Source organism: Miniopterus schreibersii (assembly GCF_964146895.1).
Source record: "Miniopterus schreibersii genome assembly, chromosome: 13".
NCBI lineage: Eukaryota > Metazoa > Chordata > Mammalia > Chiroptera > Miniopteridae > Miniopterus > Miniopterus schreibersii.
The window spans coordinates 48,645,643-48,767,332 of NC_138113.1; the positions used below are offsets into that span (position 1 = coordinate 48,645,643).

Consider the following 121,690-nt stretch of genomic DNA (forward strand, 5'->3'; position numbering starts at 1 on the left):
GAAGACCCAGAAGTTAAAAGTGGGTACCTCTGATAGGAAGATAGGATTATGGGTGCCTTTTATTTTATGTTTGTACCTTTCTATTTATCTCAAATGTTTACGGAAGTAAATAGAATACCCACTAGGGTGGCTCTAATAAAACAGACAGATAATAACAAGTGTTGGCAAGGGTGTGGACAAAGTAAAACCCCCATACACTGCTAATGAGAATGTAAAATGGTGCACCTACTTTGGAAAACAGTCTAGCAGTTTCTCAAATGGTTAAACAGCATTAGCATGTGCCCCACAATTCCACTCTTAGGTACATCCCTAAGAGAAATAAAAACATATGTCCACATAAAAACTCATACATAATGAGTGGATAAACAAAATGTAGCACATACATACAAAAAAATATTATTCAGCCTTTAAAAAGAATGAAACTCTGACACATGCTACGACATGAATGAACCTTGAAGACATTAAGCTAAGTGAAATACGCCTGTCACAAAACATAAATATTGTACGATTTTACTTATATGAGGTACTTAGAATAGGCAAATTCATAGAGACAGAAAGTAGAATGGTGGTTGCCAGGGATTGGGAAGAGGGAGAAATGGGGAGTTACTAATTATTTGATGGGTAGGTTTTCAGTTAGGCAAGATTAAAAAAAAGTTCTGGAGATGGGTAGTGGAGATAGTTGCACAACAATGTGAATGTACTTAATGCCACTGAGTTGTACATATAATTGTAAAATTACTAAAATGGTAAAGTTTACGTTGTGTATATCTTACCACAATTTAAAAAATAATTACCAAATAATTTAAAAAGAAATGGAACAAAAACAAATACAGTCCTATAAATTCAAATTACTTTATACATTTAATAAAATATTCTACGGTAACAAAAATCCTTAAAATAGCAAATTTTATATGTATATTTCACAATAAAAATAAAATTTTGTACGTGAATTTCACAATAGTACTATTCACAACAGGCAAAAAGTAGAAACAACCCAAATGTCGGGCAGCTGATGAATACACAAGATGTAGTATATCCACACAAAATATGTTATTCAGCAATAAAAAAGTACTGATACACGCTACAATGCAGATGAACCTTAAAAACTTTATGCTAAGTGAAAGAACAGACGCAAAGGCCTTAGAGTGCATCATGTCATTTATATGAATTGACCAGAATAGGCAAATCCATAGAAACTGAAAGTAGATTAGAGAGGTTGCCTGGGGCCGGGGCACATTTCTCTTGGGGAGTGAATGTGCAGTGACTGGTAGCTGGGTTTCTTTTCAGGCTGATGAAAATGTTCTAAACTTGATGGTGGTGGTGGTTGCTCAACTCCATGAATATACTAAAAGCCATGAACTGTACACTCTCAATGGGCGAGTCATAGGGTGTGTGACTTCTGTTTCAATACGGCAGTTACCAAAACCAGTAAATGGGGGGGGGGAGAATTCTCTAATCTATAAAGACATGAGCGATATTAAATGATTTTGAAAGGTTTGACGGTAGAGATACAGATTAAATGGTAAAAACAACAGAAACAAATACTAAAACCGTTCAAATCCATGGCTGATCTGTCCTTGGAAGGTCATGTTCCAAGAGCCTTTGGTTCCACAGGGCTTTTGGTTCCATAGGAGACTTTTCTGGACAAGGTTGCTATGGTCTGAATGTTTGTGTCCCCCCAAATCACATGTTGAAATACTAACCCCCAAGATGATGGTATTAGACAGTGGGGACTTTGGGAGGTGATTAGGTCATGAGGGTGGAGCCCTGGAGAATGGGATTAGTGCTTTAAAAGAGAGCCCACGGAGCTCCCTAGCACCTCCCATCGTGTGGATGCAGCCAAAAGACAGCCGTCTGGGAACCGGGGAGCAGGCCTTCTATAGACACTGCATCTGCCAGCTCCAGGAACTTGGACTTCCCAGCCTCCAGAAAGGTGGGAGGTAAATTTCACTGTTTATAAGCTACCCAGTCTATGGTATTCTGTTAGATCAGCGTGAAAGGACTAATACAAAGTTCAGATATGAAACCACCCTGACGTCATCCCAACGGACTGTAGGCCCACTGAGGGGAAGCTGGGAAAACTAGCAGAAGTGCAGCCTTTTTTCTAGGCAAGGGTGTGTGCACTGGGGGCCTACCCTGGATTGCGATACTCACAATGTTTTAAAGATGCATGGATTTCACATCAAAATCTCAGTTCCTCCCCTGCTCAAAAAAAAAAAAAAATCCTATATACCAATATGGGCAGAGTAGCAGCTGCTTCCTGTACAAGGGAATGGACTGTGCAACTCTAACACCATCCTCACCACCCCTATTACCTTACTCATGGGTGGCTACCCTCATTTGCGTTATCTGCCTGGCCCCTAAGGCACACCCCAACCCTTCCCCCCGCTTATGGTTTCTAAGAAAAATGGGAAAGCCAGTTTCTAAACCCTCCTCTTTGGTTTGATAGAGAAAGGGAGGCAATCACCCTGTCTGTGGCTTCTTTTTACCTTTAAAAAAATGTCCGCAACCCTTGGACTAAATTTAAAATGGGAATCGTAAAACAAAAGACACGGTCAGGGGACAAAAAATCCCTCCGGGGAGGGAAAACCAATCCTGATTTAGAAAGTACCAGAAGATGGGTCCCTCCAGCCACCTTGGCCTTGAACTGCCTAAGAAGGACAGCAGGGAGGATTTAGAAGGTACTCGAGACCCGCCTCTGCGGTGGCCAGGGCCCTTACGCTTTGGTTTCAGTTTTAAGCACTGGCTTTAAAGGGGACTTTCCCCACCAAAGCAGGAAGAGCCCACAACTGGAGCAGTCGCAGGGCAAGGCGCAAACAGTGAGTGCAACTCAGGCGTCAGGCAACAAAGAGGAGATGCTGGGGTGTCCACCCAGCCGCCAGCAGCGGAACCAGCCAGGTGACCCTCAGGGTGGAGACTTAGGGCCTTACACAGACCAAACCCTAAAGTCTGTGAAAGCACAAATCCTGTTCGTTGTAGGGGGTGGAAAAGGGAAATGAAAGCTAATGCAGAGTTATTGGGAACACTTAAAATCTGTGCCAAGGCAGTGTGAAGCCAGAAGGGGCCCAAAGTGGACTTTCCCATGGTGGGTAAAGGGATCATTGAGACAAAATCAGCCAGGCACCCTGCCCCCCCAGACATGAAAGTTATGTCCCCCTCCCAGCCCCCAGCTAAGGAGAGTGGGGAGAGGGATGCTTTTTAAAAAATAGATAATACATTAAAAAATTAAATGGTGAAAAGCACACAGTGAAGTTTTCCTCTCATCACCCCTCAAACACCCAGTTCCTCTCTCTAAAGGAACTATCCTTTTCTTTTTCACCTTCCAAAGCTAGTTTACGCTAGTTTATGTATACGTATAGTTTATATATACAAGCAAGACTTTTTCTCCTATTTTTTTTAAAAAGGGCAGAATATTATAACACAGGTCAGGCACTTGCTTTTTTACTTCTCAGTGTGTCTTGGAGAATGTTCCAGGACAACACACAGTTTCCCCTTTGATTTTATGGAGTGAATCCTCAATTAATGTCGTGGCTAAATTTTGTGCCTTTAAGTGAAATGACGTAGAATGAAACCAATTTTACCGTAGTCTAATGACATAAACAGCCACCTATACACAAGAGATAAGTTCCTAATGACGCCCAGGCACCGGTTATTAGAAAATGACGTTGTCTATTTGAGGACCTGCTGTAGGTCTGCATCTTTGTGTGGCTGCATCAATCATCTTTTTCATTAACGTTGAGCAATACGTTTATCTCCAGTCTTCGTTATTACCGATAGCCCTGCTCCTATGTGATTTCTTACACGTGCAAATAAAGGTGCATTCCTGGAAGAGAAAACACTGGAAAACTTAGCTGGTTATTATTTCCTCCATAAAAGTCATGCCAACTTTACTCTCCCATTTGCAATATAGGGCAGTGCTCCGGGCGTGAATTTAGATTATTTCAACCCCGCTGTGCTGAGAAACTGCCCACAGACAGCACAGGTGAAACAGCCCCAGGGGAAAGGGCTGCTCCTTCATTCCAAAGCTCTTCCATTATACTTTATTCAGTTATTAAATTCAGGATGGTCATTTATTTATTCAGTCTCCTCAACCCTCAAGAGCTAAGACTGGGCCTTACTCACCTTTGTACCTGCAGGATCTAGCCCAGAGTAGGTGATCAATAAATTCTTATTAGATAAGTGAACAAATCAATCCATTGGGCTGCTAGGTTCCATCTAGGAAAAAGAACTGGCAACTGTAGAATAAAGACTAAGGCTATAAAATCCTTAAAAGATTGCTTGACTCTGCAACTTTCCCATGTTTGGGGGTTTTGTCTCCTTGCCTGTATTTCCCTAGAGAGACTAGCAATTAAATATAAAAAATAAAAAGGGCCTGTGCCTTGCAGGCTTCTAGAGGCTTCTTGACTCAGCCAGCAGTCATCCTCACCCTTTGTGCCCACACCGACCATAAAGCCAGGACGCAGCTCTGTCCCAGAGCCCCAGGTCACGGCTCACTGGTGCATGTTTTCATGCAACATGGAAGTATTTCCTGAGAGCTGCAAAGCATCAGGCACTGGGCCAATACTCTCTGAGCTCCACCTTGGCAGGATTTCAGAGCATTGCTCCCCACCCACCCTCATAGTGAACATTCGTTACTTCCCCCACCTGCCAAGGACCCATCCCTCCTTATCTGCCACAAGACCCTGCTGCTGGCCCCTGACCTCAGATGGGTTCAGGGGCCAGCAAACAGTCATACGGGCCTCATCAGAGTGACTCTCAGGGCTGTTGCAGGTTCTTCTAGGTCTAAAGAAGCATTCCTTTCCTGGCTGGAACCTAGCTGGAAAGGAATGGGCTGGAGCTATTGTAGCCATTTTTTGCCACCGCCCAGGGTAAACTTGCTGAGAATGGAGCTTAGAGATCAGAATGACACTAAATCATCAGGGAGTAAAATCAACATCCTGACATTTGTATCCAGTCATGGCTAAAGTTAGATCTACCCCCTGGAATTTTTAGTTATGTGAGCTAATAAATTCCCTTTTTGCTTAACCTGTGCATGCCAGGGTTTTGGTTATATGTAATGGGATTCAAAGAGCTTCTGGGTCGGCAAACACACTGAGGTGCTAGGTGCTAGGAGGATGGCACACCAGAAAGGTCATGAAACTCCACCTCCAGTACTTGCCCCATGCATCTCTTCCATCTGGCTGTTCCTGAGTTGTATCCTTTATAATAAAGTGGTAAATGTAAGTAAAGTGTTTCCTTATTTCTGTGAGCTGTTCTAACAAATAACTAAACCTGAAGAGGGGTTGTGGAAACCTGCAATTTATAGCCAGTTGGTCAGAAGAACCAGTGGGAACCTGGGACTTGTGATTGGCATCTGATGTGGAGGCAGTCTTGTGGAGCTGAGCTCTGAACCTGTGGAATCTGACACTACCTCCAGGTAGATAGTGTGAGAACTGAATTGAATTGTTGGATACTCAGTTGGTGCCCAGAGAGCTGGAGAATTGGTTAGTGTGAGGAAACACACACACACACGCACACACACACACACACACACACACACACACACACTGGTTTTCAGAAATATTGTAAGTAAAAACAGTTCAGACCTTCCCTACTCCCCAAACCAGATACATGGAGTTGGCTTAGATGTCACCCTCCCACTGTCCACGCTTCCCACCAGCCCTGCCCAAGCATTTGACAAGTTACCCTGATTTAATCTCCCCAATATCTCTCATCTTCCCTCTACTTTTTATTCATCTCTTTACTCATTCAGTCACAGATATTTATTAATTACCTTCTAGGGTCAGGTTTTGTGCTAGGCATTGGAGATCCAAAGGCTAATGAGACCTTTCCCCTGCCCTAGGAAAATCACGGTCTAATTCAGAAACCAAAATACAATGATAAAGCAATAGGACTCACGCAGAGACTGAGACATACAGAGCCTCATAGATCCCAGATCAGGGTCCCTGTGTTACCAGAGAGGCACCAGGCCTGGAGCATGTCTGTCTAGAGCCGACCTATAGTGTATGGGTTCTTGACTTCATGCGGGAAGGATTTCACAGTGTGAGTCCAGGTGATTTGAGAGTACATTTATTAAAGCTGGAGACAGTGAAACAAGGAAGGGCTTAGGATGGAAAAAGCGACAGGAGAGAAACAAGGCAGGGCTGCGTTGGCTCTCTAGAAATGTTATAGGAAGGAAGTGAGCCAAGGCAGGGCTGCTGTCAGCTCGCTTGGAGGGTCAGAGAAAAGCGGGCCTTAGGGACAGGTTCGACGGGTTAGCCCGGGACAGGCTGCCCCTGACCATTTCTCCCCTGGACTCTTAGAGTTTAGGAGATGAACACCTGTGGGGGAAGAAGAAGGGAAAGAGAAAGGCCCTGGAGCCTGTTCCCGGGAGGGAAAGCACAACCTGAGTCCTGATGTTGCAGGCAGTTAGACAGACATGAGCTGAGAAAGGCCAGGTACGGAAGGTCTCCAGGGTGCAAAGTCCTGGGTGCCTAGCAAAGGACATTTGTAGGGTGGGACCTCACCCTCAGAGTGACCTTGGTCATGCAGTTTTGTTCTCCTGACCTTTCCTCTCTAGAGAGAACATTTAGACCTCGGTTGTATCTCAGCTCCAGGCCCAGGAAAGGAGCAAAACCAAACAAGGGACACCAAGGCTGACCTCAGGACCAGCTGCATTGCATAATGACGCCCTGCCCTGTCGCCAACCAATCGATCAGTGGAGATCTAGACCCTGAAAAGACACACCTGGAACACTGCTGAATATTATAATGAGATCTTCCCTTGGGACCTCCCCTAAAATTTCCACCCTTAAAACCCTTAGGACAGAGGACCTGGTGCTCTCCTTCCTGGGAGCAGGTCCACTCCTTCTCCTTCCCTTTTCCCTTCCCCTCCCCCCTCCAGGCCTGGCAGAGCATTACCTTCCTCACTACCAAGTTCCTAGGGCCCTTCCTTTGCCTCTATAACTTGTTCCTAAGCCCGTTTCTTCTATAAAATGCTTCTTCTACCAAATGTTCTCTCTCTCTCTTTTTTAATACAGGTGGTTTTTTTTTTAATATATGTTCTTAATGATTTTGGAGAGAGATGAAGGGAGAGGGATAGAGAGACAGGTAACATCGGTGAGAGAGAGACATTGATCGGCTGCCTCCTGCACGCCCCCCCCCCCCCCCAGGGATCGAGCTAGAAACCCAGCTGGGAATCGAACCAGGGACTTCTTGGTGCATGGGTTAATGTTGGCTCAACCATTGAGCCACGCCGGCCGGGCCCCAGTGTTCTCTTATAGTTTTGAATCTTGGCTCTGAATTTCTTTCCTAACCAGAACTCAAGTACCAAGGTTGCTGAACCCAGGTGCTATCTGACCCCCCGGACTAACATCCGGTGCCATTCCAGCTGCCTACAACACTTTGTCTTGAGGGTTTTAAAGGCTGGGGTTTAGGGGAGGTCTTAGGGGAGGCTCTCAGCAGAATATTCATCAGCTTTATGCTGATGTGCCAAAATGAGATTTATTCCCTTAACTGCATCTGTCCTTGGGTGTAGTTGGCAATGGAACTAATTGGATTTCTGTTCTTAGCCTCACCGAGTAGGGTGATTTAGGCTATTTACGCTCTGGTTGGGGAGGAGAAATGCAAACCATTTACTCTAGAGTGTCCCTGGTTAGGGAAGATAGGATTTTGCCATTTAGTAGATGGCGGTAAATTGCTTGGCCCTTTAAACCCTGTCTCAGTTTCCCTATTCCACTTGTCCTGGCTTACTAGCCTGTCTCACCTGACCCAGCCGGGGGTGGCGGGGATGGCGTGAGGATGTCAGCGAACTTTTCTTCATGGAGGCGATACCTAAGTTTTAAAAGTGTAAAGACAGGCGCTGGCTGGGTGGCTCAATTGCTTGGAGCACCATCCCGATACACCAAAGTTGCGGGTTCGATCCCCAGTCAGGGCACATACAAGAAGCAACCAATGAATCCATAAATAAGAGGAAAAACAAATTGATCTCCCCCCTCAAATCAATAATTTTTTTAAAAAATTAAATAAAGGGTCCCAGATTTGATTCCAGCCAAAGGCACATACCTCAGTTCCAGGCTCGATCCCCGGCCCCAGTCTGGGCACATGCAGGAGGCAACTGGTGGAGGTGTCTCTCTCGTATTGATGTTTCTCTCTCTCTCTCTGAAAAGCAATGGAGAAAAATATCCTTGGATAAAGGTTAAAAACAGAAAGAGAACTGGCCATGCCAAGAGGAGAGGAAAGGACACAGCAAGCACAGTGGGCAGCTTCAAGAATGACCCAGAAGTGAGGGCAGATTGGTCTGAATCCACTGACCGGCTGAATGCAGGCTGCTCTCGCCACCCATTCCCCTCCACTACCACCAGAAAAATCTTAAAGCTCAAATTTGACTTCCTGTCCCTCCCGCTTGCAACCTGCTGCTAGTTTCCCTTCCTGATCTGCGGCTTCTCAGCCTCGCCTCTGTGGATCAACTTCTTAAGGTGCCTTTGACAGCATTTCCCGTCTCTGGACCTTCTGCTTTTCTGCCTGCCTGCCAGGAACTTCCTGCCCTGACTATGTTGATGTGACAAACTCCTATTCATACCTCAGAGTGACTCAGATGTGACTCAGCGGTGACTTATTGCACAAAGATCCCTCCCACTTGCACTCACGTCTGTGGTGCACGTACAGGGCGGTGAACTTCACCTGTTTACCAGTCTCCCTCCAGCCTCCGAGTGAGGGTACAGACCTCCCCCTTCACCCACCAGCACCGGGACCAGCCCCACAGCGGAGCTTCAGCAGATGAGGACACGAGGGCTCCGGGCTAGGTGAAAATGCAGCTAATGACCCAGAAAGCAGAAGCTGCTGTAACATTCCTGAGACCCTTTAGACCTAGAAGGAGCTGGACGTGCGGGGGTTGCCGGCCAGAAGGCTGATGCCCCTGTCCCCAGCTCTGCCTCACACCCTGGCTCCAGCACAGCCTCCGGGCTTCCAAACCAAGGCCCTGACCTGGCTTCTCAAGCCAACCTGCTTCCCCTTTGTCCATGGATCCAGCTAGACTCCCATTTACAAGCCTAGATGGATGCTTAGGGGCACTGTGTAATGGTAATTGGGTGGTTATTATCATTGTGAAGTTGTTATTCATGTCAAATAAGGCTTATGTACATTATGATTAAGACTAGTGAACTCTTGCCCTTGCCGGTGTGGCTCAGTGGTTAGAGTGTCGGCCCATGTACCAAAGGGTCACGGGTTCAATTCCTGGTCAAGGGCACATACCTGGGTTGCAGGTTCAATCCCCAGCCCCTGGTTGTGGCTCTTGCAGGAGGCAACTCTCACTCTCTCTCCCTGCCCCCTGCCTTCCCCCTCTCTAAAAACAATGAAAAAAATATCCTCAGGTAAGGATTAAGAAAAGATTAGTAAACTCTTTTGAATTAAAAAAAAAGTCCCAATTGAATTTTTAATTTTTTATTTATTAATTTTAGAGAGAGGAAGGGAAGAGAGAGAGAAAAATATCAATTTGTTGTTCCACTTATTTATGCATTTATTGGTTGATTCTTGCATGTACTCGGACAGGGGACTGAACCTGCAAACTTGGCATATTGGGATGATGCTATAACAAACCAAGCTACCCGGCCAAGGCTAGTTGAATTTTATTTAATTACAAAGCAAAGCTCTCTCGGTGCACAACATTTAAACAATAAGTTAAGGAAAAGTACTCATCTGCTCCTACCTCCCACTTCCCCAATTCTAATCACTTGGTGTGAGTTAGGTGTGTGTCTTTTTCATGCCTATACAAATGTGTGTGACTCTTTTTCATGCTTATACAAATGTGTGTAATTCTGACCCCTTCTTCAAAAATATTAACAGCTTAATGGACATCTTTGTCAGTACACACAATTTTATTTGATTCTTTTTAAAAATATATATGTTTTTATTGATTATTTAGAGAGAACAGAAGGGAGAGGGAGAGAGAGATAGAAACGTCGATGAGAGAGAAACATCGATCGGCTGCCTCCTGCACACCACCCGTCGGGGATCAAGCCCGCAGCCCGGGCCTGGGTCCTGACTGGGAAATCAATCGGCGACCTCTTGGTGCATGGCTCAATCCACTGAGCCAGGCTTATCTGATTCTTTTTAATAGCAAAATGGTAAGAGTTCATTATATCAGAGCTCGGCAAACTATGGTCTGCAGGTTGAAGATGACCTAGCAACTAAATAAATGTTCCTGGAACACACACCAGCCCATTCAGGTATATGTTGTCTATGTCAGCATGCGCATCTCAACAGCCGAGTTGAATGGTTATATCAGACTCTGTGGCCCACAAAGCCTAAAATGTTACTCTCTGGCCCTTTCCAGAAAAAGTGTGGCAACCCTTTCAGCACATGGCTGTGCCATGCTTTTTTAACCCTGTTAATAGCATTTAAATTGTTTCCATTTGTTCAGCAGTACAAACAATCCCACAATTAACATTTTTTTTCCACTTAACACCAGTCGATGGTCACAGCGGGGGTCACTGAGTGAGAACAAGATTGAATGTGAACCCAGTGTGTCCACACAGAAAGATTTCCTTTAAAAAATTTCTTCAAATCAACAGATCAAGGGACTCTGCGATTATGAGCAATTGCCAAGGTCATTGGGGCAAAGGGTTGTATCGAAAGATCTTGTTTTCATGATAGAGAACCAGAACACCCACCAAAGAGCACACTCCAGGGTCCAGCTGAGGTGAAAATTCAGGGATGTAAAAGAATAAAAAATAGATACTAGCAATTAATGGCCTACTCTGGAGGATGGCAAGATATAAAAGAGCCCCAAAGAGAAGGAAAGGAAAGAAAATTAACAATTCCCAACCGTATGCCAGGTAAGTGAGCCAGAAAACCTATATACTACAGGAATGTCAAATAGCCACTGCAGGGGAACTCACTGCGATGTCATATGGCTCTAGTACCAAAGGCGGCTGGGAAATGTTGGACTCCTAACTCTCTGTAGCTTCGGGCTTGGCTGACTACCCAGAAAACTGAAATGTTGCCTGAAGATAAACGTCATGCCCCCAGGAAGGAGGTTACTGAGTGTATACAGTGTGATAACTGTCCGATGTTATCTGTTAATTTAGGAATGCCCTGTTCTTTCTGATGGTCTACATGAGTACACACCATATGGTCTTATTATTTACCCCCTATTTAAAGGGATCCTGTCCTGGGAGGGGTGTGGATTCTTGCCAGCTGGCCACCACTGGGTTAGCTGCTTTGCCCGTGTAGGTAAGTTTCTCTTATTAAAGCTTTTATGAATTTGAATAAGGCTACGTGTCATTTCTTCAAAACTGATCCTGAATTTAGACTTTTGGGTCTTTCCTTCAACAGCCATTATGTTACAGGCATCAGCCAATCAGAAAGGATGCAGACCTTAAATAACAGGTATCACTGAACCCATATGAGCCACTGAATATCACCCTGCCCATATTTAAATATTAAACTTAATCAGCTCAGCGGTTGAGCATCAGCCTAGGATCCAGGAGATCGAGGTTCAATTCCCGGTCAGGGCACATGCTCGGGTTTCGGGCTCCATCCCCAGTAGGGGGTGTGCAGGAGGCAGCCGATCAATGACTCTCACATCATTGATGTTTCTCTCTCTCTCTCCCTCTTCCTTCCTCTCTCTAAAATTAATAAAGATATATATTTTTTTAAAATTAAACTTAATCCCCAGAGTAATATGCCACCTGACAGCCAAGAAAAGCAACATTGAGGGGAAATATCAACCTACAGCATTCCCCTTTCTTCAAGGAAACCTCAGGAAATTGCCTCTCCACTCTAATCACTGATGGTAGCTGAAGGAGCACTTAACAGGATTCGGGTCCAGTCTTGGGCTGTACTGGGGAATATGAATATATGTGTAAAGAGTTAAAGTTATGCATATTTCTCCAAAGAAGACATACAAATGGCCAATCCGTGTATGAAAAGATGCTTGACATCATTATTGGAGAAGTATAATTTAAAGCCACTGTGAGGTACAACTTCACACCCACTAGCATGACTATAAAAAGACCAACCCTAATAAGTGCTGGGTAAGATGTGTAGACATTGGAACCCTTATACATTGATGGTAGGAATGTAAAGTAGTGCGGCCACTGTGAAAAACAGTTTGGTAGTTCCCCCCCAAAATAAACATAGAGTTACCTACCGCATGACCCAGCAGCTCTACCCCTAGGTATCCAGGTTTCTCCCGCAATCCGAAAGTAGAGCATTCCCATGAAACCTTTGGTAAGCAGAAAAGGCGTAAATGGAAGAGGCAGTTACCATTTACTTACATGAAAAAAACCCAAAACTCGAGCATTCTCAGACCCAGAAAATAACCTGCTAAATCACAGTAAATAACACATAAAACCTAAAATAACACTAACATTTATTGAAGGCAGTGCCCCTCTCACTGCTGGGGGTGCACGCTGCCCCTATGAAGGCTCGCTGCAAAATAAGTGCTGAATGATATCTTTGCTTTTTACCTTTTTCATAAAAGAAAAACGCTCTTCAGAGGGTTTTATTACCGTTAGCAATAAAACTTTCAAAAAGTGGTGAATACCTGATACTCATGAAAAAACGAAAACAAGCTCACACAAAAACGTGGGCACAAATCCTCATAGCAGCATTATTCACAGTAGCCAAAAAGTAGAAACCACACAAATAGTCACCAACTGGTGAGTGGACAGACAAGATATGAGCGTCCACCCATGAACCAGGAGGTCACGGTTCGATTCTGGGTCAGGGCGCACGCCAGGGTTGTGGGCTCCATCCCCAGTAGGGGGCCTGCAGGAGGCAGCTGATCGATGACTCTCATCATTGATGTTTCTCTCTCCTCGCTCTTCCTCTCCCTTCCTCTCTCTGAAATCAATAAAAACATATTTTTTAAAAGTTAAAAAAAAAAGAATGAAGTACTGATATATGCTACAACATGGGTAAGCATTGAAAGCATTATGCTAAGTGAAAGAGCAGCCACAAGCATATTGTACGATTCCATTCACACGAAATGTTCAGAACAGGCAAGTATATAGAGACTGAAAGTAGATTAGTGGCAGCCAGACACTAGGACGGGGGATGGGGAGGGACTCAGTGGATACAGGGTAATGAAACGTTCTAGGATTAGACAGTGGGTATGGTTGCACCGCTCTGTGAATACACAAAAATCCTCCGTATTCCCTTTTCAGAAGGGTGAATTCCATGGCATGCGAGTAAAATTCTTTTAACAGTTATACGTTGTTATACCAGTGAGCCATAGTTTAAAGTTTCATCCCGAAGATCTCCCTTTATAAGAGAGAACATTTATAAGCCCAGTTCCAGCTAATTCTGCTAGTTCCCTTTTGAAACCAAGTCCTCTGCTGAGCCCTGCTACTAATGGGCCTGCTTCAGACAGCGGTTCTTCCCTATGCCCTGCGGGCCCCGCGTCACACCTCACAGCCAGACCCTGGCTCTCTTCCTGCGCACAGTGCCCTCCCTGCTCAGCCAGGCTGCCACCCCGGTGGGGACAGGAGTCAGCACCTCTTCCAGGATGGGGCAGAGCCCCATTAGGAGAAGAGATAGAGATGAGAGAGACACACAGAGAGACAGAGACAGAGGGGAGGAAGGAAAAGAGGTTCCTAATATTCTGCTTTGCCCCCCCCTTTCTCTTCCCTTCACTCCTCCAATGAGCTTATCCATTCATTCTTTCACTCACACATTGTTCTTATGTATCAGGCATAGGACCAGGCCCTGAGGAAGTCACATGTTTTCTGCTTCAGTTTTGCTCTTCCCTTCGGTAAAGCTCCTCCTGCTTCTTCTTCTTTTTTTTTTTTTAATGTATCTTTATTGATTTCAGAGAGAGGAAAGGAGAGGGAGAGACAGAAACATCAATGATGAGTCACTGATCAAGCCCGCAACCTGGGCATGTGCCCTGACCGGGAATCGAACCCCGATCACCTGGATCCTAGGTCAACGCTCAACCGCTGAGCCACGCCCGGCCGGGCTCCTCCCGCTTCTTGATGACTGCCAGCTGACATCCTGGCTAACTTTCCTCAGCGGCCATGTGGCCTTGATGGCAGATGTCCTCTGTTCCTGGAGCCTGTCAGCAGCACCTCAGCAGCTTCTGACGAGCTTGCATCTTCCTATTTCAAAGCCCACGTCCACTGGAGTCCAATTCCTTGACTAAGAGACGCCTCTTGCCCACAGTCTATTTATAATGAAAGGACAGTAGGTCCTGGACACTCTCCAAGCAGCCAGCTCCCCACGCTTCCATGGGTATTTAGGGGAAGGACAATTAACAACCCTCAGCCTTCATGCAGGTGGAGGGTCATCTGCAGCGAGGAGTAGGTGAAATTACTCCACAGGGGCACAGGACTGGCTGAAAGGGACCCCTGGTCACAAACTGAAAGTGATGCCGCAGGAATAGACCAAGAGGGAGTCTTAGCTTGTGAAAGGTCAAGGCGAGTCGTACGTACCAGGTACATGGAGCACAGTTTGAGGCAATGTGGCAGGGGTGAGGGGATGTGCAACATTTAAAATATGGCTTTTTCTTTTTTTTTCTTTTTTAAATATATCTTTATTGATTTCAGTGAGAGGAAAGGAGAGGGAGAGAGAGAGATAGAAACATCAATGATGAGAAAGCCATTGATTGAGCCCAAAACCTGGGCATGTGCCCTGACCGGGAATCGAACCCCGATCGCCTAGATCCTAGGTCGACGCTCAACCGCTGAGCCACGCCTGGCCGGGCCGGCTTTTCCTTTTTAACTGCTATGTGTGCCTTCCTCTTTTGGGACCACACCTTGCCTACTTTAATTATAAGGTGATAGTAACAACAGTAACAATAAGTAACGCTTACCTAGGCTGACTCTCGGCCAGACACTGCACTAAGTGCTTTACAGGAGTGAGTAAGCTTTATTGGGTGGGAGGAGCCACTGTTTATACCACTGGAGCAGTGGTCCCTGAGGTCTCCCCATTAGAGTTCTGAAGAGGCGGCCTCCACATTGGGATGGTGGGCAGCAGTGGTGCAGAGAGAGCACAGGGCACTGTGTCCAAAAGAATCAAAAGGAAACTCAGAACCCTGGCGGAGGATAGCCTGGGACAGTGCCCAACAACAGGGAACAAGGCGAAGCTCAAAATCGGGAACCAGGTTGCAGACTGGGATTGGAAAAGAAATCAGAGTGGGAGGTGGGTTCCCAAGGGGACAACCCTCAGCACCCCATGGAGGGGCTGGTGCTACAACATACACTCTCAACAAACATGGTCAGTGTAATCTAGGTCTCCGTGAAGAGCCCTCGTGGCTGCTCAAGAAGTAAGACTGGGGCACAGAACTGGACGTGAAGTGCAGGGGTGATGCCACTATGGATTTCCAAGCCTGCTTTCCCCGTGGGTCCGGAGAGGGTGGTGCCTGGGAGAACAGGGCAGATTCCAGTGATCTGGAAGTGTTCAAAGATTTAATCCATAAGGAGGGAAAGAAAGAGAGTAAGCCTGGCCGGTGTGGCTCAGTGGTTGAGTGTCAACCCATGAACCAAGAGGTTACTGGTTTGATTCCCGATCAGGGCACATGCCTGGGTTGCGGGCTTGATCTCCAGTAGGGGGCGTGCAGGAGGAGGAGGCAGCTGACGGATAATGTTTCTCTTTCATCGATGTTTCTATCTATCCCTCTCCCTTCCTCGCTCTCTAAAAAATCAATAAAAACATATTTTTTAAGAAAAGAAAAAAAGAAAGAGAGCAAGACAGAATAGCAGGACCCTAAACAAAAGGCCAAGCCCAGGAATGGGGATCATGGGCAGAGTAAGCAATGATTTCAGAAACAAAATGTAGGCTCAGTGGGTGTCCCTGGGCTGTAGGCTCCAGGGGCCAGCACATAACGCAAAGGTGTGGGAAGCAGACACACAGCTCAGGGATCAGCACAGTGCTAACAGCTGAGTCTGTTCCCAGCGTGCCCCCTGGAATAAAGGTGGGCTGACGGGCTGCATAACAGGACGCAAGGGAGACCACGGGACAGGATTGTCAACCCAAATTAATTCTAGACTATAACAAAGAATAAAAAGCATTATTTAAGCAAAAGGAAGTGCAGCCCAGGAGACACAGATTCAGGCAGCAACCTAAATTGTGTTCTGCCCCGACAAAGGGCAAACCGCCTTTTATAGTGAAAGTTCCCACCCAATTAGGCCCCATTTATGTACATGAAAAATCCAAATTGTGTAGTTCTGATTGGTTAGTATAGATGCACACAAGGATATAATTTGTGCAGTTGTGATTGGCTGGGGCAGGCCTCAGTCAGTTGTAGCAGGATGAAACCAGGGCTCCCTTGCAGTTGTTGACTCAGGCAGTGTAGACCAGCCGGGTACAGTAAGTTCAGTCTGAGGTTCTTCCCAGCATACAGAGCACCTGAGGAGCCTCTGTCAGCAAAAGGCCACCAGACTCTTACTATTTATAAAATGTGGGCCCTCGGTTGACCATAGGGAATCCATCGCAGCAGATAATTTCCTTCTCCGGGGTTCATGTTAAATGAATCTTCTCGGGGTCCACAGAGTCCAGGGAAAAGCTAAGAGCAAGCCTAGCACTCTTTCCAAAATGTCAGTCTTCAGGGGCTGGGCAGAAACTAAATATCAGGAGGCAACACAAGGGCTAGACATCTCTAGGATGAGATGCATAAGACAGAGCAAGTGTGTTCAGAATGGGGACAGGAGACAGTCCTGGGACAGCTCCCCTGAGCCCCCCTGAGCATGGTCAAACGTGGCTGTATGCCCCCCGGGCGGATGGGGTACTGATGAACGCACCAGGCTGGTTCAGACAGGAGCTGGGCCCTCTTCGCTCAACAGCACCCCCGGGGCCAAGGCTGCGCCCACACTCCCCGCCCAGGAAGGACAGGCTCTGGAACTAGTTAGAGAAGGTACAGTGGGCCCAGCTGTGAGCCAGTGTTTCTTGAGCGCTGACTGTGGCCAAAAGCAGTGCTAACCATGACTCTGAGGGGGACCAAAGTTTTGCTGCTTCAAAATATGTCTTTTGGAATATTGATTTTAAGCTAATTATTAAGAAACAAAAGACTCAGGAAGAACCTTTGACCCTCTCCTCCCCCCTTACCTGTCTAAAGGAATTCAGACAAAAAAGCCTGCTTAGAAGGAGAGAGCATCACCTTAACATCATAATATAAACTAACTACGGCAGGCAGGGGGAAATCTAGCAGAGCCTATGTGTCAGGCTTCCCCCTGCGCCCCATTGTTTCTAGGTGGCCCAACAGGAGTTTATTTACCATGCGCTTCTCATTCTCACCCACCTGTGAACTGCCCGCTTTCCCTTTGAAATCCCAGATCCCTGCTCCCCTTGTTCTTGGTTTAAAGCGGCATATAAACCTCAGCTACCCAATGTGCTCCTGGCCTCACATTCTTAAGGCACCTCTGCATGGACACCCATAATAAATTTTGGACATTTTCTCCTCTTAATCTGTCTCATGTTAATTTATTAGCCCAGCCAGAAGGACTTAGAAAGACAGGAGAGAAAAATTCTTTTTTGCTCCCCCAGTTCTTTGTTTATAGTTCATCTACCCAAACTTTCCATTCTTTCTTCCTTAAATGAAATTCTCTTTTCTTAATTATTTATTAACCACAACTTCTGCAAGAACATTTGTTTTAGGAAAAATGACAAGTTATCTGTTCACTGTGAACATGTTACAAAGAAAAGGCTGGGATGTCATTGTTTTCTGTTCTCCTATTCCTGGGGGAAAGGAAAACATCATAGATGCCTGATGAGCACTCCAGGAGTAGGACGCTTGTACATACGTTATTCTTTGTTCAGTTTATTTGTAGTTGTCAGTCACTGAGATTTTGAGGTTCTTTGTTACTGCAGCATAACTTCTCTTATCCTGATTTATATAAGGTTATAGATGAAGAAGATCAGGGCAGGCTTCACAGAGATGCTTTGGAGGGTAAAGATGTTTAGGGCAGCAGAGAACAGAGCAAAGGGTGTTCTAGAGAGGGGATGAGGTGCAGATCGAGCTGCACAAGCCACTGACCTGGTCCGATGCGGCCCGAGTGCAGGACACAGAGGAGAGGGTGTGGGAGGAAACGGGCCTGTGGAAGAAGATTGGGGCCAGGAGGTAAGGAAAGCTTGAAAATATACCTAGAGTTGCAAAAAATGAGGAGCCAACAAAGGTTTTTTTTGAGTAAAACCCTACTGGGTTATATATTCTAGAAAAACAATGAGCTGCGGGGTAGAGAGAGAACAGAATGGGAGGAAGACTAGTTAGGAGGCAACTATAAGCTGGGAGTAAAGTGACGAAGGCTTAAATCAGAGGTTGATAAAATTTTTTCTATAAAGGGGCAGATGGTAAATATCTTAGGCTTTGTTTATACGCGGTCTCTGTCATAAATACTCAGCCATGCCATTGTATCACAAAAGCAGCCATACGTAACACGTACTCATGGCTATGTCCCGATAAAAGCGATAAGACTTTATTTACAAAAAAGGCAGTGGGGGCCAGACATGACCCATGGGCTGCAGTTTGCCCAGCCCTGAACTAAAGTAATAAGAGGATTGATACCATTTATTGAGACCTACTACATGCCAGGCACTTTGCCGGCAGTGTTGCTGATTCTTGCAAGCTTGCAGGGAAGATATTATGGGCTCCGTTTCACGAATAAGAAGATTGAGGCTGAGATACTGAGTGACTTGCTCAGGGTCACACTGATGGTGTGTGGCAAAGTGGGGATTTAGACCCTGGCCTGATTCTAGAGCTCGGGTTCCTTTGTTATTCTAAGGCCACCTCCTGAAGGCAGTCAAGAAGGAAGTGAGAGGGGCTGTCAGTCTCCGTGCCTGAGACCATTCACTCAAGCATCCGTCCATTCAATGAATATTCTGCTTATACTGTGTGTGAAGTGCAGGAGGCTTGAAGATGAATGAGAAAAGATTTCTGTCTCTGAGTAGCTCAGAGTCCAGCATTTAAACTTGTTATTGGGTGTGGGGGAAGAAGAATATGACTTATTAAGATCAAGGAAGACTGAAGTTGCTCTCATCACTACCTTCTTTCCTCTCAGCACCCAGAGTTCCCTGGTCCCTTTGGATCACAGACATCCGATATTTTTACCCCCCAGCATTGAACACATTGGTGGATTTACTGTGCAACTACTGAAGCCTAAGCTTCAGGGTCCCTGGTTTCATGAAACAAAGCCTTCTGAGGTCCCTGTGATTTCCGCTGCCTCAAGCTCTTTGGAATTCAAGATACCAGGGGATTCAAAGCTCCAAGAATCCTCTTGACAACCTCTCAGTGGGCCATTAGGGCAGGAAAGCCATCCTGATGGGGCTAGGAGGAAGACTGAGGCAGTGTGGTCGCTGAGCAGTGAAGGCTGGCCGTGCGTGGTTAGCAGGACTTCCCAACGTGGGGAGGTCTGTCAAGCTCATCGGCAGGCCCAGCTTTATATCCATTTGTCCAGAGCAAATCATACCCTGCAGAATTGACTGCGTTAAAAACAAGACAACAGGCCCAAAATGGAGTCGATTATGCTAAACCCTACATCACCAAATTGAAACTTAATTAGTTTGGGCTCTCCCAGAAATGGAATCTTAAGCCAGTCAATCAAGAATCAACCTAATCAGCTCTAGGTAGGTAATCTGCCTGATAGACCCCTGCCATCCTCTAAAGGAAGATGACTTTTCACTAACCAATCACTTTTTTGTCTAGTATAACTCCTTTGTTCCCTCTCCTTTCTGCTTATAAAAGTATTTCCTTTTTTTACAGTTCCTCAGAGCTCCTTTCTATATGCTAGATTGGATACTGCCTGATTCATGAATTGTGAAGTAAGGCCAGCAAGATCTTTAAAATGTACTCAGTTGAATTTTGTTTAACAACTGTTTTACACTCACCCAAGTCACAAGTGACTCAAGACTAGAGAGTTATTAGTGTGAGAACAGGCGGCCTAACTGGCAAAATAATTGGCTCTGGTCTCTTGCTCAGAGTCCTATGCCCTGCCAGGCAAATCCGCAAAGAATACCAAATTACAGGCTGGGAATTGGGTGAGAATAATACTGACTCCTTAGGGCAGGAACTGTGCCTGTTGTGCCTACTTTCACATCTCTAGCAGCTAGTACAGCCCTTGACCCATGAGAGATGCTCAATAGAGACCTTTATTAAAAGATTAGCTGTTCTTAGAAGACATACCCATTTCTCCCAAGATGAACTGGCAGTCTTTTAGACTAGTTCTCTCTAAATTACCAGCACTGGCCAATAGTCTCAGAGCATCTTTATCCTTGGATAGTGTGGGAGATACACTATAATTTCTCCATGCAAGCCACACACACGCCTTCTATTATATGACTCATTACCTGGGAGCACCCACCTTATTGTATCATCCCAGGGCTCTTTCCCAGAGTGTGTTTTAACTCCTTGCTGGGTTTGGGGGAGACTTGGGTGACCCTTAGAATCAAAGCAGGCTGCAGGGGCTTGCTTGCTCCCCCCTTTGTGGTAGTTCTACTCACTTCAGTATCATAGGGCCTTGTTTTCTGACTTTCCTTAGGGCAACCAATCCTCCATAGATTCCATTTCCCCCCAAATCTTTTCTATGTGGATTTGTGAGGGTTTTTGTTTTGTTTTTTTTCTGGCAGAATTTTAAGGTTTTATTAACACAATGTGTACACAATCTGTCTATTCATTTCCTTTGCTGTGCAGCCTGGCATTGGGTTGGTGACTCTGTTGGCCAGCTGGGCTGCCCTTCCCACAATGGCCTTGCAGCTCTTTGAGGAGACATTGTGAGCAATCTCAGCACAGTAACATTTGTTGCACATCAGCAGCACTTCAAGTTCCCTGACGCTGTGGACCAGGAAAGCCGCTGGGCAGCACGTGCTTTGTTTTCTTGTTGCTCCAGTAACCAAAATTGGGCATCAAGATCTGGCCTTGAATCTCCTGTGCACCCTATTGTCAATGCCTCTGGGTTTCCGCCAGTTCCACTTAATGTTGACGTATCGGTTTGGCTGGTGTTGGATGAACTTCTTGGTCCACTTTTTGACAATCTTGGGTTTCACGAGGGGTCTGAGGGCAGTGGTGGTGCCGAGTTGGAGGTGGCTGCCACTTCCGTAGACAACGCCAAGGAAGAAAGCAATTTGTGAGGTTTTTAAAAACATGTGACTGCAAAAACAGCAGATCTAGGGATCAGGACACCTGAGCTCCAGTTTGGGGCACATCACTCATGTCACAAATAAGCACCCAGAGCCCACTGTGATAGCCAAATGCAGGGCTGAGCTAGAAGTATGTAAACAAAGAGACACTCCCTCCCAAGGACAGATCGGAGGGCAACGAAAAGAATTTTAATGCAATAACGGAGAATTGTAAAATGAATTGGGAGCACTTAGTGGGGTGGTTTTCCAACTTTATTGCACTATCAGGATCCCCATGGGTGTTCTTTCAAACACAGATCCCTGGGCCCCACCCCTCAGAAACTCTGATCAAGTATTAAAGGGTTCAAGGACTCCAAAGCCTTAACAAATGCCTCCCTCCCCAGCCCCCCACCAAGATGATTCTACTGGAAGTGGCCCCAGGACACTAGAAGCTAGTGGTCAGGAAATGGTTCCCAAAGGCAGGGGTCTACAGCTGATTTTTAAAGGGGGAAGTAATAGAAACTTATCAGACACAGAGACACAAAATGGCATGACCTTACCCTCCCCTTTGAGAAAACGAAGGCCACGAGGCGTGACTGCCACAGCTTCCTGCTCTACCCAACTGACTCCGTCCCTATTGAAGACTGTCAGCAGAGAATGAGCTGTCTTGCCCCCTCCTGGTGAAAGCTAATCACACCTGGGCTCCTCCTGGCTCTGCCATCCTGCCCCCTGCCCCACCAGTACACACACGCACACACGCACACGCACAATCACACTGGGATGTCCCATTCCAAAAACAATCGGAAACGTTCCCTTTGCTCTGGGCCCCCTCCACTCACCACCTTTTACTTCCCATTCATCTCAATGCCAAGCTTCTTTAAACATAAAAGAAACAAAATGGCTATGAAACCAGTACATGGTCATTAAAGAAAATTTCAGAATTAAGGGGGAAATGGCCTTTCACATCCACATCATAAGCTCTCAAGACACCCTTACCACTTTATCAGAATGGCACAATTAATTTAATTTTACCACTAGAATGCAAATGTCTCAAGGACATGGACACGGTCTTTTCATCCTGTGTCCTCCGTAGACACAGAAAACTCTCAATAAATATGTATAAATTGAACCAATAATACAAATTGTCCATATTGAACCCTAAGGAGTCTGACATCCATCCAGTCTTTATGTATTTGCTTTATTAAAAAACAAACCTGTCATCATGCTATATATACATCACTTAGAAAAGGATCAGTGTATGTTTGAAACCTGCTTTTTTTTTTTTTTTAACTGCAAATATATTTCAAATATACCACAAATATATTTCTAGCTCCTTTGGGTTTGCATAAACCATAATTTATTTAGGTTGTCTTCAATTTTAAATATTAAAAAGAACATTGTGGCCCACCCAGCGTGACTGAGTAGTTGAGCATCAACCTAGGATCCAGGAGCTCGTGGTTCAGTCGTGTGAGGGCTCAGTCCCCAGCAGGGGGCGTGCAGGAGGCAGCTGATCAATGACTCATCATTGATGTTCTTCTCTCTCTCTCCCTCTCCCTTCCTCTCTGAAATCAATAAAAATATAATTTAAAAAAATAATAAAAATAAAAAGAACGTTGCGGTAAGCATTCTTGTATCTAAAATCTTTGCATACATCAATAGTGATATAAATAGACTAAATGAGTTGAAGCTGGATTGCTGTATCAAAGAATGGGCAAGTCTGCGGCTCTTGAAATCCCATTTTGGAATGGTTGTAATAATTCATGTGAATATTAAGAAAATAAAAATAAGATTAAAAACAACAGTAGGGAGAGGGCTGTGGTATTAGCTAGTGTTCAGGAAAGGCTTCTCCGAGATGATTTTAAATTAAGTTACCATAAGACAAATCAGGTACGAACATTCCAGAGGCCCTGAGACAGGAAAGAAAGGAGACCACCCTGCAGCCACGGCAACCCATCAAAGACCGACTACCCAGAGGCCGGCAGGAGACAAGCTGGAGAAGTAGAGGCAGACCCTGCAGGGACTTCAGACCCTGGCAGGAATTTGAGGTAGTCTGTGAGATGGGGAAGCACTGAAAGTGAGCCACTGAAGGACTGTAAGCAGAGAAATAACATGATCTAATTTGTGATGCTGAACAATAACTCTAGCAAGAAAACACATCAAAATGCAACACAGTTTATTATCTCCAAGTGGTAAGGTTATGAGTGATTTCTAATTTCTTTACCCTTTTCTGTGTTTTCCAGATTTTCTCTGACCATGTATTGTATTTGTGGTTTTCAAAATTTAATCAAAAAGGAAAAAAAGCTAGCTGGAAAGTGGTAGGGAGGGAGTATGATTAGTGGTGAGGGACCAGGATCATTCTGAGTCTCGAGGAGACTAAAATGGTTTGGCGGCCACAGAAACGGAAAGGGTGAACCTGACCAGTGTTTACCAGGTGAAATCCACTGGGACTGACTGGCCATGGGAGGAAAGTCTAGGATGAGAGTCGGGTTCCATCCTGGGTGACTGACTAGGTTGACGGTGACCCCTCTCAACCCAACAGGGGATACAGGAAGAGCACGCGCACGGGAGGGCAGATAAATGTGGTATCACAGAAAACGAGTGGCCCACAGCATCACAAGCCAAGCAATTAGATGATGCAGGTTATAAGGCTGAGGAAGACAATTCTTTCAAAAAGTTTGACTCTAAAAAGAAAGAAACAATAGGGCAGTAACGAGACAGAGTGTAGGATTGAAGGGGTGTTTGTTTTTTATAAATGTTTTTATTGATTTCAGAGAGTGGGAAAGGAGAAACATCACTGATCAGCTGCCTCCTGCACGCCCCCTACTGGGGATCAAGCCCATAACCGGGGCATGTGCCCTGACCAGGAATTGAACCATGATCCCCTGGATCATGGGTCAACACTCAACCACTGAGCCACACCAGCCGGGCTGAAGGAGTGTTTTTTCAGCCACAAGGAATGAACTGGTAGAGGCTGAGTGGTTGAAAGTACAGATGTTAAGGGAGTGGCTGAAGGAGCATGGTCATGAAGTGGGATCATAAGCAGAGGTGGGATTTAACTAGAAAAAAGACATCTCAGTTCTTTTGGGAGAGGCAGCAAGATACACATGTACAGGTTCTTTTGGAGGCTCGTAGTGGGGAGGGGGAGTTCTTGCTTTTGGAACTTTACCCCCTCTGTGTATCAGAAGGTGGTCATCTACTGGGAATGTGGGTGAGTAAGCAGTTGAAGCTAAGTGGTAAAGGGTTATAATAATCTGAGAAGAATGGTAGTGGGTGCTGATCAAAGATAAGGGCTGAAGTTGACCTACTAGATTTTGTAACTGCCCTCTCCCCATGATCTGTATTCTTTTTTTGTTTTTTACACTGTGTTCTACAACCCAAGAAGATATAGGTGGGGAGAAATTAAATCATGCAATTGATTCCGGATTGGGAGTTTGCAGAGCTGGTTAACCTTGAGAATAAGGGCTCCTACGAATGGAGAGTTGTGAGAATAATTTGAAGTACCACGCACTACAGTAGCACAAGCGACTCTTCGCCTCTGCTTTGGCCCTCCTGCCTCACCTCTGCTGGAAATGGACTCCCGCTGCTCCTGTAACACTGCTGGTTCCTGGACCTGTACCAGCTCCTACAAATGCAAAGGCTGCAAAGGCACCTCCTGCAAGAAGAGCTGCTGCTCCTGCTCCCCCATGGGCTGCACCCATTGCTGTGTCTGCAAAGGAGCATGGACAAGTGCAGTGCTGTGCATGTCAGGAAGAGCCTGCTCCCAGCTGTATAGAGCATGTTCAAATCTACATTTACTCATTGCACCCTGAACTGTTTGCCATATTCCCTTTTCTATGAAATATGTGAGGGATAATCAAAGTTGTTGACTTAGACACTAGCAGATTTGGCTAAGTGGTTGGAGCACTGCCCAGCGGACTGAAGGGTCCCAGGTTCGATTTCAGTGAAGGGCACGTACCTAGGTTGCAGGCTCAACCCCCAGCCCCGGTTGGGCCACATGTACGAGGCACCCAATTGGTTTCTCTCTCCCTTCCACTCTCTCTGAAAAGCAATGGAAAAAATGTCCTCGGGTGAGAATTACAAAAAAATAAAAGTTCACTTAGAATGGGTTTAAAAGGAAATTTAAAAAAAAAGGCCGAATGAAAAGATAAAGAAATTGGGGTCCTAAAGTAGTAAAAGAATAGACTTATTGGCAAAGAAAACTGAAAAAATAAACACTTACCAATAAGACAGGTCATATATTAGAGCCCAGATCTGGTCAGGACAGGGGAGTGGGTGGTTTAAGTGCAGGGGCACATGGTTAGATTTGAAATCAAGGCACTGCAAGTCCAGGCTTGAAAATACTCAGGGTTGCAGAATTTAAAATGAAAACTGTAAAGCAAGTTCAAGGCAAGTTGGGGATGTGATTCTTGCAGTGTCTGTGAGGTTGATGGAGTATAGAGGCAACCAGGTATGTCTTTTTGACCCTTTCCAGGCCTCCAGGGAGGTGGCAGAAAACTAGTTAGCAGCTGGGCATCTGGAATACATAGTGACTCAACTAGTGACTAGGCTCTAAGAGTGACTAGGTACGTGGCCAAGTCAATTAACTTCTCTGTATCTCACTTGCCTTATGAGTAAAATGAAGATATAATACCAGACACTAAATGGGCCTGAGGCCACCTGTCACTACTTGAGCCAAATTAAGTAGAGACAGGGTTGAATCATATTATGAACATTTATTCCAATAATGCCGGCAGCATGGGGAGAGCAGTCGATCACCCTGGAAGTTCTGCTGATTCCTCTTGACAGTTGGCTGATTATATACAAGCGAGGGAGATAACTGCGTGCAGCTGTGAGCTACAAGTGTTAACAGGGAAACGGAGGGGGCGTGGGGGTGGGGGTTGAGGGTCTGCAGTCCAGCCTTCAGCTCAGTCAGATAACAGGGCAGCTAATCCTCTATGACAGGGGTCAGATGAGAATATCTGGCCCGCTGGCTGTATATGGCCAGCAAAATCATTTGGTCTGACTCTACCAAGGCAACCACAGGAGGGACTCAAAATTCAATAAATCTAGGAGCTTTTTTCATAGATTTTTTTTTTTTAACCTTCACCTGAGGATATTTTTTCCTTTTCAGAAAAAGTGGAAGGGGTGGAGGGAGGAAGAGAGACATTGATGTGAGAGAGACACATTGATTGATTGCCTCCTACTTGCGCTCAGACCAGGGCCGGGGATTAAGCCTGTAACAGAGGTACATACCCTTGGTTGGAATTGAACCCAGGACCCTTCAGTGCGAGGGCCGATGCTCTAACCACTGAGCAAAACTGGCCAGGGCACTCATAGCTAAATTTTAAGTTGATAATTTTGTATGGCCTGTGAATGATGTTATAAATATCCAAATGGGCCCTTGACAGAAAAAAGTTTCCCTACCCCTGCTCTATGTTACAAACAGCTCAGCCCGTTCCTGGAACAGGAGAATGGTCAGCGTTCCTGAGGCAAACTCCCGGAGGGGGTGAGGGTCCAGGCACAGCAACCAAATAAAAATGTGTCCTGTCCTTGGTTTGTTCTCAAAACCTCTTTCTTTTCTGAGTAATGGACCCATAGAGGCAACTTCTCTTTCTACAGCCTTGTTTCATCTTCCAGTTTCCCAGGGTCTGTAAGAAAACCTCATATCTATAGTTAATAAGGTGAATAATTATTAAACAACTGTGGCTCTATTCTTTTTTAATATTTTAAAAAATATGTCTTTATTGATTTCAGAGAGAGAACCATCAATGAGAGTCATTGACTGGCTGCCTCCTGCACGCCCCCTGCTGGGGATCAAGCCCAAAACCCGGGCATGTGCCCTGACCAGGAATTGAACGGGTATCTCCTGGATCCTAGGTCAATGCTCAACTGCTGAGCCATGACAGCTGGTCAGCTCTATTCTTATTATGTGCCCTTCTCCCTGGTCAGCTCTATTCTTATTACATGCCCTTCTCCCTATCAGATACAACAGCACCTGCACATAAAGTGCTTGTAACAAGGCCTGCCACATGGACCATGGCACTACTTTAAATGTCAGCATCATTATCAGTTCTCATTTGAACAATGAGGGGCCTGTAACAGTCTCTAAGGCAGAGATTCTCAAACTTTTTGGTCTCAGAACACCTTTACACTCTTAAAAATTATCGGAGATACCAAAGAACTTTAAAAAAATGTGAATTATATCTATTTTTTTTAATTTCTTAAAATAAAGCTATTTCCTAGTAACATAAGTATTTTTAAGAAAAGTAACTTTTTCAAAAGAAAAATTTGGAAGTGTGACACACTGTGCAAATAACTTGAATGTTTGGCTTATCTGAAGACAGCTGGACTCTCTTTTCTGCTTCTACACCCAATCCACTGAGGTGTGCTAGTTGAATACAAGAAAACCCAAGTACCTCACTGACCCTCTAAAAAGGGTCTTAGGACCCTGCCCACACTTTGACAATGGTTTTTTAAAGCTTTCTTCCAGCTTTAAATCATCCGTTCATTCACCCATTCAACACCACTGCATCCCAGAAATAGAAACAAATCATGTGGTTGCCTGTCCTGAAAGAGTTTAGCTGACAGAACAGATGAAAACTAAAGAAAAATTACAGCCCGGCTTAAGTGAACACAGAGGAGGAAGCCACTGGTACGCTTGAGAGGCAAGGGAGGTTTAACAGAGTACAGGGAATTTGAATTTGGGCTTTATTTCCTGTGCGGCCTCTAAGCAGAGGGAAGAGCATATGCAAATGCCCAGAGGCAGGAATCACTATAGTACAAGAAAGCACAGGGTATTTGGCAGACGAAGGAAAAGTCATTAGGCTGGAAAAGATCGTTGGGCATTCATTACACGTTTCACCCTCTAGACTACAGGAGGCTGGGGTAACAAGAGCTCGCTTTTCCTTTTTAAATCAGGTTCATTGAGGTATAACTTACATAGAAGTAAAATTTACCTTTCTAGGTGTATAGTTCTGTAAGTCAGGACAAAGGTGTACAGTAAACACTGACGCAATCAAGACCTAATACATTCTCGTCACCTCAAAAAGTTCTCTCTGTAGTTAATCCCCAGCCTCCACTCTCTCAGCTGCAGGCACCTATTGACCCGATTTCTGTCCCAAAAGTTTAATTTTACTTTGAAATAAATACACACATGCACAGCAAGTTGCAGAGAGGGCCCACATACACTAGCCCCAACTCCTTCCAATGCTAATACCTTATACAAAACTGTAGAAAAATATCAAAGCCGATATCGTTGTAAGCGACGATATGATTAATTAGACTAAAGACCTTATTCAGATCCCACCAGTGTAAACATGCATTAGCTCGTTTTAGGGAACAAAAGTGGGCCACAGCATGCAAGACGGGTTGGAAGGAATTCAAGGAGGTGCAGGGACAGGAGAGGACTGAAGGAAACACTTCTGGAGAACAGACATCATTTGATGAACGATTTGGTATGAGTATTTAAATTAATCCTTTCTTCGGAAATGCAGTCTCCCACGTGGCAGGACAGCAAGCAGGCTGAAGGGCCTGACCTTTGACTGAATTGAGGAAACGTGTCTTCCAGGCATGAAATCCCCAAATAACCGTAACATTCCTGCTAACTCTTACTCAAACGGGGGAAAAACAAACAAACATTTTTAGTCATTTTCTTCCTTCTGCATGGTTGGAAACAACGAAATAACTGTTAAATACCTGATATTCCCTTCAGATTTGGACAGCTACCTGCTGGTTCTCATGAACAGAATTAGTTAAGTCCCCAAACCAAAACATACTAAAACCTCTATACTTTTATTCCTTCCTGGAGCTCCATATTTTGGGGGCTCTCCTACCTGCTCCAGCCCAGCATCTGACCGCAGTATTAATAATGCCTACAACTTAACATATTTACAAACATCATCTACTCATCACAAGACTGTGGGGTGTTGTCATCACTTTTACAGCCCAAGAAATCGAGGCTTGTGCTTGGTACCCAGGACATACCAACACGGTCAAGCGCTTAGAAAGGTGTGGGCACAGGGTACCCATGCAGTAAATGTGGGCCAGGCTCCTTGAAGCTGGTTTCTCTCTCCCCCCCCCCCAATGGCCGCATGGACCTCCACAGCCCCGGTGTACTCAATTCAAACAAAAGCTCCACACATGCAATGCGAGTACTTCTGGTGATGAAAATCCTCATTTACATCTCAGTTTGTTTAAACCTTCCTCCGGCTGCTGTCTAGTTTACCACTAGTTACTACCAAATACCAAGTATCTTAAAACCAGATTTAATGAAATATGGTAGCAAACCCCTTTTACTGTATCCTGGGCTAGATATTTTACATACATTTTAGTCCTTAATCCTCCAAATAGCTACCTATGAATATTACCATCATGAATCACGTTATTATCTGCAATCATGCTCATTTTAAAGAGGGCACAGAGAGGCTAAGCGATTTGCCCCAGGCCACACAGCTAGTCATGGCGGACATGAAGGCTACCCTAAGGCAAACACTACCTTCACTGAACTTCAAGTCTCAGTAGACTTCGCTTAGGGTCACAGTTCTCTTTCGCGCGAACAAACAAACCAAAAAGCAATGTCAGATATAAGAGGGTAAATTAAAATAACAACCCGACCCAACCCAGCCCGGACACAGCGGCTCGGCGAGGTTCAAGAGCCCGTCCGAGTCGCGCGGAGGGTGAGCCAAACCCAAAGCGCGACCCACTTCCAGCGCCGCGCGTTACCCACGGGCCCGGGGCAGGGGCCGTGCAGATGCTGCATTTGTTCAACTCACGTCTGGAAGCCAAGCTGACAAGGAAGAGGGTAAGGACGGAGAGCTAGTGCACGGGCAGGGGAAGAGAGGAAAACACACGCACACGCACACGCGCGCGCGCCCCCAACAGTTTTCAAAGCGGAGCACTCAAGACGCGCCGAGGCGCCGGAGCAAACTTGGCGCGATCCCGCCGGACACCCCGGCAGGCGGGCGCCGAGTCTTCAAAGATGGTTCCCGGGCAGGCGACCTTGGAGCCCGGCCGCCGACCCCGCCGCTCCGGCTCCCTCCCGCGATCGCCCGTCAGCCGGCCGCGCGGTACCGGACGACCGCCGGGCGCCGGCTCGGAAAGGAACGAGCACGTGTCCCCAGGCGGCCCGGCGCCGCGCCCCGCGCCCCAGGGCGGGGGCCCCTCGCGGCGGCCGCTCGCGGCCCGGAAGCACCGGCGGCCCCGCCCAGCAGCGGGGGCGCCCTCAGCCCCGAGCGCGCGGCCCCCGGAGGGCCCGAGGGCGGCCGGACGGGCGGGCGGGCCGGCGTCCCCGAGCCGCGCGCGCCGGCGGCCCCGCACTTCCTCTTCCTCCCCACGCGCTGCGCGGCGCGGCGCGGCGGCCAGACCGAGGCCGGGCTCGAGCCCCGACCGCGACCTGCTGGGGAGCGCGGGCCAGCGCCGCGCCCCGAGCCGCCGCCGCCGCCGCCGCCCCGTCCCCGCCGCGCCCTCGGGCCGCGGGGCCTCCGGCTGGCTGGGCCCCGCGCGGGCAGCGAGAGGCGGGGCCGCCGTGCGGGCGGCGGAAGGAGGCGGAGGAGGAGGAAGAGGAGGAGGAGGCGGCGGCCGGGAGCCGGGGGAGAGGGGCGGGGGGTGGGCCGGGGAAGGGGAGGAGCGGGATTTCAGGAGCGCGGCGCCGCAGCCGGGAGCCGGCGGGCCCGAGAGTGACCGAGTCACGGCGGGCGCCGGAGGAGCCGTGGCGTCGGACCCGCCTCCTGGAGGAGCTCAGCCCCGGCCAGGCCCGGCCCCATTCCCGCCCCGCGCCGCCTCCCCGCCGCCGCCGCCGCCGCCGCCGCCGGAGCGCTCCCCTGCCCACCCCGCCCCCGCGGCCGAGCCCGGGAGTCGAGTGGGAGTCGGCCGGCCTGCGCGGGCAGCGCCGGGACCCCGCGGGGGACACTGCAGCCGGAGCCCGGGAGGGGCCGCGCCGCCACCGTCTGAACTAGGATGTCCCGACATGAAGGTGAGCGCAGCCCCCACCCCCACCGCCTGGGCCTCGGCCTACCCCTCCCGGCCCGGGCGCCGCGGCGGGCGGCCGGGAGGCGGCGGAGACTTGGGCCGGGCCGAGCGGGCCCCGAAACGCCGGGCCCGGGAGCGAGCGAGAGGCGGCGGGGAGCCGCGGCGCCGCCGCTGGAGCCGCCACGGCCGCGGCCCTGAGCTGGGCCTGGTGCCGGAGGCGGGGCGGCCGGGCCGGCCGGAGGGTTTGCACTGTCATGGGGAGGGGGAGGGGAGGCGGCGGGGCCCGTTACCGGCGGGAGCCGGGCCCCGGGGACTGATACCGGCCGCCACGGCCCGCCCGGGCGATCCCGGAGCCGCGGGCCCCGGCGAGGCCTAGCGCGCCCGCCACCCCGGAAGGGCCCGGTGCGGCCGCCGAGCGGGGCCACAGGCGGAGGCGGGAGACCGAGGAGCCGGCTCGGGATCGGCGGGCGCGTCCAGTCGCCGGGAGACGGCGGCGAGTGGCCCTGCCTGCGGAGGACCGCAGGGCAGGCGGGAAGGCTGGGCGGCCGGGGGACGGGAAGCCCCCGCCGCCCGGCCTCGCGGCTAGGCCTCGGCGCGTCCCTGGGCTCGGGTAACCAAGTTCCCGGGGCGGATCCGGCGGGGCCGCGGCGGGCACACTCCCCGCGCCGTCACCTGGTCGGGGCGGACTCGTCCCCGGCCGGCCGCGGCCCCTCTCGCGGCGTGCACCACCTACCGGGACCGGGTCTTGGGAAGTGCCCGCGGGGAGGTCTAGGAATGGTCGGGGGGAGTTTGGGGCTTGGTTTTGAGCTATAAAAACAGGATGGGGCACAGTTGCAAATAAGTAGACAGCTCTAGCCCAGTCCCAGGGTACAAAGAGAAAAATGTTCAGGGCCCATATATAGACGTTGCGCTGGTAAAAAATAAATAAATAAATAAAATAAGTTAACTTCAGTTTACTGCCATATGGTTTAGAAAAAGAGGAGGGAGGTGTGTTTTTCTTTGTTTCGCTGCCACAGGTCTTTAAGTAAAAAGTATTAAGAGACTTGGGGAAAACTTTATCCTAATAAGGTTAATGCAACATTGTAGAAGTGGCTGGAAAGTATTGTGTACTCTTGATTTTAAAGTCCTATGTAGGTACAGGTGATGTAGGTAGGAGTGGAGAACGTTTAGTGAGTCAGATTAGTGTGTGTGCTTCACACCCGTTGGAAGGATATTCTTAGGGAAATACGGGCCTTGGAATTTTGAGGTTTAAAAACTCAGGTTGGTTAAAATGATACTGAGAGCAAATTTGCATTACTAGTTGCAATGTTGAGATTGACTCAAAGAATATTTTGTGTTCAAGGATTCTGTATTTTGATCTTCACAAACTGAATAGGAAATATAATGCACTTTTTTTACTCACTGTGTACAGCTGTGGACATTTTGAAATAATGTACTTAGGCTCATAGGAATATTTTGAAACAGTACTTAACTTTCTACATTTTTCTACTTAATGGAAATATATTCCCTATATGTAATTTAAAAGACATTGTAATTCTAATCAAATTTTAATTTGGAATATCAAAGTTTATATTAGACTCTAGTTGTGTGTACATTGACCACCTTCAAGACAAAATTAACAGCAATGGCTTCAGGCCCTCTTGCTCATAAGAACTGGAAGAGTTAAAGTTACAGTATCATAGCAATAGGACCCATTCTCCTTGCTTCAGGAAAGCATGCAGGTAGTTCCAGACTGAGTATTCAAATTGAGTAGTATCCTAGGTAGATTCCTTTATCCTCAGTAATCTTTTAGAACAGCAATTTTCAACCAGTGTGCTTGCAAGAATTTTTAAAATATGCAATACCTGATCAGAGTCAGGGGCCTTGATCTCTTTTTCCTTAGATTGTCAAATAAAAAAATGACAACAGCCAACACAATAACCATCCAGTGTGAATGAATCAAAATTATACTTTTTTTTTTAATCAGCGTGGCAAAAAATGTGTTTTTTTGTGTTCTGCAGAACTTTAGTAATTAGTTTGTGTGTGCCGTGAGTTGAAAAAGGTTGAAAATCGGTGTTTTAGAATAATTAAAATCCCACAGTGCTAGTAGTCTTAAATGTAACAAATTCTGTAATCTAAGCCCACTCTCCCTTACTTGGCCCTGTGGAAAAGCATGTGGCGTTCAAACTTATATTACTTTTTAGTTGCTTGAATATTACTGAACCTTAGGACATTAATAGCACACCTTTTCTGGTAACTTATATAACACCAGATGTTTCTGAAAAAGGAACATTCCTATAATACATCAGTTGAAGATTTGTAGTACAGTATTTGACAAGTAATTATCTTTTAAAGGTCTAGTTTATGGCCTAAGGCAGTTGCATTGAGAATCACATTTAATTCATTAGATGTTCAGGCTGCCGTTACTTTCATCAGTGGGAATTTAACCTATCAACAAATACAGAGTTTGACACCCTCACTATTCTAGTTCTTTATTCACCTTTCTCTTCTTTGGACCTACTAATTCCATTTCTGTTAGCATTTCTTTAGAGGTATCCTTCTATCCACCTTCAAATTCTCTGTAGTTCTTGTTTCCTTTCAGTAGTGTGACCCAGAACTGGATGTAGTAGCCTGGTGAAAAATCTGAACTGTGTTGCCTGTAATGTACTTGCAATGTGTTTCCTTTTCAGTGCCTTCCGTGTGCATGTAATTTGTTACTTTGTCTTTGTATCCACCCTAATGTGTTGCACTATATTATGTATATGTAAGCTGTAACTTTGGACAACACAGCTCCAGGATGGACATCTATCAAGCTTAGACTCTGCCTTGTGAAGCAGTGGACTACCTCTGAGAAAGGAGATGCAGCCAGGAGCATAGAGAATGCTTTAGCTCAGCGGTCAGCATTCTGTACCAAGGGGCAGGTAGTAAATATTGTGGCTTGGTGAGCTATGAAGTCAGCTCTGCCATTGTAGTTTAAAAGCAGCTATAGACAACATGTAAATGAATGAGCACAACCATGTTCCAATTAAAACTTTTATTTACAAATACATTTGAATTTCATACAATTCTCGTGTCATGAAACATGACTCTTAGGTTTGCCATTTGAAAATGTAAAAACCATTCTTAGCTTGCAGACTGTACAAACACAGAAGGTGGCTGAATTTGGCCCAGGGCTATAATTTGCCTTCTTTTGCTCTAGACTAGAGCTTTGGAGAGTAAATGGAAATGGAATTTTGTATTCCATCATTTCCTTTGGGGTAATAGGGAATGAGTCTGTGGACTAAACCAGTTCTGTACCTCAGTTTCCAGCATTACCCTGTAGATTGGGATAGAAGTAATTGTTCCCAGGTGTGGGAAAGAGGTTCCCCACCTTTCCGGAACTTGTCTTAGCAGGGGTGGCAGTACTCTACATTGTTTCCTGTTTGCCCGTTATGACTTTCCCAACCAGAATTTCAGGGTCTGCTTTAATTCACTTTGTAATGTTGTTATATTAGTAAATATTTTACAACATTAGTGCCCAATTGCTTAATGTTCACTATACTAATGCCCTGTTACACCTAGTGAAACCAATTATTTTCTATTTTATTTGTAAGTATTTTTTAATTTTCACTACATACTTTCTTTTAAATACTTTTAAAATATGTTATTCAGAGCTTAAGACCATTTAATAGCTTTAGATTTTAATAAAACACATCTAATTACTCAGTGCTTATTAGCTGAAATGAAGTTATGAATGTTCTTGCATGAGTTGGAACCTAATTGACTATCCAGAGCTAGGAATACATTTATTGCCTTAAGTCAATCCAGCATTTTTTCAGCGGCTACTGTGTATTAGGCATTTTGCTAGATACCAAGGAGTGTGAAGATAAGTAAATGAGACACGGTGCCTTAACTACAGCACAACGTGAGACGTACCAGGAGAAGGGGATAATTAATTACCAGCGTTTTTCTTCGTAATTTTGCCCAATTTCAGAGGGAATCTATTGTAATTTCTAATGCTTTTTTCTTTGATTTTAGAGAGAGAGGAAGGGGGAGAGAGAGAGAAACATCCATGTGAGAGAGAAACATTGATTGGCTGCCTCCCTTATGTGCCCCAACAGGAAATTGAACCTACAACCTTTTGGTGCACAGGAGGATGCTAAACCAACTGAGCCACACCGGCCAAGGCTGACACTGTTTTTTTCTTGAGTGCCTTAACTTTTTGTGGGCTACTCTTGATTTTGGATAGCATTAAGATCTCAAATACACTCCTATCTTCCACCTGATTTATGCTTTCCCTAGCTGTTTGAAGATTTTCATATGTAAAAATGATACTAAATAAGTGGACAGGCGATCATATTGCTTTGTTATTCTCAGAAGCATCTGATACTGTTTATTTGTAAAACCTAAAGTACAAGAGTAGGCAGGCCATTAATCTAGTTTCCGAAAGTTGTACCATTTTTTGAAATTGTACCACTCTTCAGTTGGTAGGTTCAGATTTTCTCTTTTCTAAAAATTGGTGCTAAGCCCTGCCGGGCGTGGCTCAGCGGTTGAGCGTCAACCTAGGATCCAGGCGATCAGGGTTCAATTCCCGATCAGGGCACATGCCCAGGTTGCGGGCTAGTCGATCAGTGACTCTCATCATTGATGTTTCTATCTCTGTCTCTCCCTCTCCTTTCCTCTCTCTGAAATCAATAAAGATATTTAAAAAATAAAAATAAAAAAAAATAAAAATTGACGCTAAAACCACATACAAATAATCCCAGAGTGAATTGCAATAATTTTGTTTTCAGAATTTGGGGATCGCAAAGACAAGATTGGTAATTAGTATGTGGTTTTAATGTAGTGACTTTTGCCTTCATGTAGCAAAGTAAGTTAACTGCCACTGAAAAGATCTTTACCATGTCATACAGTTTACTTTACTTTAACTCTGATCTAGTAAAAGATTATGACATTCTTACACCTTTTCAATTTCAATAAATCATGAATTACATTTACCTTAACTTTCAATAAAAGAAAGATAAGAATGTAAATATTTTAATTTCTGGGGCCCTTGATTTCATGATTTCTTATAAAGTTGATTTTGAAGCCCATTTTTCCCATATTGACATTTGTGTTTAACTTAATGTAATAAAATATAACTTTACTCTCTTTTAAATTGGAGATTTAATTTGGAAGAAATTCCTTTTAGTTTTAGAATCTTAAGTTGTATTAGCAGCAAACTTATTTAAAGATTGAAATTTTTTTTCACAGTAGAACTTAGGAAACTTTGGATGTGAAATGACCAAACAAATCCCTTCATATTAGGCTTGCGATGTTTTAAAAAAGAAATCCATGCACTTATGTCTGAGCCATCAGCTCCCTAACGTCTATATACATTTGCTGAGGTTTGGTGGTTTATTTGTTTTGTTTTGTTTTTTTAATCCTCACCCAAGGATATGTTTTTATTGATTTTAGGGAGAGGGTAAGGGGGAGAGAGGGAAACATTGGTCTGTTGTCTCCTGTACGTGCCCTGACCAGGGACCAACCTTCTTGGTGTACCAACGTTGGAGCCACCCTGCCAGGGCTGTTTTTGTTTTTTTAGCGGGAGGTTCCAAAAGTTGTTTTCAGTGAAGGTTAAGGCATATTGGATTATCCTAGAAATAGTGTTGTTTTTTTAATTACATTATAAATATTGCTTTTGGGCTACTGGCATAAATACGGACTCAAACATTTCCTACATTTCATAGTCATAAAAGTAAAAACTAGAATGTTGTTCATAATTAAAATCTTTATAAAAGATTAGTTTCAGTGTTGTGCTAGGAGCCATGTTTTTCATTTCCTTAAAATAAAAAGTACAGTTTTTTTACTCACTGAAGTTATTAAAATTGAGTCAAGAGCCCCTTAGAAGTATGCATATCAGAGCATTTTTATAAATATTTTAATTTTTAAAATATTAGCCATGTCCTTGTTTATGTGAAAGATAAAGGGATCATATTACCTATTACCTAGATTCTGTGCTAAGGAAGTGGTGAAGAAAAGAGGGGGTTGTTGAGATGGTAAATGACAAGGCCTGGAGGGTGATGGCAGAGGACAGCTAGGCAAGGTGGACATGAAGCTTGGAAATGATCTGTAGCCACAGAGAGTCAGAAACAAGCCAACCTTCATGCCTCGAGAACCGTCTTAAGAGCTGGGTACCAGGAGGTGGTAAATTGCCTTGTGAGGCAACTTCCATGGCGCCGTCCCTACTACTGCTCTCCCGCTCTTTTGCGTGTTTTTAGTTGTCTTTTTGAATAGTAGTGAAGCAGGATGTGGGTCCATCTAGTACGTGTACATGGCCCATTTATCTCTTCCATGGCCACAGTCCCAAGCAGTCCAGCAGACTTGGCCAGTGGCCGCAAGGGGTGTCATGGAGAAAGTATGGATGGATCTTGCACTGCTGCTAGAAAAACCAACTGAACTCATAAGAGTGGGTCAGTCTAGTCACCTTCAGCCAGGAGGGGCAGGCAATGAGTGGGTAAGGCCTCTTGACATCATGACTAACTCGGTTTGTGTTATCTTCTGCTAAATTGTGTGGGGGTTTTCCTCTCTTGATAATACTCAGTGCCAGTGTCAATAACTTCAGTTTTTTCCAGAGTAAGAGGATTTTCATTGGAAGAGTCACTTTAGAGTGCTAACTTGATGTGTTGACTATTACAACAGTCACAGGCATATTCTACTATAATTTATTTTTTAGTTTTGACTCTTGTTTTTTTGTTGTTCTCCTAAGACTGCCACCCTCCCCTCTCAGCTAGCAAAGTTACGGGTCCATGCAGTGGCACCTCCGCCTTATTCTCCAGGCATTTTTTTTACCCTGTAATTGTTTACTTGCCTGTCCGCCTCCCCCACAAGCTACCTGAGGGGTAGGTGTAGTGTTACACTTAACTTTGTACCTTACCACTTAGGATTTGTGGGTGATTGTTAGAGATGGTAATACTTGTCTAAAAAATGATGGGACTGGAAAATGCTTTCCTTCGTTTTCATCTGGGGAAGCTGGTTAAGAGGGAGGAAGATTGTGGGAAAGAAGGCTTGCAAATTTCAAAAATGTGAGAGGAGATGAACTACATAGAGCGAAAATAACTAAGGGAGCTGGCTCATGGGGAATGGCCTGGACTATGCTTGGAGTGTGTTTTGTTCATCTCTTCCTGGCTCTGGTTGCAGATTAACTGACTGTGGGTTCTGCATATTAATTGTACTATGTGCATGAGTTTTCTGCTTCATTCAGTCATTCATTCAGTTAATATTTATGGACTACCTACTTGAGTACCACTCAAAGTCATCTCCAGAACTTGCTGCAAGTTGTTGACCTTGCTGCAGGATGGTGACATTCAGTGGTTTGAAACACGTGTTTGGGAATTACATGCTTTCCTGTTGAATGGGCTGTGGCTCCTTTCCAGTGTGCTGGGCTTAGTTCTTAAAGTTTATATTTTATGACAGGGTGATTAAATCATATAAGTATTTTAATCTTTTGGCAATTACTTCTACATGCCCAGCAGTACATTTTTTTCTGTAACAGTATTGTCCTTAGACGATGGAAGTCTCAACATACATCTATCTGCATATGTTAAAATATGTTGAAATAGGTTATTCCTCATATGTTTGTATCTTTTTGATGCTTGGCAAGAACTACAGGGATTAAATGTTTAATTTTTCTATTCAGTATAGTGTTTTGCAAAGTCCTAATAGTTATATAGCAACTGTTGGGGTAACTAGACCCTGCTTCTGTTCTTTTTTTTTTTTTTTAATCTATCTATATTGATTTCAGAGAGAGGAAAGGAGGGGGAGAGAGATAGAAACATCAGTGATGAGAGAGTCATTGATCGGCTGCCTATCCCGCAACCCGGGCATGTGCCCTGACCGGGAATCAAACCCCAATCTCCTGGATCCTAGGTCGATGCTCAACTGCTGAACCACACCTGGCCGGGCTGCTTCTGTTCTTTTTCACCCAGTATCAGTATCCCCTTTGGTGTCCTCTGGTTATAGAGATTGGGCAGGGCAAGCCGGTGCGAAGCTTTCTAAATTCGGAGATAAAGTAAAGGACATTAAGGTAAAATGGCAGTGATTACAGGAATTGTTACAGATGTGTCCCTTTTCTGTAAGAATGAAATAACATGCTAGGACCTGGGAGTGGTTGGGTGCTGGGAGCCAGGTAGTTTTTATAATCAGAATTATGAACACTTCTAGGGATTGTGATACATTTAATTGCAATTTGAAATGAATGTAAACTGTGCAGTGTGTTTGTATAGTTATAGTTATGGATATACAGAGTGGTCGCAGTGGTGGAACTAATCTTCCCTTGCCTAGGAGTATGGGGATTAAAACATCAAGCAGCAGCGGGTGGGCACTTGATCTGTGGTGTTCCTACATTAGGCCAAGATCAAGGATCTTCACGTCAGACATACTACATATCTTCATGTTCATTCATTGCTCCATAACATTTTCTACAAGCAGCTTAGAAGTCACCCAAAGGAGGAGGAGCTAGCAAATCTATTTGCAGAATCAGGGTAGACTTTACCTTTCCAATAGAAATCTAGTGCAAGGCATTTGTAATTTTAATTCCCTGGTAGCCACAGTAACAACTAAGAAGGTACAAATAATTTTAATAATTTAATACTTTAGCCCAGTATATCCAAAATAACATTTCCACGTGTAATCAACATAAGATTTGTTAATGAAATGTTTGCTGTAAAAATTTGATATATGTTTTACATTTAGCACATTTTAATTCAGGTGCTAAATTTTCACCAAAAATTTTTCACTTTTTTTCTTCTTCAATTACAGTGGACATTCAATATTTTGTCAGTTTCATGTGTACAGCATTGCAGTTAGACATATATGTAACTTATGAAGTGATCCCAGGGATAAATCTATTATCTACCTGGCACCATATATAGTTACTACAATATTATTTACTATATTCCCTATGCTGTACTTTACATCCCAATAACTATTTTGTAACCGTCAATTTGTATTTCTTAATCCCTTCACCATTTTCACCTGGCCCCCCAACAACCTCCCTCCCATCTGGCAACCATCAGTTCTCTGTATCTGAGTCTGTTTCTGTTTTGCTTATTACATTTCACATATAAGTGAAATCTTAACGGTGTTTGTCTTTCTCTGCCTGCCTTACTTAGCATAACACCTTCTAGGTCCATCCATGTTGTCACAGATGGTAAGATACCATTTTTTATGGCCGAGTCATAGTCTATTGTATCTTTGTACCACATCTTTATTTAATTATCTCACCAAAAATATTTGATCTTAGCTGAAAATCATCTTTATGCAATGGCGATCTGCTAATTCATTGTTGATTATATGCTGCCTCTTCTGTGGGTACATTTTGATGCAGTAATGCCATCTACTTAATGGTCTACTCATGAACATTCTGGATTTCTGCTTCTTGAATTTCTCTTCTAAGAACTTAGATTTTACCTTTTTCACCTCAAAATTATTTTTTAACTTACTTTCGTTACCATCACAATAGAAACCTGCTTTACATTTGTAGAAACAGCTACAAATGTATATAAATTCTAATCACTTTGTAGGCTGTTCAGATTGGAGTAAATAATGGCTTCAAGGTGGTTTTAATGTCATTTTGGGGGTTTATTTTAAAGTCCCCTGCATTTACAAATATAGAGCTTGTAAAAATTGTTATAAGTTTTAATATATGGTGAAATTAGAGGATAGTTGTGAGTTCCTCCTGGTGGTAATAGACTTTTCATCACTTTTGTAATTTATTGTAGACATGTTTTTTTCTTCTTCTTCAGCTAAGATAGCATAAGAAATGACTTACTGTACACGTGTCACATTCAGCCACAACTGAGGACAGCTGATCCAGAATGTCAGGTCCAGGGCAAAGGACCAAAAGGGACTGTTTTTATACAAGCAAGGTAGATAGATGGTCATGGCAGTCAGATGATGATGGATGCTCTAGGTCCATTGCCAAGTTCTAGACAATAGGCATGTATGTAGTCCAGCCGTTGGTACCAGTGTCCTTGGCCTCTGGCTTTCCTTACTTGCACTCCTGTGGGCGCATAAGCTAGCGATTCAGTTGGACCTCTGCCTCACCTTTCTTTGGCTTGTGCATTCATTTCTTCCTCTACTGGGAGCTCAAGGCGTGGCAAAGACCAAGAAAGTTGTAGGTGTGTTTCATTGTAATGAGATTGGATCTCTAGTATAGTATCCAGTCTGTACTCTCTAACAATAGGAAACCCAGTGGCTGTGATTCTTCCTAAAAGTAATTTTAAGGAAACTGATTATGGAGCTAATTAATACTTAGCCCACTATCAAGGCTAGCCACCCACTGGCGATTTCTGTCTTTGGCATATGTGGTTTATTGTTTTAGCCAGTTAAAACTACATTTGCAAATGGAAGTAGACTGTTTGGAAGATCAGCTGTTAGAAATTAAAAACCTAGTGTTTTTCTGCTTTCACTTTACTGAAGCAGCGGTTGCACTGCAGTCAGTTTTATGGCTCCGTTCTTTTTCAGGCCCCCCGCAGCCTGGTCACTGAAACTCAGGAATTTGTGCCTCTCTCTTTTTTTAATAGTATAAAAATGTGGGGGCTGAGAAGTAACTGTAGCGGCTGCCAGAATACGTTACCTGCCGTTCGTTAGGGCCAAGGGAACCCTCGGGAGGCGGCTCCTCGCCGGGTGGTCGCGGTGCGCCCCTGGGCCCTGCCGTCTCCTGCCCACAGGCGCGTGGTGACCTCCATGGAAGCGCGTCCGGTCGCCGCCGGGGTACCGGGGTCTCCGGGCGCTCCTGGGAGGGATGGGGGTCGGGGCCCCCCGCCGCACACGCCTCTCCCCGCGCACATTCGCCCAGGGCGGGAAGAAGGGTTGGCGGGGTTGGCCCGCCTGCTGCGGGGCCGCCCCGCACCGCCGCCTGCGGACGCCTGCCTCTCGTGCCGCCGCCCGCCGCTGTGAGCCGGCCGCCCCGCCCCGCCCCGAGATGTGGCACAGCGTCGGCCTGATCCTGCTGGTGTTCGTGGCCGCACTGCTGATCGTTCTGCTGCTGATAGTGTGCGGTTGGTATTTTGTATGGCTTTTTTTTTTATCGAAATTCAAGTTTCTACGGGAACTAGTGGGAGACCCAGGATCCCAGGAGGGAGATCGTGCGCCTCCAGGGCCTGAAATAGAAGAGGACCTCGCATCGGTGCCGCACAGGATCGGATCTGCGCGCCAGAGGAGGGCCCCCGCCGATGAAGGCCGCCCACCCCAACCGTCGTCCTCTGTTAGTGAATGATGAAGGGCAGTGGGAGCCTGTTTCTTACAGACTTGGCTTTGCAATTGCTAAAATATCGAAGAACATTCGTACTTGGATTTCAAGTTCCATTTTAAAAAATTTACATGTAAAACATATGAAAATAAAGGGCTTTTACCCCCCCCCCAAAAAAAAAAAGGTATTAAAACGCTAGTGCTCTAGTGTTTGGATACGCTCATCCAGTGGTTCTCAGAGTGTGAGTCAGGGCCAGCGGTGTCAGCATCACCTGGGAACTTGCTGGAAAGACGGATTCTTGGGCTCTGCCCTCGACCTACTGGATCAGCACTTCTGGGAGTGAAGCCCAGCAGGCTGTGTTTTAAGGAGCTCCTACCAGGTCCCAGTTGTGACCGAAGGCTATGTGTGATGTGGTCACTGCTGTTGACAGACGCGCACTAGGATTGCACGACCACCCTTCATGGCGTGATGCTGACTAAGTGGAAGGGAGCCGCTGCCCTGGCCTCGTTCTTTAACGCTGTGGTGTTTGGAGGTGGAAGACAAGCGTGCCTCATTTCCTCAGCACACACTGATCACAAGGGTCCTTGGGCCAGAGAGGAGTCCGGTTCCTGTGACACTCCCATTTTATTAGAAGGAACTTCGGTAGCAGGAGTATATGGCGTGTGGGCCAAACCGAGCCAGCTGCCTGTTTGTTATGTGTTAGTGAGTTTTAATCCTCACCTGAGGATGTGTTTTTTATTGATTTTAGAGGGGGGGGCAGAGAGAAGCATCGATTGGTTGTCTCCCTTATGGGCCCGGACTGGGAGTCGAACCCCACTACCCTTTGGTGTACAGGATGTTGCTTCAGCCTACTGAGCCACCCGCTCAGCGCTACCTGTTTTTGTAAATAAAGTTTTATTACAGCACAGCCACATCTGCTCATTTACATATTGTCTAAGCTGCTTTTGTGCTACAGTGGCAGAGTTGAGCAGTTGTGACAGAGAAAGCTGAAAATATTTATTGTTTGGCTCTTTATAGGAAAAGTTTGTGAACCCTGGGGATAGACCATAGAGGAATAAATATGCAGTAGAGTGTTAGGTGACAGTGTTACGAAAAACTGTACAGCAAATGAAGGGACTAGAGGGGGGGGGGCCTACTTCAGATACAGTGGTCAGGGAGGGCCTTTCTGAAGATGGGACATTAAAAGAGAAGGATATTTAAAGGAGGAAGGAAGGATACATCTGAATGTACAGCAGGTGCAGGGGCCCTGAAGCTTGGAATGTCTGGAAATAGCAGCAAAGCCAGGAGGAAAGTGACTGAGGGGGTAGGAACTGAGGCTGGCATAGCGGGGGCCAGATCCTGCATCCCCTTGTATTGTAGGCGCAGTGAGCGCTGGGTTTAGGTGTGAGTGCTCTGAGATAATTTTGGAAACCATTCTTCTATAGAGCGATCTTTTTGGCTAAACAAATACCTTGTAGCATATTTCAGCATTTCTTCACCAACTTTCCTGTACATTCACCACTCTTTTAAGCTTTGTCCCCCTCAGCCCCCGTGTACTGTGTATTCTATTTAGCTGAATTTTCTCAGAGGGCGTGCAGTTTGGTGGAGAGCAGATATCTCCCTGGTTTGAATGTAAAACCTTGCAGCCTAGAAATTTGGATCTTCTACATTAGCAGCTTTCACACTTTAAAAAAGTATATCCTAACACATGATAAAAAAATGTATTTGATATTATGAGTCAATAGTTACATACATATGTAATAAAATAGTTTTACAAAACAAGACTCATCTTTACTGTGAGAGATGTATTCCATTTTCTGTTCTGTTTCATGAAAAGCAATAATACCAGTGACCTTCTGAATTCACCTCTCATTCTCCTCAGGGGTCATGCCTGGCTGTTGGAAAGACACTGGCCTAAGCTGTCTAACCCAAAGCTTTGTGTCCAAGGTATTGTCATAGAGACTGCGAGGAAAGTAGAAAACTCAAATACTCTTTCCTCCTGGAGGAGAAACGGGAAGGTCTAAGCATGTAAAATAAACTAGCCGTAGTACAACTGGAGCAGTGAGTGTCCAACTGCTACAAGCGCCATAGTGTTGGCAAGTGTAATAGAATGTGTTTGGGGTGTCAGAGAAGGCATTCCCAGAGAGGTAACATTTAAACTCAAGACTTGAAGAACTTCTGTATTTTTATAACGAGTTGGGGACAGGTGTCTACCAAGTGGGAGAAGAGTAGGAGGTAAGGTGCAAAGCTAAGGAAACATGAGGTGTGTTGGAGAGAGGCAGATGAGATGACACCGAGGACCAGAGTTTCTGGAACAGAAGACTCCTGTATATGAGTGGTGTGAGTGAGGTATTAGAAACATTGATTTACCTAAGATTCTGAGGGGAAAGTGGAACAGGGGCCCTTTTTTCTGACTCCTAGTTTAGGGCTAGAAGACTGTTTTTTCTCCTGTAAAAGAAGGATACTAAGCCTGCTTTGCTTTTGTGTGCAGTGAGGTGCCAGCACTTGTAAAAATGTTTTCTAAGTTAAGGAAAGCGCTGCATAAATGTTAGGTGCTGGTATTATTTATTTATTTATTTAAATATATCTTTATTGATTTCAGAGAGAGGAAGAGAGAGTGAGAGAGAGAAAGATAGAAACATCAATGATGAGAGATGCATTGATTGGCTGCCTCCTGCACGTTCTGACTGGGAATCGAGTCCACAACCCAGGCTTGTGCCCTGACCAGGAATCGAACCTCTATCTCCTGGATCCTAGGTCAGTGCTCAACCGCTGAGCCACACCCGGCCGGACAGGTGATGGTATTTTATAAAATACATTTTGAGAGGGAGAGAAAGGGAGACAGGGAGAGAGAGAAATATCAATGTGAGAGAGATTGATAGTCTTCCGTACTCACTCCTACTGGGGACTGAACCTGCAATCCCGGGCATGTGCCCTGACTGGGAATCAAACCAGCAACCTTTTGGTTCACGGGGTGACGTTCAGTCAACTGAGCCACACCAGCCAGGGCAAGGTGATGGTATTTTTAACATGGGAGATAAGATTAGAAAGGAGGATTGGCGCAAGTTAGACAGTGAAGGATTTTGATTGCCGCACTACAGTCAATCAGTCGTTTCCTTTTTCCATGCCAATTATGGGATAGAAAAGAGGGTAGTGCACCTCAAATTTTAAGCACAGAAAGGTCATGATGAAAAATGGTATGTTTTAGGAAGATTAGTGCTGTAGTGGTAGTGCGTGCAGGAGAGTTTGCTGCCTGTGGCAGGGAGACCAGTTAGGGGCTTTTTGGTGAAGTACACTTGAAGTTAAAAGGACCTGAATTAGTCCATGGCAGTAGGAACAAATAAAAAGATGACTTGAAATAAGGTCTCAATCCAAGAGAGCAGGGACTAAAGTATAATTTCAGGACAAACTAGCCAGAGAAGAAATGGGAAAACGCAATTTTCAGCTTTTACCATTTTGAATTTAAGGTGATGATAGGCCATTAGGTAGAAATCAGGAGTTGCATGATGCTCTACTGGGGCTCAGGGGAGAGATCTTGGCTAGAGATAGGAATTTTATAGCTCCCTACATTGAAGCCTGGGATTGGGTAGATTTCTAAGGAAGGATACATCCAGAGGAGGGAAGATCATCAGATTGCTAAGAGAAGAACCGTGATTGTGATGTGACACCGAAGCCACAAAGGCCCTAACAGCACTTGTCATGCAGGTATTGACTGACTCCTTTAGATGCGGGCTGCTTTGAGTAGGGATGGAAGGTAGGGTAGATGAAGAGGTGGGAAGGGGAGAAACCAGTATTAACCAGGTGTCTGCTATATTAATAGTACTGTTTATTGAGTGCTCACTATCTGACAGGCATGGTGTTCAGCATTTCACATGTGCCAACTCATTTAATTCTTTCAGCAGTCCTTTGAGATACATACTAGTATCCCAGTTTTATAGGTGAGGAAGTTGATGCACTGAGAAGTTAAGTACCTTGTCCAAGGTCACACAGTCTGTGATACAGCTGGGATTCAGACCCAGGCCATACTCGGTACCAGGCCCTTTATAAACTAGTTTCTACGGCAGGGACCTCAATTAAAAGGCTTAGTAAAATTTCAAAACAACCCACCAAGGTAACATGGGATAACCCATTTTACAAATTAAGGAGTTGAGTCTCAGAGATTAGGTTCTTTATCCTAGGTCTCAGAGATACTAAGTGGTAAAACCAGGATTTGAATCAGTCTGTCAGCCCATATTCATTTATATTTCATGCAGAGGTCAACAAACTTTTGTGCAGAGCTAGATAGCAGCTATGGCTTTGTGGGCCATATGGTCTCTGTTGCAACTCCTCCATTCTGCTGTTGTGGCGTGAAAACTGCTATAAGACTAAACATACATAGGTGAGCATGGATGGCTATGATCCAATAAATCTTTGTTTATGGACACTGAAATTTGAATTACATGTAATGTTCAGACCTCACCAAATATTACTCTTTAAAATTTCCTTTTCTAAACATTTAAAAATGAAAACAGTATTCTTAGCTAGCAGGCAGTATAAAAACAGGCGGTGGGCTATGGTTTGCTGACCCCTGCTTTAATCTGTTCACTTAGTAAGTATATTTATATTGAATACTTTCTCTATGTAGAGACATTGTGTTGGAGACTGGAGACAGAAAAACAAAGGGGGTTCCAACCCTCTAAGATGAGACAGGTGATTCTAATACAATAAAGTAAGAACTATATTAATACTTAAAAGGTATAGTGAAAGAATAGATATGGCAAGCTTCTCAGTTTCATGGGTGAATTCATGAAGACATCCCAAAAGAAGTCATGCATTTGAGCTGGGAGTTAATAGGTTGCCAGGTAGGTAGTGTGGGGCAGAGTATCCCATGGAGAGACATGAACAGAAAGAGTGTCCTTTGAAGGGAGGTCGTGGGAAATTCGGCATTACCGGAGCAGAAAGGGGCTAATGCCAGGAGAAAAACCTTGTCAAGATGGTACAGTAATGGGGAGTGAGTTTTTAGGAAATTTTAAGGAATCTGATTTTATGTTCTAGAAAGAGATGCTCTGGAGAATGGGTTTACAGGGAGGAGGGGGACAGGTAAGTGACCACAAAAGATAATTGCTGTAGTGGGTATAAGATCAGGCATAGGGATTGAGGAAGAATGAAAGGTCTAGGAAAACTTGGCATTTGGGCTTGATTGGCTGGTCAGTGCCATTCATCAAGATGTTTATCTAGGGAGCAGAGAAAAGAGAAGTGACTTCCCATTTTTAGCATTTGGGTTTGAGGTACCTGTGGACCATCCAGGTAGAGATGTGCAGTGGCAGTTGAATATGCGGATCTGGAATTCAGGAGGAAGAGGTTCTGGGCTAAGATGAATCTATGGTAGTAGAGTTGATTGCTCAGTGATGGTGAGAACATATGGGTTATGAAGAGGAGACTGATCTTTAAGCCCTTAAGATTAGAAGATCAGCAGACTGACTGCATGAGGATAGTCTGGAGAGTAGGAGAGAACCAGGAGAGAGTATGGGCGTTGAAACTGAGGAAGGTGATTTGCTAGAAGGAGGATATGGTCAGTTTTGCTGCAGAAATGTCAAGAAGGTGTGGAATGGAGTGTTCATGGGCTGGGGCTGTTGGAGTCAGGAAGGTGGAACTTAATGAGCACTTTCAAAGGAGTGGGCTAGACCCCAGATTGCAGTTTGTTAAATCCAGTAAGAACATGAGAGGTTGGAAACACTACTTAAAGATTTAGCTGGGAAGGGAAGGAGATATCCACAGCTAAGGTATCTCAGCCAGTTAGTTTGTGTAGGGTTTGGCAGATACTTGAGGCTGGGAAAATTGATTCATTCAACAAACACTGTGCTGGACACTGTTGTTAAAACTGGGGATAGAGTAATGAAAAAGAGTAAGAGGAAGTTCTTATTGGAGAGCTCACATTTTAATGGGAGGGGGCACAGAAAAGAAGCATAACATGATGTTGGCCAGTGATAAAATTCTGAAGGAAATAAAGCAGGGCATAAGGATTGAATATGATAGAAGGTGAATGAGTGGCCTATTTTTAAGGGGATGGTCAGGAAGACCTTGCAGAGAAGGTGACTCCTCTCAGGCCAAGACTTCATCAAGTATAAAAGGCCTGAGGTGAGAATAAAGTAGGTTGTTTGAGGAATGGAGTGGTTGGAGCAAAGAGAAGTAGAGAAGATGAGGTAGGGAAAGACTGGGTCCAGATTAAATGAGTCATTTTAATTTAATTCTTTGAATGTAGAGCTAACAGAACTTGATGGTATAGTGTAGGTGAAAGCAAATAGGTGAGGAGAGGACCACTTACTGAAATGGGGAAGGCAGGAGGATGGGCGGGGCATTTTTGGGGATGGAGGTCAAGAGTCCTGTTTCAGACGTAAGAGGTTAGGGATGTCTGTTAGATGTTCAAGTGGAGAGGTACAAGCCATTTGGATGAATAAACTTGATTGGGTATTATTAAGGATCTAGACTTGATGTGATTATGGTGATTGTGCTTGAGTTCCTCAAACATTTTAGTAGGTAAATGTCTGTTTGGGGGGTATATGAACCTTGTCTTTATAATCAAAATAGCAGAAAAGAGAAGCGTGTAGAGGTAGAAAGCCCAGCGTGTCTCCTGTGCCAGTGCTGCAGGGATGCAGGTACAGGCCAGGGGAGCTCACTGTGGGAATTAGGCTGTTTTGGGAGCTGGATAATGAATCATTTCACTTTAGTTCTTTTCTCTCCAATAAAGCTCAAGAAGACAGAATAATAGACCTTTTAGTCTAAAAAGAAATCAGCTTTCTTCCTTTTTTCCCAAATAAAATTGTGGTCTAGAAGGGCTGCTAAGTCATACTACGTGAGGTCAGTGTCAGGACTAGAATTCAGATCCCATGACTTTTACTCCTGCCTATTTTCTACTGTGTTTGTCACTGGGATAAAGTGAACCAAAACTGCAGGCTCAGAAAGCTTATTAGTTTATAAGATACTTCAAGGCCAGACTTCTGCAGCTGATAAGATTTTTCTGTTTACTCATGTTTTTTTCTGAGATTCTGAGTAGTAAATTTGGGAATGGGACTTTGGAGCCAGACTCTCTGGGTTCAAACCCCAGCTTGGTCACTTACTAACTGTAACCTCTGGTAAATTGTTTCTCTCTGTGTGTATCATTTCATGAAATAGGCATAATGCTTAGTAACCTCAGGGTGGTTGTATTTGATGGTTATTATATATAAAATGTTTAGAATAGCGCCTGGCATATAGTTTGGGCGATTTTTATTATTCTCATCTTGGATATAGAAAACAGCTGTTTACCATACTTCTAAAATCTTTGCATGTAATTTGTGTGCTAACAGTTACAAGGTATATTTCCTTATATAAGATATGGTCCTTGCCCTTAAGGAATTTGCATTCTGTCAAGGAAGGAAATATAAAAATATAGGAGAACTAAAGGGATCAATCCAACAGGAGGAAATAACCCTTATAAACATTTATGCACCCAATACAGGAGCACCTAAATATATAAAAAATTTCTTGGGGGACTTTAAAGGGGAGATTGACAGGAACACAATCATAGTGGGGGACTTTAACACCCCACTGTCAGCATTGGACAGATCATCAAGACAAAAAATCAACAGGGAAACTCAGACCTTAAATGAATCACTAGACCTAATGGATTTTAATTGACATTTACAGAACATTTCACCCCAAAGCAGCAGAATACACATTCTTCTCAAGTGCACATGGAACATTCTCAAAAATAGACCACATGTTAGGGCATAAGGCAAGTCCTACAAATATAAGAAGACTGAAATCATATCAAGCACGTTCTCGGATCACAATGCCATGAAACTAGAAATCAACCACTATAAAAAACCTCAAAAGTATTCAAACACATGGAGGCTAAATAGCATGTTATTAAACAATGAGTGGGTTACCAAGGAGATCAAGGAAAAAATCAAACACATCATGGAAAGTAACGAAAATGAACAGACAACAACCCAAAACCTATGGGACATGGCAAAAGCAGTCCTGAGAGGAAAATTCATAGCATTACAGGCCTATCTCAAGAAACAAGAAAAAGATCTAATGAACCATCTAACACAACAACTAAAAGAACTAGAATGAGAACAGCAAGAAAAGCCCTGATGAAGTAGAAGGAAGGAAATAATAAAAATCAGAGCAGAGACTAAAAAAACAATACAAAAAATCAATGAAACCAAGAGCTGGTTCTTTGAAAAGGTTAATAAGATTGGTGCACCTTTAGCCAGACTCCGTAAGAAACAGAGAGAGGACGCAGATAAATACAATCTGAAACGAAAGAGGCAATATAACAAATGACCCAACAGAAATACAAAGGATTGTAAGAAAATGTTATGAGCAACTATTTGCCAACAAATTGGGCAACATGAGGGAAATGGACAAATTCCTAGAAGCATACAACCTTCCAAAGCTGAATCAAGAAGAGGCAGAAAACCTGAATAGGCCGATAAAAACCAGTAAAATTGAAGCAGTAATCAAAAAACTCCCAGCAAACAAAAGTCCTGTACCAGATGGATTTACAGGTGAGTTTTACCAAACATTCAAAGAAGAATTAACACCTATTCAAACTATTCCAGAAAACTCAAAGGAGGGAAAACTCCCAAACTTTTTATGAGGCCAGCATCATCCTAATCTCAAAACCAGATAAAGATACTACAAAGAAAGAAAATTACAGGCCAATATCCCTGATGAACATAGATGCTAAAATCCTCACTAAAATATTAGCTAACCAGATCTAGCAATACATTAAAAAGATCATACATCATGACCAAGTGGATTTATTCTGGGGATGCAAGGCTGGTACAATATCCGCAAATCAATAAATGTGATACATCACATAAGCAAAATGAAGGACAAAAATCATATGATCGTATCAATAGACGCAGAAAAAGCATTCGACAAAATCCAGCACCCATTTCTGATAAAAACTCTCAGCAAAGTGGGAATAGAGGGATCATACCTCAACATAATAAAGGCCATATATGACAGACCTACAGCCACCATCATACTCAGTGGGCAAAAACTAAAACCATTTCCATTAAAAACCGGAACAAGACAGGAATGTCCACTTTCACCTCTCTTATTCAACATAGTACTGGAAGTCCTCGCCATAGCCATCAGACCGGAAGAAAACATAAAAGGTATCCAAATTGGAAAGGAGGAAGTAAAACTGTCATTATTTGCAGATGACATGATATTGTACATAGAAAACCCTAAAGACTCCACCAAAGTACTACTAGATTTGATAAACGAATTTGGCAGGGTAGCTGGATACAAAATCAGCATCCGGAAATCAATGGCATTCTTATACACCAACAATGAACTTTCAGAGAGAGAAACTAAAAAAGCAGTACCATTTACCATTGCAACTAAAAAAATAAGATACCTAGAAATAAACTTAACCAAGGATGTAAAAGACCTATACTCGGAAAACTATGTGACACTGAAAAAAGAAGTAGAGGAAGATTTAAACAAGTGGAAGAATATACCGTGCTCATGGATTGGAAGAATTAATATTAAAATGTTCATACTACCCAAAGCAATTTATAAATTTAATGCAATTCCTATTAAAATGCCAACAGCATATTTCAGAGACCTAGAACAAACATTTCGAAAATTTATATGGAACCAAAAAAGACTCCAAATAGCTGCAGCCATCTTGAGAAAAAAGAACAGAGTGTGAGGGATCACATTACTGGACTTCAAACTGTATTACAAAGCGACTGTAATCAAAACGGCCTGGTATTGGTACAACACCAGGCTTATAGATCAATGGAACAGAACAGAGACCCCAGAAATACACCCCCATCATTATGGTCAGTTAATATTTGACAAAGGAGGCAAGAGTATCCAGTGGAGTAAAGACAGTCTCTTCAACAAGTGGTGCTGGGAAAACTGGACAGATACATGCAAAAGAATGAAACTAGACCACCAACTTTCACTATACACAAAAATAAACTCAAAATGGATAAAAGACTTAAATGTAAGTCATGAAACCATAAAAATCCTGGAAGAAAACATAGGCAGTAAAGTCACAGACATCCCACGTAGTGGACTTTTCACTGATACATCTCCTAGGGCAAGAGAAACAAAAGAAAAAATAAACATATGAGACTATATCAAACTAAAAATCTTTTGCACAGCAAAAGAAAACAGCCTCAAAATACAAAGGAACCCGACGGTCTGGGAAAACGTATTTGCCAAGGATGTATCTGATAAGGGGCTAATTTCCAAAGTGTACAAAGAACTCATATTACTCAGCAAGAGGAAGACAAACAACCCAATTAAGAAATGGGCAAAGGACTTGAATAGACACTTCTCCAAAGAGGACATACGGATGGCCAAGAGACAAATGAGAAAATGCTCAATGTCGCTGACCATCAGAGAGATGCAAAATAAAACCACAATGAGGTATCACTTCACACCTGTCAGAATGGCTGCCATCAACAAAAGATGTGCTGGCGAGGGTGTGGAGAAAGGGGAACCCTAGTACACTGCTGGTGGGAATGCAGACTGGTGCAGCCACTGTGGAAAACAGTATGGAGGTTCCTCAAAAAATTAGAAATGGAGCTGCCGTTTCACCCAGTGATTCCACTCCTAGGAATGTATCCTAAGAATCCTGAAACATTCATCAGAAAGATATATGTACCCTGATGTTCATAGCAGCCCAGTTTACAATAGCTAAGATCTGGAAACAGCCCAAGTTCCCATCAGTAGACGAGTGGATAAAAAAGCTGTGGGACATTTACACCATGGAATACTACGCAGCTGTAAAGAAGAAGAATCTCGTACCCTTTGGGACAGCATGGAGGGAATTGGAGAATATTATGCTAAGTGAAATAAGCCAGGCAGCGAAAGACAAATATCACATGATCTCGCTTATACATGGAATCTAAAGAACTTAATAAACTGATGAACAGAATAGATTCAGTGACACAGAAGCATAGACGAGACTCACGAATGTCATTGGGATGGAGGAGGGCGGGTGGGTGGAGGGGGGAGAGAGTAACCAAAGAATTTATATGCATATATGTACAACCCAAGGACACGGACAATGGTGGGGAGAGGGACTGGGGAGGGGGAAGGGACAGGGTGGAACGGGTCATTGGGGAGAAAAAGGGACATTTGTAATATTTTAAACAAAAATAAAATTAAAAAAAGAAAAACAGGAGATACCAAAACCAAGCATACCAAACTTAACTTTTTTGATTGGGCTCCTAAATTGGTATATCAAAGTGTATCTTTCCTTCATTAAGGTATATCAGACAAAGAGTATTAATGTCCTTTGGACAGGATAAATGTATAGGTTGATGATGTAAGAGAAACTCATCATTGATGGAGTAGCTCAGAGAGTGTTGATACACAGGTTAGTGGTAACCTAGAGTAAAGACAGGCCTAAGGAGAGATTCTGTATCTCTTTATTTCTGATCTAAGATTTTCTTTTAAAAATCAACTGAGATTAACACAGTTATTAATATTTTCCCAGCTCTATTACCCATTTGGGATTTACTATATTACATTGAGAGGCCCATGTCTGGTTGTCTCAGTGGGTTCAAATGTCAGCCTGTTCCTCCATTGGCGGTCACTGATATAAGCTGCCTAGATCTGTTGTTTCATAGTGGTTGCAAGATGTTGATTTTCCAACTGTTATAATTTTTCCTATGTTTATTCATTGGAATTTTTTTGTAAAGAACTTATTCACATATTTTAAAGAAATCACTAAATACTCTTTTTAAAAATATATACATCTTTATTGATTTCACAGAGAGGAACGGGGAGGGGGGGAGAGAGAAACATCAATGATGAGAGAGTCATCCTACACACCCCCAACTGGGGATCAAGCCTGCAACCCGGGCACGTGCCCCAACCAGGAATCGAACCTCGATCTCCTGGATCCTGGGTCAATGCTCAGCTGCTGAGCCATGCCCAGCCGGGCTATAATACTCTTAACATAAAGGAAAAGGAAACATAAAAATGAAATAATGTACAATAAAATAATGTCTTTAGATGTAAATGTTCAGGCATAATTACATTGGAAGAAATAATGAAGAAGATATTTGTACCTTTATACAGAATCACTGTGCATGTGGCAGCTTCAAATGCAAATCCGTAACAGACATGATGTGTTGGCAGTTCAGATACCTGGCAGTTCAGATACCTTAAACATTGTTGCCATCGGTGCTGTTTCCTTTTGAACAACTCATGGTGTCAGGTTCTAAACAGTTTTCCCAGACAGTTGTATTACTGGTGATTTCAGTGTGTGTTAAAATCATGCAAAAGTACTTAGTACCTCTATGTAAAATTGAGTTACCGTCTATGTTCAAATAATTACAAACAGGTTTTTCTGTTGGGACACTTGGAAGTCATGGAAAAGGTGGGACAGTTCTTCATTGTGTGATATTGTCAATCACACTGCAGATTTCTAGAATCCCTGGCATTGACCTTCCAAAGGCCAAGGTGACAACCATTGTGACAACTAAATTTTCAAAATGCCCTCTCAGAAGTAATGTCACCTTTTTTAGGAACTACGAGTCAAGTTCATATATAAAGACAGGAAATCAAATGGTCACTCTAAGTAAACATTTGAAAATAATTAAGAACATTTCTCTTTTTGCTAATATTACTTTATATACCTAGAAAACCTAAGAGACTCTAAAAATTATTTAAATTCATGAGATAATTTAGTAAATGTCTAGATACATAACCTAGAGTTGAGATTTACTGGGTCGTAAGTGTGTGGCTTCATTTTTCTGTAGAATTTTTTGTTGCGCTCACTTTCTCCCCTCATAGAATTGCATGTGTGTTGACTGTCCCTGGTCTTAACCTTCTTTTATATTGTAGGACTTTACTTCCCAATCACATTTGCTTTGTATATGGTGTCTTGGCTTCTCCAAAAGATTTTTGTTTTATTATAGACATATCTCTGCCTTTCCTTTATGCCTTCTGGATTTCATCATGCCTTAAAAGGCCACTTTTTGGCCTTAAGTGCCATGCTCATAGCTTCTGGTTTGTTTGCTTTTAATAAGGACAGAAAAGATAAAAAAGAAATGGAGGGAATGACTTGAAGGCAGCATACATGTGGGAAGTGGGGAGGATGAAAGCATCTGCTTTAGAGAGAAGAGGAGAGCACGGGTGTGGGGAATAGATCACAGAGTAAGACTGAGAGCCCAGGAGAGGAGGCACCTTTGTGAAGTAAAAAGGGACTGTGAGGGACCTTGTAGGAGAGTTGTTGGCCACTGGTATATTCAGTTCTTGGGGGAGCACTTTAACAGTGGCTTACAAACTTTTTTGACCTTGACTTAAAGCAAGAAATACATTTTATAGCACCCAGAAACACGCACATAATGGAAACAGAAGTTTCATGAAGCAATATCCTAACTATTTGCAGTCTACTCTGATCAAATTTTCAATTCCGTTCAGTTCTCAAGAAATGCTGATTAAGACTCACTAAATTATGGATTCTCAACCCTGTCAGATCCAGTGCCTCATTTATCTTTGTAACAAATATTTTACCACTTTGTTGGTTATCCTGAAGTAAAGTTAGTGCATAAGTCATCAACTACCTTTGATATTACAGTGAAGTAACTGAGCCCCTACCTACTTACAGTAAGTACTCTAGGAAAATGGCCCCTTCTCTTTCCATTCACTTTGTTCATTCAACAGATATTCCTTGAATTCTTACTTTGTCCCAGGCACTCCTTACACCCCCCCTCTGCCTTCATTTTATGTGTTAGTCAGAAATCAGCTCTAATCATGGCTGACTATAACAGTAGATTGAGTAATATAGAAGCTTTTCTATTTCCAGATAAGAGGTTCTGAAAGGCTGTTCCTAAGCTCGCTTATAAGCAAGTCCATTGTTACTAAGACAGGTTTCTGTTTCCAGGTCAGAGATGCATTTCTACAAAATAAGAGTGTAGTCCAGTTTCTTACAACCAGGCAAACCAATCATTGTTCTAAAATGCACCAACTTCCTTTACACTGAAAACTTTTAGAGATTAAACTTCCCTCTTTGACAAAATGTATAAGGAACTCCTTAAATGTAATGTCCAACCCTGCCTTTTTATCTACTTTGTTGGTCAGGTTTAAATTGGTTTTGAATCATCCATAGCCAGGGAAAAAGTTCTGTCATGCTTTTCAACTACCTCATGACTTTGTTGCAAAGATTAATAAAGTAATATATGTAAATTGTCTGGCACACAATGAATAATGATGAAAGTTGCTACTAATACAGCTAAAGTATTAGCTCTATGTAGCAAAGATTTTCATTGATTGCTGTATCCCCAGAAAACAGTTTTGTTCACTGCTGTATCCTGGCACATAGAAGGTACAGATATAGTAAGTAGTGAAAGGATAGATGGATGCTCCTTGTTGTTACATATCACAGAACCACCTGAAAACAATACCGTAAAAGTGAAAAAGCTGAGTCTCCGTACAGAAAAAGTTGTTTTAAATTGCCAGGTAGATGTATAAGAGTTTCAAGCAAGCCTATCTATTAAGTGTAAAGAGCGCCCACATCCACAAAACTTGCTTACCAAGTGTCTCCATGCTTTACCCTCTCTGATGTTCCTCTCAGCCACCAGTTCTCTTTCTTCTGGATCTTGTCCTCCCCCAACTATTGTATACCCTTTCTCTTTTTTTTTGCTTTTTAATTCTCACCCGAGGATATTTTTTCCATTGCTTTTCAGAGAGAGAGAGAAACGTCAATGTGTGAGAGACACATCGATTGGTTGCCCTCCGTATGTGCCCCAACTGGGGCGCAGGCTTAGGCCTGCAACTGAGGTATATGGTCTTGATCAGAATCGAACCCGAGACCCTTCAGTACACGGGCCAACACTCTAACCAGTGAGCCAAACCAGGTAGGCCTGTATACCCTTTTTCTCATTTCTCTTTCTCTGCCCCTGAATTTCTTTGACTATAGGTCTTTTCTTGAATAGTATGTTTGTATGAGTCTCTCTACCCAATTTGATTTTCTCTCATCTTGAGTCTCTCCCTTAACCACATGGCATAGATTTTTAAAAATAAACATGTATAGTTACATGTATATTTAATACGTGTGTGTATTCCTAATTCTAAAAATAATTAAGCCCTGGCTGGTGTTGCTCAGTGATTAGAGCATTGGCCTGTGCACCAGAGGGTCACGGGTGTGATTCCCAGTCAAGGGCATGTACCTGGGCTTCGGATCCTATCCCTGCCCCCTGTCAAGGCACATTCTGGAGGCAGCCAGTCGACATCAATGTCTCTCTCTCTCCCCCCTTTCTCCCTCTCCCCCTTCCTTTCCCCTCTCTCTAAAATCAATAGAAAAAATATCCTCACTCCTTGGGTGAGGATAAAAAAAAGAAACAAAAATAATAATAATTAAGTAGGATCTTAAAAGAAAAAGCTCCTTGAGTTACTTTACCTTTGCAAGGCATGATTGCGTTCCTGTGATTCTTTCACAGACTTGGGGCAGCGGGGCAGGGGGAGTGGAGCTTCCTACTGCTGTTGATCTAGGCTCCTGTCTTGTGAAACATCATAACATTTGCCTTAGATTTCTCTCTCCAGCAGTTTTGCTTCCAGAAATATCCTCTGACCACCCTTTACAGTGGAACCTCGGTTCTTGAACTTAATTTGTTCTGGAAGGCTGTTCAAGAAGGGATTTGTTCAAAAACTGAATCAATTTTCCTATTAGAAATAATGTAAATTGAATCAATCTGTTTCAGACCCCTAAATGCTTCCGTTTTAACCTTTCTTATATGCAGTACATGTCTAATGTAGTGTTTAATCTGTAAACAAACACTTATTAAATTTATCGAACCACCCCCTACTAGCCTTAAATCACTTTCAGCACTCGTTCCAGAGGTCTAGCATCTTCACTTTTTCACATATCACTGCCTCCAAAATGCTGTCGACTAGCTGCTTTTCATTTACCCAGATCAACAACAGTTTTCCCAAATCTTCAGTTGCCTGAGATCCTTGTTCTGTGAGCACTTCCACACCCCCAGCAGCATCAGCACTCTTATGGCCTCTTTATATTTTAAAATTGTGCCAATCACCCATTTTACCAGCAACAAAAAGCAAAAAAAACACAAAAATATTCATAGCACAGTATCTTGAGATGTTAACAACTCGAGGTTTAGGGGTAAACTGACTTATATTCTTTCCTTTGTTTGTGGCCTGAAAGGCTTTTTGTCATGATGTTGTATCAGTGTGAAAAGGTTGTCAGGTTGAGAAGAACTGAGGTTCTGTTAAAAAACAGATAGTTTTTCCCTGAACTTGGTCAAGAACCGAATTGTTCAAGATGGGAGACATTCGAGAACCGAACTTTGACTGTATTTCTGGTTACTTGTGCTTTTCACTGAGTTGTAATATACAATAGTTCCTTTTTTAAATTGCTTCTCTGTTCATCTAAGTTCCTTTTCAAAGGCTGCATGATTTTTCAACCACTAAATGCAAAGAGCCTCTTTTTGGGAGTTGTCCTTTATCATTGTAGTGTTATTTTAGTGGCATAATTCTCTGTGCAGCTCTCGATATTAAAATTATTGTATAGCATGTGGTATAATATACACACACACTCTTAAAATATATATATTTTTATTGAAATTCGGAGAGAGAGGAAGGGAGTGTGGAGGAGAGAGGGGCATCAATTGGCTGTCTGCTGCACACTACCTGTGGAAGATCAAGCCTGCAACTTTGGGCTTGTGCCCTGACCGGGAATCGAACCAGCAACCTTTTGGTGCATGGGAAGATGTCCAACCAACTGAGCCACACCTGCCAGGGCAACACACACACACTTTTTTTAAATCACAGAAATTAGAGATGCATAGACCCTGAAGAGATGATACTTAAATATTTCACAAAACAGGGCCTTCTCCCCAAATTACATGGCATCTAGAAGTCAAAATAAGTTTCGAATACCGTATAATCCCAGGCCATCAAATTCCAGGTGGGGTTGACTTCCTGTTGTGTTCTTTTTTACTGTTTCTTGACAGCTTGCTTTTTATTGGCCTTCCCTTCCCACCACTCTATTCTGTACCTAAAAATTCATTCAAATCAGAAGAAAACGCTACCGTAACCTTTGGGGTTTTCCTCTTTTAAAAACTATAAGTAAGTAAACTTTTGTTTCATTTTTAAAAAGAAAGAAAAATCACTTTACATATTATTTCAGTGACTTTTTAAACACCTGTTCCCACTAGGAGGCATTCTTTTATTTATTTTAGTTCATAGCATTTATGTATTTATTTTTCAGAACTGTTAAATACAAAGGTAAATGTTGAGAATATGAATGTGTTCAGATACACCTTTTACAGGTAGGAGTTGTCAGATATACATCATTCTTTTCACTTAAGTTTCACTTGGGCCATTGTGAAAATTGAGGTTAAACTATATTTCCTCGCATTTTGTTTATACTGTTAGGCGAACTTGACCAGATGGGGAATTACAAATATCCCATCATACCTTAATTTTTTAATTTTTTAATAATGTTTTTATTGATTTCAGAGAGAGGAAGGGAGAGGGAGAGAGAGATAGAAACATTAATAAGAGTCATCGATCGGCTGCCTCTTGCATGGCCCCAACTGGGGACCAAGCCCCAAACCTGGGCATGTGCCCTGACGGGAAGTCAGACAGTGACCTCCTGGTTCATGGGTCAGCACTCAACCACTGAGCCACGCTGGCTGGGCCCCACCGTAACTTTATGATGCAGCTTGTGCTAGTTACCATTTTACAAACCAGTGACTGAATTTATGGCACAAGATGGTTAAAGCTGGATTATTCAAAGACGAGTTGCATGTTTTATTATTTATTTAATTCAGCTTTTGCAGTTGTCAGTATCTTAATGATATCTCATCAGAAACACTCCATTCTTTCTATCAAGGAACTGATCATTTTTCGTATGCCACATACATGTCCTGTTTAAGATTTTCCTGAGCCTCCTGGTACCAGATAGAACCACTGTTGTTAACCAAGGGACTGTGCAGCAAAAAGATAATTTATTTTTTCTAATAGGAACTGTAGATTACTTAGGGAGGAATTTTTGTTAGCCTATCTTCTAAAATGAATTCTGAATGATATACTTAGAATGGACCCTGTTTTGAGTGGGAAATCTGGTCCTTTTCAAAGCTAAATGAGATTTAGCAATTTTAAGTGGGGATGAGGGAAATGGGTTCCTGTTGAGAAACTGGCAAAGCCTATGCATGCTTCTGTGCTTTTTTTAAAAAAAAAAAAGACTGGAGCTTTTATTTAGACAGATTATAGGTATGAAAGGGCAGAGCTATTAACAATAGAAAACTATGTTACAAAACATTATTACTTCCCTGATTTCTTATTTATAATAGACAAATCACACAAATCACCTATAGCATACTTGCTACCATAGATTATTATGAGGTGACCCTTACATTGTAAGAAACCCTGCTGAGAACTTACTAATCTAACGTGTAATGGTATGACTGAAATACATATTTGTGTTTGGAATAATGACCTTGGATCATAAAAATTGTTAAATGTCTTTCGGTGTTTAAGAAGTTAGAAAATATACATTTTAGAAACAATTCCATCAAAAATCGTTAATTAAAAAAACAACACGATTTTTAGTTGGGTTGTAGGTGAAGTCTGATACCACCCCCACCCTCACCCCGTTGGAGAGCAAGGGATAAACACCATCAGCATCTTCCTGCTGAAAGGATGCAGAGTTTGGCAGCATCCCCACCCACAGTCTCCTGAAGCATCGTTCATTTATACTTGGTAGGTGTTCCCACCACAAAAAGAAAAGTCAGGCCTACAGAGTATATCAGATGGGACACACCAAAGAGTTCGTGTTCAAAGCTGAATTTACCTTTCTGGCACCTTTTTAGCACAGTTCATACTATATTTGCTTGGTAAACTTATTGTACCCAGTTACTTACATTAAATTTTTATTTGTGAGTCTAAGTAGATATCTCTTTTTAATATTTTCAGTGCTGTGCTTAAAGTGTCTTGCTTGGAAGCTATTTTGAGTAAGCAGATTTTGAAGCATCCCATCTTTTTGCTGGAATACCTTTTCAGCGAAGCTTTCTTTGCCCAGAGTATATCCTTCTCTGCTTTATTTTTCCTCCATAGCACTTTTCTTCTAAGTTGCTTTATAACTTAATTTTTGTGCCAGTTTTGTGCTCATTAAAATATTAGCTTCATGGGGGCATAACTGTTTTGTTCATTGCTGTATCCCCACCCCCTAGAACACAGTAGGTACTCAATTATATATTTTTTTAATTTGCTGAAAAACAGGCTTGATGCCATCGTTTGGCTCTCAATGTGACTTGATAGGCTCCCAGTACCACTTTGGAAGTCTCAACAATCTTGAAGGTTATTTTGAGGACTGATTTAAGAAGTTATGTAATCTGTTATTGACATCAAATTGTATATGATCTTACTACATCTGAATGAAGTAATGTTAGCACCTTAAAATTTAGACTTTCATCTTTTTTTCTTTAATTTGATTCTCAAAGCAAGCTTGATAGATGAAGAAATTGAATAGAGGACAGTAAGTGATTTGCTAGTGATACGTAATAATAGGAGTGTGTGTGTGTGTGTGTGTGTGTTTTAAATAAAAATGTATTCATTCAATAAGCATTGATAATCTGCAACCTGCCAATGCTATGCTAACTTGAACTGACAGCCCAAGCGTTGTTATAAACAATCCAGCTTTGGATTTGTTTTGTTTTGTTTTGTTTTTGATTAGAGGGGGAAGAGTTTTTAAAGCTGAGTGGATATATGAGAACATTTAACAAATGAATGCACAGGAAAAGGAGAATGTTTCTACAGATCCCCCCTCCCTTATCTGTAAAAGCACTTCCCTGTCAGGGTCCTGAGGCTTCCATGCCCTCCCCCACTGACCAAAATGTTATCCTTGTCTTCCTCCTCTACTTTTATTTCATGTCCATTTCTAAACTAGATGATTTTGAACTTCCTACTTTATGTATTCTTTGAGACTCACTCACCTGAGATTGTCTGGCATCCTCGCCTATGGCCATGGTTCTTTTTTTATTTTTTTCATTCTATAACGTACTAGAACAACCCAAAGGCCTGTTAAACACCTTTTTATTTTCCGTTGCAAAGATTGCCGTGAAAGCTCTTCTGCATTCTTCTGATGCACATGGACAAAATATCCCCCAGGGAATATATTTAAGAGTGAAATTGCAAGGTCAGAGAGATTGCACATGTTCAACTTCACTAGCATTTGAACAGAGTTTTCAAAGTGGTTATACTGATACATGCTCCCCTCCAGCAGGATAGAAGTGTTTTTGTTGCTCCTATCTCCATTAGCAATTGGTAAAGTGATAGCTCAGATAGTTTTATTAGCATTTCTTTGATGACTTATGAGATTGAGCATCTTTTCATATATTTATTGATTGTGTTTGTTTTTTGTATTCCCCATTGAACTCTTTGCCCATTTTTCTCTTGGATGTTGGTCGTTTTCTTATTGCTATTTAAGAGTTCTTCATGCATTCAGAATACCAAACCTTTGTCACATATGTGCACATATCACCAGTTTCTGGGCTGTGTCTTTTCCATCACTCTAGGGTATTAGAAGGTGAAGAAAAATCTTAATACTAATGTGGTTTCGCTGTGCATGTGTGTGATTTAAGAGACTATTTCCTACACTGAGCTCATAAAAATATTTCTTTATATTGTCTTCCAGATAATTTTTTGTTTTCCTTCGCATTTGTCTTTAAACCATCTGGAATTGATTTTTGTGTGGGATGCTATAGAAGAGATCCAATTTTACTATCCCCACATAGGAATAATCACCTGTCCTAGCACCATTTATTGTCTGTTCCCTCTTTTCTCCACTGGTCTCTAGTGACCTTGCTGTCATATAACAGATTTCAGCATGTGTGCTTCTGTTTCTGAGCTTTCTATTCTGTTCCATAGGTCAGTTTGTCTCCATGCTGGTACCATTCTATCTTAATTACAGTAGATTTGTAATAGCTCTTGATACATTAAGCAGATCCCTCCATCTTGTTTTTCCAAAGGAGTATCTTGGTTATTCTTCGGCCTTTGCAACTTACACAAAAATTTAAATCAGCTTACCATGTGCCACAAAAATTTATTTTGTGATTTTGATTAGAATTCCCTTGAATCCTCAGATCAGTTTGAGGAGAATTGACATTTTATTAGTTGAAGTTTCTAGTTTGTGAACCTGGTAGCTTTATTTTAAAGTCCTCTCATGTCTTTGAATATATTTTTTTTACTAATCTGCTTTCATAAAGTTTTTAACTCCTCCCCATCCAGTAAAAAATTTTGTTAGATTTATTCATAGGTACTTATTTAAAATACTGTTACAGGTGGCATAATATTTATTGTGATAAAATATGTACATAACAGAATCTATGATTTTAACCCTTTTTGCATGTACAATTTAGTGGCATTAAGTACATTCACATTGTTATGCAATCTTTACCACTATCCATCTGTAGAATTTTTCCATCATCCCAAACTGAAACTGTACCGATTAAACAATACTCCCTTCCAACCAGCCCCTGGTAATCACTATTCTACTTTTTAAATTTGAATTTGACTAATATAACTGCCTCATGTAAGTGGAATCATAAATGGTGTGTTTTTAACAATACTTTTTATTTTTATTTTTAGTGAAGAACTACAATCAGTGTTTTATTAAATTGGTTTTTATATTTAACAACCTTGCTTAAAATACTTATTCTAATAATTTAGCTATATTTGGGTTTTCTATATAAATAAGTATATATGAATAAAAAAGGCTATTCCTATAATAAATCTGCTCATTGACTTTTAAATTTTAATGTTATTTTTGAATATATGTTGTTTGACTCATTTTCCAGTCTGTTGGTTACCTCTTCTTATCAGGCTTCTTCTATTTCTTTTAACCTATTCAGTATCTTTGATATCCAGTTCTGATATAAACTCTTTGGCAGTCTGATTCTGCTACTTATTTTTAGTAGTGCTTTGTATTTTGTTGTATAAACTAAATTCTTGACCCAAGAACCATTTGTGAATCATTTGGCAGTTTGAATTTGAGCTCTCCACTTATAAGATGGCTGGGCTGGTTTATGGTCATGACTTTTCAGGATTTGTTGTTGTTTTGTGCTGAGGGGAAGGGGGGATTTCACTAGGGCAAGTTTTATAATCCTCTGGGGAGAATTTCTAGCTCACTCATACACTGAGGGTGTACGTTAAGTTTTCACTTAATGTCATTGATAGATTCTTGGAAGCTGTGGCAAACAAGTTTTATCATAGGCTAAGTGATAAAAACAACAGTTAAGCTCCTAAGATACAAATAAGTGGAAACATACACCATGTTCACAGGTAGGAAGAATTAACATCGTTAAAATGTCCATACTACCCAAAGCAATCTATAGATTCAATACAATTCTTATTAAGATACCAATGACATATTTCACAGAACTAGAGCAAATATTCCAAAAATTTATATGGAACCACGAAAGACCCCAAATAGCCACAGCAATCTTGAGAAAGAAGAACAAAGTTGGAGGAATCATGCTACCTGATATCAAACTATACTACAGGCTATAGTAATCAAAGCAGCATGGTACTGGTAGCTCAAAGAACTTAGTGAGAATTATAAGAAACTTTGTGGGAACGACAACCGCATGTAAAAGGACATAGAAAGAATGAATAAAAACCAGTTGGATATGAAGAAAACCATATATGACATCAAGAATACACTGGAAGGAATTAAAAGGTTGGATGAAGCAGAGGATTGAATCAGTGATTTGTAAGACAATGTAGAAAGACACCCTATCAGAGCAGCAAAAAGAAAAAAAGAGTTTAAAAGAATGAAGGTAGTTTAAGGGAACTTTGGGACACATGAAACAACATATGCATCTTAGGGGTGCCAGAAGAAGAAAGTGAGCAAGGTATAAAGAACCTGTTTGATAACTATGAGGAATCTGATGAACAAAATAAACTGACGAACAAAATAGAATCACAGTCATGGATACATGGAACAGACTCTCAGAGGTCGGAGGGGTGGGTATGAGCTGGATAAAAGGAAGGTGAAGAGAGTAGCCAAAGAACATATATACAGAGCCCATGGACACAGGCAACAGAGTGTGAAGGGCAGGGAGACGGGGAGGGGGCTAGGTGGAGGTGGGCAATGGGGAGGGGTATGGGGGGCATCTGTAATGGTGTCAACAATAAAAAACAACAGACATACAGATCAATGGAACAGAATAGAGTCCAGAAATAAACCCGTACCTCTATAGGCAATTAATATTTGACAAAGGATGCAAAAACATACAATGGGGTAAAGGTAGTTTATTCAATAAATGGTGTTGGAAAATGGTGTTTGAAGATAGATACCTTCAAAAGAATGAAACTAGACCACCTTTTTTTTTTTTTTAATATGTCTTTATTGACTTCAGAGAGGGGAAGGGAGAGGGGGAGAGAGAGATAAAAACATCAATGATGAGAGAGTCATTGATCGACTGTCTCCTGCACGCCCCCCACTGGGGATCGAGCCTGAAATCTGGGCAAGTGCCCTGACCGGGAATCAAACCACGATCTCCTGGATCATAGGTCAATGTTCAGCCACTGAGCTACGCCCTGCCAGGCTAGACCACCTTACACCATACACAAGAATAAACTCAAAATGAATTAAAGACTTACATGTTACACTTGAAACCATAAAAATCCTAGAAGAAGACGTAGGCAGTAAAATCTCAGCCATTTCTTGTAGCAGTATTTTTTCTGATATATCACCCCAGGCAAGAGAAACAAAAGAAAAAATAAAAACAAATAGGAATACATCAAACTAAAAAGTTTTCGCACAGCAAAGGAAACCATCAACAAAATGAAAAGACAAATGTCTCACCAAATGGGAGAACATATTTGCCAGTGATATATCTGATAAGGGGTTAATTTCCAAAATTTATAAAGAACTTATAAAACTCAACACCAAGAAAACAATCCAATTTAAAAATGGGCAGAGTACCTGAATAGACACTTTTCCAAAGAGGACATAAGATATGAAAGAGGCCAATTCATAAGAAAAGATACTCAACATCACTAGTCACGAGAGAAATGTAAATTAAAACCACCTCATGCCTGTCAGAATAGCTGTTACCAGTCAACAAACAAGTGTTGGTGAGGATGTGGAGGAGGGAACCCTCGTGCACTGTTGGTGGGAGTGCAGATTGGTGCCGCCACTGTGGAAAGCAGTGTGGAGTTACCTCAAGAAATAAAAAATCACTTCTGAAAATATATCCGAAGAATCCCAAAACAGTAATTCACCCCTGTGTTCATTGCAGCATTATTTACAATAGCCAGGATTTGGAAGCAGCCCCAGTTTGTCTGTCAGTGGATGAGTAGATTAAAAAACTAGTACATTTACACAATGGAATACTACTCAGTGTCAAAAAGGATGATTTTTTACCCTTTGAGACAGCATGGATGGACCTGGAGAGCATTATGCTAAGTGAAATAAGCCAGTCAGAGAAAGACATGTACCATATGGTTTCATTTACATCTGGAATCTAATGAACAAAATAAACTAACAAAATAGAAACACTCATGGATAGAGAACATACTGAGAACTGTCAGAGGGGAGAGGTGTTGCGAGGCTGGATTAAAAATATTGAAGGAATTAAGCACAAAAATATAAAACTACTAGACAACAGTATGGTGATTACCAGAGGGAAAGGGGGTGGGGGGAAGTAGAAGAGGGTATAGGGGAGATGTGGTGAACACAATACAATATATAGATGACATATTATAGAATTACATACCTGAATCCTACATAACTTTATTAACCAATGTCACCCCAATAAATTCAATGTAAAAGTAGATAATAAAAACGCATGGCAGCCCCCCAAAAAGTGTTAACCTCGTAAGGTATATATCTGGTCAAAAAACATCACCAAACTTCTAAATAAAGACCCACAATACTTCTAATACTAAACATTGAAATAAGTGTGAGCTGTACATACCTTAAGAAAGATGAATAAAAATAAGTAAGATCATCTTTTCCAACCCACTGATTCCCGTTCAGGTTGGTCAGTGGCTGGAGTCTCTCCCAGCACCTCAGGGTGCAAGGTGGGACCCACTTCCATCACAGGGCCACTCATATCCACGCTCACTTAGACTAGGACTGTAGACACACCAGTTTACCTCCCATGCACGTCTTTGGGATGTGGTTGGAAACCAGAGTCCTTAAAGAAAAGCCACATGGACATGGGGACAATGTGTCAGCTCCACACAGACAGTGGTGACCCGGAATCCTCCTTGTTTTCTCATCAGCATTGTAATGAAATGGCATTATTGAAGGACCTGCTGTATTAGGGTCTCTGCTTCATGAGAAATTGCCTGTTAGACATTCCACCTTTAGCAGACTGTGGGCTTTGCTTCCTATTTTTTTCCTACAATGTTTTGAAAATCTAAGCTTGTATTTTTTTTTAGTGATTCCAGTTAACTTTTCCTCTTTCACTTGGTTTTTACCCTCTTGCTAGCTCATCAAGGCATAACTTTTTAAATTAAGGTAACATTGGTTTATAACATTATATAAGTTTTTGGTGTGCAACATTATAATTTGATACATGTATACATTATAGCGTTCTCACCACCAAAAGTCTAGTTTCCATCTGTCACCTTACATTTGACCCCCTTTACCCATTTCACACCCACACCCACACCCACACACCCAACCTCCTTCCTCACTGGTAGCCACCCGTCTGTTGTTGTATCTGTGAGTCTGGTTTTTTAACATTTTATCAGGGCATTTTAAGTTCTTTTCATTAAGTGTAAATCAGACATGGTAACAAATTCACCATATTGTTGGATATTCCTATATCATTTTACTATGTCATTTGTAGTTGTTTTGGAAAGGAAATATGGGGTTAAATGAGCACCTTAAAAATTTATAAATGCGAAATGGAGAGTAGCCTTTTACAGTTGCTAATTAATGATTTTTTTTTTTTTATAGGTGTCAGCTGTGATGCATGTTTAAAAGGAAATTTTCGAGGTCGCAGATATAAGTGTTTAATTTGCTACGATTACGATCTTTGTGCGTCTTGTTATGAAAGTGGTGCAACAACAACAAGGCATACAACTGACCACCCAATGCAGTGCATATTAACAAGGGTAGATTTTGGTACGTATTTAATACTATTTTAGTGGATTATCATTTAGAATTTTATGTGCATATGTGTGAAGAAGTAAAGGCAAAATGTTCCCAATAGCATACATGACGCTCCAAATTTATTTTTAAAAAAACACGAACTTTTATAAATTCTGAGTAATTCTTTCTCCTAACCATAGTTTACTTGTTTATGAAAGCCATTCAGAAACATATGTAACTGACAAGATATGAAATGGAAGAGTGCCTCAGTAAAGAAGGAATAAAGTTAAACTGCCTGTTCTTGCTAATAGTATACAGGTATTCTTGCTCTAGTTACCAGAAAACAGATTATTTCTATAATTGATCAGAAGACATTGTCAATCCGTAAGAAAAGCTATAAATGTTTCATTGCTATAATTTCTTACATAGTCCGCTCTTGTTATGATCTGTCTTTTTGATTATAGTCACAAAAGACCTAGTGGGTGTGAAGTGGTATCTCATGTGGTTTTTGATTTGCATTTCTCTGATGGCTAATGATGTTGACCATCTTTTCTTGTGCTTATTCACCATTTTATATATACTTTGGAGAAATGTCTGTTCAGATCCTTTGCAGGTATTTAAATTGGGGAATATATTTTAACAATATTTTGTTATTGAGTTTTAATAGTTCACAGTTCATCGTATATTCTATATACAAGTTCCTCATCAGATGGATGGTTTGCAGAAATTTTCTCCCATTCCATGGGTTGTCTTTTCACTTTCTTGATGGTGTGTTTTGAAGCACAATAGCTTTAATTTTGTTGACGTCCAGTTTATCTGTTTTCTTCCCCTTACATTATGCTTTTGGTGTCATCTAGGAAACCTTTTGCCTAATTCAAGATCACAAAGATTTAAAACTATGTTTTCTTCTAAGAGTTTTATAGTTTTTAACTTTTACATTTAGATCTTTGATCCATTTTGACTTAATTTATGCTATGGAATGAGGTAGAGATTCAACTTGATTCTTTTGCATGTGGATACTCAATTGTCCCAGCATCATTTGTGGAAAAGACAGTTCTTTACCCAGTGAAATATGTTTTGGCATTCTTGTTGAAATCCAGTTGACCGGGGAAGGGGGAAATAGAGTGATGTTGGTCAAAGGGTACAAAGTTTTGTTATGCAAGATGAATAAGTTTTAGAGATGAGTTAAGTACTAATGCACAGCATGGTGACCATAGTTAACAATATTGTATTCTATATCAACAAACACACATGCACAATGGTAACTATGTAGAGGTGGTGGATACATTAATTAGGTTGATTGTGGTGATCTTTCCTCTGTATAAATCATCAAAACATCAAGTTGTATAGCATTAATTAATAAGTATAATTTTTATATGTCAAAGATATCTCAATAATGCTCTTTAAAAAGTTAGTCAGTCATAAATACCAGTGTTTATTTCTGGACTCAAGCTATTTCATTGATTTATATGTCTATCTTTATGCCAGTACCACGCTGTCTTGATAATTGGCTTTGTAGTAAGCTTTGAAATCAAGAACTGTGAGTCTTGCAGCTTTGTTGTTTTTTAAGATTAATTTGGGTATTCTAGATCCCTTAAGTTTCCGTGTAAGTTTTGGCTCAGTTTGTCAAGTTTCTGCAAGGAATCCAACAGGGATTTTGATAGAAATTGTTTTGAATCTGTAGATCAGTTTGGAGAGTAATGATATTAAATCTGTCAGTCTATGAACATGGGATATCTTTCCATTTATTTGGGTCATCTAATTTTTTTCAACAGTGTTTTATAGTTATCAAAGAATAAGTTTTATGCTTCTTTCATTAAATATATTCCTATTTTATTCTTTTTGGTATTGTAAATGGAATTTTTAAAACTTTATTTCTGTATTTTTTTACTGCAAGTATATAGAAAAGCAACTGGTTTTTGTATAAAGAACTTGTATCCTGTGATGTTACTGAACTGATTATTACTTCTAATAGTTTTTTAGTGGATTCCTTAGGGTTTTCTATATCTAAAGTCATGTCATCTATTAGAGGTAGTTTTATTTTTTCCTTTCCATCTTGATGGCTTTCATGTCAGTTTCTTCCCTAATTACTTTGGTTAGATCCTTCAGTAAAATATTGAATAGAAATGGCAAGAGTGGACATTCTTGTCTTGTTTCTGGTCTTAGGGGGAAAGCATCCAGTCTTTCACCAGTATGATGTTAGCTGTGCCTTTTTTGTAGATGCCTTTTAACAGGTGAGGAAGTTCTGTTATTTTTCATATATTTATCCCCATCTACCCCAAATTTACCGGGCAAGTCAATGGTCAATATATATGTAGTGGGTACATATTTTTAAGGTGGTTTAAATCTCCCTAAAAATTAATGTGAACAAATTAATCATGTAGTGAACACTTCCTTCCATTTTCTCCTCTCACAAAAGTGGTCATATCCTTTTAAATTAGGCATTTGTTTCATGTTAAATAATGAGATAGTTCTTTGTAATGAAGTGACATAACCTACTAAATATACTCTTTTTTAAAAACTATATCTTTATTGATTTCAGAGAGAGGAAGGGAGAGAGGGAGAGAGAGAGAGAGAAACATCAATGATGCGAGAGTCGTCATTGATCGGCTGCCTCCTGCACTCCCTCAACTGGGGATCGAGCCCACAACCCAAGCATGTGCCCTGACCAGGAATCGAACCTCGATCTCCTGGATCCTAGGTCAATGCTCAGCCACTGAGCTATGCCTGGCTGGGCGTAAATATATTTTCAGTTACATTTTTTGTGTATACTACAAATGGAGGAAAATAGACTTCTTCCTTGAGATATACTAATGAGGCAAACAGATTATTCTCACCCTCTCACTAATTGGTGTGCTCTTCACTGCCGAGTTGAGCTAAGTATGTTGTGGTAGTGTACTGTTCAAGTTAGCATTGCAAGAACTGAATGCCCAGAGTCCTTCCTGCTGTAAGAAGGGTAATTGTTCTATAGCCGAAACTGCATCTGGGAGTTAGTATGTTGGTCATGGTCATCTGCTTTTTCCCTCTGAGCACTTGTGTTCTTGTATATGATACACCCTGCTGATTTTTTTGCGTCGACATTGGTATTTCCACAGTATATACACAGAGAAAAGTAAATTACAATAAAATTTTAACCAAGAACTCGCCAGGTAGCTCAGTTGGTTAATGGCATGGTCCTGATATGCCAAGGTTTCGAGTTCGATCCCTGGTCAGGGCACATACAAGAATCAGCCAGTAAATGCATAATTAAGTGAAACAACAGATTTCACTCTCTCTATTCTCACCAATAAATTACAACCAGATGTGAAATGAGAGATGTTTTAACATTAAACGGAGGGATTAAAGAGCTCTTTGCTTTGGTTTTTCTCATGCCGAAATAGCTGTGTGCAAAAGGAACTTGGAGAAGGAGTCCTTGAGAATAAGGGTGTAACTGTAAAGCACACATTGGCAGTGAGGTTGCTGGTAAAGATTTTCGGCACACTTTTTTAATAAACTGTACCACACAATTACATTCTTATATATTTAAAAACTAATAATAGTTATCAGTGCAATTCCACTTTATTTTTCAGATTTGTACTATGGAGGGGAAGCGTTCTCTGTAGAGCAGCCACAGTCTTTTACTTGTCCCTATTGTGGAAAAATGGGCTATACGGAGACATCTCTTCAAGAACATGTTACGTCTGAACACGCAGAAACATCAACAGAAGTGGTAAGTAAAGCAGCCTCGTGACTAAAATGATAGGGTAAAGTGCATTATGTCTAATATAAATAAAGCTAGGTCACTATCGTGTACCTTTTAAGTTTGCATAATAATTACTAAAATTATCTCTTAACAGCAAATTTTACACATCCTAGGAGACGGCTTGTTTGCAAGATAATGCCCCTCATTTGTGCACGCTATTCATTCAAGCCCTATTGCTAGAAGCAGAGTGTAGAATCTTGATCAAATTCAGGAGCCTTCAGAAAATGCATTGTGAGAAGATTAAAAGCACCTCAACCTGCCACGCAGCTCTTTTTATAGTATTCTTGCCACCTGCCTAATTTTTCTTCTATAAGGAAACCTTCACAAGGAAATGTAAAAACCTTTAGTCACATATTAAGTAATAATCAGTTGTCACATCTCATTGACTTTACTGTATTTGGTTTTTATCAGATCACATCTCTTGCTTTGTAGCTCAGAGCTCTGAGGTCTTTAGAAGTTCCTCACATTATGATCTTTTCCAGTAGCTAAAAGCCGAAGACACAGAATAATATACAGAGTCTCACCTTGAAAGCTTCTTGGATATTTTACTTGACATCTGATTTCAGCATATATATACAACTTCAAGAAATGACCCGAAAGAGTCCCCTCCCCCTCTTTACCATTGGTTATAATAAAGTAAGAGGTGAGAAGAAACTGTAGGTGTGGAATTTGGAGACTCTTGGCACGAGCAGTAGTATATCGCATCAACTAATAAGCCCCTAAATGTATTCAAAACAAATTAACTGAAACGGAAGAAAAAGAAAGAAGTGTGTCCAAGGACATGCAGCTAGTAAGGGGCAGAGCCAGGTGTTTGAACTCTGCCAGAATCCCTCTGGATTGTAGAGTCTCTGCTTAACCCATGTCCTTTTTTTTTTAACATATCTTTTTTGATTTCAGAGAGAGGGGGAGAGAGAGATAGAAATATCAGTGATGAGAAAGAGTCATTGATCAACTGCCTCCTGCACGCCCCCCAACTGGGGAATCAAGCCGACAACCTGGGCATGTGCCCTGACCAGGAATCGAACCTCGATCTCTTGGATCCTAGGTTAATGCTCAACCGCTGAGCCACACCTGGCCGGGCAACCCATGTCCTATTTTATCTCCACTGCAGCTCTGCTGTTACAGCTGTGAATAAAATACAGGTTCACTTTCATTCCCGTTTACATTGCTAGCTTGATGCTTCAAGTTGTTAAAGATTTATCCTTCAAACAGTTGGTAAATTTACATTATGTCATCCTCAAGCCCAATTTTGCTGCCTGATGACTCAGAAATGCTCTTATCTTGCATGTTGGGAAGCCTGAGAACACTGTTGTCACATTTCACTACTGTTCTTAATTCATTGTTTTTATTCTGTCAAGGCGACTTTGCTTCCTTTGGGTACAGTCCCAGACACCAGTGTGAGGAATGCTGACTTGATTGCATCTTCAAAAACTTGGAATAAGTTCTTGATTTAATTTCTGTCAGGTTTGAGTACTTGATTTACGTAGGTCACTTTGTACCTGCCTACAGGATTTAAGGATCTCACTCCTCTAACCATTTAGAACCATTTGGAACCTTTAGGGGCAAGAGGATATATCACTGCAGGTACCACTGTCACCACTAGTGCGGATTTCCTGGCACCTGACATAGCTAGCGAGAAGGCCTACTGAAGGTTGATTTTGAAAAGAACTTTGTAGTCCTTGTCTATGTTTTTCTGTTTCCCTTTTTAGCTAGGGACTCTAACGCCCCAACGTGAAGATTTTTCTCCCTTCTTAAGATTAATCTAAGATTACACACGAGGTTTTTTATTTCGAGAGTATGATATCTGACATAGAATGCATAGTGAAGGTGATTACTAGTTAAAAATTTAAAAAGCAGATTGGGTATAGTCTCAGGAGTCTTTATGTAAACACCAAATATAAACAATGATTTTGAGCCCTGCTGGTGTGGCTCTGGTTGAGCGTTGACCTGTGATCCAGGAGTTCGAGGTTCAAATTCTGGTCAGAACACATGCTCAGGTTGCAGGTTCAGTCCCCAGCAGGGGCCCTGCAGGAGAAGGCCGATCAGTGACTCTCTCATCATTGATGTTTCTATCTCTCTCTCCCTCTCCCTTCCTCTCTCTGAAATTAATAAAAACATTTAAAAAGACAACAACAAAAAATACATTACAGTGTGATTTTGAAATTAAGTACAAGTTCTTAAAATCCCTCATAGTTATCATGCGATTTTATAGTTGAGACAACTAACTGGATTTTGATTGTGGAAGAATTAAGAGGGAAGTAGCACTGTGTAGGTATCAGAATCCATCAGTCTGGTGGCAGTAGTAGAAGTGAACAATAGAAGGCAAACTCCCCTTCTCAAGCCCCCTCTGGAGAGTAATAAAAACAAAGAAATATGTTAAATAAAAAATAGAAAAAGACTGCTATTAATTATGAACAAAATAATATAACGTAGATTTCTAGAAGTGAGGAAAAAATGTTGGTAAACCAAAACGGGAGGGAATGTCTCACTAGCAAATAGGAAGCACCCTTTTTGATGAAAACCTAGATAGGTTTTTACCAAATTGAGTTTAATTCTGAAGTAGCATGGTAGTATTTTGTTCCAGTTATACTAATTTGATAAGTAATAATCAAGGATCCCGGCTGGGCGTGGCTCAGCCGTTGAGTGTCGACCTAGGATCCAGGCGATCGGGGTTCGATTCCCGGTCAGGGCACATACCCGGGTTGCGGGCTGCAGCCGATCAATGACTCTCTCATCATTGATGTTTCTCTCTCTCTCTCCCTCTCCTTTCCTCTCTCTGAAATCAATAAAGATATATTTAAAAAAAAAAAGAAAAATAATAAAGGAGAAAAATTATTTTGAAATTTTCCACAATCTGACTTTAGACAATTTTATTTTTATTTTTTGTTAATCCTCACCCGAGGATATTTCTTCCATTGCTTTTTAGAGAGAGTAGAAGAGGGAAAGGGGGAGAGAGAGGGAGAGAGAGACATCTATGTGATTGGTTGCCCTCCCCCCACGCGCCCCAAGTGGTGCTGGGGATCGAACCTGCAACCCAGGTATGTGTCCTTGACCGTGAATCAAACCCAAGACCCTCTGTGTGCAGGCTGACGCTCAGCCACTGAGCCACACCAACCAGGGCTAGACTTATTTTATTTTGAATAATCTTATGGAGAAAAATGATGGCATAAAAGGGCATAGAAATTTTTTTTTTAATTTCAGAGAGGAAGCTAGAGATAGAAACATCAGCGATGAGAGAGAGTCATTGATTGGCAATGAGAGAGAGTCATTGATCAGCTGCCTCCTGCACACCCTCCCTCCTCCCCGGGGGGATCGAGCCTGCAACCTGGGCACATGCCCTGACTGGGAATCAAACCTTGATCTCCTGGATCATAGGTTGATGCTCAACTGCTAAGCCTCGCCGGCTGGGCACATTTTTTTAATGATTATAATAATCAGTTTTAGCAGATAATGTGTTTTTTTTTTAATTTATTGATTTTTAGAGGAAGGAAAACATTGATTTGTTATTACACTTATTTATACATTCACTGGTTGATTGTTGTATATGCCCTGACCGGGGACTGAATCCACAACCATGGTGTATTGGGACGACACTCTAATCTCAGATACGCAGCCAGGACACATGTGTTTAATACGTAAACAGTTGTTTGAGTGTCAAGTAAAAGGAACCATAGAGCACAAAGTAGAAATTATCATCATCAATACGGCATTTTGTTTGTAAACAATTAGGTACATTTGATATAATTTCTCAACACATATATTTCCTTATTGAGAGCAATAATTGTGAGTGAACCACAAATTTCCCAAATATTTTAAATCTAATCTTGTACACTTTCTAAATATTATAATCACCTACTTACCTATATAATCAGGTTTTCAGGAAAGGTAAGCATTTAAAAGCCAAATACACATTAAAAGGGAAAAAAATAGGCTTTGATTGTTGCTGCTTGCATTCTTCTTCATTAAAGACTGCAGTTGGATACTGTCTGCCCTGTGAACTAACAACAGTATTTAATAATAGTGGAGAAACAGGATTTGAAAAATACAGTTGCTACAGGCAGTCATATTGCCATTAAGCTGCATTCAGCTAGAAAGATTATAGATCGTCAGGATGTGGTGCTATTACCATTTGCTTTTCATTACTTTTGACTCAAAACACTTTCTGTTTTATAGATCACTCTTTTCTGTCTTTAGTATTTGGCTATCTTTGCATAGTTTTTAATAATAGTTATTTTTAGCACATTTAGTTATTTAAAATCAGATAGTAGTGCTTTTGATTTTTAAGGGTGATACAGCCATTAGTATACCAGCAGATTTTTGGGTTGATAGGGAAGGAAATGATGGGAGACGCTTTGGATATTTCACATTTGTTCTGGCATAATCCTGTGTGTATGTGTCATGATACTGTTAGGATACTTCTATAAGAAAGCAGTTTCTTAAGGAGAATCACGGAGATTATCATGAAAATGAGGTAATAGTAGCTCTTCCAGGAAGGTGTCTGTGCCTGCTATTGAAAGTATGTTGTTATCTCTGGGTAGGGTTTCCTTACTCTGTGCTTTCCTCCGTGTTGAATTAAAATCCTGCAGGGGAAAGTGAACAGGCAGTTTTCAGAATGGGAAGAACACATAATATGAAAGGAAGTGCTAGGTAAGGGAGCAGTAGTTAGTAGAGACATTCATTTTGAATTCTTTTTTTCTTTGGCCACTGGTCTGGTTTCTTCTTTGTCCTATGAAATACTGGTTTGTCTAGTTCTGTGTCGAGATAGTTAATTTCAGTTAGGTGCAGAGAATGTTTTGCAGGGCCTGCAGGAAGATTTGTAGGGAGCGTAGTATAAATGAAAGAAGAAAGCTCTCTGGCATTTGTTGGCAAATTATAAGGTAGCTCAGAAGTTCTTAATGTACTTTTCAGCCTTCTCTTCTCCCTTTGCCCCTTCTTTTCCCACTATGCTCCTCAAATTTAAAAAATAAATAAACTGGTTAAGAAAATTATTTTAAGATGCCATTCTTGGTATTCAGAGTGAGGTCATTCTTTCTAAGAAGCCCTACCACACTCAGCCTCACTGGACAAGTTGGTTATGCCTTTGAGAGGAGGAGCATACAAAGCCTCTGTCCTCACCAGACTCTAATTTTTATAAACAATATAAAGCCACCAGTGTAGGTAGAGTTTATCTCTGGTTCTTCCCTAAAATTGTTGCTGGCTTTTGGGCACTGCCTCCATTCCTGTCTCCATGCAGCATTCAGGCTCTTATGGACACCATTAAGCAGTAAGAGGTTCCCATTTCCTTAAAGTCCACAGGTAAATACCTAGCTTACCCCTGGGAAGGTAGAAAAGTAAAGCTTACATTGGCGTTTTTCTTCTAGGTAAGCACGGATGCTCAAAGCTAGAGTGACTTGTGGACAGGACAAAGCTCTGACTCTTTTGGAGTTACTGTTTATTGTGGCTTAATTATGTTGTTTCAAGGTTTGTGAGTCCCAGGACATCAGCATGCACATATAATTTATATTTCTGTCCAAGAAACATGTTTAAAAGCAAAACTTACTTAGGACTTTTAAATCAAGTTTAAAATGTAAGGAAAATTAAAACTTTTGTATATAACAAAAACTACTGAATGTTCTAAACACTGCTCTCTCGGAGCAGGTGACAGTTCCAAACTAAGCATTAAAATGGAGAAAATGGAACTGAGGAGAAATAAAGTCAATATGAATTAATTCATATTTGATTATGTTAATTTCAGTGTTCCACTGCAGCAACAGAAAATTAGAGTATTATCGAATTGAACAGTGTGTTTACTCAAATCTTGTAAGGACTTGTATCTGTTTTGGCAAAACGAGTGGCTACAGTGTAAGTAGCTCCAACTTAGATGGTTCTAGTTAGGCCCAGAGAAGTTTATGGACCACATAGGATAATTTTCCAATGTGCTTTATGTATGTCCTCAAAGCAACTCTCCAGTATTCAGTCTCATATTTATTATACCTTGCAGAGTTTATAAACTGCTTTTAACTGGGCAAGAGATCCAAAAACCTGAGGCTATCAGTGAGCTTCAGTAGTTGTTAGCTCAGTAGAATATCAGCTTTTTTTTTTTTTTCGTATAAAGATTAAATATAATGCATGTAAAGTTTCTCTGGCCCTAGCCGGTTTGGCTCAGTGGTTAGAGCATCAGGTTGTGGACTGAAGGATCCCGGGTTCAATTCCGGCCGAGGGCATGTACCTTGGTTGCAGGCTCGATCCCCAGCCAGTAAGCGTGTGGGAGGCAGCCAGTCAATGTGTCTCTCTCACATTGATGTTCTCCTCCCTCTCTCTCTCTCCCCCACTCTATAAAGTAATGGAAAAAATATTGTCAGGTGAGGATTTAAAAAAAAAAAGTTTCTCTGTGTCTTGGCTTTAAATTCTAATTGTTCTTTTTGGGTCATCACTCTTTAGAAGAGATTCTGTTAAAAGCACACCATCGTATTTGCAGGTGATGAGAATATCTGCCTTACAGAACAAGCCAGGCTATTTCTAGAGCCAAGTTTAAGACCCCTAAAAGGAAAGACATGAATTGTACCCTCAGTTTGAATAAGTAATGAAAAATACACCCTGATTTTCCAAAAGAGATATTTGTGTGAATTTTAATGATGGCAGGTTCACCCTTGCTCACTTTTTGATAATGTCACTAAGCTCATTTCTTGACAATTTTTATAACCGGGGATATTAAGTTAATACTTAGTACTCAGTAAATACTTAATGAATTACTTAATCCATAGTAACAAATTTATAACTTTAACTTTTCCCAGCTTACCTGGCTTTCATGGCACAGGGCCTTTAACTGGAAATGGGACATGGCTGTAGAGAGTTGTGTAAGAGAAATTGTACTTAATGCAATTCCGGAAGGTGCTCCTGTCTTAACATTCACTGCTTTACTTACATGCTTTCATTTAAATTTACATAGGCTACATATCTATTTCAGAAAGAAGGAAGACCCCAACTACAAAAGGGGTGTCTTTGTAAATATCTCTGGACATCTAGTTCAGAACTCAGCACAGTGAGCACGTAAGCTGGCAGAACGCACCGCTCCATGTGGTGAACTTTCATTTCAAAGCCCGCTCAGGGAAACCTACCTAACCTTTTACTAGAAATGAGTATAGTATTAAATAACAGGGAAATTATTTGACTTGAAATTGTGTTTTTATCTTCTGAGTGATTGGATAAAGAGCAACTTTACATAAACATGAGGAAATAAAGCAGAGCTCTTCTGAGGACAGTGGAGCTGGAACCGTGGTTCAGCTTTTTTTTTTTTTTTAATGTTGAAAATATTACAGATGCCCCCTTTTTTCCCCATTGACTTCTTTCCACCCCCACCCCACCCAGGCCTTCACTGCACTATAGTCTGTGCCCCTGGGTTATGTACATACGCGTCTAAGTTCTCTGAGTGGGCTGGTTCTTCACTGCATCTTAATTTTGCTTCGGAACCTATAACTCCTCAGATATAAGGGCATCACTTTTCCTTTTTTCCAACCATGATTCATTTTATAACTTGACTCACAGTTGTAATGGGGGAAGGGAATGAGGACTGGGAAAGGGGGAAGGAATTTTCATGTATTGATGGGACAGAAAGCAAGGAAACAGGAAGATTCGGGGGCTGCAGAGGGGCTTATTTGTGAGAAAGGGGTGGGTGTTTCAGCAGAAGTTAACTGAGGAAAAGGTGAGGGGACACAGCATTTACTTTACATACTCCCCTGCCCTCTGAAGAGGAGTGTCTGGAAAGGGAAACAGTCACAGGCCTTCTGTAAGACAAATGTTTGTGGCGCCTGAATGAGTCTTTCCAAGTATTAACCAAGAGCATCACATTTACTATGTAAAGTGTGAAAAGATACTGCTTTCTGAAGTCATCAAGCTCTTGGAGTAAGGCATAAGGCTGTCGGAATGACAGCAGACTTAGAGCGTGGCTCCTGCCTGCGTGCTTCATGGCCTGTCTGAAGACCGGCCTGCCTCGAACGGGAGCACTGCTGGGAAGTGACGCAGGAAGGGTCGGAGAGGGCTTCCGTGAAGAATGGCTGGGATTTAAAAAGTTTGCAGAATGTGGAGGGAATGACATTATTCAGAGGGAAAGGACGGGATGAACCAAGACAGGATGTTAAGAGAGAACGTACTAGGTGGAAGAGATGGTGGTTGTGGGAAATCAGTTGAGTTGGCCGAGTGGGACCAGATAAAAGAGCCTTTAAAACCAGAGCCGCGGTTCACTTGGTCTGCTGGGCAGTAGAGACACGGCGCCTGCAGAGGAACGCCATGGCCTTCCTCGCCGTCACGCCACCGAGGCTGTCACTTGGGGGGGGGCTCGGGCGGTCTTGTGGTCCTTTTGAAACAGGATGAACCTAATCCTGGTGAGCATGTGGGTAAGCATGGATCGAGGAAAGGTGGACATTGTGAAGCAGCGGTGCTGCCCATTGCAAGATCATGGCCACCAGAGAAATGCGGCATCAAACACTTGGTATCACCAGAAAGTAACAGTGTAAGGTGATGTGGTGAAGTCACTGAGTTGGAACAGACATCCCCTAAAGGAAGACGTTTCTCACGGATCTAAAACTAGTCGCAAAAAAGAAAGAAACAAGTTTGTCAAGTTTGTGCTCTGGAAACCGAGTCAAGAAATGCCAGTTGCCAAGACCGTTCTTCCACTTCATGTGTTTGCTGTCAGCACGAAGCGTGGCTCCCGAGTTCAAGGGCAGTTCCATGTGGCCTGAGAGGGTGATGCATCAGAGCGAGTCGGCCTCACTCTGAACAGCCGCCCTGGCTCTTCGGCATCTGCTGGGTCATTTCGGTGAAAGAGCAGTCTATACAAGGCTGCAGGCTAGCTTCAGTTAGAGCCAGGTTATGGGCGGAGCAGATAAGCAATTTTAAAAAATGCTTTTCTATAGCAGTGAATGGGCAAGAAGCGTGTTATGAAGCCTATCCAAAAAGAAAGGGAGAAAAGAACAGGAGAACTCACCACAGGGAACTTGACTCTTCCTCTCTTGTTTTGTTTTTTGTTGTTGTTTTGTTTTAAATATGTCTTCATTGATCTCAGAGAGAGGAAGGGAGAGGGGGAGAGAGAGAGAGAAACATCAATGATGAGAGTCATTGATCGGCTGCTTCCTGCACGCCCGGAGTGGGGATCGAGCCCGCAGCCCAGGCATGTGCCCTGACTGGGAATCGAACTTCAATCTCCTGAATCATAGATCGATGCTCAACCACTGAGACACGCCGGCTGCCAGGCTCCTCTACTGTTTTTAAAGCTCTATGCAGTATGTAGAGCGAGAATGCTGTCTGGTGTTGGGGATATGAGTTCAAGAAAGAGACCAGAGAAAATCTCAGCTTGCTTTAGACTGGTTAATAATGATATGGGGATGAATGTGTGGCACTTTTGTTTAAAAACAAAAGCCACACATACTGACTTTAGATTATTTTTGTGTGTGGACATAGCCTGTGATGGGGGAAAGCTTTGGAAGTTAAGTAGCATTTGTATGTGGACTTTAGAAGGTTTGTTTTAGACATTGGTAACCACCTGTGTTAAGAATCTGCACTGACTGGTTGCTTGCTCTGAATCATAAACTGGGACCATATGGAAAAATGGAAACTCTGTTGTTCTAACTACAGTATCTCGGTACGTTGGTAAAGTTTCCCAAAGGGTTGCTGGTGAAAAGCAGGACTGGTGCTGACCTTCGGCAGCAAGGTGAAGCAGAAGGGGAAGACCTGAGCTGCAGCAAAGACCGTGCAAGGACATCTGCAAATGGGGGGAGGGGTAGTAACAATAACATTTGGTGTTTCATACAACAGGGCAAATATTTTTCAGATCCGTTGTATATTTAAACTTGTATTTGCCTGATTTATTCAGTTATAAGACAACTAGGGCCCCTGTCAAAAATACAGAATTTCGAAATTCGTAGAATCAGTTTCCAGGAAGAGGCCTAGGGAACTGTATTTTTAAAATCTTTAGTCAAGTTTAGGAAACACTGACTTAAGCCAATTCAGTAAGCCTTAATGTTGAGAAGTTGTTACAATTTTAAGTTAATGTGTTACATGGAATTTTCTTGTTGAGTGATAGGCGTTGCTATGTCCTGTGGCAGAAGTATGATAAATATTGTTGACAAACTCATAATTTTGGGGTCAATAGCTTATCGTTTGTGTAGAATTTGCTGTCCTGTACAAGGTATTAGTTACCGTCATGTGGACATGAGACACACTCAAGACGACGCAGTTTTGTGCTCCTGAATGTGAAGGTGGCCCTCCGTCTGTCCCCTCTGCCTCCCCCACCTCTCCGTTTCTCCTGCCTCATTTTGCTCTTGTTTTCTTTCCTCTTGTTCCCTCCATTACCTCTCAGAAAGTATATCCTTAAGTTACCAAAATTCTTATCCCAAAACATGAATTAGCTTGCTAAGTATGCAGTATAAAACTTGAAAGGTGACCGGGCACGTGGTGCCATCCGCAGCTCAGCGTCCTCGTCTGAGGTAACTTCGTCTGGCGCGAGCGGGCCAGCATCTTCCGCTGGGCTCTCGCCTAGTCCCTTTCTTTTTCTATGCCAGCTGCCGAGCCAGGCAGTCCTCCTGCTCCACTTACTCCTTATGCTGGTCGTTCTTTATCCCTGGTTATTGTAGAAGTTTGAGTACTTGTTTTTTATTACTTCTCTCTGAAGGAAGCAGTTCTGAATGCCTTCATCTTGCCATCAGCACATCACTAGAATCTGAGAGCCTTTGAGTTACAGAACTGAAATTAATACACATTGTTAAAGGTCTTGGTTGTCTGTATGTTACATCCGCATCTCAGAGGCTTTTCTAGTTTGTAGGAGATGATCGATCTTACTAGAAAATCCTTAGTACACTTGGTATCTGTACTTTACCATTCCCATTCTTGAGAGTTTTCTCATCCAGGAGCACTTACGTGCATCCTCACAGTACTGAAACTTCTGCAGCTGTCCCTGTGTAATTCAAGTTGTGCATAGATTTTATCCAAAGGCCAATCTAAAAAGAGATAACTTAAAAGGAAGCTGCCTTTTCCTTTGGTGGTTATTTTCTCTCTGGATAAAAATCTAAACTGTGCAGTCTTGTGATATTATAAAAATACTATACATGGTCCAGCACCTGTTAATTGTTGCAATATACAGAGTCTCAAAAATATCTAAACTGGCTTGCTTATTTTTAAACAGCCAGCGGTTTTTTTCTTCAAACCAATTGGTCTTTTTTGCTTTAAGCAAGTCTGGTCATGGTTCCCAAATGAGAAACAAACCACACTTCTGTATTCCTCAGAGGTTGCAATCTAGCTAAGCAAGACAGACATAGTGAGAAGGAAAAGAAGTGTATCAGGCATCACTCTGTGTCACAGCCCAGGAATGGTACAGGTAGTAAAACCTAAATTCCTAGTAAAGAGAAGTTGATACTTTGTAAACTTGTAAGCACTCACAATTGCTTTTCTCTCTGATAGAGGAAAAAAACGTGTAACCGCCTTTTGCCTCATAGGCACATCCCATTGTGACCTCCCTACTTTTCTTGGACACTCATGCTTCAGTGTTATTTCTCATGACCACCTTCGGTGTTCTTGAGGATGTTTGTCAGTCCTACGGCAGGTAATCAGGACAGCTGGCTGCTTGGACAAAGGAGAACTGGGATCACAGCTGAGTCACTTTCTCAGGGGACTTGTGCCTTCTAGTCTTTAAAGATGGGTTTGGGTTTACTTAGTCTCTAGAAGTCAGAGTAGTTTGTTTTTCCCTCTGTGTCCCAGTGTTGTCCTCCCAAGCCTCACCTTCCCCTGCCTCCTCACCTCCAGTGCCACTCTGCTCCCCTACTGCTGGAAGAGGTCATGAGGTCACCAGTTGCCCCAATTTTCTCCAAGTGAAAGAACTTAAGCACATGGCACATGTATTGGCAAGATGCATCACCTATCCTGGAGGCGCATACCTAAAATTTGAACTTACATTTCCCTGGGGCTCCCTTTGCAGCAGAATGCTTGGCTGTGTTCTTTACGATTGAAGTTCTTCCTACTTCAGGGCTTAGCTGCCACTCTGGGATCATCCTCTGCCCAGTTGGACTTTGGAAGAGGAAGCCTTCCCTCTGAGAGTTCCTCCTTTCTGCCCTCCCCTCTCCTGCCTCCTTTCACCGCTTCTGTTGAAACTACGGTTTCAGAAACCACATTTCAACCTCTGAAGCCTTCTCTGCCTCCCTACATGCCATTTTATTCCTACTTCCTCCGGTGCCTTGCCCTGCGGCCCACAGGGAGGTTGGTCTTCTGATCCCTGGCCTTGCTCTGATCCCAACCTTTTGTCCCGCCTCTCATCCCTCTGGGAAATAAGGATCTAAAAACGGGCTCCCACCCCACCCGCCCTCTTTCCCTCCAGGAAGTCCCATTCATGAAGTTACAGGGCATATTTGCATATGGTCAGTGATCTTTGTCTGTCTTACCATATCACATTTAAAGTATGTAAGTTTGTACAGTTGCATCATAATAGTTTCACTGTCTTATTTGGAGATGACCCTCAAGTCTAGCTTACGGGGAAGCTTATGTCTCAGTCGTTACCATCAAGACTGGACTTCGGTATGGTATGCACTAAACAGCACATTTTAAATCTTTTTTTATGGAAACTGTTTTTGCTAGACCGTGTAAATGAATCATCCAAGCTGTTAGAAGGCTTCACCAGAGCTCAGGTGTGAGCTGTCTGTCTAGAACTATTGTGTCTGACCCTGAGAGTTTGTCTGCTTTTGCTGTGAATGACAGCATTGATGTGCTGTAGCTCTTGTTCAGGCCTCCCCTGTGGTCACTAGTCCAAGATCTGCTGTGGCTTTGCCTGGTGAGAACTTGGTAACAGTAAACTTTATAGTAAAATATTCATACAGAAAGGTGCCTGGTCAGTGTTCATGGATTAAATCCGCTTTCTTTTCATTTCAGATTTGTCCTATATGTGCAGCATTACCTGGAGGTGATCCCAATCATGTCACGGACGACTTTGCAGCTCATCTGACACTTGAACACAGAGCCCCTAGAGATTTAATATCCTTTCAGACGCAACAAAGAAACATTGTTTGTAACATTTATCATTTTGATTGTTTTTAAGGACAGTATCCTCAAAGAGAAAAACCTTCAATTTATTTAATTTTGTTTAATTGGTGTTTTCCTAAAAGTGACTCAGTGTTGAGATGCAGTTTCTTCTATTTTTATTTGCTGACTTTTATATGAACCTTGTTCATTGGGTAAAAGTTGACTTGCTCATCTTTGTTTATTACAATCAGATGTTTTAAGACAGTTTTCATACAAAAGAGGAAAATGCTAATCCAAATTAAAATCTGATTAACTCTAAGGAGGGTTTATTTGCATCCCCTCTCTGTTCTCTGTTTCCTTCTGCAGTAGGTGGGGTGGTGGGCAGATATGCACTTGGGCTCTTCTCCTTTTGGAGTCCCCTTCTCCAGAGAAAGCTGTTTCCTGCCCGTCTCTGAGCAGGAGAGCACACGGTCAGGCCAGCTCTGAATTCCCTTCCCGCTTTCATTTCTGCTTCCCCTTCAAACCTATCCCATGACAGTGCCTGACAGCTCTCTCCTGACCTCCCAGAAGTTGTCCAGCCCACCAAAGTGATTAATTTTGTAGACTCCATGCTCTGGTTTCAGGTTATGGATTGTTTTTCTAAAACTATCACCGATTAACTTAAAGTTCTGTTCTGTAAAGGTTTCTGTGTTCATTGCATTTGGAAGCAATTCGAACACTAATCACAACTTCTTTCTCTGCCAGGCTTCACTCTTACTCTTCTGAATGCCTCTTGGCAATCATAATTCAACCTCAGACCTATAGAGAGGGAAACTGATTGAGTAATTACGGGAAGATAAGTGGAAACCAATGGGAAGTAAAATGGGCCCAGCCCGAGATACTAGAATGTCAGCCTGACCTGAGCCCGTGCTCAGTGAACAGAGGGGACAGTCTTCTCTCCCGAGTGCAGGGACCCTGAAAGCAAGATGAAGGGAACAGTGATTTTTTTTAAAAAAAGAGCGTAATAAAACCCAAATGGGCCCAAAATACTTAGGCCTTTTAGTCACTTTGCATTTTGCGTAAAAGAATCTGATAACAGTACCCAGGACTGTGCGTGACCCAAGCTTCCCTCCAGCCCCGTGAGGAAACTAGGCAAGAAATGTAAGACCAAGCTGTTACCCTGAGCTTCCCAGCAAGTCCGAGGGGGTCTAGTGAAGTTGGTGTCCATTCGGTTGAATGTCCTGCATCATCCACATCCATTTCTGTGAGATTTTTATGAGTCTCTGGTTACCAAGAGAAGATGAAACTGTAAAATGTAAGAATAGCAGAAGGTATTTGTTACATTTTTCGATTCCAAATAAGCATTACTGTGAAGCTCTAGGAAACAAAATGTTGGCATAGCAGTTGTCCTGGAAGCATACTGACTTTCCAGGTCCTTCAGGTGCTGTGGTAACTATGTGCGACAGGAGGGAGTGGCTTCTCCCCAGGTCTGCCGAGCACCGAGACCTTTCTTTTTAGCAGCAGCATTGAAGAAGAACTTTGTTTAAAACTGGTAGCCCAGAGGACTCTTAGTCCTGTGTTTAAATTACTCATTCTGTTCCTTTCTCATTACAGACAGTAACCAAGGTTTGGTTAGCATATATATTAGCACACTCCCCAGATATAAAAACCGGTGCTTCTTAGTTGTGGTTCAAGTGTGAACATATCCGAAGTTCAGTGCTGAGAGCACGGTGAGGGAGTGTCAGCTGGCTTGTGTGGTCGGGTGATGCCTTTCATCTCGCCTGGCAGTGTTACGCTGGTTGGTGTAGCTGGAGCCAGGAAGAAATTTCTTCTTCCCTGGGGAAGCTTTTCCCTTTGAAAAAACACACACACAGTGTACACACGCTCTCACATTGCTTTATATTTGAGAGTTTTTTGTTGGTTTTTTTAGAATTAATAACCCTTACAGGTATAGTTGTGACATTTCACACTCTAAATTAAATGTGCTGTTTTAAAATGCTTACGATTTAGGAAATCTCCATCTGCCTAACAAGGGCTCAAGTGATTTTTTTTGTTGTCTGTGAAATACTTGGTTTCTTTTCTTAACTTTGGAGTTATGATGAATCGAGTGGTGTTCGACATGTACGTAGAATGTTTCACCCTGGCCGGGGATTAGGAGGTCCTCGCGCTCGTAGGTCAAACATGCACTTTACTAGCAGTTCTACTGGTGGACTTTCTTCTTCTCAGAGTTCGTATTCTCCAAGCAATAGGGAAGCCATGGACCCTATAGCTGGTGAGTTAGTTTCACATTAATAAAGGAAATGGCCGGGGAGGGGGCTCCCTTTAAAATTTTTCGGTGGGATTTGTGGTCCTAATCTCTAATCACACTCATATTCCTTCACAAAATTCCCCAAAATTTTAGTATAAGTATAAAGTATTTTTAAAATAGACAATATAATATTCATATTATTCTGGCATTTCTTTCAGTAGTTAGAGGAATAAGATAGTAAGACATGGCTCTGTGTTCTGTATGTGGCCTGCATTGAAACCCAAGAAAATCCTAAGAGAGTTCAGTTGAAAGACCAAAATCCCACAGTTCAACCTCCACAAATACACAGATTAGAAAACTAATCGACAAGACTAAAGAATTAAGCTCATACAAGAAAGTAAAGTAGGAATTTCTCTGTTTTCTCTTTGATTTGGAAGCTATATTGGTATGGAACATACCGAAAAGTGCATATTTTAATGGCTTGGGAAAGTCTTACTAAAAACAGCAGTTGAACATGGAGTTTTTTAGCAAGTCACAGGGTTTAATGCATGGCCAGCCTGGAAGCCAGCCACAGAACACAAGGGTTGAGTCAAAATAAAATGTCAAAAATCACTGTAGGTTATGGAAGGAAGCTAGACTTTGGGTGGTGAGCACACAGTACAACATACAGATACCGAATTATAATGTATACCTGAAATTTATGTCATGTTATTAATCAGTGTTACCTCAATAGATTTAATTTTTAAAAAAATGACTAGCCTGAGACTAACAGACACAGCAAGCACAGACAGGCAGTAAGACTGGGAGGCCTGAAGCAGGTTCTGAGTGTGTGCACATGGCAGACTGTGTGCCGGAAGCCACGGTGCGCCTCACGGAACATGCCGAAATACTGACGGGTAGATCTGTGACGGAAACTCGATAAATGTTCTTTAAAATGTGATATATGCACGTAAAATCTTCATTCCAAACGTGCTTTGGGAATTTGGATATGCAATAATCCCAGTAAACTTGAGTTTGGGATTTTAAAAAATGTTTCTTTATCCAAAGGGAATCCAGTATTTACCGGCTGTCTTTGGTAGTGAGGTTCTAAAGCGAAAAGTCAAAGTAATTTCTGGGCTGAGTTTTGATGATGAAGAGCATTTGCCAGCCTGGGAATGCCTCCAAGGCAATTGCCAACACCATGTGACCCTCTAAGTGAGAGAAGGCAGTGATTGCGCCTTCTTAAACGAAGAGGCAGAGACAGAGGTCACATCACTCTTAATGAGCTGGATTAGAACAGACCACTAAACAGGCTGCATAGTGAGGAGCCCTCAGCCTTCCTGCGCGTCTCGGTGGTGCTCTGGCCCTCCCACGTGACAGCCAGAGAGCAGGCCAAGGCCGGTGGGCAGGGGCCACAGTGAGACGCGATCCAGGTCTCTTGGATTTAATTCTGATCATTCAAGCACCAAATAAGTGTTCTATGTATCAGACACTGTCCTAAGAATTGGGAAGTTCCTTGCTTTCATGGAGCTCATGTTGAGAGGGTTTATAGTCTCATCGACTAGAAGATGAACGACTTTGATCTACTAAAAAGTAGAGAAAGTATAACTAAATTAGCTCGTTAAGGAAATAACTTAAACAATCTTATGTTTTGCCTAAAACAACAGTAATTGTATGTGGGTTAATACTCACACGTGCAAGCGCCTGCCCCCGGGAGGTATTCTAAAACCTGTTGGACCCACCCGGAAGCCCCGTGCTGCCGGGAGAACCTGCCTCACCGCCGTCGCTTGCAGGTCCTCGGTGTAAGAGTGGCATGCACCATTCCACTTTCTGCAGTCGTTAGTAGGCAGTAACGGTCTTCGTTTCCATCGGCAGAGCTTCTGTCTCAGTTGTCGGGAGTGCGGCGTTCTGCAGGAGGACAGCTTAATTCTTCCGGCCCTTCCGCCTCCCAGTTACAACAGCTGCAGATGCAGCTGCAGCTGGAACGGCAGCACGCGCAGGCGGCGCGGCAGCAGCTGGAGACCGCGCGCAACGCGAGCCGGCGCACCAACGCGAGCAGCGCCACCACTGCCGTCACGCAGCCCGCCGCGCACCCGGCCGGCACGGAAAGCAGCCAGCCCGCCGTCCAGAATTCCCAGTTTCTCTTAACGAGGTAGCCCATTTCCTGGCGCTGCTTTCGGAAGCAGTGCTGCTTTATTACACTGTGCAGTCCAAAGTAACCTTTCCTTTTTGTGCTTATGTGTGTCCTTAAACGCTTGGCCTGTGATCGAACCGTTAAAGCCCACGGGTCTCTGATCAAAACTGCACATTCAGTGCTCGCCTAAGAAAATGCAAAATAATTCTTATTCAGATAAAGTAGGAATGCTGGTGGTACTGTTCTAACAGCACATCGGCCTCTAGGAAGAATTTCTTCTCCCAGGCTGCCCATAAAACTTAAACACCATAGCATCATATACGGGGTATATTAGGTACATTTGTTATCATAATTAATTTCTTTGTATTGCTAATTTCAGTCTGCTGTGAGATAGTAAAAGGTACAAGAGAGGATTTCTGCCCAGCCAGTGTGGCTCAGCAGTTGAGCATCGACCTAGGATCCAGGAGATCGTGCTCGATTCCTGGTCAGGGCACACGCCTGGGTTGTGGGCTCGACCCCCGCAGGCGGCGTGCAGGAGGCGGCTATCAGTGACTCATCATTGATGTTTCTATCTCTCCCTTCCTTTCTCTGAGAAATAAATAAAAAGAAAGAGAGGATTTCATAACATGGTTTTCTGCCGAGACTTCATAAAGAAGTGGTATATAAATTCTTATGGTCGGCACACACAATAGTAACTACTAAAAAAGGGTTTGCCGCAGTGTAAAAAAGATGCAGTGCACACAGTAAATGGTTCTGCTGCATAGAGTAGAGTTCATATTTGCTTCTGAAAACTACCATTAGCAACTGATATGTTCCTGTACCAAAAACCTCACCCGCATTTGATGTGACTTTTAAGAATATAAAGGAGTTTGGAAAGAGCAATGACGAGTAAACTTGGACCCAACGGAGAATGAATCTGGACTAATTTGGGCTTTTAATGGAACAGAGAAAAATAAAGTAAAAGCTGTAAAATGAAGACGAAAATTAGTGTAGTACATCAGTTGTTTCCAGAATACAATGTGTGTGACAGTTAGATGTTAGAAGGAAATATTTCTATGTGTATGTCGTTTATCTCATACTTTTAAAAATCTCTGGCACATTTAAAGAGTTGTAAATAACATATTGTGGGTCCAGAATAGAAAATGTTTGTGACCCCTGTCCAGGGCCCCAGCTTTGCCACTTACTAGTTTGGACCTTAGGCAAGTCACTAACTTCTCCAAACCTCGGTGTTATCATCAATATTCTATGGGTTTTGCCCAGCTGATGTGGCTCAGTGGTTGAGTGTCAACCCATTCACCAAGAAGTCACTGGTTCAGTTCCCAGTCAGAGCACATGTGTGGGTTGTGGGCTCGATCCCCGACAAGAGGCATGCAAGTGGCAGCTGATCGATGTTGATGTTTCTCTCATTGATATTTCTATTTCTCCCTCTAAAAATCAATAACCATATTTAAATATATATATACACATATGTATACACACACATATACATACACACACACACACATATATTCTATGAGTTTTGCCTCATGAGAGAGAAATGTTTTCAGGATGAATTGAAATACTGGTATGTATATGGTCTGGCTCAGCAGCTGGCAATAGAGTAAAGGCCCAATTAATGGGACCCATTATTACCATTTGTTGTGGACCTAAGGAGGAAATTTCAGGTGGGGAATTTACCTTTGTTTTATCTCTGCAAAGTCATATCTTTGTTTTATCTCTGATTGTTACCAAAAAATGTTGCTTCAACATAAATCAAAGAGCCTCAGATAGCTCTAGCCTACTGCCCTGTGACCTTACCTGTAGGGACTCACCAGCAGCAAGCCTGCAAGTTGTCAGATCTAGATACCTACCTGCCAGTGTGTGTATCCGCTGAGAGCCCACTGACCTGTGGGTGGAGTGAATGTCTTGCCAGTGCCCTTAGAAAGACATCTTCCTACCCTTGCCCCGATGTTTTTTTTATTTCATTAGCCCCATGCTCAGTGGGCTTGATGTGGGATTTTTCTCTGTGCAGTTTTTCTACATTAGACATCCAGCTCTAGGGCATGGTGTGGGTGACCTGAGTGCTTTTCTTAGATTTTGGCTGTAGCTTCTTGAAGGCCCCTGCTGTCATCTGATGTTGTACATCGCATAGTACCTTGCAGTTTGCAGACTGCTTTCCACATCTTTCATTGTATCATTTGTTCATGATTTACCTAAGGCAGTATTCCCCCAAAAATATTCCCTGGGCCCAGCCGGCATGGCTCAGTGATTGAGCATCGACCTGTGAACCAAGAGGTCACGGTTCGATTCCCGGTCAGAGTACATGCCTGGGTTGCAGGCTCAATTGCCAGCAGAGGCTGTGCAGGAGGCAGCCGATGAGTGACTCTCTCGCATCATTGATCTCTCCTCCCCCCCTCCCCCCTCCTCTGTCTGCCCTCCTCTCCCCCTCCCTCTCTCCCCTTCCCTCTTCCCCCTTCCCCCCCCTCTCTTTTTCTCCCTCTCCCTCTCCCTCTCTGAAATCAATAAAAACATTTAAAAAAAAAATTCCCTGGGACTTTATATATTCTAAGGAATATATGTAGTTATGTTCAACTTTTTTCCTGATAAATAAGATTGGGCAAAACTGACAAAAATAGCGTATTTACTGTTAGATTTCTCAGAACTTCCAATAGTACATCAACATGCATTGTGATGTTCAAGGCCAAGAGCGTGGCTGCAGAGTCTCCAAGGGGAAGTCCTGGTCTCTGATCACAGTTACTATGTGACGTGTGTGGGCTCAAGCCTGACCTTTGGTCTCTTTGGCCAGGGACAGTTTCTGTTCGCGTTGCCCTGAAACTGATGGTGAGGACACAGTTTTTTGGGATCCAATATGGTTGACCTTCTAGAAAGTGACTAAGTGCCTGTGTTAGGTTTCTGTCTTGGGAGTGGAGACAGCTAGTTTTTCTAGCCCCAATTTGAAAATCCTTATAAGCTTTTCTGTTACTTCTTGATCCCAGGTGAAGTTTGGCCCATCAAGAAACCTAGCCCTAGTACCAGATTTTATCTGCCTCTCAGGAATGAAACTCCCCCCCCCCCCCCCCCCCCAGTTATTTCCTAAAAAAATTGAAACAGTAATATTGGAATTACATGTTCTGCAAACAAAGTGTTGACGCCTCAGCCTATCTGTTTCTGGTTTTCCTGCTTACTATATAGATATTCCTTTATACATTCTTTAATTTTCTATAGTGGCTTTGACTTAGATTTTTTTTTTTCTTTACTTGGAAGCCTTTTCCAAAACTAAGGATGTGGAATGTATTTCATTTCTTGAGGGGGGGGGGCGGAGAAACATCAGTCGGCTGCCTCCTGCCTGCCCCCACGGGGTATCCAGCTTGCAACCCTGGCATGTGCGCTGACCAGGAATCGAACCCGGGGCCTCTTGGTGCATGGATCAACACTCCAACAACTGCACCGCTTCAGCCAGGGCTCTTATGATATTCTTAATTTGGTTTTTACCGTAAATGTCATCAGTCGTTTTCTTTCAATGTAGATTTAATGGCTTTTTATGTAATTACCTTCCATGTACTTTTGCTTTCTTCAAGTTCCGAAATTCAGATCTTTTCATTTGTTTTCTGAGCCATAGATCTAATCATTCAGTGGTTTTGAACTTGACAGCTATGAGATTTTGAGCCAGTCACTTAACCTCAGCTTCAGTTTCCTCTTCCTGTAAAATGTTGATAATAACAGGGCTTACTCATAGGAGGTAAGAGATAATACATACAAAACGCACTTAGAGCAGAGCCTGACCCCTCGTGCATGCCCAGTGCGTGCCCCTCCTTGCGCCTCCGGGCGGCCCCGGTGCAGTTCAGCATAGGGAGGGTGGCAACAGAGCAGGCGCCGCCCGAGGGACGTGGGGCAGGCCTCCTGGGCTCCAGGTGCCCCGCTCCGCGGGAGGCTCCTGCCCAGCATGCCTGCGGCGCCCCGGCACTGTCGCCCACTTCTCCATTTGGTTACTTTTCCTGACTCCAGTGCCCTAGCTGGTTTTCCTTTCTTTGCCACTAAAAATGTAGAGAAATAAAATCAGTACTGAAACTAAGCAGAATTTTGCTTAAGTCATTTAAGAGGTTAATAACGAGAATTCGACTCTTAACATCTATCCTGTCTCCAGGCAGATAAGCACTCTGGGCCGTTAAACCTCAGCTCAGCCCGGCTTCCCAGGTCCTTGGCAGGAGAAATGCAGGGGTGGGGGGCGTGTTCTTGCCCTGTCAGGCTTCTGGATATGCCTTCATCTCAGGAAGAAGTACATGGACTCAGAGAGAAATGTCAAGGGAACTTCTAGGAATTCTTTTCAGTTGAATATTCTAGTCACTACGGGTTTTGTTTTTGTGACCAGGGTTGCCACATTTCCCAATTTTACTACCCTGGTTAAGGAAATTACGCTTCCCCGGGCATCTAACCTGTTAGAAATTTTGTTTTCCTCAGAATTTTCACTGCAGTTGTCTCTGAAGGAAGCGTGAGAAGTCTAAATTTGTCTCACTGAATGTTAATTAAAGCATAGATTGCGCCTCAGGGTAACAAGTGTGAGGAATTAATCTCAACAAAATAAAGGTGACAGATGAGAGCAAGGTGTTCCAATAATGTGTCTCAGGCTCTGAGTCCTGCCACCTGCAGAGCTTGCGCAGTATACGTTGCAGAACTTGACGGTGCCATGGTGCATTGACCTTTGTCCAATAAGATCTTTTCTTTTTAACTGCAGGTTAAATGATCCTAAAATGTCTGAGACGGAGCGCCAGTCCATGGAAAGCGAGCGCGCAGACCGCAGCCTGTTTGTCCAAGAGCTCCTTCTGTCCACTTTAGTGCGCGAAGAGAGCTCCTCCTCAGACGAGGATGACCGGGGGGAGATGGCAGATTTTGGTGCTATGGGCTGTGTAGATATTATGCCTTTAGATGTTGCTTTAGAAAACCTAAATTTAAAAGAGAGTAATAAAGGAAATGAGCCTCCACCACCTCCTCTTTGATGACATCCCAATTCGCAGACAATGTCCTCTGTGCTGTATTTGCCAATGAAAGTGGACAACAACTATCTTGGGTTTGTTTGGTGATTGTAATTTCAGGTCTGTCACTCTTGTTACATTGTGTACATTCAAAAGGAAGAGAGAAAATATATATGATAATCATTTCCACTTAACTAATTTTTACTTCTAGCAGGTAAATGTAGGTAGCAGTGCAGGGGTGATCTCTGCTTCCTGTACCTTGACATGCAAAAGGCTCTCCTAATACTCCACATTCAAACTGAAGAGGAAAATTGAAATCTCTAATGAAGCTGCTGTGTGTATTTATGAATATTAATGAATAAAAACTGCTTGGATGGTTTACCTTAACTACTGCATGAGGTTTTTTGCAGCGTGCATGAGTTTTAGTGACCTTGTTATTTAAAAAATTAAATACAAGGAGTAAAACTTAAACAAAAATAAAAGCCCAAAGCTTTCCCAAACATTATTCAATGGTTACACGGCAAGAGTCACGTGATGAAGTAGCTCTTGAATAATGTCTGCCTGAACCACCTTTCTTTGTGTGCCTCCTACGCATAAAGCCAGCTCTGCAGTGGAATCTGGGAGTTGTAGCGGGTGTCGCGCTCCGCCCTGTGTGACTGTCCTGTCGCCCTGTTAATTCTCTTTCCCACGTGGAGCTCAGCCTGTCTCTGTAACTCATCTAGAAGACACACCAGTAACGCCACTGTTGGGATCTGCTGCAGGGTGCGCGTGTGCCCTAAAAACAAATCTGTTCATGTTTGTTCCAAGTTTTTACTTTCCGTGGTTGTTTAAAATTTTTTCAATTGTTAAATATGTTTTATTCAGGTGTAGATGAATTTCATTTATTCGCTGTTCAACAAAATTAACCTGAATTATGTCGTCTTTGTTTTTGAAAATCTCACATTCTCAATCATATCTGCATTATTTATGTATGTGCTTCATAGTTGCTGAGACAGATCAGTATCAGGGGAGCTTGGAGGATTTGCCTTCCCAGATTTTGTCGATATATTACAACCAAATTCTTAATGCTAACTTTAGCACCTTTTATTTATTGGTTTTTTTCAGGCATAAAAAGTAAAGCCTTTTAATTGAATCATGCCACCTATATGCCTATATTATTAATCCTATGTGTAAAAAAATTGTACAGCTTTTTGGGGTTTGGAGGGGCCGGGATATTTTTTAATTTTCTGTTGCAGTTTTTGTGCATAGACTTTCACAATAGCTCCAAGGCAGGGACAGTGGGTTTGGGGTTTGGGGGGCAGTTTTTGGAATGTAAATTTAGGACTTTTAAAAAAAGGTGCGCACAGCTTCTGATAAATTTATAATAGACTTAACCTAATCATGTCTTGTTCCAGTTCCCGTCTCAGCCCTTTTCTCAGTCTCCTCTCCCTGAGCCCTCTTCCTTTCCCGTGTGTTTCTGTTTCTGCAACACAAGCATAGAGACTTGAACACCCGCCGGTGTTCTTCCGAGAACTGTGAAGTCCATGTCCATCCAAATGTAACCAAAAAAGAAGTCACCCCACATGTCAAAAAACTGTCGCTTCTCCTCCTCTGCAACCTCAGACTCCAACAGTTTCCAGATACGATAGCTTTGTTCCCTTGAGTTCCTGTGACGGAAATGTTCTGAAGGAGAGTCCTGCCGCAGGCGCCTGGCTATCCCAGGCGTCCAGTCCAGTAGCGAGTTTCTTTTCCTCAATTGGTGTTGAAACGTTTCCAAAACCAGTTTTCAAGCTGTGGTCTTTTCAAACACATCTCTGCACATAAGTCACACATTTCAATAAAGCATTTTCAAGACTGTTGACCACTTGAATTTATTTGCTGTTGGTGAATTAGCCTAACTAACCATTGCTCAGAGATTTTATATCTCGAATCCAGTATTTTTTCTTTTTATGCTAAACGGAGAGGTCCTCATTTTGTGTGAATGCATTACTTTGGATGTGAGACATAGAAATTGCCAATTATATGCTTTCCCTTTTCTGCACAAATTCTGGGAAAATGTAAGATCCATTTTTTAACGTGGTTTGAGGAAACAACCGTTTAATTTAGGTGATGAATTGAACACTTCAGAGGACGTTAAAGGTTCATAAGGTTCCATCTCATGTAGAATACTGTATATTAATTATTTTTTACCAGCTATTTTACAAATACCTCACCTCATCCTGTATGTAATCAATAATCATGTATTAGGGTAGAAAGACACAGACTATCGATATAAAAAATATATTTTAAGTCCTTCAAATTCTTGTGTGCTTTTTCTTTAGTTTCTGAATTAACATATTTTTGGAATTACTGAACAGTAAGCACAAAGACTTTGACGTAGAGGAGACAAAGTCAGTACATCCTTGTTCTGCGTGCCCGGGGTGTAGTGTGTCCGTGTTCTGCAGAGCTCGTCTTCACGTCCTGTTTGTCAGTCATGTTAAGTCTGTCTGTCGGGTGTCTGCAAGAAGTTTAATGTCATGACTCGGAGAACCCAAGAAAATGTACAGCAAAGGGGAAAACCTGCAGAGAACGTTACTGCTGCGAGTATCATTTACGGGACAGAATGCGCTGGGCGTGAGACTCCCAGAGGCGCTCCTGCGGATCTGCACTTGCCTGTGGGGTGTTCAGGGCATCACGCTCCTGGGCAGTTCATCACGGAGAACAAGGGAATTTTAAATTTGAAATAGTAGAATCTACCTCATGACTTGGTCAGATCGTCATTCATTTCGTTTCCTAAAATATTTGAACGAATTTGACATTCCTATGCTTTTTATGGCTCTAGTCATAAGAGATCATTTCCTTTATTGGCTACAGTGAAATATTTGGATTTAAGTTGTATTGTTTGGAGCCTAGGTTTTTACTAACAGTGGTGGGTTCTTACTGATAGACTCAGGTGATTTACGAGGAAGCCCATTTCCCTGTGGCCCCCCAAGGAAGTCGCTTAGGATAGCAGGTTACATTATTAGAGTAACAGAAGCAACACGAAAATCCATCCCATTATCTTCTCTCTCCCCCCAATATTTTTCCCTTGCAGTGTTTGAATTTTCAATAATGCGCAGTGGTCACTAAGCCTATTTTTTTTTTCTGATCCATCAGCCACAAGTAAAGAACAGGAAGGGGTCCCAAGGGTTCTCTTGATGGCCCCTCACAGCACGTGTCCTACCCACCTGTGTATTTTACGCCGTGGCTCTTGGGATCCACACAAACCTCAGTAACTCATAGCTCTTTTTAAGGGCAACTGAGGGGGATGATCGAGAGGGAAGGCACCAGGAGGTGGTTGGGGGAAGGGGGCCTTTTGAATGGGATCCCTGCCACCGAAAAGTTCAGTAAAAAAAAATCTGTCGTCGGAGTCTAATATGGTTCCTGTGAAACGAATGTAGAAAAACTAACCACAGATAACAGAGGAGTGGGGGGCTAAAAGCTCTTTCACAAATGTAACCGTTTTGTAAGGAAATGCCCCATAGCTATGTTTATATAAAATCTTACGGTGTTTGTAAGTTACTGCCATGTACAGTTCTGGAGGCACATGCAAGAAAAATTTTTATATAAATATGTCTATTGACTTCAAAGAGAGGGAGGGGGAGAGAAACCTCAATGATGAGAGTCATTGATCGGCTGCCTCCTGCACGCCCCTGCTGGGGATGGAGCCCACAACCTGGACATGTGCCCTGACCGGGAAGCAAACTTCCATCTGGATCATAGGTTGATGCTCAACTGCTGAGCCACACCGGCTGGGGGGCACATGCAAAATTTATTGTATTATTAAATAAAACAGTAGGTATGAAGTTTTCCCAGAATTCATATGCTAAAGTTGACGTTAGTGCTGGCTCCAAGGGCACGCTTTTCTGTGCTCTTTCTAAGGCTCCACTAGACACTTGAAAACCAAAACAGTTTTCTCTCTCAGACCTGGTAACTGGAGCCCTGTCTCCAGGTCGGAGTGGGGAGAGGTTAAGGCTGGAATGAAAGATGGAGCAACAGTTTGCAGATTTTCTGGTCATTTGTGACAATGTTGTGAAATTCTGTGGCTTTAAACATGGCCTTATCTGAATAATTTCATCACAGTATATCCCAAAGCCAAATTCGAGTGACTTTTCAGAATAGTATCAAAAGTAACTCCCTGTGCCCATCCACTTCGACCAGGCTTAAGCAACGCTTTGCCTTCGTTGCTGGTTAACTCTTGGTGTTTCTGGTTTTGCAGCCCATCTCTGTCCAGTGTTCTGTAAGTAAATAGACGAGCTTGGGGGTTCCTTAAGGAACCCTGCTGCAAGCCTCGCGTGTAGACGTTGGCACTTGGTTAGCAGATTCCAGTTTGAAAGCTTATGCATCTCAGAGAAGCTGGTCCAGATCCTGAAATCCACGTGGCATTTTAGTTGATATCAGGTAGGTGGTGCTTCGGTTAGGTACAGAGTAGGATGTTCCCCTCAAGTCCTCTGGTTTTATGAAGTCAGTTGAACTATACAGCATCTGGTTAAAAAACAGTGTTCAATTAAAAACGAATTTAGTATGATTCTATGTCTCTGATAACGTCCCCTGGTGCCCAGGTTGTGCAGACATTGATGTGCACACGTGATTAAAAACCCCTGTGGGCTACAATGTGTGCACAGACCCCTCTGAGCTGCCCTCCCCAGGCCTGCACCCATGATTTTTCTCTTCTAATCTAAAGGGTCTTCACTAACCAACAGGAATCTGGTATTTACATTGTTTGCTTTGTAGACAGTGGATGTGGCCTGTGGTTTGTTGGCTCCTCTGTCTACACAAACCGCCATCACTCCGGTCGGTCGCTTTCATGCCTTGCTTTTTGAGCTCAGGAGGTTCAGGGCTTTGGTCTAAACCCCATTTACAACTTGCAATTTTACAGATATTCTCCCTGCCCCCCCCCACCCCCGCCATCCGACGCCCCAGGAAAATTCTTCAGAAGCAGTTTCCTAAAAGAGCCTTTCTCCCTCATCAAGTTGGGAGTGTTTTGTTGCATTTGGTAGGTAAATCTGGTGACAAATCTGATCTGGAGAGCGAGCTACTCCTTTAAACCTTGCTACCAGATTTGGGTGAGCGTATTTAGAATTCTGCCTTACACATGAGACAGTCCGTGTCCAGTAGCCAAGCTGGCACGAAAGCAGCTGGTACGTCCTGTTCTGCAAGCTGGAGGAAGTCCCAGCTCGCTCCTGTTAGATGTTCTGACCACGCTGTATATGAAAGGTTTACCTGAGGTGGAAGCACCCATATTCCGCTGGTGCCTGCTCCCCAGGCCAGCTAGGGAGCAGGCACCAGCCACTGTCTAGGGCAGGGGTGCGAATGCCCAGCCCTTGAAATCATTTGGTCTGGCCCTGCCAAGGCAACCGCAGGTGGGACTCGAAATTCAATACGCCTAGGAGCTTTTTTCATAGCTAATGTGTAAGTTGAGAATTTTGTATGGCACGCGAATGATGTAAATATCCAAATGGTCCCCCTGCCCCCCCCCCCCCCCATCTGGGGGATGACGATTTCATGGATGCTTACACCCTAGTCACGTAAACCATTCTGGCCCAGCTCGAATGCTTTTCATTTGTCTCAGAGCTGCTCCTGACAATTAACAAGACACTAGTTTCACCAATAAAACCCCGTTTTTTGATGGGCAGGGTGCTCGTTAAAGCCTGTTGAATTGCAAACGAGCTTGTCAAAGCTGTCACTGGCGCCCAGCCCAGCTGGACGGCAGCCACCTTGTTAGCGGACCACTCTCAGACGAGAGCTTACCTTGGAAAATACCGCTGACTCTGTAGTAGTACTTGAAAATAAATTACAGACGCAAACAGCCTCCCAGACTCACTGAACCTTATCTCTTAGAGCATCACTTGGCCACCGGCTTATCTGCGTTTTCTGATTTGAATATATTCTTGGTTACATACATCAACCGTTGCATCACTTTGCATTTCATTCATGCGGCTGTCCTTGAATTCAGTGGCTGCGTTGCATCACAGGATGTAAGGAATGCTCAGCAGGCGGGCGTCTGTGGTGCCAGTGCCTTAGCTGTCCTATGGGGGATTTCTGTCGTCTTAAATGCCCTGCGACTATCTTGTTTTTTTCTGTCTGTGCGCATGTGTCACTAGTGCTTCCAGCGACACCTCAAGTTTTAGCTCCGTCTGCCTACAGGATTGTCAGGATCCACCCAGGTTACCCTAAGACTGATGGCATTTGGGAGGCGGAGCCTGAGAGGTGCGGGTGTGGCCTCTGGCCTCAGGCCAGAAGGGGACTTTGGGACACCTCCTCTGCTTAAGCTTCCCAGGACAAGTGAGACGAGAAAGGAGGAGCCGGGGTGGCTCCTCCAGAACGTCACCTGCGTGGACAGGAGCACAGCCACCCAGGACTGGAGAAGGGACCAGGCCTGCTTCCTACCAGTTTTCTCTTCCTCTTCAGAGTCCCTGTTGGCTTCTCGGTCGTTGGTTTTCCCTTTTTCAACATCCGACTGCCTTCAGTGAATGACAAGGTTAAAAGCCACCAGTAAAAAGCACGAAGTGCTGACGTCCTGCACCCGAGCCTTTCACTTCAGCTGGGGCTCTAGGGGCTGAGACGACGAAGCAGGGACTCTGAGGAGGAAGGTGGGGTGGATCTTTTCAGAACACTTTTAGCATATTTCAGTGAGTTCATTATTTGCAGTGTTTTTTTCCCAAGTGTTCACCGTCCTGTGGTTGCAGAGCACCAGACAGGCCCACCTGGTTAAACCAAAACCACCGTAGGCCTCAGGTGCTTGGCCAGGGGCCCTGGTGCCCGGCAGCCTGTGCCCCCGGCTCCGTTTCGGATTCCCTCCAGCGCAGCCAGGGGCTGGCCAAGGCTTCCTAAGGGTGCAGTGAGTGCTACCTTCCACATCCCGGTACCCTGTTAGAAGGCAGACATCGTTACGGGGCATTTCAAGCCCAGTGGAGGGCAGTATTTAACCAGGTATTTGGAAGATGCTCAGCTTTTATTTATTTTTTATTTTAAGTATATCTTTATTGATTTCAGAGAGAGAGAGAGAGATAGAAGCATCAATGATGAGAGAGTCTTTGATCGGCTGCCTCCTGCACGCCCCTGAGTGGGGATCGAGCCCGCAACCCGGGCATGTGCCCCAACCGGGAATCGAACTGCGATCGCCTGGATCCTAGGCCAACGCTCAGCTGCTGAGCCAGGCCCGGCTGGCAGTGCTCAGCTTTTAGATGTTTATAAGTTCTGTAACCAGCCGTAACAGACGGTGGTCAGGAGAAAAAAGGGAGTGAGATGGGTGGAAAGGAGAAGTTGTTGGAAAGGTTGCAATGAATGGTAATGGATATGAATTTTCAGCATTAGAAATTAGGGTTCAGCTCATCATCTTGAGGGTCCCTCTCCCACCTCAAAAGTGCCCAAATCATGTGTCTGGGTTCGGAGGCAAGCACTGGGTGAGGATGGGTCGGTGGATTCTGGACAGGAGTGTGACGTTTGCAGAATTCCCTGGATTACTGACGTCGCTTGCCCCGAGGGAGGAAGAAGACACGTGGTGGTGTTCCTTGATCAAAGGATGAATTTAAAATTCACGGTGGGGACTAAGAGAGGCACAGTGTTGTATCAAGGGCAGTAAGTGAGGCTCGAGACCAAGTTTAGGAAAAACTTGGAGAATGGACGTCTGGAATTAAAGCTTAGAGTTGGAAAGGTCCAGTTGTCCTCCAAATGCAGTTCCCATGGAAACAGTCCTGACAAGTAGACGTCCAGCTAGAACAGAGAAGACGGAAGGGCAGTGGTTACGGCACAGACACGGGTTCAATCCTGGTTACCGCCTCCTAGCTGTGTGATCTTGGTCAAGTTAGCTAAGCTTGGTTAAACAGTGTGCTATTTGCTCACTATTAAACGAAGCTAATAGTATTAAATAATGTGCTAATATGATGCCTAGTGCAAAGTAACCAGCTGTTCAGTAAGAGGTGGGGGTCAGGAGGCAGAGAACACAACAGGAAATGCACGTGGGAGCAAACTCCAGAAGACAGGACACATGCCTTCTTGCACGGGCGTGATCAGCCGCCCTCCTCCAAACACTTCTAAGATATTCCTCGAGGATCAGCGACCTCGTAAAAATCATGAAAACCTGAGATTCTTTATTTGAAGAGTTTGAGACCAAGGAGAGAGGTATCCCCCTAGGTCAGGTGACCATAGCTATGAAAGAATTAGCACTGATCGAGGCCTCCCCGAGGACCCACCACCTTTCACTCACTCGGTTGCGCCTACTGAGTGCCAGGCTCTCGGGGTTCTGCTGGCACAGCTTTCTTCCCGGGCAGTCGCTGAGGCCAAAACCTGTCGGGATCATTTTCTACTCTTCTTCTTTGTTTCACTTCACATCCATTTAATCAGCAAGTCCTGTTGTGCCGTTACCACATCTCATCCAGGACCTGACTTCTCCTTCTCACTGTCTCCCCTGCTCCCCTGGCCAGGCCCGTTGCTGTCATCTCCCCACCGGCATGCCTGCCTCTCCCCAATCTCTTAGCACAGAGCTGGACCGTCTCATGGGAACCCAGGGAGATCCTGCCACTGTGCCCCTCGGGTCCCTGCCGTGGTCCCCGCCTGTCTCGGAGGGGAGGCCCGAGCTCTCTCCGTGGCCTGGGCGCTGCAGGACGTGGTTCCTGTTGCTTTTCTGTGCTCACCGGCCACTCTCTTCCCTTCACACCAGCCTCGCTTGCCCCCTTGCTGTTCCTTGGGCAGGCAGCCGCTGTGAGACTTGCCTTTGCAGTTCCCTTTTCTTGGAAAGTCCATGTTCCCTTATCCCCTCCTCTGTGTCAGTGAGGCCTTCCCTGACTATCCAATTAAAAACAGCGACCCGTGCCCACGCAGGCCTCCCAGAATTCCCTGCGCCCCTCTCCACTTTATTGTTTCCCCATAACTCATATCACCATCTGACTCCCTCCCGAACACATACACACACATATATATACACACACACACATAAACATACATATACACGTGCATATATACACTCACACATGCACATAGATACACTCATACACATACGGACACACGGATGGATGCTAGCTTTCTATTATTTGCCACTATATCCCTATGTCTACAACAATGTTTGGCACACAGTAGGTGCTCTGTAAATACTTATGAAAGAATGAATATTGTGGGCCAGGCTGTTCAGAGCAATCTGAAAAGTACATACCGATGTAAAACACTTAGCTGCTGTGGATAAGATTTTGGCAGCTCCTCAAAAAATTAAACACAGAGTCACCATATGACCCAGCAATTCCACCCTAGGTATGGACCCAAGAGAATTAAAAACATACGTTCACACACACATTCATAGATGAATAGCCAAGTCAGCATTACTCAGAAGAGCCAAAAAGTGGAATCAGCTCAACTGTCCTTCACGTGACAGATAAGCAAGGTGATATATCACTTGGTCCTAAGGAGGGGTCAAGTGCTGCAACTCGGATGGGCCTTGGAAACAAGCTAAGTGACAGAAGTCGGAAACAAAGGTCACACATTACATGACTTCACTGAAATGAAATAACCAGAACAGACAAACCCATAGGGACAGAAAGTGGGTTAGAGGTCACCAGGGACAGGACGGAGGGCAGTGGAGGGGAGCTGGTTACGGTACAGGGTTTGTTTTTGGAGTGATGAAATGTTCTAGAATTAGGTAGTGTGATGGTTTCACAATTCTGTAGAGATATTAGAAACCACTGAATTGGTGTAAAATGGTGAATTTTATGTGAACTTTATCTCAAATAAAAAAACATACCTGTGTTAGATATTCTTAATATTCCCATCCTACGGGTGATAAAACTAAGGCTAGGGGAGCAGCCCTGCTCTGGTGCCAGCAACCTCGCATGTCTCTGCACAGGCAAGGTGACTGCGGTGGAGGGAAGCAGCCGTGTGAGTTGCTTGGCTAGAGTTGAGGGTTGGCTTCTGCACAGCAGAGCGACCCACTGCCCCTGCCGCCTGTCCTCTGGACCTCCAGCCCAGCGTCATCCTGTGGGACTAGGGGCGCAAGGAGCTGGCACCATGCTGATCCTGCTTTTGCTGTTGGCTCAGAACATCCTGTCTGAGCCCACGTGGGCTCACCGTCTCCTCGCAGCCAGTCTGTGGAAGTGTGGCCGGCTGTGCCACCACGCTGCTGCTCTGGGAATGCTGAACGCTAAGGTGCAGAGATGAAGTGGATTTTCCCAGGGCCCACCACGGCCAAGACCCTAACCCAGCTCGTGTGACTCAAATCACACAAAGTAAAGTCCATCCGGCATGATATCTGATGTGACAGTAAATTAAAACTAGGACATTTCTAGAAAACACAAGACGATCTGTTTTGCTAAAGTTCTTCTCTGATCTCTTCAGAAGGTCTGCCTCCACTTTACTACAACAAATTCAGAGGAGCCGAGAATTCAGAAAAATCTCCCTAGAGCATTTAGACAGTCATCCTTGGGAAAATTCTGGGCAGGACACTTAGAGCCACTTAACTTTTAGAAGCGCTGGCCTCAGAATACACATAAGTTTCTTTCTCAGGATTATAATGAAACTGGGGCCTTTACACTGTATTTGAACAGTCTCCAAAATCACCACTGCAGTTTCCAAAGGCTGGAGGTCATTGCTCATTAGGAACATTTGAGTTGTGGCACCTCGCCTGGGCCTCTATAACCACCCAGATCTTCCAGCTGCCCCTCTGCCCTTGAGATGGATGAGCTCAGCTAATTGCTGGGAGCCAGAGGCAGCAGATCCTGCGAAGTTTCCGCTTGTGTTTGTGGTCGAAGGGATCACTTCGACAGGGATGGGGGTATGCGGGCAGTGCCAGAGCTCCCCTTCTTGGTCTTCGAGGCCAGTGATCAGCCGTTGTGAATGGGTTCCGTGTTGACAAAGAGGCAAGTGCCACAGGGCAGACCTGGGCAGTGCCAGATCTGAGACTGAGTCCCAGCTCAGGCCCAGGCCAGACAGTGAGGTTAGAGCAGCTCCTGACCCGGAGCCTGACCCTCCTGCTCTGCGAGAGCTTCCTCACAGGCTGGCTGTGTTGATGGGCAGAAGCCATGTCCAGAAGGCTCCTGGCATCTCACACCTAGAAAGCTCCAACCACTGGTTCAGGGAGGAGCGGTTTGGGGGAAAATCCACACTTTCATGACCTCAACCATGGGGAAGTTGGTCCTTCCAGTAGAGCATTGTCTGGTGGGGGACTTCTCCTGGGTCTCAAAATCAGGGATCTGAGCCAGACCTCCCATCACCTCAACCGCTTCCCTGCCTTCTACTCAGCTGTAGGCTGAGGCAAGCCAGCAAGAACCGAGCTAGTCTGGCAGAGCATTTTTCAAGGAGCCTTAAGAAGGGTTGAGCCTTAAGAAGGCCTTGTGTTGAACACCGATTCCCAACATTTGCAGTTTACTTTGTGGCTCGCTCATTGTAGCAAAGGCATGAGTGTGACAGTCGCCACCCTTATTTTAGAGAGAGAGGAGCTGAGCCCTACTGCACCATTGCTGAGGTTTATTTGGGCCCTTAGTTTGATCCAGGAATTTCAGTGTATCATTTCATTTCTTCATTTCATTTCATTTCATTTCATTTCATTTCATTTCATTTCATTTCATTTCATTTCATTTCATTTCAATTTCCTATCATTACCCCACTTTAGAAAGGACAAAACTGAGGCCCAGGAGGGTTAAGTAACCTGCCCCGGGCTGTCCCAGGCCAGCGGGGCTGTGCTTCCCAGCAGGGTGAGAGGGAAGGTTCTTTCCAGCAGGGACAGCATCTGGAGAGCCTGCCTTCTTCCAAGGATGAAGTTCAGATGTGGCCACGTGGGGGCAGTGGATCAACACAGATGGAAAGGCCACCCCTTGCCCAGCCTCAGCTTATTGCACAGGTTTCCCAGGCAGTAGGCGGAATTGGGTAAAAGTGTGGTGTCTGGGCCCGGCTGCCTGGGATGCAAGCGGCCTTCATCATTTCCCAGCTGCGCCACCTCCGGGAAGTTATTTACCCTGGGGGACCTGTCTCCTCCTCTGCAAAGGCTCACTCGGCAGTGGGCCGATGGGACCACAGCAACAGAGGACAAGTGGCGGCACTGAGCTGCTGGAGGCCAGGGAGTTGCAATCATCACAGCAAGGTTGAAGTGGCAGCTGATGGGTTCAGGGCAGAAGAATTTGGGATGATGATTAATGGAACTTAGAATGACCACAGGCAAAAGAGTTTGTTGGCCAACAAGGGTACTACTCAAACTGAAGCGTCAAGAGAAATCAAGGATGTGGATGATGAAGGTGAGGGCCGCTGCTACAATAACAAGTCACACCCCCTTATCCAGTTTCTACACTGAGCCAGCTTTCAAACCCAGAGCCCACTAATAGAAGATGAGGCCGGAGCTCCAGCTTGAAGGACCCTGCAGCACATGGCAGCCGAGCATGGTAACGATCCCTTCTGCTCTTCTACCAAAGGGAACTGCTTACTTGGGGCATTGGGAAGGGGAACGTACCTAAACATTTTGAGGACAGTTGGTCACAGACTACCAGTTGACTACCTGAGACTCAAACTGTATCATGGGCCCCCCCTTTTTTTTAATACTCACCCAGGATATTTTTTCCGTTGCTTTTCAGAGAGAGTGGAAGGGGGGGAGAGAGAGAGAGAAAGAGAGAGAAACATTGATGTGAGAGAGACACATCGATTGGTTGCATCCCGCACACATCCCAACTGGGGCTGGAGCCTGCAACTGAGGTATGGGCCCCTTGGCCGGAATCGAACCCGGGACCTGTCGGTCCCCAGGCTGACGCTCTGTCCACTGAGCCAAACCAGCGAGGGCTATCGTGGGCCCTTCTTAGAATAGGAGCACATAGGGGCTAGGTAATAAGTAACAGTTAAATGGCGTTATGGCCAGAGTCTAGTTCAGAGTAGGTCCATTAAAGTTTGTGCTACCCAGTGGTCATTTTCCCAGTCACCCAAGGTATATTAGGCATAAACATGGTTGATAGCTGGCCTAATCCCTACAGTATTTTTATTTAGTCATTGGAATGGGTATATGATGGTATCTCAGTGTGCTTTAAAAACGTATTTTTTAGTTTTTCAGTTACAGTTGATATTCAATATTTTATTAGTTTCAAGTGCACAACATAGTGGTTAGACATTTATATAACTTACAGGGTGATCCCCCTGAGACGTCTGTAGCCGCCTGACACCACACATAGTTATTGCAATATTATTGACTGTATCTTCCATGCTGTACTTTACATCCTCATGCCTGCGTTGTAGCTGCCAATTTGTATTTCCTAATCCCTTCACCTTTCCACCCAGCCCCCCAAAATCCCTCCCAGCTGGCAACCAGCAGTTTGTTCTCTGTGTCTATGAGTTTGTTTCTATTTTGTTCATTTATTTTGTTCTTTAGATTCCACATATAAATGAAACCATACGGTATTTGTCTTTCTCTGTCTGACCTATTCCACTCACATAACACCCTCTAGGCCCATCCATGTTGTTGTTTCCATCTCTCTCTCTCTCTTCCTCTCTCTGAAATCAACAAAAACATATTTATAAAAATAGAAGAGTCTGTGCACTTAGTCTTCAGGTGGTTCTCAAAGGTGGTTGTTCTATCATTTAGTTGTGATTTTAATGTGGCTGTGGGAGAAAGCAAGCACAGTGTTTAATCTACGCTGCCATCTTCACCAAAAGTCTCTCTCAATGTGCTTTTAATTTACTTTTCCAAATTGACTAATGATATTCAGCATTTTTCATATGCTTATTAGGTACTTGTATATCTTCTTTGGTGAAATGTCTATTTTGCCCATATTTTAATTGGTTTGTTTCTCTTGAGGTTAGTTCTTTATATGTTTTGATAGAAGTCCTTCATACATATATAAGGTGCAAATAATTTTTCCCAGTCTGTGGCTTATGTTTTCACTTACTTAATGTTGTCTTTCACAGAGCAAAGGTCTTTAATTTTGATGAAATTCCAATTTTTCCCTTTTATGGATAATACTTTAAGTATTATGGCTAAGAATTCTTTACCTAACCCCAGGTCATGAAGACTTTCTCCTATATTTTCTTCTAAACCTTTTATAGCTTTACTTTATACATTTATATCTATAAACAAATTTATTTTATCACCAAATTCCATTACATCATTTAAGAACTATACAATTATTTTTTTATTGAGTTTAAATTATATAATATAAAACTAACCATTTTATAGTGTACAATTTAGTCCTGTTCACAGGCTCTGATGGTCTGCAGAGTGGAATTCACAGAGGATAGAAGTGGCCAAAGACACACAGGACCTGCCAAGGGCTGGGGGTTGGGCAGTGTCCTGGCCAATAACTTGGAGTAGTAACCATATCTATGCCAAATTCTGACCTCTGCACACTGGGGAGAAGGGGCTAGAGGGGGTTGGGAGAAATAGGAGCAGCGGCCCAGATGAGAGCCATTGAGCCCTATGATTCACCTGCTTTCACAGGCAGCTGAGCTGAATTTATATTTTTATTTAACAAATACTCATTTAGGACTTACTATTGATCAGTTAGCACTTTATCCACATTAACTTACTAGTCTTCACAACAACCCTCTTGGGGGGGGGGGGGTGGTGATCAGTTCCACTTCACGTAAGAACTCGGAAGCAGCGAAGTTAGGTATCTTGCCCAAGGTGACCTAGGATAGGAATTCAGATCCTGTCCATCTGGCTCCGGAGTCCTTGCTCCTGATCACCAAGAGAGAAAATACTGCCTTTCTCCCCCCAGATTGGAAATGTCTATTGTTTCTTCCTGATTTTGAAAGTCAAGAGATAAAAAATATTTGAACAATGTGGAAGGATATAAACAGAAAAGGAAAATTACCCCACGTTTAGACACAGATGTAGATACAGAGTCCACATCTTGGTTCTAACACTATATGTTATAACCAGTTCTTTGGAGACTGAAGTAGCAAATCAAATGCTGACAGCCAGGCTCGGTGGTCCCCACAGGAGGAAGCTGGTAAAGAAGGCTGGGGATGGGGGGAGAAGAGTGGGGAGTGGTGCACGGCAGCTGTGGGCCCCTAGAATGGAGGGCAGCGACGGGCGTGTGCGGGGCTCTGAGGAGACCCGCAGGCCCGGGAGGGGAGGCTTTGGCACTTAGGAATATCCCAGGCAGGCTGCTGGGCCTTCAAGAGCGGAGCAGCTTCGCCTTAGGCTGTGGGCACAGCTGGGCCTGGAGCTAGCTCGATGCAGAGGACATCCAGCCCAGGAAGATCTGCCCCCTCTCCTCCCTGCTCCGGGCCCACTGCCTGGCCCCAGGGTTGTGAGGGGGGAGTGAGATCTCCTAGATCCCCCACCCAGCTTCCCTAATGAGCCCCGCAGGAGCTCCATCTGTCAATCACCTGGCTCCCAGCACAACCTTTATATTAGGAAGGGGCTGATGGGCAAAGACGCCAGGCATGGTGGCAGCCGGTCTGCCAGGAGGGCAGTGACTGAGGACTGGCAATGCTGCAGAGGCCAGCACCATCCCTACCCCAGGTGATGAGGACCCCGGGCTCCCAGGAGAGCTAGGATCCCTGAGCAATCAGACTGTTTTCCTTCACTGACATAGGATAACAGTTATAGACATTCCTGTTCAAAAACAGAGAAAATGAGAGGCAGAGGAAATCGCTGGCCAGATGTTGCAAGCTTCCTGATCAGGTTTAAGGCCTGGGAATAATTCCCTGTGACTCTGGCTGCACCCTCTGCCTCGGAACCCACCCTTCCTTTCTCTTGAAAGGCAGTGCATGTTTGCACCAGAATAGTGTTCCCAGCCTGCTTCCTTCCAGTAAAATTTGGAAGTCCAACAGCCTTTTCTCCTTTTGTACATCTCTGCCCTTTTCAGGCCAAGCGGGCAGTGTTTCTACTTACATGGTTTTCTCAAAAACGTTGTGGGTTTCTTGTGAATCTCACTGGGGTTCACTCCATTCAACAAAATCATTTCCACAGATCTCCTTAAGATTTGTGTCTCTCTACCTTGGGCTCCTGCTGGGGGATAGTGCTCTTGAACTGCTGAGGCCCTACTGTTTGAATGGAAAGGATCTGGTAGGCACACCCTTAATCTCTTAAAAGAGCCTTTTATGTGATTGAATTCTTTGACCCTCTGATCTGTGTGAGGTCTTACCCTTATAGTCATATCCTTGCCTTTACTACCAGACCATGTGTTTTCTGAGAGTGCTCAGAAGTCATTTCTGGACTTTGGCATTGTTTGCTGTCGAGAAAGACTGAGAACTTACAAAACTATTGAGTCCTAGCTCTTTTTTGCTTAATAGTTCTTCCTTTGATTTATATCTCTCCTCTTGTATTTTATGATAAGCAGCAAGAAGAAATCAGGAGGCACGTTCAACACTTTACTTGGAAATCTCCTCAGCTAGGCTGCCAGGTTTATTTGGCAAATGTTCTACCTCCCATTTGATTACAGGTGACAATTCACTAAGCTCCCTGCTGTTATGTAACAACTAACCCCCTTCCTCTAGTTTCTAATAATATTCCTCACTTCCTTTAGAGCCTTTACTTGCAGCCTCCTCAAAGTCCAGATTTCTACTAACAGCTTGTTCAAGGCGATTTAGGCTTGTTTCTAATATGCGCCTCAAAAATCTTCAGGCCTTTGCTCAGCACTTGGTTCCAAAGCCATTCCTACATCTGTAGGCATTAGTCTGCAGCCCCCATTTCCAGTTACCAAAATCTGTATTAATTATTCATTGCTGCATAACAAATTGCCCCAAAACTTAGTGGTTTAAAGCAACAACATTCAGCCTGGCCAGCATGGCTCAGTGGTTGAACGTTGACCAATGAACCAGGAGGTCACGGTTCAATTCTCCATCAGGGCACATGCCTGGGTTTTGGGCTCAGTCGCCAAGTAGGAGGTATGCAGGAGGGAGCCGATCAATGATTCTCTCTCATTATTGATGTTTCTATCACTCTCTCCCTCTTTCTTCCTCTCTGAAATCAATAAAACAAAACAAAAAACCTTAACATTCATCACCTCATAGTTTCTGTGGGCAGCTTAGCTCCCTGGCTCAGGGTCTGTCACAGGCTGCAGTCGAGGTGTTGGCCAGCGTTAAGGTCTCATCTGAAGACTTGACGAAGGAAAGGTCTACTGCGAAGCTTACTCACATAGCTGACTGAAGACCTCAGTTCATCTTTGGCTTTGGCTGGCATGCACCCCAAGTTCTCTGTCAGGTGGGCCTCTCCATGGGAAAACTCACAACACAGCAGCTTGCTTTCTCAGAGCAAGCTAGGAGATGACTAAAAGAGAGAGGAAATTCAAGCAAGACAGAACTCACATTCTTTTGTAAACTCAGCTGGGAAGTGACATCCTATCACAAGCATATGAATGCCAGGAGGTGGGAGCACTGGGGACCGCTTCAGAAGCTGCTGACTGCACAAGCATTCCTCAAAGTGTCTTGCAAGGGTTTGTAGACACCATACTTGCCAAGTCCTCAGGATTTCAGCCTTCAGAGATGTTGGTGGGCCTCAGTCTTCCTCTCTCACACCACACCTTTCTCTTGACTGAACTTAATTTCATTTCTACTGGTGACTCTGGGGTTGACCCCATTAGAAGTATACTGTACTCAGGGGTAACAATCTGGCTAGATGTCAAGTCAAGATTGATGAAAAGATACAAGAAATAATATCGTGGCCCTGGCCAGTGTGGCTCAGTTGGCTGGAGCATCGTCTCATACAATGAAGGGGGGCAGATTCAGTTCCTTGTCAGAGCACATACCCCGGTTTTGGGTTCGATCCCCAGTCAGGGCATGTGCAGATGCAGCTGATCGATGTTTCTCTCTCACATGGATGTTTTTCTCTCTCCCTAAAATCAATAAAAAATTTTTTTTAAATAATAAAAGCCTTAGTTTCTTTAAAATAATAATAACAATAATATTGTGGATAACCACGTACTCACCACCCAGTTTAAGAAATAAAATAATATGAATTGAGTTGAAGTCCCCGGATCCCCCTCCGCGTCCCAGGCAGCTGCTATTCTGAGTTTGGTGTTGATGGCTATTACGCATTTCTTCATATTTTCACCACAGTAGTCCCCCTTGTCTGTGGTTTTGCTTTCCACAGTTTCAGTTACCCACAGTCAACCATGGTCTGAAAATATTAAATGGAAAATTCCAGAAATAAATGATTCATACTTTTTAAATTGGGTGCCATCTCAGAACGTGATGAAATCTTGTGTGTCCTCTCCGCCCCGCCTAGAACGTGAATCATCCCTTTGCCCCGTGTCCCTCGCTCTATAAGCTACTGTCCGTTAGTCACTTAGTAACCATCTTTGTCATCAGATCTACCAGGAGTGGAATATAGGCTATCTTAATGTGCATCTTAAGTTTTTCTAGATAATGACAACTAGCTCCTCAAAGTGGTTGTCCCAATTTATGCTCCAACCAGCAAGCTAAAGAGAATGCTTATAAATTAAAAATATAACTGTTGCAATAAAACTCAACAGACAGACCAGCCTCCCTCATGAATATAGATGCAAAAATCCTTAACAAATATTAGCAAATAGAATTCAACAACGTATGAAAAGAATTATACCCTATGACCAAGTGGAGTTTCCGGGGTGCAGGGCTGGTTCAATATTCAACAATGAATCACGTTTTTCACCATATTAACAAATGAAAGAAGAAAAATCACACGATCATATCAACACATTCAGGAAAAGCATTCATAAAATTCAACACCTGTTCATGATTTAAAAAACAAACGAAACTCTGGAATAAGCGGATGAATGTCCAGAGAATTACGCTGAGTGAAAAAAGTCAAGTGAAAAAGGTTATACACTGTATGGTTTCATTTATATAACATTCTTGAAATGACAAAATTATAGAAACGGGGGACAGATTAGTAATTGCCAGGGGTTAAGGAAGGGGAGGGGTGGCAGGGAAGTGGGTGTGAGTATAAGAGGGCCGCCTGAGAGATGGCACATGATGGAAATGTTCTGTAGTTTGGCAGCGTGGATGCCAACATCCTGGTTGTGATGCTATGTTACAGTTTTGCAAGAGGTTACCACTGGGAAAAATGGGTAAAGAATGCACGGTAGCTTTCTCAATTATTTCTTAAACCTGCCTGTGAATCCACAATTATCTCAAAATAAAAAGCTGGGGGGAAAACTTAATGGAAGGCGTACACAGAGATTATGCAAAGATGAAGAGAAAAATTATCCAGAATGGAAAGACAGAGAGGCAAGGAGATGAACAATATGAAACGGAAGTTTGTTCACCAATCGATGAACGTTTCAGTTGCTTCCATTTTTTGGCTGTTATGAATAGTGCTTCTAGGAACATTCACATGCAAGTTTTAGTGTGGATACATGTTTTCATTTCTCTTGGGTATACACTTAGGAAGGGGATTGCTGGTTCACCTGGTAGCTCTGGGTTAGGTTTCTGACAAGCAGGAACACCGTTAGCTGCACACATCTTCTTCCTTTCCCAAACTCCACCAAGCAAGGACGCTATTGGGTCAAACATTATTGGAATTACTTTTGGAGGCCCTGGGATTTAAAAAACAACAGCACAAAGTAATATATGCATGTTGTTTAAAAAGCCAAACAACAGCTGAAAGTTACTCTGCTTGTTCCCCCTTTCTCTCACCTCTTCTTACCTCCTTGATTCCCTAGAGGCAACTGCTTTTAGTTGTTTTCGGTTTTTGTTAGCATTTCCATCTATATTTTTAAATGTTTTATTTATTTATTTTTAAGAGAGAGAGGAAGGGAGAGGGAGAGAGAGAGAAACATCGATGTGAGAGAGAAACATCGATCGCTGTTGCCTTCTGTAGGCAGCTGAACCGGGGATCGAACCCGCAACCTGGGTGTGCGCCCTGACTGGCACTGAACCAGCGACCTTCTGCTGCACAGGACAATGCTCCAACCAACTGAGCCACACTGCCCAGGGCTACCTCTATATTTTTAAATGATACATTCTGCTGTCTTTTAGTAACCTACCTTATTCATTCATTCATTCATTCATTCATTCATTCATTCATTCATTCTTCACTGACTCCCCACTGTAGCAGAAAGAGACATTAGCTCTCTCAATCCGCCCTTCCCCTCATCCCTCTAGCCTTAAATATATCACAATTTTTGATTAAATCAATGATCAGTTATTCCATTATTACGCCTATTAAACACTGTTTACAACTAAGCCAGGTGGAGTATGATAATTGCATTTTCTTTCTAACATAACTTTTTGTGTTTGCCTCATTCTTTTTTCTTTTTTAAAAAAATTTATCTTTATTGTATTACAGATGTCTCCTTTTCCCCCCCATTGACCCCTCCACCCCACTCCCACACCCTTCCCAGGCCTTCCCCACGCTATTGTCTGTGTCCGTGGGTTACCCATATATGCATGTAAGTCCATTGGTTAATCTCTTCCCATTTCTCCCCTCTTCCCTCTGAAATATGTCAGACTGTTGCATGCTTCAGTGTCTCTGGATCTTTTTTGTTTGTCAGTTTATTTTGTTCACTAGATTCCACATACAAGTGAGATCACATGATTCTTATCTTTCTCTGACTGGCTTATTTCCCTTAGAATAATACTCTCCAGGTCCCTTCATGCTGTCCCTCCATGTTGTCCCAAAGGGTACAAGATCCTTCTTTACAGGTGCGTAGTATTCCACGGTGTGAATGTCCCACAGCTTTTTCATCCACTCATCTACTGACGGGCACTTGGGCTGTTTCCAGATCTTAGCTATTGTAAATTGCGCTGCTATGAACATGGGGGTGCATATATTCTTTCTGATGGGTGTTTCGGGTTTCTTAGGGGTATATTCCTAGAAGTGGGATCACTGGGTCAAATGGAAGTTTCATTTTTAATTTTTTGAGGAAGCTCCATACTGTTTCCATAGTGGCTGCACCAGTCTGCATTCCCACCAGCAGTGTACTCGGGGTCCCCTTTCTCCACACCCTCGCCAGCACTTGTCATTTGTTAATGTGTTGATGGAGCCATTCTGACAGGTGTGAGGTGATACCTCATTGTGGTTTTAATTTGCATCTTTCTGATGATTAGTGATGTTGAGCATTTTTTTCTTTTCTTTTTTTAAAAAAATATATCTTTATTGATTTCAGAGAGAGGAAGGGAGAGGGAGAGAGAGAGAGAGAAACATCAGTGATGAGAGAGTCATTGATCGGCTGCCTCCTGCACGCCCCCGACTGGGGATCGAGCCCACAACCCAGGCCTGTACCCTGACCGGGAACCGAACCCCAATGGCCTGGATCCTAGGTCGATGCTCCACCGCTGAGCCACGCCCGGCCAGGCAAGCATTTTTTCACGTCTCTTGGCCATCTGTATGTCCTCTTTGGAGAAGTGTCTGTTCAGGTCCTCTGCCAATTTTTTAATTGGGTTGTTTGTCTTCCTTTTGTTGAGTTGTGTGAGAACTTTATATATTTTTTAAATTAACCCCTTATCAGACGTATCATTGGCAAATATGTTCTCCCATACAGTGGGCTCCCTTTTCATTTTGATGCTGATTTCTTTTGTTGTGCAGAAGCTTTTTATTTTGATGTAGTCCCATTTATTTATATTTCCCTTTGTTTCTCTTATCCTAGGCGTTGTATCAGTGAAAATTCTGCTATGTGAGATGCCTCATATTTTGCTGCTTACGCTTTCTTCTAGGATTTTTATGGTCTTTTCTTATTTGTTTAGCTCCAAATCTCTGGCCAGTCTTCCCCCACATTATAACAGCTCTATACAAAGCCTCTTAGTGAGATTTTCCATAGGGTTGAATGTATCCCATCCATTGTTTCTCCCAAGGCCTCCCTAGAGTCCCCTGTCCTCTGACCTCTTGCTCCATCTCAACTGGTTGTTTCTAGGTGTGATGCACAGAAGCTTCCTGAGAAAAGACACATTTTTTTTGGTGCTTATTTGCTGACTGGTTCATTTTTTACTGTGGAAATTTGAAAACACCTTTATGTTTTATGGACATTTAACTGATAGTTTGGCTCTGCAGAGTTCTCAGGTTAAAAAGCATTGTCACCCAGAATTTTGTAAACGTATCTCCATTACATTTTATTTTTCAATGTGCTGTCGTTTAAAAAAAATTAAATACCACCTTATTCTAGCTTAATAAGTATAGCATCTTATTTCACTAAGATTATTGATTACAATTTCTTTGAGGTTTTCTCCAGCTTGAATTTAGAAGTCCCACCTCCCACAATAAAAATGAAATTTTAAAGGAGCATATACTGTTTGCTTTTAAAAAAAATATATGTCTTTATTGATTTCAGAGAGAGAAAAGGAAGGGAAGAGAGAGAGACAGAAACATCAATGGTGAGAATCATTGATTGGCTGCCTCATGTACGCCCCCTACTGGGGATCGAGCCCGCAACCCCTGACCGGGAATCGAACCCTGGGCTTTTTCTTCTTTTTTTAAAAATCGGCATATACTGTTGCTAGTTAGCCTCAGGTCACCACAGTGGAGGTGCTCAAACTTTAGAGTCCATTACAACCCCCTGAGGAGTTTCTGAAAACTGCCCACTCTCTCCCACCCCCAGATGTGCTGATACAGTGGGCCTGGGGCAGGGCTCGGGAGCACAAGCCCCCCAAAGGCACTCCCGCTGCCGGAGAGGCTCTCCTGGAAGGAGTCCTGCCTCTGGGTGTCTTGGGAATTAAATCAGGTTATAGTTCTGGCTCCACCTCAGACTTGCAATTCACTTCACCCTTCTGGGCTTGAGATTCCTTGTCTCCAAAACACAGATAGTATCTACCTGCCCTCCTCACCTCAGGTACGTGGCCTGAGATGACGTCTGAGGGAAGCTTCGTAAACCACTCGGCCCTCTCAGTGCGTAAGGGAGGACTATGCCCATTTGTGCCACATTGCCAGCTGAGGTCTGTGTTCAAGGCCTACCCTGTGCCATGTGGTGCTGCTTGACCCCTGGGCCTCAGCCCATCAGAATCCTCTGCTGATGGCTGAATCCACCTCCCAAGATCCTGATCTCATAGGTCTGCAGTGGGGCCTGAGCATGTTTGTTTTAAGATGCTTCTTGGGTGATTCTCACGTGCAGCCCAGGTTGACCCACCGGCTAGGTGATCTGGAAAGCCTCCGTTAATTCTAAAAATATCCAAGGCCTGCTGGGGATTCCCGGGCCAGAGGCACAGATGGTGGGGCCGGATGGGCTGGGGCTACCACAGCAGTTCTTGGCTCCCTCATCTCCGCTCAGCGTCAGCAGGACCCTCTCCCCGGTCCACCAGGCCCTCAATTCTCTGAAGTGAGTGCAGCTCAAGCTGTAAGGGTCACAGCTGTGCACCTGGCAGGCGGCCCTGAGACACTGATCCGTGCAGCCCACTGAGCCTTCGGGCAGCCAGCTGCAGGTGGGGTAGGGGGACAGCTGTCTGGGGGGGGGCTCACTGCAGAAACACGTTTACAAACCTCTTGGAGTAAGGGCTTCCAACTAGAAGGTGCTGCATTAAAAAAAAAGAACATTAGTAAGAGTCTTTTAAATTCATTAAAGTAACACACAACCAATATAAAAAAACTTCAAAAACACAGAACAAGGTAAGAAACAAAGAACAACCCCAAATCACACAAAAGACTACCATCCAGCAATAATCTCGGTTAACCTTTTGGAATATTTCCAAATATCTGCACATGTCATGACCCTGACAGTGACACTGTTGAGTGTTTACTCCAGGGCAGGCAAAAGCTGAGCCTCGCACGGATTACCTGTGAGATCACCACAGGACACAGGGAGGTAAGTATTCATCCAGTTCCATTTCAGGGGAGGAAACGGGCGAGAAGCTGCCGAGGTTGTTACCTGAAGGTGCGAGACTTCAAGCCCAAGTCTGCCTGGCCCCCTGCTCTCCTGTCCACACCCACCGACCCCTGAAGCAGCTGCGGTGGGTAAAGGTACAGTCCTTCAAAAGGTCTTCCACAGTGTCTTTCCCTTAATATTGCTTGACCTTCCCCCAAATCATTAAAATGCTTCCATAGTTTACCAGAAATCAAAGAAAAGCAATTCAAAGGGAGACCATTTTTCATATAACATGTGGGCAATAATGTGTCGTCACTGCTTCAAATGTTATCATTCAATGCAGCGTTTCAAATGGACAACTTAAAAATATCACACACATGCGTGTGAGGAGTTTTAAAATGTAATGCCGTTTCTAGAAACCTGTCCTGAAGAAATGCAGAGGTTGTGGAAAGCTTATTTACAAGATCACTCATTGCAGCATTACTTAGAGCTGTGAAAAATACTGTGGAAAAATCATCTGAATGTATCACATGCAGACTTCAGAAAATCATGCCAGCACTAAAAATCACATTATAAAGTACATTTCGTGGCACATGAAGATATTTTCAGAATATGTAAAGTGGAAAAATAGGGTCTCATTCTGATTTGGTAAAATTGGCAAAAGAAATACAAATAAGTTTTTTTAAATTTCAGTCTTCTCGTTATCCAATCATATAAAAAGGAGTGACAGAGTCTCTCCAAATGTGTGGGGTATGTTTAGGAAAGGCTGAATTCAAATAAGGTTTAAGGCACACTCACAATTCTCTCTGTGGGTGTGAGGGCCAGCCAGACTGTGCAGAGATAGTCAGCTAAACAAGTTCAAGAAGAGGCCTGTGTGAGGGCTAGAAGGGACCTGCCCAAGTAAGATCCTGAGTCACGGCAAAAAAACTGGTTCCGGACATGTGCTCCAAAACCGCAGTGCCAAGGTCAGAGCCTCTGGATCACAGGTGCCAAGTTGCAAGCAAGTTGCTTCTCTCTTGGGGAACCATGAGGTGCATCTCCCTGGAGAGCAGCAGAGGGCTGTGTTCACTCAACAATGGTTAGTAGCACCCCTGGGCAAGGCCAGAGTGGTCAGGGTTTGCAGATATGACTAGGAACAGCCTAGAAGAACGATTCAGTGTCTCCAGTCGTATCTCTGAGTGGTGGTATTAACTGATTAATTTTATACTTTTTATATTTATGTATTTTCTAAATTTTTTATTCCGAATATATATCACTTTTAAAAAATTCTTATTAAGGAAAATTCAAATATACCAAAAGTAAAGAGACCACTTAAATGAACCTTCACGTGTCCATCAGTCTGTTTCAACTATTCTCAACATTCTGTCAATCTTATATCATCTCTTCATACCCCAACTTTTTTTTCCTGGAGTATTTTAAAGCAAATCCCAATCATTTCATCTTAGACAGTGGAAGCTCCTTCAGATTGTCTCCTGTGTCCTTTTGAAATGCCTCCACTGGTCTTTGATAGCATCTGTACTTTCTGATACAATAAGAGGTCCCTGCCTGTAGTAGGTTTTTTAAAAATATGTTTTTATTGATTTCAGAGAGAGGAAAGGAGAGGGAGAGAGAGATAGAAACATCAAGGATGAGAGAGAATCATTGATCGGCTGCCTCCTGCCTGCCCTCCTGACCATAAATTAAACCGTGAATTCCTGGTTCATGGGCTGATGCTCAACCACTAAGCCTTGCAGGCCAGGCGAGATTTTTTGAAATGATAACGAATGCCTCTTGCTCCTGTACACACGCCCTATTGCATTATGACTTTACAGCTTCTCCCATCAAGAGGTGGAGTCCATCCATCTCCTTTTGGGTCTGGGCTTGACCATCCGACTTGCTTTAGTCCATGGGGCATTATGGACGTCTGTAGTAATACTGAGTTCATTTGACTGAGGCCACTCTCAATTTTGAAAATAGGGGAGACCACTGATAGAGGGTGATCTCGATATTTGTTATCTATTGCTGCACAACAAATTACTCTGAAATAAACAACCAACGTTTATCATGTCAGAGTTTCTGTGGGTCAGCTTAGAGAGGTGGTTCTGGCTTAGGGTCTCTCATGGGGTTGCAGTCAATATGTACCTAGGAATTGTCATCTAAATGCTGGACAGGAGATGGAAGATTCATCTCCAAGATAGCTTCCTCACTAGGCTACTGGAAGGAAGTATTAGTTCTTCATCATGTGGGACTCTTCATAGGGCTGCTTGAGTATCCTTACAACATGGCTGCTAGTTTTCCCCAGAGTGTGTGATCCAAGAGATTGAGCAAGGAGGAAGCCACAATGCCTTGAATTTCCTGATCTTAAACATCACACACTGTAACTTCTGCCATGTGCTATTCATTAGGCAAATTACTAAGAATAGCTCATCCCTGGCAGGGTAGCTCCATTGGTTAGAGCGTTATCCCCATATGCCAAGGTTGCAGGTTCAATTCCCAGTGAGGGCACATACAAGAATCAATCAATGAATGCATAAATAAGGGGAACAATAAATTGATGTTTCTTTTTCTCTATCCCTAAAAAAAAAAAAAATCAATAAAATTAAAAACAACAAGAAGATACAGTGTGAGAAAATGGAAAGGTTTCCCCCCCCAAAATAAGATAAGGCATTGTGTTGATGGCATCTCACATGTTGATGGCATGTGACAAAGAGGTTTTATGTAATATGCTGAAACCAACAACATCTCTATCCAAGCTGATGAGTCAACAGATTTCATCAATAAATATCACACCTTAAAATTTGTGATATTTGTAAATTCAACACCACTATTTCTGCTGTCCAGAGCTGCTGCACAATTCATCAAGAAGATACAATAATTATAAATAATATGCAGCTAACAACAAAACCCCCAAATACAGAAGCAACAGATGACAGAATTAAAGAGAAATATAGACAATTCAACAATAATAGTTGAAAACTTCAAAAGTTTGTTTTCAATAATGGATGGAACAATTAGATGGAAGATCAACAAAGAAACAGAAGATTTGAACAGCACTTTAAATCAACAGGACCTAACAGAAATCTATGGAACATTAGGTGGACCTAACAACAACAAAACAGAACTTCTCCTCTGCACATGGAACACTCACGAAACACTATATGCTAGACCATAAAACAAATGTTGATGCATTTAAAAGGATAGAAATAATATGAAATATGCTCTCCAACCACAATGAAATGGAATTAGAAATCAGTAGCAGAAAGAAATTTGGTGCACATCAAAATATGTGCAAATTAAACAACAGCCCTACACAACAATTGGGTCAAGAAGAAATGAAAAGGAAAATCAGAAAATACTTTGAGATGAATGAAAACTAAGATACAACGTACTAAGACTTATGAGATGCAGTGAAAACAGTTCTTAGAGCAGTGCCTGCATTAAAAAGAAGGATCTTAAATGAATAACTTAACTTTCTACTTTATAAACTAGAGAGTGCAAACTAAATCCAAAGCATATAGAAGGAAGAAATTAATAAAGATTAGAATGGAGATAAATGAAATAAGAATTTTTTTAAATACAGAAAATCAATAAAACTGAAAGTTAATTCTTTGAAAAGATCAACAAAATTTACAAACATTTAGCTAAGACTGGCCAAGAAAAAAAAAAGAGAAGATTAAAATTACTAAAATTAGGAATGAAAAAGGAGACATTACTAACAATTTACATAAATAAAAATTATAAGAATACCCAGGCCAGGTAGCTCAGTTGGTTAGAACATCGTTCCCACACACCAATGTTGCAGGTTTGATCCCTGGTCAGGGCACATGCAAGAATCACACCATTTAAAAAATTAACTCAAAATGGAT

General features: G+C 43.1%; 1 protein-coding gene and 2 pseudogenes across 3 annotated transcripts; 2 read left to right on the plus strand and 1 right to left on the minus strand.

Moving 5' to 3' along the window:
* Positions 1-20,577: 20,577 nt before the first annotated feature.
* On the minus strand, positions 20,578-21,053 carry LOC308566266 (large ribosomal subunit protein eL32 pseudogene; annotated as a pseudogene). Its single transcript has one exon. The product of its transcript is annotated as a large ribosomal subunit protein eL32 pseudogene (transcript).
* Positions 21,054-30,624: 9,571 nt separating this feature from the next.
* KCMF1 (potassium channel modulatory factor 1) lies at positions 30,625-96,068 on the plus strand. Its single transcript, XM_081156046.1, has 7 exons — positions 30,625-30,975; positions 68,087-68,254; positions 71,791-71,930; positions 84,852-84,953; positions 87,018-87,192; positions 89,023-89,299; positions 93,993-96,068. Exons 1-7 carry the CDS (start codon positions 30,960-30,962, stop codon positions 94,252-94,254), a joined length of 1,140 nt encoding a protein of 379 aa, XP_081012172.1. The 5' UTR covers positions 30,625-30,959; the 3' UTR covers positions 94,255-96,068.
* LOC308565986 (small integral membrane protein 13 pseudogene) lies at positions 41,896-42,189 on the plus strand (annotated as a pseudogene). Its single transcript has one exon. The product of its transcript is annotated as a small integral membrane protein 13 pseudogene (transcript).
* Positions 96,069-121,690: the final 25,622 nt, after the last annotated feature.

Excerpts from the sequence above, each read along its gene's own strand:
- KCMF1 (XM_081156046.1), top strand. Across the intron at positions 68,255-71,790 it reads ATTAACAAGGGTAGATTTTG|ATTTGTACTATGGAGGGGAA; the intron begins GTACGTATTTAA and ends TTTATTTTTCAG. Across the intron at positions 84,954-87,017 it reads ACAGAGCCCCTAGAGATTTA|GATGAATCGAGTGGTGTTCG; the intron begins ATATCCTTTCAG and ends CTTTGGAGTTAT.